Here is a 144,179-nt window from a genome sequence, read left to right as displayed (position 1 = left end):
CCTTTCTCAAGGGCTGACTGCACCACATATTAGCCTGAAGTCATGGCCATAACGCTGGGTTTGACACTGGCGGGCCTCCAGCACTTCTCCCTTATCAGATAATCAGGTTATGATCCGCTTGCCTGTCCAGACTATGATGTCATACCCACTAGACCTAAAGCAGGAAAAGGAAAGCAAACTCAATCTCTTCCTCATTATATTACAGATAAATGGCAGAACAACCAATGATAACACAGACTTTCTGTAAATCCAATCAAGCTCCTTCACCGAGTGAGGCTTCATGCACCCAAGAAGTGAACGTGTTTGCAGTCAAACCTGGCTCCATGTCCGTTCTCCTGAGCTATCTACCATCTGCTGCTCTTCTGGACGTTGGGAGGACCACATTTGTCTCACTGCATGCTTAGGCTTGTGCGTTACTAATTTGGAAGAAAAACACTAAAACACAGCAGAGAGTTATAGCAAAAAATGTTTGAAAGATTTACCATTTCATAGTATGTGATAATAAAACAAACCATTACAGATTTAAAGCATCAGAATAAGTACATATATCAAACTGCTATGTTGTCCTAATGATACTGCTTGATTTAAAAAAAATCAACAAGGGAAATTCCATATCTGAGTTTGCTCTGAGGCTTTCTAGTGTTTTGTAGATTGCACCACACTAAGCAGCAGCCTGTCACAGTAGATCCTGACATATTAGGATTGTTTTATTTCATTCATAACCCCTATGTTCTGTGTAATTATAATCTATTACTCTGTTAAATTAACAGTTATGTTTTTATTTATCCAGATTTGTAGATTATTTGGACATGTGTGTTATGTATAGGTTGTTTGCATATTAATACCCAGTTTTGGTGGGATGGCCAAGTTTTGATTATATCAGCTGAGTTACATATAAACAAAGCCAAAATACAAAGAAAATGATAAAAAACACAGATGATGTGTAGAGTTTGCTTTGCATGGAGATGTGGGCATAGCTTAGTTAAAAAAAAAGTAGTTCTCGTTGAAGATGAAAAGAACATTAATAATAGGGTTTGGGTTTCGACACTTCCTTATTTTTGTGACATTTTGAATAAGAGGGAAGTGGATTAAGAAGGGTTATTGAGTTATTATTTATTTTTTATGTATTTATATACAACCAGCAAATTAGTGGAATATAAATGTATTTTGTGAGTAATATGGTTGTTTTTTTAACGTTTAGCTAATATTGGGTAAACTTTCACTCTTGTATGTAAGCATATTCTCATCTTTTCTGTCAAAAAAGACATATGAATGTTCTCATTTTGTTAATTTTCTTTTACTTAAATGAAATCCACAGTTGTGTGTCTAAAAATTGTAGTGTCAATTATAAATTTCTATAGCAAAGTAGCTAGCTTTGAGACTACAGCTACGGTAATTGAATGTGATGGTTTAGGCTATGCTACAAACAAGAGCTAACATGTAAACACCTAGCATAGTCCTACAGTACACTACACTGTGAAATTGATATTGTTGGTTTTTTTTTATTTGTGGTTCCTCCACTGCTTTACTTGGGTGACAAGCTAACTGGTGACTTAATATTTGTTGTTGTGGTAATATTAAGACAAGTTGCTTTTTCCAAAATCAGCAAACAGCCTTACATGTACCTTTACCCACAGTTTCCCACACATTAATTCTCAGATGGTTTGGGGTAATTGATATCCATTCAGCACACTTCACTAGTTTACTGTATTTTGCATTAATGAAGAGTTTGCCATGTTTACTGATTTAGCAGCAGGACATGTAATAGATTAGATTCACAATGCAACAACCTGTTGTACTTCTACACTGAATTATCATGTGAATTATGAGATGAGGTTGAGAGCTGTGAAAAGCTAGTAAATGGACCTTTGATTGAGATTATTTTGTCTCACATATTGTGAATTTAAGTTCATATATATACATATATATACACACATATAGATATATAGATAAGATATTTCCCATGTTCAAATAGTAAAAGTTCAAAGTGACAGCCCAAATATTTTAGGCAAATTCAAGTGAAACAATACTAAAGAAAGAACATTAATAATAGGGTTTGGGTTTCGACACTTCCTTATTTTTGTGACATTTTGAATAAGAGGGAAGTGGATTAAGAAGGATAAAATGGATAATGCTTGCCAGAAAGTGATTGACTGATCCTACTTCTGTTTTGTACAATGTTTAATTTTAACTTCTCTTCTCATGTCACAGTTCACATCCACATCACCATCTATCCCATAATTCTTTGATCACATTAGTCCCTTCTCAGGGATTAATAAAACATTTATCTTTTAAGTTCATGTGCAGCACATCCTGGTCGGATATAAATGTCTTCAACAAAAGGTATGCAGAGAACCTCAACTGTGAGCAGATAAGCACCATAATCCAGCAGATAATGTTAGTGTAATAGCTACCTTTTACATGTCTGTGTGTGTGCAGTAGCACAGACATACTCTAGAGCTTTAAATATACCTTGAGCAGTTTGGTCATTCTTTCATGTCAAGTCAGGTCATGTTTTATTCACAGTATTCCACGACAAAAATGTCACTGTAAAGTGTGTTGAAAAGAAAAATACATGTCTATCAATGTCATGGCCATATAGCAAAAGAACATATACTGTAAAAAATGGAAAGGGCCATCCATCATAGTCATGACAGGACAGTAATAAGCACCTGAAGGTCTTTTACAACTACACTGTAGTACAGTACTACTCCATCAGTGTTTGGTTTTCAATTTCATGCTTGCAACACTTCAACAACTCTTCAGGCCCTACTTTCAAGGCAGTGCAGCGACAAGCGCAAACAGCGCTCTGACAGTTTGGTATTTTCCTGACTTTGTAAATGGCTTTACCCATTGGTGTAGTATTTTGGTGCCCAGCATGGTCCATGTGTGCAAGTGTCATTCAGATGAGGCAGCACAAAGCAAGATGTATTTTGGTGGAAAATGGATTTGGGCCATGTCTGTTTCTGGTGCAACATCACTCTGCTGACACTTTGTGATTTTATCAGCAAGAACAAACTAAATATATGCAGTAAATGTGCTGCAATAAATGAAGGATTAATGCTTAAAATGTAAATAAACTTTTTTTTTAATTAAACACTCTCCAACCAGAAACAACAATGATATGACTTTCTGAAGAAGCATATATAATGTTGTCATTCTTCACTGTGATTGGCTCTGCTGATTCAGAACTATGAGACAAGTGATGTGACTTTCTGCACTGCTGCACATATATGAACCAAAATAGAAGTCCATGCACCTAAGACCTATCACTTTGCATTTGTTGTTGCGCTAAAGTGATTTAAGTGATTTAAATAGGGCCTTTCAGCATGTCACAGTCATCTTCAGTGAATGGAGCTGGCATAGGTGTCAGCATGTGGCCTACAGTAAGTAGTCTAATATCTTTACCTCAAACCATTCAACACCTTACAGCTGCACCAATCAGTTTTCTAAATAACAATATATCAAGTGATGTGAATGTATATGTGTAATGTGAAAGGCATCCCTCATGGGTACAAACTGACGTAGAATTGTTATCAAATCTGCAGCTCCCCCTTTTTAGCCTCTTTTGGCTCACTGTTTTGGTTTTATGGCATGCAACTTAACAGTTGATTTAGTGTCATCACTGTCAACCTTGTTTCCAGTCACAGCAGGCAGCTGGTTCCTTCAAAAGAGCTCTGATAAATCTACTGTACACAATCTGTCCAGAACCAAATGGCAGACAAAGTTAGCTGGGGAATAAAGTAGAGCATTCCACAGTTTAAGCCAAATATTTTTCTCAAGGGCTAGTAGAGTCAAATACACAGCTAAACACAGCGTGAACCTACATTCCTTAGATGGCCAGAATGATGTTATGTATCTCCAGTAAGCAATTGTTTGTTAACATGACAGCCTTTATAAAGCAAGATGTCAATTTTGTGTTTAAAGCTTGTTGCACTGCCCCCAAGTTGCCAGGAAATATAAAGTAATACAGCTTTTAGATCTCTGATGGTACGCCCTGAAGACAGGACAGAGAGGAAGACTGGAGTAGTGTATGAGATGAAATATTTGAGGAAATGTTACATTGGAAGCAAGGACCCTGGTCAAAGTCTCAGCTAGGAATAGGCTGAATTAATCGACCAGGAGTCAGTGGATGGCTGGAGAAAGATCAAGGATGACATTGACACCTGACACTAAAGACCATCTTGGAACGCAAGACTTGGGTTGCAAGATGAAGAAGACCATAAGATGCAATTGAAGGTTCTGGACTCTTCAGCTTAGATTATTTGGACACACATACTAAAGATGACTTGTAAACTAGCACAGCTAAATGAGTTTCAGAGATCCAATTTTCAAAAGTCCACTCTCAGATCCTATTACATAACATTTCACAGGAAGACTTACATTGACAAAAGCAGGAGGATGACCTCATTCACACACTTACAAGGAAACACATGAGATGCTTTGAACAAATGGAAGACCAGAGGGAATGTTAAAGCATTATAGGTTTCCCATCATAGCCAGTGAGTAAGAAACAGAGAGAGAAAGAGAGGTCACCTGCTTACTAGAGGGCGAAATGAAGTAAAATATTCAGTGGTTTCTAAAAATAACCTTGATCCCAGAAGCTCTTTAAAATTACATTCTTATGTCTTGTATATTACGTGATAAATATTTCATCACCAGCTCTTGTGCAGTTGCTCTTTGCTGCTCTGCCGCTTTGAAGTTTCTTTTCATTTTACTTAGTGGGTTTCCATGACTTTCGGGTGCTCTTGCTGTGAGAGTGGTAGTGATGTTGTGTGTGGGGGTACATCAGGAGGTTTGAGAGTTAAAGGTTTGAGAAACACCAGTATTGCATGCAATTCTGCGCAGATTGCAAATGACCATCACTGCAGTTCAATCAATACATTCAAGCCCAAATTAAAAAATCTATGAAAGACCAATCAGCTCTGGGACCACTCAGTCTAAACTTCATCTGTGGTCTTCTCATTAGTGCAGGTTGTCTTGCTTTTAATTTGGCAAGTTTACATTATCAATTTCTAATTGACATTGTGGGTGTATGTGATGTGCTGTTGTGTGTAGCTTTGTATGTTGTATTTTGTATGGTGTGTTCTGTATTTTTTTGCTTTGTTATGTTTGTTGTTGTGCTATTGTATGTTTTGTTTGCGGGGGACAGCGGATGTAAATTAGCTTTGAGCTAACTCCAGTGCAGTGCATCTTTTATGTTAAAAACTGTACACTGTACCATTAAATAAATACAATCAAAAAAAAAAAAGGTTGTATCAAAGTTGTGATATGTGAATAGGGACAGAAGCGTCTATCCTGATGAAGTGTCCTTGAGCATGACCTCTGACATCCACATAGATAAGAAACTGAAAGGGAACATTTCTTCCCAGGTGATAAATGTTATGACGGTACATCTTGCAAAGTGCTCAAACAAATCATCTGTGATGTCACCTAGGGTAATAGGTTGTTTTGGATCTTTTGAACATTAGAAATCCTTGCCCCAGGTTTATCAGACCTCGACTTCTGTCTGAGAAGCAATCTGCTATGGGTCATTACATTTGATCCACAGCCATCACAGGTTGGCAGCCTGCAACCCCTGGTGTTTCTGTGGCTCTTCTCATTGCCTTAATGAATGCTATGGTCACTTTAGTGGGGTGGAGGTTCTTTGGGTGTTGACTCCACAGATGGTGTCAGTCACTGTCCTCAGAACCTGGTCATGGCGGCAGAGGTAACACCCCTGCTCTCCCAGGGCCTTGAGACAGCAGCTGAGGATGTGCTCTAGAGACCCTCTACTCATGGTTTGATCTTCCCTCAGCAGAAAAGATAAATAGTGATAATTGAATCAGATCCCATCTTGTTTGTAACCATAAACCTATAGTGTTGTTTTATTCAAGAGACTCCGTGTTACTGTGTTGATGACCACTGGCATTCTCATTTAAAGGAATTTCTTAAATGTTAATTTACAGTTAGGAAGTCTATTAATCAAGTGAGGAAGAAGCCATTCTTTAAGACTGTAATATGATCACTGTGAAAAATTAAAAGCATTCTGGGAGCAATTACAAGTTACTCCATGCTGATTCCATGACTGATTTCTCCCATCTCCCAGATTGAGTTAAAAAAACGAAAAGAGGCTTCAGCTTGTTGCTTTCAGCTATATGAGTTACAAATGCAGTAGAGGAATCAGAAGTGAAAGTGATGGTTATAGACTGCAAAATAATGAAACTGTGTCCCTCTGGCAGCCTTGTTGACCTGACATTTTCTGACTTGAAAGGTTTTGAAAGGGAAGAAATGGGAGTAGCAAAAAAAAGTGAGTTGTGCCCCCATTCTTACAACATAACTTGTCCTTCTGGTCTATTAAAGCTACTGTTGGCGCAGAAATTGGTATCTTGTCCTTTCCTATAATAGATTTCTCCCTGTATGATTGCTGAACCTTTATGTAAAATGAAATAAAATCCACCACCAAACAACAGTAGAGTTCCAGAAGTGGAAAGTTGATGCAGTGGAAGGTGTTTTGGATGAATTTTCCCATCAGTCATTTCAGTTATGGCAAGAACGCCATGGTTAGAAGAGACATTACACTCCTGTAACATTGTTGGTCTTAAGATCAACAGTTGGAAAAAAAGATAAAATTGATGCAGCAAAACCAGAGACATCGTCTTTTTTATTCCATTCTTACTCCTTGTCAAAACATGGCGCCTACATTACCCACAATGAACATTACCCACTTTAGTTCGAGATTTGGGTGTGTTATGCTAGTAGTGGCTAACGAAGCCTGGAGCTGTTAGCCTCCAGCAATGAGGAGCAGCTAACTCCACACCCCCAGATTTTTTTCATTCTCAACCTTGTAGTCCTCAGCCACAACTGAAAAGTGACATCACTTGAGGCAATTTAACCTCGAAAGGGTTTTTGCAACTTTTGTAAGTACTCCAATAGTACTCCCCAACACCTGGAAACAGACTTTCCCTGCAAGCTTAGCAGCTAAAACACTTGGGAAAGTGGACACCAACTCCAAACTCTGGTGTGACAGGTGGACAATACACCTGTCCATTGGCGTTTACAAAGGACATAAATTAACGTACTGCTGAATTGTAGTGTGATAATTACTCTGATTTGCCATTTCTTTTTCACATCATAATTCAGTTGGACACCATGTTCAAGTTAGCCAAGGGTTGTTTTGCCATAACCAATCAGTGTCCATCAATTTCAGTTGATACAGGAACTGCACTAGAGGTTGCTGTGAGAATTTGACTTGGCATCTGCAATGTTGATAAAAATATGTCTGTTTAAGAGCTGTTATTTCTGTAAGTTGACTTAAACAACTTTACAGCTGGGTCCGTCTCAAACACAATGTCAACATTTTTTGTTTAAAATGGATTCTGGCTCTGGAGCAGGAAATCACGTCCCCAATCTTAATCCTATCTACAAAACTCTGATTGGCTTGGTTTTTTCCCATCTACGGGGAAAAAGTCAGATATGTGAGTAGCAATTCAGACTACTGGAACCAAACAAGGAGAACTGTCCACTGTGAATATAATATGTAGAGATATGTTGCTGCCCCAGGACACAAGAACCCGTAACCTGGTAGCAATAGTGAGCAGTGCTGCAGTCATTTCCAAAGTGAATGTCTGTTTGACATTGAATATACTGTATGGCTAAACCATGGAAATGTGGCATACTTCCTCTTTTTCACTATTTCTGGTCAAAATTGAAATGGAAGGAAACACTTGGTGTGCTGTATCGGCTCATGAAATATTGATGGGGAAAAAAGAGGATGAAAAATGCATTCCGTATGCAACAACACCCTCTAGGTCTCTACAATCTTCCTGGGCATGAGCTTTGAAGCCTTGTGAGTTAGTGTTTGCTGCCAGCCATCTGTATAGGGAAAGAAGCAGGTTATATTTAGATCTGCCTTGCATTCATGTGTAGACACCCACTAGGGGAATCAGAGCTACTATCAATACTCTTCCTGTCTGTGTCATTCATAGGCTTAGTTACAGGCTCCTTCCACTGGGAGCCAATCATATGCGAACGAAAGTAGTTAACCTTCCAAAGATTTGTTGGGGAAATATATGCCAATTAATCTTGCTTTGTTTTTGCATTTTTCTACCAATGTGTGATTGTTAAAGGATCACAGTTCAAAATATTTCATGTATCATTGTTTGTCACTCTATCATGCAGTTTATGTAAAGGCATCTTTATACTGTATTTATTGTATTGTGGTGAAAGGATAGTCTTCTGAAATTAGTCCAAATCAGAGCCATTGAGCTGAACAGGCTGAAAGGTCTTGGAGTTAACATAAACCTCAGTGGTTCCAAGGGAAGCTAATTAAAATCCATCCCAATAACAGGCAAACAAAAGCATTTATGACTTGTTGTAGAGAATGTACAATGAAAGCGTGGGATGTAAGGTGCAAGCGTCGAAGGAGGGCTATTTAATGAGGCAGAGAGGGCAAGGGTCCAAGTTGAAACAGGACAAAGCTGTTTATTAAAAGTCACAAACAGCTAATTCTGTTTTCCATTACTTTTGTTTTTACTCTGTTCTGCATTTTATATGGGATTATTTCACAACACTAGTTTCCCTTCATAACTGCCACAGATTTCATCTGGGGTATGTGTTTGTTTTACTTTCAAGGAGGAGTAACAGGAGTCAATTCTTAGTTTGCTTTAGTGAAATGATGTCAAACATATCATTAAATATATGAATAAGAGCTTTTTTTAAGTCTTCTGTGGCAAGTCAAGTCTCTAGTCTGTCAGATTAAAGGCCTGGTCACTCCAGCATTTGAAGGAGCATAATTTTGAAACTATTTCTTTTAATTCAACCCACATGCATCTTTTGCATTGAGTTCTAGTTCGTAAACTTTAAAATGCAAATTTACATTGTTGTCCAATAGCAAACTGTCTTGACAGTGCAGACCTTTGAGGGAACGGACAGCGGGAGAGTCTTAAATAGAGGTAGCTTTCACATTAGCTTTGTTGCACCACACAATTTTGAGAGCCTGCTCTGCCGGAGTATATACTGCTCCAGCAGCAGATGAGGTACGGTCTACAATCAGTCCTGAGACATAAGTTTATGGTACAAAGTATGTCTCTTGTTGGAACCTTGGCAAATTTAAGTTAGCAATTTAGCTAACTAGCTTGCTAACTGGCAGGTAGTGAGCTTGGCTGGCAGGCCATTGTAGCTGGCTAGCGCTGGCATGTTATCTACTGAGCCACAATAGCTTGATAGCTAGCCCTGCAGTAGTCAGTAGCCCCCCTGTAGTCACTACAATGCCAAGCTTCCAGCACCACCTATTTCATTAGGACAACCAAATGAATCTCGCAGTGTTGCTTCTGGTGTGACCAGAACTTAAGCTGGATTTATATGTGACGCAAGGGGTTAACAGCACTCTGTAGATGACTAAGCCTTTTTTAAACATGCTTCATGTTATATTCACTCTGAGTAATCACTACCAGCATCAGAAACTTGTAGGAGAAAACACAAGCAACCCATACTGACCAATCACAGTTCTTGTGGTCTCCATGTGGTATCTCTATAGCCCGGATGTATAGTTACATTTTTGAGCATCAGCTACAGCATTGCTTATTGCATATGCATGTAACTACAGGCTAAGCCTATGCATGTAACTACAGAGTAACATCAATGTAGTTTTAAGTCGTCCATGATAACAAGTCGAAGTCAGGTGTTGAGCTTTTTTACATTAGATTTGAATGATTTTAGGAAGTCAAGTCTCACAACCCTCATTTTTATGACCTAAGTCTGACTCAAGTCCAAGTCTCAAGTCTACAGCTCTGATCTGAGACACTGTTCAGGTCATTGCTCCACCAAGTGTTTTTGTTTCAAATATCTCCTTTTATTAAATGGCAAACTCAGCCCTGACAGAGAAGCATGGTCAGATAAAAACTGTAAGTAATTCAGATCTTAAAGGTTATGAATGTCATAAAGATGGCCTTGTTAAGGTTAACTTCAGTAAATTACTGCCCTCAAATATCACTGTGGTCATACACTGTGCAGCTGGTGGTATTTGGTTTTATCACTTCCTCAAAATGCTCCAAGCAGACAAATCTTTAGTTCCACAGTCACCTCTGCACCAGTGGTTCTCTGGGTTTCATAGTTGGAGCCTTTTAGGGGTGCCTCATTCCTCAGTAATCCCCCCCAGCTCTGGTCTGAGCCATGACCCTCAGTGTCTTCCACTGCTATGTGATGATCGCTGCAAGGACTTCTGGTTGCAGCCGCTGTAAATCATCGATCCCAGCTGCACTGTTGGATCAACTGGAGGACAAGCAGACTTTTGTAAAGTGTCTCTAACTGATTCTCCAGGGTGCCAAACATACTGGTTAGCCTCTTTGGTGCATGCTCGAGCTGCATCGATTTTCCCCGACTTGTAACGAGTCAGACATACTGGAGATGCCAACACAGAGAGGTTGGGATTTTCTTGGACACCTGTTGTGATTCACTTTACAGACAAACGTTTCTTTCTTTTTCCTTTGTTTTGTTTTTAAGAACTTAATGTTTAAAATGTGAAGTGAGATGGTCATCAGCATTTCTTCAGTGGGGAAGTGTTAAAACTAAAGAAGTGAAACTTATGATGCTTCGAGGACAGCCACATGATAGTCCCGTCCTTAGACTTTTAAACAGCACACTGTACATTACTATTAATTCCTTACACACTGCAATGTAAATTGATTTCCATTTACATGAGAGGTTTGTAATCTTCAAGTAACCAGCCTCTTTTCCTACCTTCAAACCCCTACATGTACGCAAACCTGAAAATAATAATTAACCACAGATTAATGTTCATATAGTATTATATGTAAGTGTTTATTATATGGCTCAGTCAGGCAGAGTTTCACTCAGCCTTTGCAAATCTTCCAGTGTTTGTTTTGCAAAACCAAACCAGGAAACCACATGTCTAAAATCATGATCCTCTGCTGCAGCTCCTCTCATCCCAGATTTATTTGTATAATTGTTTAACTGGATAAATAGTTCTTCAGAGCCTCCTGATTTTGTTATGAATGATTGGATGTGTGCAAAACCTATTTGGCAGGATCTCAGAATGTGATTGTACACTCCCACTAAAGACAGGATATCCTGCATAAAGTAAAAGATGCTCCTAGAACTCGGTCACAGGGGTAAAAATCTTAGCTGCAGGAGGCTTTGAAGCTTTCAATTTGAGACACATGGTGGAGAATCAGAGGAATACCTCACTACTAACCAAAATAGTAGGTGAGGTGTGTACACTTCATTCAGAGGATGTTACCTATCAAAACCTGAAGGCAAATGCAAACTGTTCCTAAAGAATAGACTAGCTAGGTGTCTTTCAGCTTGTCTCTTTGTATCATAGGCTAAGCAAGTGTTGAACTGTGGCTATTCTGTATCCAGTTTATTGATGTAACACCCAGGGTTTGGATTAATGTTAGTGAATGTTAAATTTGCAGCCACTCTAGTAGTGGCGTGGCTCTATGTCGGTTGGTTGGTTGGTCCAGACTGAAATATCTCAACAGCTTTTAGATGGATTGCAATGACATTCTGTGCATTACATTCATAGTCCCCAGAGGATTACTCCTGCTGACCTTTCCTCTACCATTACACTAGCATTTTTGGGTTTTAGTGAAATACTATATCTCGACCACTGGATTGGTTGTGATGATATTTGGTACAGACGCTCCTATTCCCCACAGAAAGAATTGTTATAACTTTGCTGATCCCTGAATTCTTGTGTATTGTCATCACCACATCAATATTTTGGTTTGTCCAGCATTTAGATTTTTCATTAGTTACCTGCAAAACTAATGACACAATGACAGCCTCAACTGTATTTCTGTTTAGTGCTAATTAGCAAAACGCTAACACGCTAAACTTAACATGGTGAAGATGGTAAGCAAAATTACCTGTTGAAATTGCCATTAGCATGCTAAAATGAGCATTTAGCTAATTTAGCACCACTGTGCCGAGTGTGCAGTCGTATCACAGTCATGTTAAGTTACTGTTGATGAAAACACAACATTTCCTGCTTTACTTCATATTAAAAGCTTTTAAATAACTGAATAATGGAAGACTTTTATTGTGAAGAATTTACAGGAAATTAAATGTGTTCCTCACTGAATTAGCAGAGCTTCATTAGTGTCACGAAAAACTGGTCGAAACAACATATGGAGATATTTGAAGCTTTTCAGCTCAGCGGATCAGTTAGAAATAATGCAGGGAGGAATAATACAAGCAGAAACTGCCACAGTGATGATGATGTTTGATGAAGAGCTGCAGACAACCAGCACACCTCCAACAGGTAAACAACTTATTTTACTTTGCCCTGTTGTGTAGTGGAAAAACACTTACAGCATGCCACCTCAGCTCAAGTTATGGCTCGGTGTGACTATCCCCAAAACAATGGAAAAATGCCATAATGTTAGCAGTGCGGAGCAGTAAACTTGCACGCTGTGCATGGAGCAGATGACCATATAAAGAAATCTGTCACAAGCTGACGTCGGCTCGGGCTGAAAGTAGAAAAAAATCATTGGAAACTGAGCATTCAGAGCATGCTGAAGCCAGTGCTTTTTGCTCACAGGGATTATTTCTACATACATTTATCTCATTATTTGACACTTTGGGCACGTTTAATATGAACATCCAACATTGTAACATTATATATATGACTGAAAATAAGGAAAAGCATAATAGGTCCTCTTTAAATATTTGTGGATATAATACCAATACCTAAAGTCTGTTAGAAATTAAAAGCGTGATGTTTTAATGAAAGCTCCGATTAGCATCAACAGTGAAGAACCTTGCTTTACTTGTGGAAGAAAGAAGAAAACGGACAGAAAATAACCCACGCACGTGTTTTTCATGGAGTTCCCCTATTGATCTGAAAGCCTGAGGGTAATTCTTTGCCTGTTTAGTGGGAGTTGTGTTGGGAGTCGTTCCAAAACCAGAATAAATTAATCAGAACTTCCCTTTGCTGCCTGGCTCCCGAGGAGCGGCTGGTGCTATAATCAAAACAGGGCTCAGAGGGGTGCTGTGTGTTTCCACAGGATCATCAGGAAGAAATCAACTTCTCCACTTATCACACCAGTCACAGCAGAGAAAAAGCCAGCAAACTCCAGTAGACTTCCCTGATTGGGTGATGATGCAGGAGTTTTGCTAACACTTTGGAGTAGCTCCATTCCAGTGTATTAACCTGTGCATTACCAGCCCCTAAAAATAACATATACAGATAATATGCAGTAGCAAGTAAGTTGTGTTGTAAACGTAATGCTGCCTGCATTATTTTTAGCAGCATAACATTTATATTGAACTTTCCTGCAAACTGTTCACTGCCAATGCAAAATGATCAGACTTAGTGTATCACTCTCAACACATTTCATCCAGTTTCCTACAATATCCACTCCTGGCAATTAAACCATGATTAACAAGTATATGGTTAGGCAACAGTAACTCAAAGTACTTAGTTGAGGTCAGGGAAAGATTGTGGTCTTGGTTAAATATTGAATAATAAAAACTGACGTGAAGTACGAGACAGAATACTTTGTGTCATTATTTAACCAAACCCTGATATTTCCCAAATGTCAAAGGAACAGTTTAACATTTTGGACAATACACTTATGAGCTTTCTTTTCGAGAGTGATATTAGGAGATCAATGGCAATGTGTGTTAAGGAGAGTCAGGACGTGATTAGCCTAGCTTAGCAAAGGGGAAACTTGTCTAACATGAAAAATAGACCTACCAACACCTCTAAAATTCTCTAATTTAAACACTGTATCTCATTTGTTTAACTCCTGCACAAACAGAAATGTAAAAATGGCAATTTATGGTTTTAGTTTTTTCAGTTACATGCTGTATTTCTTGGCGGACAATAGCCGGGCACAGCAATTGTGATTGTGAAGACATTCCAAAGTCTTGTTGTCACAGAGAGAATGTGCCTGTACACAACAGTACCAAAACCAAATCTTGTGCTCATCAACAGTATCTGGTAACCTGCATTGTAGCAGGAGACACTGCACAGAATTTGATCGAAACTGATGTATGAATAAATGTTCCTCATCAAGAAATAGCCCCAATATGTAACTTCCTCTAAAATCATAATTTGTCATTTTTATATCTTAGTTAATGCATAGTTTTAGATTTGGATTTATTCTCTTATAAACAAGCCACCTATAACATTCTTGACTAAACAGTCACAAAACAAAAAAAGAAAGACTGTGTTTTTGTTTTTTTTGTAAACAAAATCCAAAATGAAAAGTAGTCAGCTTCAGATGTGTTGGAAGATGTATTTTTGAACTTTGAACAAAGCCAGGCTAGCTGTTTCCCCCACCTACAGCACTTTATGCTAAGCTAGGCTAACCACATCTTAACTCGTGTGTTGAGATGTACGCACATACACGAGAATGGTATCATCCCCCCAAAAGGTTGAAACATTTCTTTAATCAAGGGAAGTGATACAGCATATACACTCACCATTCACCCAGATCTCTTCTCTATAACTTCTGTGCAATATGAGGATGTCACACTTCCTGTTATTGGAAAAAATGGTGCTAGTGAGCATATTCTGGACAGCAATTACTTCTCCTCCCAAACACATTGAACAAAATAAATTAGTTTAAACTGAATTTATTTAGTAGGAGATAGGGTTAGTATTACACCGTGGACAAATGGTGGTAAATACAAAGTAGTTTATGAGTGCATAATTAAATGTTTCTGCAATGGTTGCATTAATATAAAGGTGTAAAAAAACAATTTTGAAGTGTGAAAACATAATGTACTCTCTATCTATCATATTGACAGGTTCACCACTGACCTTGGTCCGAGCCTGCTGTGATTAATATGATTTATGCCATTATTCCAGCATGTCCTCAGCTCTCCATCCCCCATTCGTAGGCACAGATAATCAAACAGGAATCACTTAGAGCCAAAGACTCTTTTCAGTCCAGGAACAAGAAAGCTATTTTATGGCACATACACACTGTAATGTCTGTAATGATGAAGAATGTCCCTGTAATCCTAGCTCTTAATGACACTGCAACATAAAGGAGACATATCGCTGTGTGTGAACAACAAGCAGAGCATTCTTAGCCACAGACCACAGTCCCACACACAGGAATATGTGTGGCACTGTTGATCACTGCCGTCCCAAGCAGAAATGGCTGCGCCCATATTGTGACATAGACCTACTGTAGAGCTGGTTCAGATACACAATGGCTGTCATCTTCTTTACCATCAAACAGTATCATAAAGCTGTTAGTGCGTCTGTCTCAGTCATAGGGCAAAAATGCACTTCAAAATGTAAAAAACATTACAAAAGAGTTGGGTGAAATGCCTTCAGTAATTAGGAGTTGCAAATGTATTCTCATTTCATCCTGTTCATTATTTACTGACTTGTCAAATACTGACACAGTTTTTATGGCGCGTGGCTGTAAATATATACAGAGCTGTGACATATCCACAATGTTTCATCATAGCAGTCGTTTTCACAGCAGACATTTTGACTTGTCATTGTAGGAACAGTGCAGGTGTTACTAATAACGTTAATGATGGTTCCTAAAGTAGCTAAGCGGAATTCATTAATTCAGTCTTACCTCATTAATTATTTACACCTGTGCGTTTCCTAATGTGACATGTCAAAATGTCCTCTGTGAAAAAGGCCTGCTAGACACACTACACTGCAGTGAACTGATGCCTCCTTTTTTAAATTTGTTTTTACTAAATCTAATCTTCAACTTCTGCTTGCTGAAGGTTAACCTCTATGAATGAATGTTTCTTACTGAAATGCTCTTTTGGTGTCATACTTGACTTTTCAGCAGGACATTATAGTTTTTAGCAAATGTTATTCAGACAGACGTTACAATGCATTTGTTGGTGACTATTTTCAGTTGTGGATTTGGTACAATATTTCTGGCAGCGGGATGGTGTGTGTGGGATTGAGTCAAAATAAACTACAGTGTGTGTGTTTATGGTAATGGAGGAACATGTCACTCAGTGCAACAGTGTGGCTCACTGATGTGTTTTTAATAGTTTTTGAACAATGGAGCTCTGTGGCACAGAGGAATAAGATATATCAGCCTTTGACACATGATGCTTGTTAGTAGATCAATTCGTTGTTAGTTGTGGTGTTTTCATGGGATTTGTTGATAAAAAAAAAAAAAATACAATATCATCAGACATATCCTTTAAAGTAATGTATTCACAGGCTACCTTTGACTTTTTGCTAAAGAACCAGATATTTTCTGACACAGTTGATCATCTTTTTTGCTGATGATTTGACTGTGAGAGTTTCATGCCCATTCAGGTCTTGAAATGGCTCCAGCCACTAGTCATAAATGTATTATTTATATTGATTATAATCAGATTAAGGGGATAAGTATTGTCATTCTAAAGTCTCTATCACTTCATTTGAAAATTTTTTCCTGTAACATTTGTAGAAATCATTATACTTCTGCAATGTTATACAGCAAAAAATGTGCATGTACAAGGATTGGAGGGTTAAGGATTGTTTTCATATAATTGTAGCTCCCTGTGGCACATAGCTGCATCCACTGTCCAGCCCTTAGGTCTCATTTGTCTGAGCAGAGCCATTAGCAGAGTCAGTGACACAAGACGGCAGTGAGTCTCCTGAGAACCACTCAGGACCATATGGCCAATGACATGGGGCCCGTGTCGTTTATCTGGACCTGTGCGGGAGTGTGGATTACGTCGGCCTTGTTGTTATCTGAAGCCTTGATAAGGACACTTTAATATCCTCCTCCCATAATGGAGATCACACACTGCCAAAGAAGAGAGAGAGAGCGGCTGGGGAATAGTGGTGGTGGGGAAATGGGATGGAGAGCGTTGCCAAGGCAACTGGTTACTCAGCGACAAGCGCACCATAGAAATACGCTCATGTTACATCAGTCTTATTACTCCATCGCTCCCCTCCCCCATCTTATCAGACAGAGAGCTGTATTAGTGAGCTGAAATTAAATGGGTCATTAAATAAATTCTTAAATAAATCTACTTTCTTTTAACCAACCTCATGTCTTCATACAGACCTCATACTCTCTCCACTTTAAATACATCATGACTCCGCCATTAAAAGCTTGTTTATCTTTATTTTTCCAGCTTCCAGTCGACAGAGAAATGTGGCATCTGGGGCTGACAAATTCTAAGCAGGCCTCACTCAACAGTTGTTTTGAAGGAGCTGCATTTGTGGCATTCTTTGCTTTAAAGAACAGCCACCTGCAAGGACTGCTTTGCTTGCAAGGGGCTGAATAGTATTTAGGTTACCATGGAAACTTCAGGAGCAAAACTGAAATAAAGGAGTGAGCGCTGCGGCCCTTTTCTGGGTGACAAGGGAGTGACTCTCTTTGTAGGGGAGAGGAGTGTGAAAGGCAGCCTCATCTGTATTCTGGCACATGAACAAACCCAAAGATATCCTATGCATAACTGCTGTTGCCCGAGGCTACTTTAGAGGTAGAGGGAATCTCTCCTTTCCCTCTGCTCCATTTAAAACTTCATCACTCCATCTCAAGTTATTCTCAAATAGACCACTTCCTGGACAATTAGCAGATAGAGTAACAGCCCTGCACATAAACCTGAAACTTGTCACGGAGTGAAAAACAGCTTCTCCAGACATCCGTGCTGGCTCACAGGATGCAAGCCATTGAGCGGAATAATGAAGTGTCTCAGTTTGTCCCCGGAGTCTCCTATTTAGCCAAAAAAATGTAGTTACAGCGATGAATTCTACTGAATGGTGGCTGTGCAGCTAATTGGAACATTCTCGTGAACTCAGACCAGTGCCATTGTCAGCTGAATTTGAGTCACCTTGGCCTGAGCCCTATAGAAAACCAGTGTCCTATAGGAGAGATCTGATTGGTGCATCACTTGGATTCCACTGTTGGCACACATGCAGAATGCTGAAGTGTCAAAACATCTTGCCATGCAAAGAAGCCCTGCTTGTTGATGCAATTAACATTACTGTGACAGTAACAAAACACTGTTGACTATGCAGATGGCAAATTGCTGACTTTGTTCTGAAGTTGTACTTCATCTCATTAGAATAAGAAAGCATATTTCAGATGGCTTTGCCAGCCAAAGGCCTCTAAATTATCATTTTATAAACCTCATTTCAGCATGTATATTTTAATATTGTTTTATTTCAATAAACTGTTATCTTAATGGTCAGTTTTCCCACTTACATTTATAATATATTGTCTTGCTGATCGTTTTGGTTTCATTCACCAAGTCTTTTTTCATATATATTTGAGATTTCTGCCTCCATGCCAATACAATGGAGGTTAATGGAATCTCATTTGTCCCAGTTAATCTTGGGACTCTCCATTGGTCCGATGGCCCATTGTTCTGAAACCCCAAAAGTCCGAAAAATTTCCCATCAGACTGAAGGCTCATAGTCTGACAGCCTGTTATCCCGAAAAACAAAAGCCCACTGCTACAAAGGCCCGTTTCTCCAAAAATACACACTCTGGAGTTGGAGTTCAATGACTGCCAGTCTAACTACTTTCCAGACTCTGTTAATATATTGCCCAATTTAACAGATCTGGTTTCCTCCTTACGCAGATGACACTCCAAAATTATAATGTAGGACTTTTGGCTGATATTTAATTTTAACTAAGTAATGTGTAACATTACTGTTTGACATTCTGAAACACCACCAGTCAGCATGTCCATGCAATTTTTATAACGTGATTTCATTAAAGGGAAACTTCAATATTTTTCAACCTGCTCCCTATTTTCCCATCTGTTTGTGTCTAAGTGACTAATGGGGACAGCACTTCAGCCAATAGCTGTGAAACAACGGGGCAATAGCGCCTCGTCAATGTATGTCCACTAAAAGTGCTTTTTTTTGCCACTGACAGGCTCAGATTGTTATTATAAGTGTCTGACAACATTATGGAAAGGACCATACAGAGATATAAAACGTATTTCCTTACCATTCGCTTGATCCGGTGCGTTTGTTATTGTGTCTAACCAAGTCTTGCTCAAAGAGAAGTCTCATTCTGAGATCTCATGAGAATTGAGTTGTTGTCGAAATCAGCTAAATATTCAGTCATGAGAGAGTTGGAGAGAGGAGTTCTGGGAAGAGTTTGTTGTGTTGGACTACAAAAAGCATGGCTTAGTGTTATCTGTAAGATTTTCAAAGTCATGGCTAAATCTTTAGCTGATTTCAAGCCTTGTACTTTACTTACTTTTTTGACTTACTTCTATATAACATATATGGAACGGCTTCTTTGAAAGTGAAACTAGATACAAACGGTTTATAGCTCCTTTTTAAATAGTTGAACTGACTGAATCTAAGTTGATGCTGGACTTTATTTCGATATTAGCCATTTTGTCTCAGAGGTGTTGACGCTTGTTTAGTTCTGTTTGTCAAGTGGGAGATATTGTAGCTGTCAAAAACTCCCAATATCTCATATACCAAGAATTGTAACTAGGAGGCTGACATGAACAGTTTTTACCACCAGGGTGCTAGCAATTATGGTTTAAACAATATAACATGAACCCAGCATTACTCTGGCGATAGAGCATGTGAGAACATATGTTTTTCCATATAATCTGGGTAAACCGACCCCAGTGTGAGGATTTTAAGCGTTTTAACATATCTGCTCTTAACACGAAGAGTCTGTGAGCTTTTTCTTTTCACAGCTACTCATGAGTAGAGAAAACACATTTGTTTTAATCCTGGACTGTGCATCAGTGGACCTTACACGAGAAGGGCAGCATAGTATTACCTCATCCCTAATTGCATTATTCAAATTACCCCTCCTTTCTCTAAACATCAAGCAGCACAGACCACAGTGGTCTCTTATTTACTGTAATTACCACCAAGCTTTACTGGTGCTACTGTAGAAAGAATATTCATATTCACTCCTGGAATCAGTTTGCTCCAGCAAAATAAAAGCAAAACTGGAGATCAAAGTTGTTCTGCAGTTTGGTAACATGTAATAAGCCAACATAAACAGGCTGGAATTGGAGCCACTTGAAGCCAGCAATTGTCCAGGTCTGTAGGGGTCATATGATCCTCGCTTGGCATCTTTGTTGAAAACTATTGTAAACTCACCAGTGCAGAAGGGTTTTAATTTATCTTGATTACTTTATTTCTTGGACGGCACATGAGAATCATGGTTGGGCAAAAAAAACAACTGCAGGCATTGAGCTGTGAAGAAAAAAGTCTACTTCCTTGGGTTGACTCCAGCCGTTGTAAACACAGCCTTGGGGAGGGAGCCAACTGCTGGGGCCTAACAGGAGTATCCATCCCGGTGATAACAGCAGACAAATGTCTCGGATTCCAAATATTTTCAGTGTGTCATAGTAAATGGCTCCATTGACGTCAGGGCCACACACTACTTATCTCCTCCTGTACGGACAACTGGAAGTGCTCTGTCCTGATATTGCACTTCAAGACCTCCTCCTCATCGCTCTCCTTCCTCTATTTCACATTCCCCTCTGTCAGAGCTTGTGGTTGACCCACAGGGGGTAAATGGGTGACCCCTCTACTTTCTCTGGACACAATAGCCTTTGATACCCAGTGGTGGGAAAGGGAGCAAAAGGGGGCTCGTTGCTCATTCAGCCACATTTGGGCAGCCGGGGCCGGTGCAGCAGCCCTTAAATGGATGCTGCCATTGATGGTTAAATCAATTCGGGATGGTGACAGCGTAGCAAGGCTCCAGACTGTAACAATTGCAGATTACAACAGTACTACGCCCCTCCCCCATCATACAGCCCCCCCACCCCACTCCTCCTCCGAACTCCCCCTCCTTGCACTGCCTTTTTAGATGAAGTGTGGGGACTTCAGAAGGGTTTAGATGGGTGGGGTTGGTGGGTGAAGGGGGACTTTAGATGTGCGGGGAGGGTTTAGAGTGACAAAAGAGAAAGCTCTCCGGTGAAAGAGAAGAGGGCGAGAAGAGAAAAGACACATTCGGCGCAGCTGAACGCACAATGCTGTTTCACTCTTTTCTGAAAAAAAAAAAAGAAAAAAAGCCGGCGCGAAACATTACTCAGTGATGAGAGAGAGCTACTCCACTCAGCTGCTCTCTGTCCTCCTCCTCCTCCTCCTTCACTTTCCTTCCCTTTCTTGCTGCTGTGCACATACATTCATGTATGCATACCAGCACACACACATACACACACACACACAGAATACATTTTTTGTGTGTTTCTGTAGGTGATTTGACGGGTGGGGGCGGGGGTCAGTAAGGTTTAAATCCCAGCCAGGAACTTTTAGTGCTGGATGGGTGGTCTTGCATTCATAGTGTGGGTTGTGACACAGCAGGTTTGCGTGGTTTTTTTTTTTTGTTGTTTTTTTTTGTGGTGAGGGAAGTGTCAACACGACTGCACAAGGAAAGGCTCAAGGCTGCCCTCTTCAGATAAAAACTGGTATAACAAATGGGAGTTCTGCACTGCCATCTCAGCGTTCTGCTCGTCTCTACTCTGCTGTATGAGGTGCCGCTGAGGAGATGAGATGGTGGAGTAAAGATCCACATGCATGAATTTTTCAAAACTACCAAAAATTTACCGCATTTTTAAAAAAACACATCAGGAAATGAGGTCCGTGAAACACACCATCATGGTACAAAGAAGCGAGTGCAGGCAGTGTGTTTGTGTGTGTGTAAAGGGTGGTGTGGAGGGGGGGTATTGGCTGACAGATGCACTAGAAGCCAGAGGTGGTCCATGGTTACCATGGCGACAGTGTGGGCTGAAGGAGCTGTGAGCATATTGAGTATGCAGAAAACGGGTCCCCTGAGATCTCTGAGTGGATTTAAGATGGCTGTCAGAGAGAGATCTGACTGGGCTTTCATTTGCTTTGATGACAGCATGAGGAGACATACTACAGACGCATTACAACTCCGTTTTATTTGGATTTTGGAGCACTCTACAGACAGTGGCAAGGGATGAAGCCCAGTTTCCTTTTTAGTAAAAGATCTGTTGATGAACCAAGTTTAGATGCGGCTTCCTTTCACCTACAGTCAGCTTTGATTTCACTCCCTCTCAGCAGAAATGTAGCTCAACTCCTCCTGTTGAACGCTGCCTTCGCTGCAAGACCCCTGTTGCCATGGTCACAGTAACTACGTGACAAAGCAAAGGAAGTGGATGATATCTTTTCCAGATGTTGTCTTTTTCCTAACAGACAGGAAATGAAAAGCAAATATTTCAAACTTGCTGATTTTCAAAATAATAATAAAAAGAAGTATGTTTACATACCAAGGAAAGGTCAGCAAGCTTTCATTTCATTCAGAACATGCAAAAAACAGCTTGCAATAAGAATTTTTTTGAGCATTCATAGTGATATGCTATGAATCTGTAATAGGTTAGGTTTGTTTCTCATATTGTTTTCCTTGTGTGACTTGTGTGCCTACATAATTTAGATTAAATTGATAGATTTACGCACTCAAAATTCAGACACTTAAATATAATGGCGAACAGCAACTATAGTGTGCTACATAGGCCGAATGGAAAACAGATTCAAGACACAAATGGACAACATTGACACACAACCATAAATCTGATGCAAATTTTGCGCAAAATTTGTCAAAAATCAATATGGCTGTCAAAAGTTGATTTCTGAAGTTAGTCTTTCCCTCTGTCGCTCTTGTTCATTTATGTGTGTGTCTTTCAGTCTGTGCAACCTGACCTTTTCCTGTTAATACTTGCTAGCAAGCTAGCTTCACTCCCCAATCTTATCTATTTCCAGAAAATCTATTTCCTGAAAAAATAATTCTACGCTGAATGAAATATCAGACTCTATCGTGTCCAAAACTGCTGGAAATTTTCATAGCTGGTGGCAACAATATGTTACTGATGACAGTAATAAGTAGTAAGCTAATGCTAGTTCAAAAGCACAATTTACAATAACAAGTGATAAATATCATATAAAATATCATATAATATTAAATGGTTGACACTTACCTGGCAATCAAGTTAAAAAATATGCAGTTGCTATAGTATTTCAGTCAAATATTCAACCACCTTAAGGACCTAGCTAAAAAGTTACCCAATGAATCACTGACCAGATTTACCATTGTTGAGTATTTGATACAGCACTTTAAATAAAAATTGAGTAGATGCAGTGAAAATACTATCTTATTGAATGAGTTGAAGGAATATGAAACTGTAGCTGAATTGTATCAAACTGGTTTTGAATCGCAGTGCATCATATTGTTACAAATTTTTCAGATCAGATAGTGGACTATGTATCTAGATATCTAAGTAGAGACAATATAACAATATATAGAGAGAGAATATATCAAGATCTTGTTAATTTAACAGCATGAGTGGCTGCTGACAAGAGCTCGCTGCCACGGAAACACATACAGCAGAGCAATAACATCTATGTTAGCAAAGGCTGCTTCTTACAGTCAGCTTCTTGGCAGCAGTCAGATCCAGAGCCACACATCAAACAGCCCAGCCTTCCATTCAGCCTGGTCCATACTGTTATATTTATGAATTCATTAAGCCACTTCTTGAACGTACCACCTCCACAGCACTTCACATGTTCGCCAGGACTCTTTCCACCAGATCAGAGGAGTGAATGAGTGTGTTTGTGCGTGTGTGTTCCCTCAGAGCAGGACTGTGAACAGATGTGGCTGAGATTGAAATTTGTGCCAAGTAATATACAGTAGTTGGAGCATTTAGGCTTTGCTGGAGTCTGAAAATGCAGGAAGAGTAATTTTTTGGGCCCTTTGAAAATCTGAATGGGGTGTTCTTTGGTTGAAATCAGGCCCCGCTAGGCTTTAGAATGTCATAAATGAGGTCCCTTGTGGCAAAAAGGAGATAAGTCTGGGAGCACTCCACTTTGAACTTGAGAGAGCTGGAGTCTAGCAGAGTTGCAGTGTGACAACAGAATGCCGACTTCTCTGGCATAGCTGCATCTTTTATTTTGCTTCAAACACTTGAAACCACATGTAAGAAAATAGTCTTCAGTGAGAAGTGCATTTGCAATGATGCAAGCATCCTCTGAGATTGTTTTTACTGAGGCCAAACCTCTCAGGCTTTTAAGTTATTGCAATTATGAATTTCTATTTTGGCATTTGAAAAGTAAGAAGTTTCCACACACAAGATGAACAGACCACCACAACAACTGGTTTTCCCCGACAGTGTGCCAACCAAGGCCACCTGGATTTACCTCCCCTGAGTTCCAGTCTGCTGCAAGTGGCCATTTTTATTGCACACAAGAATCATGAAAGGAGTCTTTCATCTGCGGGGCCTGTCTTAAACATATAAAAATTGCATTCGCACTTCTGTGCATTGCTAAAACAGCTGTTAAGTTACACTTTCGTGTGGTGCCTCTTTTTATCGTCTCAAAGCTCTTGGACCCAGAACCGCACTTCCCTTTAATAGAGGAATTGTGGTAGAAAGAAACTTATCGAGATGAGTTCCCCAAATCCTTTCCTTCTCTCTGTTTGTCCACGCTGCCTGCCTGTTAAGAAGAGCAGAGCTTTTAAAATGTAGATTAAAAGCTTTGTGCAAACTCTTGACTGAACATTATCACTCCAGTAGAATAAGGAAAGTGAATGAAAGGTAGAAACGTTTAGTTCTCACATTCATCACTTGTCAGTGTGTCTGTCTGGTGGGTTAGAGGAGAGATTACTCCCACTCTTGTGGTTTTCAAGCAGGATAAAGAACCCCCTACTGCCATACTGACTATATCTGTAGTTCCTCCCTGGATTCCATTCCACTTACCAAAGGTCTGACCTGCAGCTAACATCGCCTAAGCTCTTTGAGGTGTATACATTTACCCAAGCATTGTTCATGGATCATGTATCATGTTAAGTGCCATGGGCTACAGAAAGTTTGACTTCTCTGCTCAAGTGTTGTGTTACATACAACACCATCACAGCAATTTCTATCATTTTGACTGTTTTGAAAAGAGAACATTTGTAGCTTTTCATACTTCTTATCAAAACTGTGAGGCTTTTTAACTCTATTTGAACCCTGTTGCAAGACAAGAACATGATTGAGAGTGTTTGTTATTATATCAGAAAAAATATGCATTTTGGTATGGTTAAGGTTCGGCACCCTAAAGTTGTAATCCTTAAGATCAATGTCCTAGTTGATATGGAGACATATACCTATGGTTACTGGTGGTATCAGCAAGATTGGTTAAATACTACAGGAAACACTTGTTGACAGAAATTTGCGAGCACTGCTTACAAGCAGGTTGCAAATGGTGCCAGTGCCCTATTTCACAAATAAGTCACTTGCAAATTGCAGATACATTTGTGAGTCCTACAGTCCTCTTGCATGCTCATGCATGGGTCACAATTATAGTGTTTCTTATGGTGTTAACAAAATTAACACAAGTGGAAATTATCTCATGTTGCATGTCACAGCTTGCATGTTGCAAATTTGATGAAAGAGGCCCCAGATACCTTTTCAGAAATACAACAGAACAACTGGTGTATCTGTCTTTACAGTGCAGTCAGACAAACTAATCTTGTTTTAATAAATAAGTCAATCAATAATATTTGCAACCACAATCTGATTTCATGCTGCGCATGGTGCAAGCAGTTTTCCACAGAACAGCAGGACACAGTAAAAAGTTGGTTTCCTTGCTGAGGAGTTGGAGATTTGCAACCTGTCAACTGAAGCTCTTCATATAACAGCTTACCATGGCTGCTTCTCCTTGTTCAATTACTCCCTTAACTGATCCACTGATGAAAAATGCCATGTCTTGTTTTAACGTTTAACTTAATGTGAAGCAGCAGCAGTAGGAAATGTTTGGTAGCCTTGATAGCCTCGATATGGCTGGAGGAGAGTAGGGAGTGAGGAGGCAGATTGATATCAGTGAGTTAAAATTAAAAAGCATAATGCTTGATCACATAAATGTGTAGTTTTCAGTGAATTCCTTGTGCATGTGAGGACAATTTAAATCCAGCATGGGAATGGCGGACTCCACCTTTAACAGTGAAAACTAATGTAGAGAGAAGTAATTACAAATATATAGAATGGCAATTAATGAAAAACTGCAGGCTATAAATAGTAACAAACAGGGTTTGATTTCATGAAGTGTAAGGATTATAACTGTAAACATTTGCTTACCCATCCACCACCCCGACCTTCATATCCTCACTTTTGAACTTACAAGGCACGCTACTCTCTGCATTGGCACTGATCGTTTTCACTGTATGTAAATTGTGAGGTGCAGAATTGTCCAGTATGTACATACTTCCTAAACATACTGAGCTATAAATGGTTATGTGACAAAAGGTCTAGTCTAACTTTCAGTTCCAGAAGTGCAACAGACTTTTCCTCTTTGAGAGTTTTCATTGCTTGTGAGTGATGAAACAATATCTGCATGTCCAAGTGACGTGAAATACTGCTAATACTTCCACAACAAACCACCTAATTCTGTGTTCACCCTGACAAAGACCCATTTTATTGCCCCGTTTTGCACAAAAATAAGTGGATCTAGGTTCCCACTAGCAGTTACATCCTAAGTATTAAAGGCCCCAAAATTGTCCATGATTTAATTAACCAAAGGAACAAATCCCCTCTGCATTTGGCAACACTTGATAGCCCATGGATACAGCTCATTAGCAAAAGAAATCTCCATGACATTGGAGAAAAATGTGCTTTCATAGGCCCAAGGGCAATGTTCCCTCTGACTGCTCTCACACAGTCAGTTCCTCTGTCCACCCTTCAGTTCCTCTCTGGTCTCGTCTCAGCAGACAAGACTAAGTGGACATGATAAATATCACATCTGCATATCCTTGGTTGATGATTTTGCTTCTCACATTGTATGTACTAAAGTTGGGCGCTTGAGCGAAACATTTGAAGAATGCGCTTTTTCCGGTCATCTCACCTAAAGCCTGGTCCAAGTACAAGCTTGCAATCAGCTTTTGTTTATAAAAACTGTTACAGAGGTGGACCTAAAATGGCTCCTTGTGGAACACCTTTGTGGAAAGCAGGGAATCCAAATTATGTATGTTTTACAACTTATTGGTTAGTCACACACAGTTGTCAGACCATTTTAAGGTGTTTTCTATCAAGATGAAAAGAATCAAACGTGATAAAGAAATTAAAGATGATGATGATGTTTGACAGTGTCAGAAGTCTTTTCAACATGGGCACAAGTCATATTTTCTTTTAAAAAGAAGCTTCACAAATTATACTGTGTAGACATAAAGCCAAACTGATACATATTTTAGCTTGTACAGAGAAAGAACTTCTCAGATAGAAAGGAAATGAGTGTTTCCAAGGTGTTTCCAAGAACTTTTCCAAACATAGTAGAAAGTCAGAGATAGAGTCCACAGGTCATTCCCTTCCCCATCCCCCACAGCTGTGGTTGTGGCAGGCTACTCAGTCCAGGGGCCTCCCTGCTTCCTGACCCTGGAAGCCAGGGAACTCCAGGCTTCCTGGGCAGAAAAAAAGGACTCACCCACTGTGAAATATCTGCAAGGTATTAGTATTGCCAGGCCACAATGGCAGAGGCCCGCACACAATGCTGGGAAGTTCTGCACAGCAGCGTGAGATGACACATCCGGCGTGGTCAAAAGAACACATCATCCCATTGTACGCTATCATTGTGCGGCTGTGGGGGTGCTCTCAGGGGAAGAGAGGCAATGTGTCCCCTTTGTCTTTATCTCCAACTGTCTTAATCCTTGCTCTTTTCACAGGGAGGCTGTGGTCCAGCCTGGGCCTGTGGAGCAGTGACAAGAGCCCAACAGTTAGCAGGCAAGAAACTGGCTCCCAGACTCTAGTCAGCCCCTGTAGTGGCCTTTGCTTTCCCTTACTTGCTTTCTTTTGACTCTGAGCCAAGCTGAGCTACCATTTCATCTCAACCATCCCCTCCTCCTGAACTATATTGTACTGCAGACTCTTCCCATCTCCGGAGAGAGATTATATACTATAATAAAATAGCTGTTTTCCTGGCACTGTGACAGTTTGGCCTCAGGTCATGTGGAGATCCTGCTATAACAAGATCTGCCACTCAGAAAGGACACTGACTGAATTCACAATGCCACACTAACCACACTAACAGTAACCTTTAGTTATACTTATAAAATGTTACACAGTTACACTTATAAAATGTATTGATCTGCAAATCACAACCAAGAATATTTAATCACGTTTGTCAGCACAAGACAACACAAAGGATTAAGATTTATTGGAATTTTAGGATCCAGTTTTACAGGTACATCAATGTGTCAAACAGAAAACGTGGGAAAATTCAACTACAACTCCACATTGCATAGTTGCACATGCTATAGCTTGCATGTGCGGGCATGTGTGTGTGAAATGTGTTTTTTTAAGCTTGTTGAAATGTGTACATATGTTTAAGTTCTTAGTGCAACTGGAACATTAACAGGAAGTAAATTATAAACTTCTCTTCCCGACACACAGCACAAGTCGCCCTGCAAATATCCAACTTGACAAAGTTGAGCAAACAATTCAGATGTTAAACAAGTGCAGGCAGGGATGTGGTGTGCATTCGGTTCGTTGTAGGCAATATCTTGCTGAAGATACTAAGAAGCGAAAAATTGAAGATGCTGCCTAATTTGTTTTACAAGCAGTAAACTTTACTGCTGATATCATGCTATTACCATTTGACAATCACTCACTTTCACTGACAAAGATCAAGAACCATTGTTTTAGTTTGATCATGTTGTTGACTTTATCAAATTTGTTGGAGGAGTTAAGTTAAGCACAAGCATCTCAGAAATTATGCAATGTGCACAGTGTTAGTGTTATCCTTAACTGATGTGACATATAACATAAATTGAAGTAATCTGAGAACAATTTGGGAGAAACAAGAAGATTTTTCACATTGTGACAAATTAACTTTTCACCAGATGTTTCTGTTTGATATCTGCTAGCGTAGACAAAAATTCTAGTGGTGCCTAGAGAATGTAATATTGATTAATTCCACATTACAAAATTTTTAGATGAAATGAGCCACTAAGTGTTAAGACTTACCAGAAATCAGCTGGAAACAATGGAGGCAACCACTCTGTGTCTTAAAATGCCTGAAGAATCATCCATTGGGGATCATGACTGTATATAACAAACTTCATAGAAATATGTCTATTCAAGATAGTTAGTGGATGAAACTGAGAAATTTTGACCTGTCAGTGCCACTAGAGGAAAAGTCAAGGGTCAACATAGTTCATCCACTGCCAGTCACAGATATTCCTATCACATTTCATGGCAATCTGGCCATGAGTTGTCAACAAAACATGCACTGGATTAAAAGGCCAGACAGATCAGCCAACTGACTGCCAGTTTTAGGGTCATGTCACTAGCAGGAGAGAAATTTTACTATGTTGTTTATGTCAGTAACACGACTCTGTGAGATCTTTTACCAGTTTTACCAGTTTTTTTTTGAGTACCAGCTGGCCCCTGATAGAGGCTGACACACATAATTGATGGTTAAGGGCTGCTGCTGCAGTGGCCAGTGCAAGTGTTAAGCATTGACTTGCTAGTCTATCGGACACTGCTTGGCTTTGCACTCTGTCCTGGCTGGGAGCTGTGCGGTCACAGGGTCACAGCCCTGCGCTGCTCCAGTAGTCGGTCTGGCCAGCCTAAGCGGGAGCTGAGCCAGGGCAGCCCAGGCAGCCGGGACTCCAGCCAAACAATGCGGCCAGCTGGATGCAGCAGGAAGCTCGTTTCTCGCCTGTTTTGAATCAAACCCAAAATGGGCAAAGTTCTCCTGTTCTCTGACAAGTATTCAGTTCAAAGTCATTGTAGTGACACAGATGAATGGTGTTGTCGTTCGTGCACCTGTATAAGCAGTGACGCTGTAACCAGAAACTGGAAAGAGAGCTCTAGCAAAACAGAGAATGCACCCATCAGCACGTTCTCACAATGAGTAAGCTATCAGATGATCTGTCCCAGTTATTGCCTTCATTCATATCCTTATTTGACTTAAGTTCAGTCTCAGGGTGATTACTCTCTTCATTGCTCTAAAGATATAAATATAACTGCAGGACTGCTTTCAGAAGTGATTATGATTGAGGTGAAGGACAAATCTTTTTAAGCTAACATGGCAGTCTAGTTTAATTACTATATTTTATTCTAATTTGCATCTAAATTTTGTGTAATGTTGAGCATAAAGGTTCATTTTTGATCTTGAAACAGTGGTTTGCTGCACTTAACAGCTTTTTCCAGAGCGTTCAACCACAATTCAAGGTCTTCCTCAGTGGATCAAGTTTGCTCAGCTGTAATTTTCTCCGTTGTCTGTGTAATTTTGGCTTGTTGGCTTAAAGTTGAATATGAATATTCATTTTTGTCCTTCAAAACAGTAGTTTGACAAGGAATTTTAACTCAAGGTCAACTTTCTATTTTCTTCACAGAGCTTTCAACCATATCTCATGGTCTTCCTGATCAGATGGAGTTTGCCCAGTTCTAATCATTTCCATGTTTCTTTGTTGGCTTAAAGGCATGAGGGTTCATTCTTGACCAACATTTGCTTCTCTAAAATGACTAAAAATGTTACTTGTGTTAAAGTTATGATACCATACCAACACTTTTAACACTCCAGGAAATATCTTTTTATAACCTTAATTAGATTTTCCTGAGCAGTAGCATCTTTCTACAGCCACCACCCAACACTCTTAGTTACTCAGAAGCATGCTGCAAGCAAGTGGGGTTAGCTGCCTTGCTTAAGACATCTTACGTGAAGGAGCTGTCTGGTGGGAATACAGGCTGTAAAACAGAGACAGAGCGCAATTAAGTCCCGCCCACCCAAGAGGGGAAAACAATTCATTGCACTGCATTAACTTTGTATTGAGTGAAGGTGTCACTTCTGTCTGCTAGCAAACAACAGAAAAATGCCTAAAAGCTGCTGTGTGGTGGAATGCACTACCAAGTTTTTATAAGCTGCTGAACCGAAAAAATGAGCCTTTAAGAAGACAAAAGTGGATAATGTTACAGGGCTGTGTGCCATGTGGTGGAAGAGACAGACCCGACCTGAGCTGCACAGACAGCCTGCAGCTCAAAAACCTCTGTAAAAATGACACATATACCTGGACAGAGAACACACATGAAGTAAAAACAGAACAGCTGTTTAATTGAAAGGTATGCAGTGTTTCTAATAGATGTTTAAATGACAGAATAGCTAACCTGCATTCAGCTGAAATGCTAACTGTAAAAAGAGCTTGAATGGGAAATGATTGCATGTCTGTTCGTGTAATATCCCCACTTATGTTTACACACTGTACTCACTATATCAGCTGTGAAAAGTGTCATGCCAGCCTTCTATGTAGTGGAGTTTGCTATACATTTGTGCTATCTCTACAGTAGACGTGATGTCATCCCTTGCATTCATGTATTGCATCCTAACATATACAATGTAACGGCTTTCAGCTTGTGCAATAAACAACCTTTTCCTCTCTGGTAGACATAGGGTGCTGAAATAATCCTTTGATATGCTGAAATCTAATGTTGTTAGCTAGCGATAGACATTTTGTTGGCATTTCAGCCCTTGGTTGCATATTATTGCGCCGATTGTTGTCTACTCTGGTGGGTGTGGTTTTCAGAGTATGACATGTTGCCCATGTATCAGTATCCATGAAAACATTATGATCTCTGCCTATGTAATCATTGGTATTTATCTCAACAAGCCCCTGCGTCCACCCTCACCCTCCCACTCTCAGAGGCAGACCTCTCTTCAGGTGGTCTGTGACTGACAGCTACCTGCTGGTCCTGGCTAGACTCCACAGTCATCCAGGCCACACCAGCAATAATAACAGGAGGGATATTGATCCTCTCCCAGGCCATGTTTTCCTTCCACTGAAAGGATCTTCAAACTCGCAGACTTCACAGCTGTGACAACACACAGGATTCAGGAGAGGGTTCGGATTACATTAAATGGACAGTATGGGCTGATGTCAAGTCGCGTTTGAGCAGAAAAGTAGAGAAAAAAAGAGCATCGGACATTTGTTCAAATGCTTAAAATGACCTTAATATGTTCCTGTCAAGCAACCTCTTGTGGTCATGGGAATAATGGCTGTGCTCTCTCAGAAGCGAAGAGGGGAATAGTGTGATGTTATAGCACCACAAAACCTCTAATGCCAGGTTCAGAATACATGATATTTTTGCCTTTCATGATGGTTACCACGTCAGATTAGAGGATCATAGTCATAAATTCTTGCCGTGACTTTGCCAAGTGACATGGTAGACTACATTATGACCAATCATAGCTTGCCATCTTTCACAGTTTGGTGATCTTGAAGGAGGTGCCAAGGTCTGACTTTGCTGCTCCACCTGTGCCAACAATGTCATTCCTCTCTTTTTTGCCATTGTTTGCATTTCTGTGTGCTTTGCTCCTGAGAGTCAGAGCCACAGACCATGTTGTTGAAATTGTCAAACTAGTCAAGAGAAAGCAAAAAAACACTTTTTACCTTTTTGTCAGGGAAATGTCATATTGCAGATGCTCCTTTTCGTTCCTGAGGCCATTATCAGGTTAATAGTCTGATTTTGGCATGTGGGATTGGGTCAGGGTGGATTTGGGAGATATGCAATGTGTTTCACTTTTACAACAGAGACCCCACTTCGCACCACCCTATCTCCTACCAACAGTCAGATATGGTTTCTTTTAACCAAGACCACACTCTTTCCCAAACCTTGAAAAGGTAATTTTAGGTGCCTAAACTTAACCAGACCTTAATTGTAGAGGTTGAAGATGAGAAAACACCACATGGATCATTTTGGAAGGCATTGACAAATGATGCTGTCCCTCAGATAGGGAACATATCATTGCCTTACAAAACATATACTGTAGTGGAGTGATTCAGTGGCCATTGGGAGTAAACCTCAAAGGATAACTCACTGTATGTAAAGCACATTTTTGCTAAACAGAACACGTGTCCTCTGAAAACCTTTCAAGGATAACTAAAGGTTAAGAACAGGTCAAGCAATGAGGTGATACATATAATAGTTTTTAGAGAAGTTAATATATGACTCTGTTATTGGTGAAGCAGTGAACTGTCTGCCAATGAACTGTTTGTTGAACTGTTTGTGGGTTGGCGTTGGTGTGGAGGATTGCAGAGAAGTGATAAATTGTCAACTCAACATTCTAAGTTGTGTCCAAACAGCTCAGGACGGCCCAGGAAGGAGAGAGTAATTATTCTCTGGTGATTCTAGTTTCAGTGCTCAGACAGCCAGGAAGTCTCTCTCCTGGGAGGCAGCGGCTCATAAAGTCGACTCCAGCTGGAAGGCTCTGTGCTGTCAGTCGATAGAGACCACTTCTCACTTTCTAACATCTGACTTGGCCAGAAAAAGAGAGATGTGAAACTGCTCTGCTTCTTGTCAACACTTTGGCACAGTGCTACAATACAGTACAGACAGCTTTCTTTCTGTTGGTTTTTTATTTGTGGTTGTATTGTAAAAAAAGAATAAAAAACCTTGAAATTTCAAAGTAACCAGCTTCAATAACATTTTGAATTAGGTGATTTATTTTACTTTAAGTTTAAGCTTTGAGTTTATCCAATTTACTGCTCTCAGTTTACTCCAAGATAGACTAACATTATTTGTGCAGTAGGCAGAGAGTTCCATAGTGTGGGAGCTCTAATAGCAAATGCCTGATCACCCTTAGTCACCAACTGTGACCTGGGAGTAACCAGCAGGACTCCATCCATGGATCTTAATGGCTAAGACATACCAGGTCGATAAGTCAGTTAAAAAAAGTTAAAAGTGACCAATAAGATTTTAAAATCAACGTGAAATTTAAGAGGGAGGCAAGTGCATTGTTATAATCAAGCCCAGAGTAGATAAAGGCATATACAACTTTTTGTAAATCAGCAACTGATAAAAATGACCTCAGTCTCCTGAGCTGGAAGAAACAAAACCAAACAACATTTTTGACTTGATCATCAAAACAGAGGTTAGCATCAAATATTACCCCTAGATTCCTAGCAGCCTGCTTACTATTATTTGACAGATCACCAAGATAAGCATTAAAGAGCTGATGAAATTTAGGGGACTGAACAGAATGACCTCAGACTTATCATCCTTAAATTTAATGAAGTTTTGGGACATCCAGGATTTAATATCAGAGAGGCAAGTTCTAAGATTTGCTAGGCTGCTAGGATCTGTGGGTGTTAATGGCAGATATAAGTGAGTGTCATCAGCATAAAAGTGGTAAAGCACATCATGCCTCTGAATAACATGGCTGAGAGGCAGCGTGTATACAGAAAGGGCCCACAAACAGAACCTTGAGGGACATCACAACTCAACTGAGCCATTGAGGAAGTAGGGTTATCCAGAGCAATGGAAAAAGCAGTGGATCATTAGTAACCTTAACAAGAGCTGTCTTGGTTCTATGAAGTTCTCTAAAACCAGACTGGAAACAGTTAAAAACACGATTATTATTCATAAGAGATATCCGTTGGGATGAAACTAATTTCTCCAGAACCTTAGATAAAAAGATAATTTGGAGATTGGTCTGTAGTTACTTAAGGACAAGGGGTCCAAATTAGGTTTTTTTAGTAGTGGGTGAATAAAAGCATGCTTAAAACTGTTTGGAAAAGAACCAGAAAGCAGAGAATTGTTAGAAATTTACAAATTAACAGGGCCAACAGTGGAAAATACCCCCTTGAGCTGTACCCACTAGGAAAATGTCAGATACAAATAAGCTTGGTTTCTTTGATTTTTATTTATTTATTTTTTATCATGAATTCTAAGTGCCTTAAGAAATAAGGCAGAGAGTTCCATAGTGTGGGAGCTCTAATAGCAAATGCCTGATCACCCTTAGTCACCAACTGTGACCTGGGAGTAACCAGCAGGACTCCATCCATGGATCTTAATGGCTAAGACATACCAGGTCAATAAGTCAGAGATGTATGGAGGTGCAAGGCCGTTTAAGGCCTTAAAAGTGACCAATTAGATTTAAAAATCAACGTGAAATTTAACAGAAATAAGGGTGCAGGGAGTTTCTGAAGTGTAAACCGATCTTCATTACAGTAGCCTCCATCATGTAACTTTCTTCATATCAGAAAAACAACAGATTTCTGGAGAATTTTAACCTAATGCAATGCATGCTGGGAAGTATTTGCGAATGCGCTAACACTGTTTCTAAAAAAACTAAATTAGGCGCGCCATTTGTTTTATGATCCTTGCACATATTGATATAGCAAGGATATAATTGGACTTGTTGAGGAAAAATGTTTTTTAAATGAAAGTAAGGCTCGATAAAGAGATATTATGCTGCTCTATGCTAATTTTGCCTCTTCTGGGCTGTTCTGCTGGGAAATGCATGGCCACTATGGAGTCATGGGAGTGCCATAAAAAGAATAAATCTGTAAAAATGTTTACTTGACAGCTTCCCACCCTGACTGTGACATCAGAGGAAAATGGCCACCATGTGAATTGGGGAATAGGGTCTATTGACTACTCAGCCTGGGCAGGAAGCCCCACCCAAAGCCAGTTGATTGACAGCTTGGCCCTTCAAGGAGTAGCGAAAGCAATAGGCCCAACGTCTAATTGTTATTTATGTGTATCTGCCTCCTGCTAGCTTGCCTTTTTACTACAGTACTTAACTCAGCAATCATGCATAGTATCTCCAGAAAATGCACATTTCTCATTCCTATTGCTATTATCATCACCATCATCTTCATCACCCCACTTCACATCATAGTAGTGTGTTACTGATAGAGACCAGGTGCTGTTTTGTTACATGAATCATTAGACAGGGAGGCTAACATTCCTCTGAGAGTAAATGATTAATGGATACATTTCCTATCACCAACACAAGGACATGAACCCAGGGAGTTATGGGAAATTTTTAGGAGGAGATAGTAACCAAACATCCAATGGGATTTCCCAGGGCCAGCGTTGAGGATAGCACGTACACTCACGTTACTGTAAAATATCATGCATGTGGAGGGTTTTTTTCCCTCGGTTTTCGCCACCTCCAGTGTGATGTATCGTAAAACATATATTTTCCCTCCTTTCCCTCTCCAGCTGTGAAAATATTTTCTCTGTCAAACATCTGTTGGAGGAATGTGGGGACAGAGCGGGCCCGCTTCCTGTCAGTAAAGCTGCCGAGTGGTACCCCCCCCCCACCAGCCACACTCCCTGTTATTGGCCACATTGCTTCCCAGGGTTCACAACCCTGCCCCATACAACTCACCGCATCCTTATACTCACTCATACCCACATATAGTTTTATATGTAATGTACAGTAGTCCCAGTATAACTACTGTTTTCTCCACCATCAAAGGAAGCAGAAAACATGGTCACTAGGGACAACCAGTCAGCTACCATGTTGACTATGCTCCTTTACAAATAATGTTACAATCTCTTTAATTTTTACATGATAAATGTAGTATAATGTTAAAGCTGCACTATTAACAATATTTTTTATATCAACAATGGATTAAATGACTATGTGTAGCCTACTGTAAAAGTGGGAAATTTCTCTCGTGGTGATGAGCCCACAGAAAATGATCACCTGACTGCAGTTACCCTCAGCTCTATGGAGGTTTTTAGTCTTTTTAGTTTATTGTTTTGGTTTTCAGCCCACAAAGTCAGCTTTCAACAACCTTGTTTCCAGCTGTAACAGGCAACTTTTTTACAAAATAAAAACACCCTGATGAACCCACTGTACACTACCTTCCCAGCACCAAATGACAGACAAAGTTAGCGACTAGCTGGTGAACATAGTCGAGTATTTAGCAGCTCAAGAACCAGATAATTTTCTCAGGTGTTGGTGAAAACAAAAGCAAAGCTAAAAGGCGATGAAATATTGAACTCTGAGTTAGATAGACAGAAGAACAACTGAATGCTAATGTTACTCTGTGTCTGCTGGATGTGTATGTAGACAAGCTAACACATTAGCCATAGAAAATTCATGAATGATAATATTTCAAATGTTTTTTCAGCCTGTTCCGCTTGCCCCAAGTGGCCCGAAAAATTCAGTAATGCAGCTTTAAGGTTAATGGTTACATTTCTATAAAGCTTTGGTTAAGATTAACAATTAATTACCACTCCTGTACACTGACATATTTGTGGTTTAAATACAGGGACTCAAGAGTGCAAAAAATACCGTACATAACCTTGAGCTGTCATAAATTCATGTGAACCCCCATAAATGCACAGTTTTGTCATAATATTTTGATGGTTGGTTCAGCTCAATAGGGCTAGCGTAGGATAGGGGAAAAGTACATTAGTGGCAATTATTGTAAAATGGCTATGTGTTTTGATATGAATTAGCTTATACGTTGAAAAGGTAATTGCTCATGTCAGTGAGGCTTTGAAGTAAGGCAAACAAAACTATTTTGTGACAGTTAGGGTAATATTTTGATCACAGTTAAACAAGATCAGTGTTAACTGAAAATGAATCCTCTACTTGCAGGAGAAAATGGGCTGCCATGCCCACCCACAACCTGTCTAATGTTCTACAGTACAGGCTGCAAGTATTTTCTTAAGCTGTCTCCATAGGCACCGGCTGAAAAGTCAAGTAAATGTGTGTGTGTGTGTTACCATGTATTACTATTATACACATAACCGATGCATTCCCCAATCCACACTGTCACATATAAATATTCCTCACATTTTGCCGACATACGTATGTTCATGATGCTGCAGATTGCAATTTAAGGTACACGAACATTTTTTTTCTGTTATCTCATTACTTGAGTGAAACCTCAATTGACAGAACCATTGAACCACAGTATTTTGGAGCGCTAGGGAGTTTACTGCAAAAGCTAAATACCTAAAGCTAAATAACAAAAATTAAAAATCTACAAAGCCTCTGATGATTTTTCCAGTTTATTTAATAGTGTATGGCTCCACATTACCAACTACTATTACCTCCTATCTTTTTCATTGGGTTTCAGTTTAAATCCCCTATGTGTAGAAATTGCACATTTTGAACTTCGGCGATGTCTAGTGGTAATATCAACGTATAGACTGCACCACTTTCCATTGGGATTGTCTAATTTTTCTTTTTTTAAAAATTACACTGTTAGAATAATATGATATGATGATAAAAATTCTACATATAGGGTTTTTAACTAGGCCCTTAGCTTGCTAAGACAATGTGGGTGTGGCACTGCTCTGCATTTCATTGCATGGATCATTCAAACATCACATAAACAACCTCTGAGATAAAAACATAAACAGCCCTCCATCACGTTGCCTGGCCTGTAGCATGATGGACAATGTTTTGTCATTTTCTCTCACCATGAATTTGAATTGAATCTTGATTGCCTGTTGATGCGTCTTTACACACTGCTGTAATAACCCCAGTCATGAAGCGAAGACAGTTTCTGTCAGTCAGCGCTGTTCACACACTGACAGCTACACAGAGCAGCTCTTGGCATTTTTATCAGCAGGTCAATAGCTGTCATTTGACTGTCTACCCACATGATCAGTCTGCTCATTCAGTTTGTGGCTTTGCCTCTATGAATAGCACTAAAGGTATATATGGTGATATACAGTAAGTTATATCATGTACAATGTATTATTTGCATGCTTTCAGCATATGATTATTATTAATGATAAACAAGAGAAAGGAAGGAAGGTAACTGTAATACAAAATGAATGGAAACCAAGGGTTTGCAGAGCTACATACAATTACATTTGTAAAATTAATAATGAATAATTATGTAAACGTTATAATTGTGACTTTAAGTTATCATCAGACCAAAGTCTATCATATACATGTTACCGTTATTTCCTACTAGGAGGAACTGGAGTAGTTTACAGTAGTCTGAACAGTGTATTTTACTTTGAATGCTTATGTGAAAAGGTCAGTTTACAGCTAATATCGTTTTAGATATTTACATGAGGATTAACATTTTATTAAGGTAACTTACTGTTGCACTCATCAATATTTTACATTAAGAAAAGATCAAATGACTATGTTTAATATGATAGAGGGGGGACATGTAGTGCCAAAACCAACAAAGCATTAACACTCAACATTTCCCTTGAGATCTTGAACTTTTTTGTGTTTTTCATCTCATTGTTTTGATTTTAAGGCCTGCAGCTTTGTGATTTTGGTTCAGTCCCTGCTCTCATCAACCTCATTTCCAGAAGCAGCAGGCAGCTGTTTTCACAGGAAAAGCTTTAATAAATCCTCTGTACACTACCCAACAGCACCAAACAGCAGAGAAAGTTCACAACTAGCTGATGTCTCTTTACCTGCTGAATGCTGAGGAGCGTTCAGCAGGTAAAGAGACAAATATTTTCTTCAGTAGTTGGTGGAGGCCAACACAGAGCTAAAAGGAGAGTGAATATCAGACAGAAACATGACTTCAAGTGAATGTTAATGTTGCTTTATCTCTGTAACTGTTCACTAAATTCAACATAACAACTTTATACAGTGATAATATGTCAACAGTGTGTTTATACCTTGTTCTGCTGCTTCCAAGTGGCCAAAAAATAAGCGCATCTTTAAACTTTATTACAATTTGGATCTTACTTTTGTAGTTTTGGTCATCATTCAAACAGATAATAATAACACATGGCAGCGTTGTTAAAAAATAAGTCAGATAGCACATGATTATAAGCAGTCAAACTATCAGACAGGTTAAACAAAAAACCAACAGGTTAGCCAAACTTATTCAGAAATTAAACAAAGATGAATATTAAATTTATTTCCCAAACTGGCTGTTGTAAACACTCATCACGCTTTACACACCGATTTTCAGGTTGAACATTGATCTACTGTGTTATTGTAGCTAACCATGAATGCAGTTTTCGGGTTTCTTGCTCCTTCAGATCCCAGATCAAAGCAATTACTTTGCTGAGTACAATGTAATCATAACTGATAGAAGCTATACTCACAGCTATGACAGTAAGACCCATGTTGCATTAAACCGGAATTATTATTTAAGGTTGGGCAGCACACTTTAGAGTAAGATTCTGGTTGTGGTTGTGTCTACTATACATAATGTGTTTGATAGAAAAAAATATTGTTTTGTATATATTGAATTTATTGTGCATAAACTTTAGAATTGACCCCGGTTGTAAAAGAAAAGAGTTTACCTACAAAGTTCAAGGAGACTTTTGTATTTGTTCTATTCTTTTCTGACTGCAGGTCACATAGAGCTAAGCAGGGCTCTATCTTTCACTTAGAGGTCATCTACTCAAAGCAACTGGCCTCATCCTTGGCCTTACATCCGTTGTCTGAGTGACCTCCAAGGTCAAACAGGCCAGGAAGCAGATGGGCAGGGGTCTGAGATATCACCACACGCTGTGGTCAGTTATGATTGGCTGCGTTCCTGTGTGGCTGGATGATGACAGAGTGTGTTATCAGTGCAGAGTGTGAGGGGCCTGCTGTTTGGCTTTGGCTTCGCTGGGGCCCAACAGGAGCAGCTGGGCCACTGCACAGGGTTCCCATTATTCATGTGGGGTCCTGGCATTAGCACTCCGGCACACTGCAGTTGCTGCACCAACTGCCACTTACTGTACAATCAAGTCTGTGGAAGGACACAGCGAAGAAGAGAGCTGGGGGTGGTTGGGAGGATTTCCTGCCAAGAATCCTGAAAGACACCCGTGATACTGTACTGTGAAGAGTAATTATGTTGTATCACTGAATGCACTGAGGGTTGTACTCAGATCATACACAACAGATACTCTTCTTGCCATGTAATTTGTTTCAGAATGTATCTGCAAATGCCTTGCTTGCAGAATTCCTCTCTTCAAGCACCATTTTCATGTCAAAATATCATCTTGATTAATGTTTTGGTCCATGATAAGGTTTCCTAAAAAAAAACACTGGCCTCATTTCCATTAAATTTGCTGTGGACACTCATAATGCCCAGAATACATATACTAATGTTTTTGGTGACTGCTTGATCTTCTCTATAATACAACCATAAAGCAAAACAGATCCACTTGTATAAGCACCTGCTTTGCAGTCCACTTATGGGCTTTCCTCAACCCACATCTTCAGTACAGTCTTTAAGGCATCAGTATGCTAACAACAACACTTGCCAACAATTGTTTCTCAGATAATCTTAACAGCATCTGAAAATCCCTCCTCCCACACCATTCTGATGCCAGAATTGCAGAAACAACTTGAGTAGCTTAAATGTACACAAGTGTAACACCATCAACGCTTTTGAGGAGAGACTCTCTGCACAGTAAGTGTGCATCGTTATGATTATCACTTCTCTCCTCTCTTTATAACAGCAGACTTTTCACACAACCGTTGAGTGTGACAATGTGGAACAGCTGACACTTTTGCTTTTTTGAGGGGTGTTTGGACGATACTTCATACAAACTAATTTATCTCAGGCACACCACAGCATTTATCCCCGCTAAGGTTCTAAAAGTGTTCAGACTGAAAACAGCACATTTCAGATGTGGTGTGGTTACATACAAAGAAAAAGAAAAAGGGGGCTTTAAGTGTAACTTAACGCCCTCTTAAAATTCTCTGCTTTAATGATGTACAGTTGTACTGCTGGACCTCGTGACATCACTGTTAGGTGAGGATATACACCTATTCTGACCACACCCAAGTAGGTATTAGGTTACTCTATAAATAGATGTGAATTTGCTCTAGTGCTCATTGAGGCCATCCATGTGAGTTCAAAATGTTTCAACTTTAGCTGAAAAAGTTACATTTATCCTGAGGCTGTATGACTCCACTTCATAAACATGCAGAAACCAGAGGAAAAGAAAGGAAATGGAGGATCACAACAGTAAGAGTAGCTTTCTGGTCGGTTGTGAAATCAGTTAGAGTTGTCATATAAACACACTATCTATAGATAATGTCTTTGCACTCAGTACATGGGCTGTTTAGGAAAAGAAACTGCAAAAACACTGCAGTGGTTAAATTAGTGCTTTACATTTAGTCTGAACACATCAAAGGAGTATAACTTATGGGTATGCTTATTTAACAACCAGCAGACACGGAGTAACATACGCATTTGTTTAGTCAGTATCTATTTAGCTATGTTTTGGTTTCCAAAACTCCTGTCACTAACGGACAGACAAAGTTAGTTACTTTGACTGTCCAAAGAGAACTGCAGAGTTGGGAGATAAGTCTCTGTGGGTTCGTCGGCTCCTTTCACATTTGCGCCTTTGTTACTATAAAATATCACTGCATCTTTAACTATAACTAAGTCATCTCATATGTTGTCGGCCCTGTGTTGAAAACTTCTGTCTTTTCACTGTGTGTAATGAACATGGCCTCCTCTAGAAGCTACTAACAGGACTTCATACAGCCTTAAAGGAGCTCTGTTCCATTAAGAGTGAGGCTGGTGTGTGTCTTGAAAAAGACTGTAATGACTGTGATTCCAAGGATTTTCTAAATAGACCACATCTCTGTTGTCCCTGCTACACAACAGTGCAACTTACAAAGCCCGGGCCCAGCTGCACCATCATCTATTCCACAGGGGCCTTGACTGATTACAGTTGTTGCCTCCTACTCTTCCTGTCTGTGGAGCACTAGCATTCGTTGGGTTCATTTTGTTGAGCAGCTTGTCCTCCCTTCACCTTCCCCCTGGTGGGGCGATTAGCGTTCAGATGTGGACAGTAAGGATATGGCGTTAAATCTGGGCTAATCACCACTGTCCCTCTCTCGTGCTCTCTGCACCTCAGTTCAGGATAATAACTTCCTGCAAGGAGTCGTGCGAGGATCCAGTTTATCTGTGCACACGTTTAAAATAATCTTATTACAGGGCCTCTGAACATATGAACTGGTGAAGCAGGAGTCCTTCATACCATCTAATCTCAAGTGCTTCATGGTGGTGATGTCATTTGGCCATGGTATTATTTGATTAAGACGCTGTGCCACAGTGATTGTTGGTTATGAAAGCTGCAGTAGCATGTCCTTAGCATGAGATTTATATGTAAGTCAAAAAGAGGCAAATCAGTATGTTATGGTTAGAAAGGACGAGCAGTACAACTCTTAATGTAACAACATAGGTGACTTTTTCTTCTCTGTTACCGTACAAACCTCATACATGTGAACTGTCAGAAGGCACATTGTTATGGCTGACAACTATTAACATGTGTTTTAATAGTCACATTTCAACAATGCAATCTTACATCATGTGACTGTTCGAACCCCTGTCCATAGATATAACTCCCCACCAAAAAAACTCAAGTGTGATACACAAAATCATTCAAGTGTCTGGGCCTAGCTTGAGTATGCACTGGGCGGGGCTCCCGCTTAGGCGCCCGTGGCGGTTCCCTGTCTTCTACAGGTGGAGCCTGGGGGATTTGGGCTGCTGCAGTGTCCATCCATGCAGCAGGCAGAGCCTGAGGTCCTGAGCTATTGCCTGTGTGCTTGTGGGGCGATGTCACTCTACAGAGGCAGAGATGGCTGTCTGCAGTGGAGAATGAAGGAGTTGCACTAGCTCATGCTCTGTTCGATCACTGTCAAGAGTCGCTGCTGGACTGGGGATGGAGTGAGATAGCAGATCTCCCACAATGTTGTCTTGTCCAGGTGTAAGCTGGAGTTGGAAGTTGTTTGTATCTGTTTATACAGATACAAATGATACCTCTCACATCTCATATACACACTAAGGCCTCCCTCCCTCCCACTTAGTAGCATTGCTCTGTAGGACTAAGGGCCCTTGAGGCAAAAGCGATGGGACGTTCCACTCCATCCTGTATTTGGGAGAGGACAGCCCCCACGGCCACAGCAGAAGCATCACTTGTGACGATGGTGGCACTGGCCAGATTGAATTGGGCAAGGATAGGTGGAGAGGTGAACTGAGTCTTCAGGAGGCGCATGGCTACTGAGCACTCAATTATCTAAACCCAGGGTTCATCTTTCTTCAGAAGGTGACGCAAGGGTGCAGTGGTGGCTGAGTAATGTGGAGGGAAGTGGAGGTAGTATGCTGTCATGCTCAGGAAAGAGGCGACATTAGCAGCAGATGTGGGTTCTGGTAGTCTGTGGATTGCTCCTGTGTTGGAATGGAGTGGGGAGATGCACTCGGCCGGGAGATGGAAACCCACATACTCAATAGCAGGTGCTGCAAACACACATTTCTCACCGTAAGGTGGTGTTTGGCCACTGCCTCCATCACCCTGAGGAGTCATGTGTCATGGACCTCAAGGGTGGGGCCATGGACCACTATGTGATCCAGAAAAATGGTAAGCCCTAGGATCCCTGCGAGTATTTTCTGGGAAACAGCTGGGGGCAGAGCTCAACCCAGACGCCATGCACTTGTAGCGGAAAACCCCAGAATGAGTGATGAGGGCAAAGAGGTTGCAACGACTGCTGGGGTGTAGGTAAACTTGGAGGTAGCCCTGGCAAAGATCCAGCGGTTTCAGATGAGCAGCACAATCTGCAGCAGATTCAACTCGGAATGCCAACTGGAGAGCCCTTGAAAGTGTGAGATTATCTGGTTGGAGCAACAGCTTTTCTCTTACTTTTTTCATGTTCATGTGTTCTATGAGCTGATCCCTTATCATTTTCTCCTGGCGAGCCCTGAATTTGCATGATCTTATGAGCCAACATAGATTAGACATGTACTGGTGCCTTCTCACGGTAATCGGTGCCTTACTCAGTCTGAAACTCAGATTTGCCTACCAACACCTCTAAAGCTCTCTAGTCAACATGTTATATCTCATCTGTTTAATTTGTACAAACAGTCTACCACCATGCAAGCCATTTGAGGCTGTGCATTGAGCTAAATGCTTACATTAGCATGCTACGAAAGCTAATGTTTACCAGGGTAACCATCTTAGTTTCATGTGCTGGCATACTAACATTTGCTGCTATACAGCTAAGGCTGGTGGGAATTTCATTAGTTTTGCATAAATCAAAGAATTAGACAAATTTGGAATTGTGATGATGGCACTAAATGAAAAGTCAGGGGAACACCCAAATGATTACAATGTATCCTGAGGAGGGCAAATTACATGGCGGTCATTCCAGTAGTTCAGTATTTCAGTCTGGACCAAAGTGGTGAATCCACTGACCAACCAACCGACATTACTATCCCTAGAGCCATGCAGCTAACACGGCTAAAAATGATACTTAGGTCTATCTATCTACTCACAGTATCTACATGACATACCCACTTTACTACATGGGTGACTACTAGGGTTAGGGGTTGGGGGTGTAACATGCCATCAGGGTCACTGATTTGTTTGGTAGTTACTGTGTAACTGCAAGTGGTACTTTTTCAAATGAGAGATACCTTATTTTGGAATGAAGCTCAATTTCTTATTATGGTTCATATCATAAAACAGGGTTAATGTTTGTTCAGAGACTGAGGGCTTATAACAAGAAACAGCTGTGTATGTGTTGATCATGCCCCAGTGTATAGACTGCAAACTGCAAGGGCCTCTGGACAGTGCTACACATCAGCTGGTTGTACTGTACTGTGAATCAGTGTATTGACAAGAATGTTCAAGCGTATTTTGTAAAGACTGCATCAAGTAATGGCGAACTAGTCCATGTTATATGTATGGATGTCTTAAATCTCAGCTGTTCGAGTCTACGTGATCAAAGCTGGAGTTTGGCTCAGTATTGGACAGTTCTGTTATTAAGACCTTTTTCCAACTCCATCTTTGAAACTGAAAAACAAGCTTTGAGTGTGTGATGAGATTTAATCATTCAACTCAGACTGGAATTTATTACACATGACCTTGTCTGAAAAAGATATGTTTTTTTTATATTAATATGAGTTAAATGTGTATGGATTTTCCATTTGGACTGAGAGCGAATGGAAAAATGTGTCCCATCCCTGATGAATTATAGTTACGTATAATTTGTGCTGCTCGTGCACAAAACCAGTGTTGAATAAACGGGAGAGCTGAGAGGCAAGAGGCGGGCAGGCCCATCGCAGCAGGTTGATGGAAACTGGCCTTGTATCAAAACATAATTAATTGAATAATGGTTCCATAAATTGCACTTTTGTAGGCATTCTGTAATAATGTCAGCACTGGACTAACCATATTTTACAGCCTGTCACCTCTGGAGATCTGCACATGGGGGGCAAAACAAACTGCCTGGCTAGCACAGAGGTTCAAAGAGTATAAAAGTGACTGATAAATTAAAAATTAATGTTGACTTTTTGTTGCCTATAGGACCATAAATTGTGCATGTATTCCTTAAGTTATTAATTTCCACATTTGGAAAGAATTTGGATTTGGAAATTGCAAAGATACACTTTAGACCCAATTCTCAAGGTCCTGAAGTACTCTAAAACATGCATGGTACCAAATGTAGCATAATTTTTCCTAACAACTTAACAACCCCCAACTGAATGTGCAGCATTATCAGTGGTTCTGATTTTGTTTCCTCTGTACTCTTAACTGTACAATTTTTGACCCTGCAGGGAAGCCTTTCTGTCGCTTACAGGGTTCTTGGGGAGACTGTGCAAGAGAAAACTTAACATTAGTTCCTAACTATTCACAAGTTGTATAAGTTCTCCTTATCTGCTGTGATTACCCCACAATGTTACTTTTTCAAAGACCTATTAGGCTACAATATGAACATGTACAAATTCAAACTTTTGGCGTACTCCTGCTCTGCTCTGCACATTGCAAACATCGGCACAGGACTGTCGCAGCACATCACATACACAATAATACAGGAGGTGCACAACCTGTTTTTCAATAATGTGAATACAACATTACAGGTTCTTGAAAGGTCAGGTTATGGAAAGCTCATGTCATGGAAATAGGGTGTTTACATGGCAGACATGTTCACACATGCAGTCAGCATGTTTGTTCTTTGAGCTACACGTGAAAGGTCCAGGTGGACTTTGTGGACATTAAAAATAAAGTAAAATTCTTGACAAAAAGGTCTTTGATAAAATGTCATCTATCATCATCCTCTTGAGATCATGAAACCCAATAAGTTTCATGTCAGTCTGACCAGTAGTTGTTGGGACAAGTTTGTCCTTTGTCCCAAATTTTGTTGAACAAACAGATCAAGCAACAAATGACAATGTCATCCAGGCCTGTCTTTCACACCAAACACACAAGAACACATAGCTTTTGTGCAGTAGAATGCATGAAGAGCAATAACTGTCTTTCCTACAAAGCAGCTTACTAGGGTTGTTTCCCCATATTTTTTTGCCATACATGAGTTTTCTTACTGAAGTCCTGGTATGTTCTAAGAGTATAATTGTTAGTGTGAGAATTCAGAGAAGCACAAAATTAACTCTTATATTTTTCTCTACAGTAACATCGGCATGTTCAAAAATTCAGCCTCCTGTCAATGCCAGCATGTCTCTGGAAGCCGGTCAGTCAAACTTTGGCTGCAAACCCTGGCAAAAATTCAGGTAAGCATGCGCCACTAAGGTCCCCACAACAGCTCCCACAACAGCTCAGGCAGCCCAGTATCCCTACAAATTATGTCCATATTGGCCTGTTCCGCACCTCACTTTTTGCATACAATGTCAACATTCACTGCAAATGCAGGAAGTAGTATGTCCTTTATGTAGCAAAGCGGAATGTAAGGGTGTGGAGGTCTGAGTTGGATGGGCCTGTGGCACATCTGAATTTCATACTGGACTGGATTTAAATATTGATTTATTTATTTATTTTTGCTGAAAGTGAGAGATTTAAAAACGCTGGCATTGGATGTAAAATGTTTCTGAGTGTAATCCATGGTATTTACAGAATCTTCCAACATCAATGTTCTTGTCTGGTGATAGTGTTAGCTCAGGAGAGAGTAGCTGCACTTTCCATTGGAAATAATGACCTTGCTTTGCGCAAACGTCACTCTGCACGTTTGGTGTGAAAGTCTGGTGAAGCTCAACTTGACGCTTAAACATAACATCCCATCAAACAGAGCCTCAGCATTCTTCTGCAGAGTCACAACATAGTGAGTTGGGTATCATGGCTGTGCAGGAATTAAGCCATACATATTCTCACATTAACAAGAGCTGGCAGTTGTATAACACTGTAATGAATCCACCGTGGCAGAAGGTCATAACTCCCTAAGCAGAGGGAACGCCTCAGTCCCTTTGAGAAAACCGAATCATTTCTCACACTTTGAAAAATAAGCTTGGTAGATAGAATAACCTGGAAATGTTCCAGACGGAGAGCGAGGGTCAGTGCTCGGCAAACAGGGCTGTTTATTTGAGGACTTTTGATTGAGTGTTATTACTTCAACTTTTGAGGGTAACACAGAGCTACTTGGCCAATTATTATAGCAAATATTGTATTATGGTGCAGCTCCAAAGATGACTTCTGATCCCAACACTGTGCTGTTTGCATTTTTTGGATTTTCTTTCTCTCGAACTCTGTGAGGACAGCGGTTTGTATTTTTCTTTATAGGTCGATGGCAGTGGTTCTGTGCCTGATTTTGCACCCGTGACCTTAGCAGTCACAGGGGAGGGGTCGCTCCAGGGAGAAAGATTAAATCTCCTCTCACATGTCCGACGCAGGAAGCACACAGCAGTCAGTTTGTTATGGGCGGTGAGTGATTATACTTACCACGCTTCTTGCTGATGTTTGTTGTTTTGTGCACCCGCGGTCTTCAACACATCTGGCCCAACATGACTGATGCTTCAAATTAGAATATTTTATTATCACAGTCAATATTTCATAGTGCATGCTTTCAAGTCAACCTTGACCTCTTCCTATCCTTGTGAAGTATTAGAATACAGATTAGACAGGAGTGACACTGAGGGATGTATTTGTCATTACATGTCAGAGGGAGTTGATGCTGGAAAAAATGTCCACCTTCCGAAACTCTCTGAATGTTTTTCCAATAAATCAGAGTTTCAGACTCACCGTTCAGTAAAAATGACTTGCTCAGATGCAGGCATAGACATTTTTTTCAGTGTGGGATCTGTGACCTGGCAGAACTTGATTTACAACTCAGCGAATCTGGAGAGTGACAGGCCTGATAGGTCACGCACAAGATTGATTGTAAATTACAGATCCATCACATGAGAGTAGCCCAGCCCAGCCAAACCCTCTTACACCCCCAACATCATTCTGCATTCAGTGAAAAACCCATATATTCCTCAAGAATGCAGATATGCAGTATATGCACATGTGTCTGAGATCCACGATTGATGCATCTCAATACTAAAATATGCTTCTCTTGAACCTGAACCGTTACCTTCATTTAATGGACCCAGAATACAATTGTAGAAGGCTCCAAAGCCAATAAAGAATATTTCTATAGTCCCTGGGGTCATCGAATTTATCTCCCTACAGTATCCTGATAGCCATTCATGATCCAGAAATAACCTCTTTATTTTCCCAAAGAATATAAAATACACATTTATAGTTCTCATGGATCTAGAATACACATTTAGAGGGCTCCAAAATCTAGAATCCACCTCTACAGTGCTCCAGAATCCTCATTATTACATATAGACAGCACTTTAGGAAAGAAAACCATCACATTCCTCAAGAATTTAAGATGTTTTCACAGTTCTCATGGATCCAGAATGTACGGCTGATTTTGAGGGCTCTAAACTCCTCTGAAACCCTCCTCCAGGATCCTGATAATTCCACTTTGATAGCACACCAGGATCCATAGCTGACCTCTGTGGATCCTCAAAGCCCCCAAAATCTGGAATAGACACATCTGTTCAGTAATCAGGATCTCTACAGTCGTCATTGATCCAGAATGAACCTTTATAACCTTTCAAAATCTAAAATACACCATCATAGTCAGTATCCAAAATTAACCCCTGCTTTCCTCAAGAATTCAACATCTGCTTTAATCTTTTTAATGGATCTAGATTAAACATTTAGATGATTTCAAAATCTGCATTACACCTGTCCAGTTCTCCAGAATCCAATAATTACACCTCCTAGATATTATACAGTAAATACACCCCAGCTCTCGCAAATTCAATCCAAACGTACCAAACAATTCATCTCTTTATGACCCCAAAGTTCAGAATAGATCCTTTAACACAGTCCAACATCTTCATTGCTTTATTGTCTCACAAAATCTGGAATAAATGTTTATGAATTGTCAAGAATCCAGATAAACTCCAGAAGCAATACATCTTTACACCCTTCAGGATCCTTAAGTAATCTAGGAATCAAGATTGTTTTTAAATTTCATGGGATCCAGGTAAATGCACCTCAACCATAATCCAGGAAATGAAACAAACCTCTATATTCCTTCATGAATTCAAAATACACCTTCATTCCCTCATTCGCTCCTAAAATCAAGAATACACGTTTGTCAGGAGTTTAGATAAATGCAACCCAGTTTCCTTCCAGAATCCAAAATTCAACTTTATGATTCTTGTGGACTAATACACCTTTTTTAGGACCCCCAAATCTAGAAAAGACCTTTAAAAATTTTCTGCAGGAAACAAAATCCACATTCATTGCTTTGTGTCCAAAATCTAGAATGAATGTTTACAAATTGTCAAAAATCTGGATATATGTAACACACCTCTCCTGCAGGATCCAAGATACACCATTATGGTCCTTTTGAATAAACACTAAATCTTTTATAGGACTTTAAAATCCAGAGTAAATGTTTACATTAACCTTCACATGCAGGATCTTTATAGTCCTCATGAATCCAGAATACACACTTAAAGACCCTCAAAATCTAGATTATTCCCTTATGGCCCTCTTACTTCATAGTACTCAGAGATCCAGATTTTTTTCTCTCTTTCCCTTCAAAAATGCACCAGAGTAGACCTCAACAATCCATCCATCCATATGGAAGTGTGGTTGTATTTGGTGACCTTTTTGCAGTCTGCACAGGCATCACAGTCTGCTACAGATAAGGTTATCTATTCTGATGCCGTAACAAAAACAGGCACCTCAGGGAAAAAGGACATCTCAGAGAATACACCATACATAATTCATAGTTTGAATACACTCGGCTGGCTGGACATGTTTAAAGTTTGCCTCCCTGTGCCTGAACACAGCAGGATTTCTTCTTCATCTTTCATTTCTATGTAAAGCAGCAACATGACAGTGAGACCTAGCGTGCCTATGCCTTTACCCCATACGACACCCCGAGAGGAAATAAAATGCTCCTCCATTGACTGGCCCGGGCCGTAATTGCTGTATAGCTGTAGCCATAACACTCAGTAAGTGAACCATGCCAGATCTGCAGATTTGTGATCTGTCTGCTCTGCCACACAGTTTTTTCATTCAGTGTTTCAGAGGGAGGCTGGCGGGGGTCCCATCCTGCAGCAACTGGGAAACAAAAGAGGAAGAGAACCTCCTTCCTCTAACCAGGGAGGCCCTGGGAAGACACTGCAGCTGGTTCCTCTGCTTCAATCTGAGAGCAACACTGCCCTCTAGAGTGTCTGCTGCTGCAGCTGCAGGTTTAAAGAGGGGGTGGGGAGATGGCAGATAACTTCCCACTCTGTGCTGCCGTGGTGGGGCTGGTACTGGTGGTGGTGGTGGTGAGGAGGGGGGCACTGATGGAGGCTGTTAGTGATGACAAATCAGATTGTTTATCCCATTGGGTCTAATATAGTGCTTTGTTTACATGTGCAGATGTTGACTAAGCAGCAGCAGTCATGTCTTTGTGTCTGTGTGTTTGGTATGTGCTTGGTGTGTGTGTGTGTGTGTGTGTGTGTGTGTGTGTGTGTGTGTGTGTGTTGGAGATACCCCTTGTGATTGAGATTTAATGTGTGGCAGAAATGCTCATTAGCAGAGATGCGGGTTCTGAGGTGAAATGTTAATTAGGGATATGATGACACACCATGAAATAAATTTCAAACCATGTGAAGGGTTTCAATCTCAGCTTTCGAGCTGATTTTCTCTGATTGGGTGACAGCTGTCGACTCATTAAGCTGATTCAGCTCTCTTGTAAACAACTTCTACCTTTTTTCCTCACACATGACAGAAAGTCTTAACAAGACATTAGGTTGCAAATTCAGCCTTTGACAATTATTTTTCTTAAAACAGGAAAAAGTTCTGCCAGTATGGGTGAAATAATGCCGTTATTTGAAAGTGCAGGTTCAGGTTTGTGCAGGTTTTTGCTGATGTGTTTGTGAAGGAGCAATTGTAACCTCAAGAACCTCAGAGAATGGAGGGCATGGCTGATCACTGTATGCTAACAGCTAGCATTGATCCTCAACACAAGTTTTATTTAGTGCTGCTTATGTTTGCACTTTTTTTTGCACTTCAGTGGCACTTTCTTTAGTTGCAGAGAACTCCTCATTTCTCATTTCAGTGCTGCACCACTGTTTTTGGACTGTTCATTGGTCCAAAATGATTCCATTGATAAATACAGATTTTGTTAAAGGAGACATATCATGTACATTTACAGGTCTATATTTTTAATCTGGGGCTTTACTGGATTATGTATGATTTACAGTTCAAAAAACTCCCTATTTATCCAATATGGCTCTTTATGCAGCCCCTCACTTCAGCCTCTGTCTAAAACAGGCTGGTGTAGCTCCTGTCTCTTTAAGGCCCCCTCCTGATGAGCCCACTTTATTCTGATCAGCCAGCTCTCAGAAGCTGCCCCTCAAGACTTCCACGGGCTCTGGCGCCTACATCAACAAACCATGAAACAAACTATAGTAGCAGGATTTCACTAATGTTTCTCGTTCTTTACTCAAAGTTTCAACTTCTCAAATACATCCATACATGTTCGAGCCGAAATCCGATCTGAAATATGAGAGTGGACAATGTGAACAACATGAATAACACATGTTTAAAAAAGTTTCTGTAGCTGTAGAAATATTTTGTGTATGTGTAATTAAAATTTTTGCAGGAATATTTTCAGCAGTGAGGTTTCACAAAGTCTGAGAGACAGACACACAAATTTCCTAGCTGTGTATGCAACACTGAAGTTATAACTACAAGTTACAAGTACGAATTTTGACCCTGTTTTTACAACTAAATCCGACTGGTCAAACATAGAGTCAATCTGTCCAATCAGACGGCAGATGGTTCGATTGTGTTCTTCCCCCTACAGGTCTTGAAAGATGGACAATGGTGCGGGCTCTCCCCTGACCCGGCTGGGTTTAATTGTACTTGAGGATGCTGTAGATAAAAATGGTAAACATTTAATGTGTTGTGTATTTATCTTGCTGTTAGTTCGCTGTTCGCAACGCAGTTGTCCAAATGCATATTTCCAAGGTCAGGAAGGCTGCTTAATGTACCCAGAATAGAATAGTAATGTAGCAAACGGATGTTAGCAAACATCCAATAGCGTTACTAAAGTAGCAACATCAATGCTGGCATGGAACTTTTCAAGCTGTACTGTAACTACACATAGATAGACCTGAACGCTGGCCCTCTTCTTTGTATTTATAATTTTGTGGATTTAGGACAGTCTGTGGGATTACAGAAGCTTCATTGTAAATTTGAAGATAGTATCAGGTTCATATTGACTTGTTTACTAAGATAAAGTTAGTGTTAGCTTTTAGCTTAGGTAACATTGGTGTTAACAGTAAGCCAGTAAATTTGCAGGAAGTTGATTATATTTTCTGTACTGCGATTGCTTTGCATTTTAATCATATTCTGTTTCTTGCCACAGGTAGAGCTGATGGTGAATTCATCCCTGTGGGTGTTTCTACAATCTGACGGCCCGGTAGAAGTGTGGTAATAGCTGACTTGCCAGACATAGTATTTGTATGGCAGTGTTGAACTCTTGGTCCAGCTCATACACTTGTCATCCCAAATGGCTGTTGTGGAGAGTCTGATATCCAGTGTCACAGAAAGCACAGTTTCATCTGTATGAGGATGTAGCTTCCATTTCCATTACAGAAACTTTTTTAAACATGTGCAAATTATATGTGCACAAAACTTTTTCACACATGCACAAAATATTTCTACAGCTGCAAAACTTTATTACACATTCACAAACCATTTCACAAGCTCATGATGATTCCATAGCCGCAGCCACATCAGAGTCGTGTGAAGTTACCGCCAATGCAAACCCAATATTTCCTGCTTTACTGCTTTATATTAAAAGATTTTAAATGACTAAATAACAGGAGACTTTTATTGTGAAGAATTTACGGGAAATGAAACATGTTCCTCATCAAACTAGCTGAGCTTCGTTAGCGGCACTAAAAACCAGTCGACACAACAACATATGGAGATATTTGGAGTTCTTTTCTCAGCGGATCAGTTAAAAATAATGCAGGGACGAATAGTACAAGCAGAAACAGCCACAGTGATGATGATGTTTGATGAAGAGCTGCAGACAACCAGCACACCTCAGTCATGGCTCAATGTGACTACCCCCAAAACAATGGAAAAAACCCCATAATGTTAGTGGAGCGGAGCAGTGAACTCACCTGCTGTGTGTGGAGCAGATGACCGTATAAAAAAATCCGTCATGAGCTGACGTCGACTCAAGCTGAAAGTAGAAAAAACCTTTGGAAACCGAGCATTCAGAGCAGTCTGAAGCTGGTGCTTTTTGCTCATAAGGATTACTTCTACATACGTTTACCTTATTATTTGACACATTGGCCATGTTTAAATTGAACATTCGACATTGTAACATTATATATATGACTGAAAATAAGGAAAAGCATAATAGGTCCCCTTTAAGAAAAATATATTCATATATTTGAAAATGATCAAAGTATCAAATTGGCAAAGATTGCCATTGAAAATTATTCAAAAATGTATTATCGTAATGTTAACGCTGTATTCAAAAATATTGAACAAATTATAGTATAGAAAGCATTTAAGTGTTCATTTTTCTAGAACTGACAGTCAAACTATTGAGAAATAGTTCTGTTTTCTGTTTTTCCAATTTCATCTCAGCCTACATCAGCTGAAGCCTGTGTTGAATGCAGATGAATCAACATAATGAGTTTGTCTCATGCCTGGAAGAAACCACCTAATCCTCCAAACACTGTAACCATGCTAAGTAAAGTGTGATACACTCTAGCAAATATTTGGCCATTTTAATTGATGCCTGTCTTTGTTTTGAGCCACGTCTCATTTCCAGATCTTCTCTCACCTCCTTTTTTCCTTGCCTTTTTTCCCCTTTTGTCTCTTATCTCTCACGTTTGTATTTCTCTGTCTATGTCACTTTTCTCTATAGAATTGTCCTTCTCTTTTTGTGATATTAATATGAGTTCATGTATCATTTTCATGTCTGCATTCATTTTTCAGATCTCCTTTGTATTTGTGATACGTTCTCAAGAGAAATGACCAAGGGTTAAGTAAAATAGGACATGCTCCAGGCAGTAATCTCATAACAATCTCTGATCTTGACCTTCAATTCTGTCTACAGGGGATTAGACAAAATAACAGAATCAACTTATAGTACAGTAGCCACGCAGATATCTTCTCAGGATCGGTGGTGACTCAATATCAGTCACAACCACTGCAACATGATGCAAAGGGAGATCAAAATCATGCTGACATACTGTATTCCACAGGCAACAGTGACTGATTGATGTTCAATACAAACACTGCAACAACTCCTCTGAAGATTATCTTCACAAAAATGAACAGTAAGTCAGGCCAACAGTGGCCAACTATCATTTCACTTTATTACAAATGGGTCAAAACTTTTTGTCTGACATCAATAATTATATCAGTCATAGTTTATATATACATACACACACATACACGTTTGGACGCATTCTCTCATTCGAGAGAATGAGAGAATGTGACTGGCACTGTATAAGTGTTTTTAAATGATGCACAGGATATCTGCAGTATTTCCATTTGATTGAATGGTGCAGCCATAAAAGATGGTCATGGCTTTGAATATATGACTCAGTGTAAACATCACGTAGCCTCAATGAAGAGACAGAATTTAATGATTAAGTGGAACTAGTTGTAAATACAACAGTGACATATTATCATCTTGTTGTTGCAGCGAATGTGTTAGCAAACAGTTGTCTATGTACACATACAGCAGTCATGGAGCAACGTTAGCATTCATTAGGAGTTCTGTCTCTGGCCATCTGGTGAATGTAAGTCTGTCACATTCTGTAACAGGCTGCCATGACCAAAACCAAAGTGTTTCTTTGTAACAGGCTGTGACAGGCTGAACATTTCATCAATCACAAATAGGTTTATATGTGAGGGTGCGGCAGGGCTGCTGTCAGCGACCCAGCAGGCAAGGAGTTCAAATGAGCAGGCACAGCCTGGTCTGGCCCACCCCCAGTGCCGGCTCAGAGATTATCAATCCACCCAGTACTTCTGTGCAGTGTCTCCTGCTATAGAACTGGTTGCCAGATGCAGTCAGTGTCAGTATGCTTTGGTTTTGGTCATGGCAGCTTACATGGCAACCTCACTGTGACAAGAAGACTCTGAAAAGCTTCACATAATCACTCATCCCCGCTGTTTCTTTGCCAAGAAATTCTCGTTTACATTTCTGAATCTTTACAGATTGAACAAGATACAACATGCTAATTAGTGAGCTTTAGAAGTGTTGATGGAGGTTTTTACACTTTGGACAGACCCAGAGTATAGCGTTTCCTCTGGTTTCCAGTCTTTCTGCTAAAAAAGGCTAACGACATCTCCAATCCAACTCTGTACTTAATGTATAGATATAAGATTGACATCCATCTCCACATCTCGCTTATGGGTCACCAGAACATTACTTCATGCCATTAAAACATGGAGGGAGTTCAGAGTGTTGGCCCATTTGCCACCTGGACATCCAAAATTTGGAAAAGGGATGCCTGTGTATTTATGTTGCACTTCAGTTACTTTGTCCTTTCCTTGTCTATGTAATGTCTTCCTGTCTACATCTTCAGCTGGTGAATACCTTTGAAGTGTATAATAATGACATTCTTCTACACACCTCTGAGAGCTGAAAGCCTCTAAAATGCCCAGACTGTCTGAAACAGTAATGAAGATGTCAGAGGGACTCAGCTTTGACCACAGGTGTTTTCACTTGGCGGACTTTGTCCTTCCTGCCTCAGAGAAATGGAAAGCAATTTACTCCTTATAATCCGACAGCATCTGGACTGAGTGTGCACTCAATTAGAAAAGTGCATTTGTAGACTAAAATTCCTTCAGGCCAGTTGTATAACATAACAGCAGTTATGAATGAAGCTTCTGCTTGAGAAACAGAGCGTCACAAAGTGAATGAATGGACGGGGTGATGGATAGTTTAAGCTGTCTCACAGGGAGATTTGTCTGTCAGACAGGGTGTGATGCTGCCTGGGATTACTCAGAGATTGTCTTGTGTTCACAGCAGCAGAGCGAGAGGACAGCAGGTAGACGGCTTCATCTGGAGACTGCAGCTCTCTGATGTCTGAGGTGTTAGTGAGTCGGACTCTGCTGTGACCAAATCCTCTTGATTTTATGCCAAAGAGACACCAACTCTGCTGCTCTACTTCTCTCTCACTGTTTCTTTTATACTGGGAGTCTCTGTTTCTCTCAGTGTAGTTATACTCACTATATTTGAATAGACCATGAGCAATATTGGCAGAGCAAGTTAACTCTATTGCAGCTGTTGTTGATACATGAGCAGAAAATTACACACACATTGTATCTGTTTTAGGGATGTAACCAAATATGAATGATGAATGATTCGGATGTGAACGGATAATCAGTTCTAAACAGATACAAAAAGCATCCAATATTGAATATGTGATATATATTTGTTTATAGATTTTGTTCATAAGAAAGAAAGAAAGTCAATAGTTTAAAGATGTTTTAACTATAAGTACTTTCTTTGCCACATGGAGCATTAACAGCTTAACAGCTTTTATTTGGACTCAAATTAGATACATTAAATGTATCTAATTGTGTAATTAAATACAGTATGTAATTAAATACAGGTCATTGTTTTTCATTTGGTTAATTTAGGTATATGGTTCAAATATTGTTATTTAGTATATTTTGTGAGAAGCTGAAGTCATACATATGTGAAGAGTATAAATAGCAGTAGAAAACATTTTACACAGGAAATGAAGCAGTCTCAGCAGTTTCCAACAACATCCTGTGTAGGCTTTACCTGCTTTCAGAGTAAATCTGAATATTTTTGTGAAATACACAAATATATATTGTAGCTTTTCATGACACCCCTGATGTCTCTCGCAGCTCTATATGGCATGATCATTGTTACATTCCCAACACTTCTCAATCTTGGTTCAAAATTTAAAATAATTCAACAACAATTGTACAAACAGTAATGTTCATTTTGCAGGAAATAGTTATTTCAGCTCTATTTGCATGAATGGGTGGCAGTCATGTTTGCAGAACTAATTACATGAACATGTAATGTAATGTCAATTTAATAATGAAAGGTGAGAACATACACAATATTGGCCATAGATACATACAGTATGTGCAGACCCTTGTCTACATGCTTGTGTCTGTTTGCTGTGGCTGGTTTTTCATGGTTTGGACTAGACTCCTTAGTTCCAATTAAAGGGAATCTTAAAAGATTTGATTTGTATTCAAATTAAACCAATGAGCAGCTATAAAAAGAGTTGCCTTTCATTTTTTGACCAGTAGGGTGCACTCATATTTACAGTTTAATTGGATTATAACATTAGGCTGGACAGTGTCTTACTTCCAGATATAATTTAACAAGAAACTGTAATCACCCAAATGTAGTGTGTATTTGAGATTATGATCACGTATAGTCCAGTGTGTGTTTCCATCATTGTGTAACTTGTGTTGTACAGTGTGTCTGCATGTGTATGCAGGCTGTATGAGTGTGTCGCTGTCAGTTTGCATTGTATCTCTGATAACAGGATGCTGTAGTGTTCCCACAGTGTTGGGGGTGGGTAGAGGTGGGGGGGGGGGGGGGGGGGGGGGGGTTGTTCCTGTTCCTCCAAGCATTACACATCTCTGTTCTGTATCCACACCGCTGGCTGTCATGTAACTCTAGGCCTGATGGTGCACAGTATTTGAAATTTTGGTCGACCTTTTCTGAAAACTCAACAGTAGGTCAGTCTTTGAAACTCTCTGGCTCACAGGAAACAGTTTAACTGGTCTTTCCAGCAGCAGCTAGAGTAGTTTGTTTAAAAAAATAACAGTTGGCTAGAAAAGTTGCAAATACTTGTCAAAGAAACGCCACCTACATAAATTCTAACTTCCACAGGAAATCTGAGGAAAAGATGTAACAACACATACTAACCACAGTTTTATTGCCAAGTGAATTTTATTAGTGTTGAAGGATTTTCAAATCATCACCTCCTGGAATATTTATTTTTTTCCCAGAATTCTGAGGATTTCTTGCTATGAATGAAATGTGATTTTAAAAACAATGGAGAATTAATCATAAAATGGCACTTATTCTTTCATACTCAGTAGATTGAAATATGCAATATTTGAGGTGGAAAAATACAATGCCAACCATACTGCATATTCCCATTTAACATTTTAATGTAGTTTTAATACATCTGTGTCATTTTCAGAAAGTGTATGACCATCTTAGTGCTGAGGCAACAAAGGAAAATCCCTCACATGTCAGCCATTCTGGTATGTTGTTTCTGTGGCTGGAGAAACATGGTTGCTCTTGGATGGTTAGTAGTAATGTTCAGGCAATTAAGCAAGGAACCTCCATCCTGCACTTATTCTAAACAATATCTTGCCACACAGCTTGATTATAAGCTGCCATTTCAACATGAAATGTAATTGGAAGAAGCTTTTGCAGATGAAATGTTGATTCAGTCTTATCACCATGTTAACAGCATTTCAAGGATCTTCAGGATACAAGAACTCCCTGACATATTTCCAGGTTTACGCAAGTATATTTCTCTGGAAAAAGGAACAGTTTTTGGCAAGAATTCCTTGTAAATACCAGGATCTCAATGCCCAACATTCAACCCTTATCTTTATAATGTACAGAGAAAAACACAACAACAATGAACAATTAGCACACGCTTTCTCAATCCAAGGCTCTCAACTTTGGGTTTGGGACCCATGTGGGATCACTTATAGGGCTGCAGGATATTTGTACATAAGAATCATTAAAATTCTTCAGTGACAGTCTTTCAGAATTTGTGAAAATGTACAGTATGTCAAATATCATGTTTAGCTTTGTGTGATTGAGTGTACTTTATGTTAGGCAATGGAATAGACCCCTTTCACAGCAGACAGTTTTAGCTGTCATAGCAGGAAAATCACAGGTAATCAACAAAGTTAGCAATGACTGTTTCATTTGGATTTATCAGTTTCTGTTCCCTGCTGTTCCATGACTAATGTTAACTAATTGCACCCATGCTTTACTTGCTATGACCACTAAAAATACCTGCCATGAAAAAGATGTGTATATTTGAACTTAAATGTGGTAATTATCATCAACTCTGACACAGTTTACCTGTTCAATGAGAGATTGTTACTTAGAGTCACTCACTCATTTTCAGTATGACTTCCAAATAAAGCGCTTTAGATTGTGTCATGCTCCAATTGACTTCTTTTGATAGTGTTCAGGAGTGTAAATTAAGTAATCCTAAATAATAAAAAAGAGAAGAGCTGCTACAGTTTAGTTTTTAAATTGAAGAGAATGAAATGTACAGAATGTTGACCAGGAGTAAGCATGAGGTTTTTGGTCTTGACAGATTATTAATAATGCATTAAAGTTAAGCTATTCTTCTACAGTTTCATTTACACCTTGTCTTTTACTTCAGTATTTTTCTTGATTGATGTTTGCTGACTGGCTAGTACTTCATATCTGCATGCACTACTGTAGAGAGCAGTGCAATAAATATTGAAGGTTCTCAGGTTTTGGATATATGGTAAACTGAAAATAAATTGCTGTCTCATTTCATAATCAACTGAGCTTCAGTCCATTGGCCCTATTGTACTACACAGTACTGGAGAGCAGCACACTGTAACACTGAAAATGGATGCTCTCATATTGCAGTAAATAAGGCGGTAAGGTGGAAAATATTGGAGAAACTGGGTCCAAGTCCAAAACAGATGGAGCTATGCTTTAAGTGTGTTAAGTGTGACCTCACATAGCAGCTGTTCCCATAGCAGCTGGACACGGATGTCTGGCTGTAATGTATATCACAGCAACAGTACATCCTGTAGAGACACACAGCAGCTGTACTAGGTGCGGTCTGCGCTGCTGTAACCCAGCTTGTGTGGGTAGATAATGCTGCGTGAATGTGAGCATTCATCACTGCATCAACAGCTGTGCCATGAAATACTATCACAGCAAGGTGTGCATGACTTACTTCAAGGGTTGCTTCTATTCAATTATGACAAAACCTGATCTTGATCCTGCTCAACAGACTCATCTCAAATTCGTCTCTCATTTCTAAGATTTTAGAGTCACTGTGTGCGAGCAACTTTTGGAATTTGCGGAGGAACAACAACTTAATTACAAAATCCCAGCCTGGTTTTTATTAGTGGCACAGTACAGAGAGGGCTCTCCTTCAAATGATTTTTTGTTGCAGTGTGATCATGGCAAAAGTTGCATTTTTGGTTCAACTAGATTTAAACGCCACTTTGATTATATAGACCATATTACTTTTTTGATTCGTCTGAGGAAGTGGTTTGGTGTAGCACTTGAATGGTTTCCCTCACATTTATCTTATTAAAGGTTCTTTGTCTCTGTTGCTGAAAAAGTATTTGATTGTCCTCCTGATCTGTGGAGTTCCTCAAGGATCAATCCTTGGACCCGTCTGAAGGATTTAGGATTGAAGGAACATCCGGAATTGGGAGGGAGGTTGTGTCTTACAATTTTTGTAACTTTCTGAAACTGTCTTTCCACAATAGACTTTATGCAACGAATGGTTAGTGACTACTCCATCCCCTACTCCCTTTTTTTGTGTACAAATGAGTGCAACACAATGAGTTCCTCACGGAAAGATCATAAAAAAAGATTGCTATTCAAACAATAAACATGTCTCGCTTTGCCATCTTTGAGTGTGGCCATTCAGTACAGCTGTAAACACTTTTGCTGTCAGACATGTTCAGAGGACATATCATTACAAACTAGTTCATTTCAAGCATACCCCGGACTTTACTCTCCCTTCACGTGCTCCCTTTAGGGTATATTATCTGACAGTTAGGCTTTGTCTCTTATAATTGCTATTCTGGCAATATTCAGTTTTATGTACTTGTGAAATCCATGGTTCCCTGTTATGTAGCCACTCTACATAATAGGGAATTTTCTAGCTGGGATTCCTATTTCTGAAATCATGTGTTATAACAATATTTGGCTGCACAGCATTAGTCTTGAAGGTCAACCAAGAAGATTATTTTGTGGTTGCACTACATTGATACTCTAGATGGGAAAACTATTCCTAAATTCAGTCCGACATATTTGCTATCTTTGTAAATCCTCGGGATGATGACTAAACTTTAAAAATAAACTTCTGTTTGAATAACATTTGCCAGTAGGCCAGCCCTTAAATTAAAAATCAATTTAAATGTTAGACTTTAATTTCCTTTTAATTCAACTGATCTGCTGCCTTGATAGGTGAGGAATCCAGGCAGCTGAGGTTCACCCATTTAATATCCAGAAATCAGTTCCCCATTTTTCCCATCAGTTGTCTTGGGAAGAGCCTGGACTCAGCAGAGCAGATTGGGGAAACGCACAGCAAATCACATAAACGCTGCCAGCATTTACACATGTAATTTGTAGTACACAGTCTGTCTGGTAGTTTCAGTTTTCGGTGAGTACAGCTTACGTGAGTGGAGATTGGATCATTCCTTTTCCCACTAAGTCAGACCTCTGTTCTACATTTTTGAAATCGCTCTTTCACACACCCCCTCCTCCTTACATCTGTTTCTCATCAACACTCACTGCCAAGACTGAGATATTCTTCCCCCTGAAGAGTCAACTCACAAGCTGAGAGACATTACAAAGCGGTCTGTAAACTGGACAGTAAGAACAGGATCCCACAGGAATGCTGCACTTAAAAAACATACTCATGGTAGTTGAATCATTTTTTAAGATGATACTGAGGAAATCACTCTTCTACACAAGATATTTATCTAATGTTACTTCTTTGTATGCGCACAGATATATTTATATTAGCTCCACAGGAAGAGGGTACTTATATGTCTAAACAGTCTAATGATTAGAGATTCTTTAACACTGATATTAACACAGCCAGGTCCTTAAGGCTTATGTTTATAGCATTCTCACAATGTAAATTTTTACTTGTCAAAGACAGAAAAGCACAGGTGGAACTAATAACATTAACAATTGTTCCATCCCATTTTGGTGTTCAAAGTCACGTCATTCCACTAAATTGGCAAACCTAACTGGAATGCAGTTTATTAAGCACCAGAGCCTATAAGTCTTGATATGTCCCAAGTGAAGTGCTTGACAGACTGTCCAACAGCATCTGGAAACCACTTTCCAACTGCAGAATGGAGGAAGCTACATCAGACAGTTCTGTAAGTTTCCAACATAGACATGACATGATCTAACAATCATGCTCTCTTTACAAAGTGATTAGCCAGGTGTGCAGAGGTGTGAAAGTAAACAGGTTTTGAACTCAAGCTCCCGTTTTTCATTCTTTACTCAACCACCTCTGTAATTTTTCAGACTGTCTAAAAGTGGGCACCGTTATCCCCGATGCGTATGATTCATTGTGTTGAGATTACAAAGGTAAGGAAAAGACATTGAATTCTTGCAGAGAGATCAGTGATGCAGTGAGATGTAGTGTGAAGGAGGCCATGATGGCAGGCTTTTAACCTCACCTTTGAATGTGGACATTACGAACAGGTATAAACACATTTACCCTTAAATGTGGTTGGACAACAACTTGTACAGTCTAGTTGGTTTGAAGCATACTGAGGCCTTAACAGGAGCACTGTAGGTCAGTCCATATTGTGTATTGTCCATTTGTCCAACAGATATCTGAACAACTACTGACCAGATTGCTGTGAAATTTTGTATAGATTTATATGGTTCTCAAAGGGATGATTCCTAACGATACTGGTGACCTCATAGCTTTTCCTGTAGTGCCAACATCATTATAATCTAACTGCACATTCTTGTTCCACACAGGATAAGTTTGAATATTTGACATTTGGGTACCACTCTCAGCACAAAGCTTCAACTTTGCATACAAAATACGGTAACTAATATGTGCTATGCCATTAAAGGATAATTCTGTTTTATACAACTTAGATCTGGAAATGCTGTTACATTGCCAAAAAAAGTCAGACAGGGCAAGAAACATGAGCAGTCAGACAGATCATATACAACCCCTCAGCTTAGTCAAACTCAGGGGAAGAGCAAAATGATTCCCCAGACATGTCTGTTGCAAACATCCATCGCAGTTTACAGACTAACTTAGTTGTTCAACTTTGGCCTACTGTACTTACTGAGGTCGTGGGGGTATACAGTTTTTCTGTGCAATGACGGATTATTAGCGACAGGTTTAGGTTTAACCTCCAAATAAAGTGGTTCAGATGATCTGTCTAACTGTTGGCTTGTTTACAACATGTCTGATCGTCTGACAGCTTCTTGTCTTGTTTGGCATTGTTAAGCAGTGTTGCTGTGTTCCCTGATCTCAGCTATTATTTTGTGACTTTCAACTCTACTGTTGCACTCACTCAAGTTAATCCTAAGCATGTCGGCTAAATTTGCAAAACATGACTTGATGCAAATTAGGCCATTTCTCGACATAAAAAATCTATCTTATGTCTAAGGTGAACATTTTTTTTATCTCTAGTGTGCTTGTGTTCTGCCCAGGGAGCTTTTAGCGCTACCAGTGAGTGTGTAGCATTAAAGGGAAGAGGTGTTTGTTGTGATAGAGGTTATAGTTTTCTCTGGTATGTGTGGAGAGTGTAAGGAGACACCGCAGGCTGAGGGGAGAGGGTTGACCTGTTGGACTCTCTGACCTCCCAGCCCTCTCAGGGGAGGCTGCCATGCATCTCTTCTTCTTCCCCAATCTGGAAATGAACCTAAGCCACAGCATGCATGAGTCAGGAGCAATCTCCTTTCAAAGTGAGTTTGAACATATATGGACAGAAGTAACTCAAGGGTAACCTCCCAGGAATAATTTTGCCTTTCAGCTTTGTTTTCTCTTCAACACAAGTTTGGCTAACCTTGGAGTTTGTTTGTTCTGACTATTTTTTACGATTTTGAAACATTCCCACATACAACATTCAGCAATATTTGATAAATGCAATGTTATTATTTCTGACAGTAATGGTCAAAACTTTGAAAATAAGACTTGTTAATAGACCTAAAATTATCCTTTATAAGACCCTATGGCCTTTTAAAGAACTAAAGTAAAACACCCTGGGGTTGTGGCAAAGCCATAGAAACTGTATTAAGTAGGATCTTGTGATACTCACACTGTAGCACTGCGGATAGATTTCTTGCTGTTGTTTTTGGCTCAGAGGGCAGTGATGCACTGTGCCATGCCTGCTGTATCATTCATCTGCCAGACCCAGCAGTGGCCTTTGATCACATGAATGGCCCAAGCTGAATAGGTTGGCAAAGAAGACCCCCCGGGACAAACTCATCCCTTTGTGGAGAAGTTAAGAATACAGTGCTGCTGCTGTGAAAACCTCAACGATCACTGAATACGACCCTGGCCCGTGAGTGATCTGCGGTGTTTATACTGTCCCCGTGCTGAGAATACCAATGCACAGAGGGCCAAACAAGGAGAAGGAAAAGTCTTCTCAGTCTCAGGGAGCTGGTGAAATAAACAGATTGCGGTTCAGCAAAGCCTAACATCAGCTCTCTGGTGGTTAGTGCCGCCCCTGTGCCATTTACTTTGCATGAAAGTGTTATAAAGGCTGAAATTGGACTCAAACGTGCATAAGGAGTCTACAGTTGCTCCCAAGACAGCAGTTAACTCTTATTGTGGTACAGTACCACAGCCTTTTCATAAAGGCATATAAGAAAAATAAAAAAGTGCTTTATTAATCTGGTAGCTTTCAACAATCATTTTTGGGGTGTAAAATATATATATATATATATATATATATTGAATTTAGTGCTCTATCAGAGCTATTTTTATTATATTTTGCTATTAGTAGTGAAACTAAAAGTACAGTAACGTTCATTTTTATATACACTATATATCCTTGTTTCCTCAAATTTGTCATTACCAATAAGAAGAAATGTAGTTTTCTGCAGTAAAGCTTCCTACATTAGTGTTGACCAGGTGTGAATGTGTGGTACCGACCGATTCTGTCGATACTGATAATTTGACCCATAATATCTGTGTGGCTGTTCACTAAGAATAGTTTGGAATATCACTTTAAGTTCTAACATCAGTTAACAGTTAACTAGCTGGGGACTTTAGTTGTTAACCGTTGCTTTGTAGCATCTGTGATTAGAGCACTGCTGTGACTGTATGAAAAACTCTTTTTCGAGTTTCAGTTCACAGGTTTCACAACATTCACAGCACGCAGAGTGCTAAGGTTACAAGACTACAAAACAACTACCCGTTGCTGTGAGTTTTGACAGTCTGGTTATTTCCTATCACCACAAATGGACCCACGAAAGAGAGAGACCTAATGCTAGCTAGACCACCTCCTTTCCTCCTTCCTATAGTGCTAGAAGAGCAAAACACTGAGTGTGCAGGTGCTTCACGATTCAGCAGTTGTTGAAAGAGCTTGCATGAAAAGTAACATCTAGTGAGAATCAGTGCTAACTTTAGCAAGCTAATAGTTTTCACCCAGAAGTGGAAGTGGAAGCTAGTTAGCGTAGCTTCCTAGCAAGTGGAATACAACCTTATCAGCATGATGGGTCCTTTAAAATGTTACATGTTATAAAGGAACAGACAGCTTAACTTACAGTTGCTAGCTATGTGGAAAGAGGGGAAACAACATGACCCTGTTTCCACAGATATACAGTACCAGTCAAATGTTTGGACACACTTTCTCATTCAAGTGAAGTTGTGTCCAAACTTTTGACTGGTACTGTATGTCCAAAAACAGTTGGAAAATGGGGGAAAATTGCACAATAGCCACAGTATCATCATATTTTAAAAGATATGTCCTCTCACAAAAAGTGAAGAGAATTCAAATTTAATTTCAACTTCAACCCCGGTTCTGTTTACAGTAGTAAATATAGAGCTGCCTCAGGCCTTGTTTTGCTCTTCTTGTGCAAAGTTAAAATGACATCTCTGCCATACATAACTGGAATGTGACAACCTGTTTATTAGTCACTTGAGACATATAACTTCCACATGGTCCAATGGGCCAGCACGACATAGCTTGGACGTATTTGGAACTGCTTACATCATGGTCTTTGTGGGATGAAAAAAAGTCACAACTGTCTTTGGACCTGTGTGACGTACTGCTAAGAGTCATGAGTTTCAGCACGTGCAAAAACACGCATCATCAGGTTTAAATGGCCTTTACAGTATCCAGCAATTCAGATCGCAAAGGAACTACTCTTTTTAGACTCTGACAATACGTCCTTTGTGCTAGAAGTGTCACACTCAGGCTCTTCCTGTTAGGAGCCTTGCACAATATCCATAAATTTAGCAGCGTTTGATGGTGTGACCTTGGAAAACAAACAGAAAGCTCAGTCTGGGGTTGCGAGGTGGAGCTGGACTGGGATATCAGAGCAGCTGTTTCTTTTCTGCCTGTAGAGTGTAGAGTGAGTGTTGAAGCTTTAGACCCTCTGCCCACCCTGGCCGAACAGAGGGGAAGGGGAAGGGGAGGGGGAGAGCAGAGGGAGGGGTGCTGCCTGTTGAGCCCAAGGTGAAAGGGTGCCACGGACCTGCAAATGGAGACGAGGAGCTAACACTCAATCTTACTCTACCGGTGGTGGGGGGGGTGTGTGCAAGCTTGGATGGGTGCACTGTCTGCCTCAAGCCTGCCTCCTGCTCAAGAGACAGAAGCCCTCTGTTGCTCATTTGCCTCTCTGTCTGTAGTTCTGTCTCTCTTTCTCTCTCCCCCTCTCACTCTTTCTCTCAGTTTCCAGCCTTCCCATCTGTATGTGATTTAGACACAGGCTCAGGGGAGAGGCAAGTCCGCTAGGGGAGAGGAATCAGGGCAGGGAGGGAGGGAGAGAAAGGGAGGAAGTCCACACAAGTTTGTTTTACAGGACTCAGCCCGGGCCGGGACTAGGCGCAGTGCCGCATCTGGAGGTCGGAGCGGTGGAAAAGTGAAGCCAACGGGTGCAGCGGAGCAAGGGGAGCTGCCCAGAGACCTTTCCTACAGCCAGGAGACACTGACAGAGACAGACACAGAAAGGGGGGATCAGTGCTCCAATAGGCAAACACAAATATGGCTGCTAAATCTCTGCCCTGCCTCTGCCTTCTCGGCATCCTCTCAGGGATTGCCTATCCAGCTTCTGCCGCCAGGCTCGGGGAACAGCAACAGTTGGTCAAAGTAAGACAGATTTGGTTTTATCTCATTTTTGGCTGATACACTGTGCATGCTAGCACTGTTATGTTTAGTTTTCTGAATTCTACCACCTACAGTATACTGTATGTACAGTATGTAATGAGGCTGATGATCATGTGCACAAATGTTGTGATCATGTGCACAAATGTTGATGTGAAAACTGAGGATGACCTGGGTTTGTGAGTGTATTAATAGTTCTGGCTGTCTGAAGAGCTCTCTGTGGACTTATATATGTTTATGTCTGGACTTTGAAACTTCACAATGGTCCTGCTTTGTGTTCATGTATGTGTGTGTTTGTGTCATTAGAGGTACCTCAAGGCTTTGAGTTACTGTCTCCACCACTGTCATGCCCCTTCTGCCCCTCCCTGACAGTTCACTAATGGAAAGCAGCTGCCAAATGTTGAGCAACACCCCAGAGAGAAACAGAGGGGAGAAAGAGCATAATAGACATTAAGGGCATGAGAAGCCTTAGACAACTACTGGCACACAGGCCAGTGTTCCCTTGGCTTAGTATAATCAAAAGGATATAAGCTCAGAAGTCAAACTTTCAACTAAGCAGACAATTCTTTGTAAACATTGAAATCTGTTGTCATGCTGAGTTTCTCTGTTTTGCTTTAAAATTATTATCCATAAAATGTTTTTTTATCATTTCATAAATAAGTCCATATTTCACACTATTTATGGCTAGAAATTTTTCAGCAATAGCCATGCACTCACTGTGCTCAAGTTCTGTAATTGACTCTTTATATAGTCACTTTCATTATTGCTGGTGGAGTCCGCCTTTCCCTTGTAGTATCCAAATCGCATATCCATGCACAGGGGATTCACAGAAACAGTGCAAACGTGCGTTGGATGTACTTGTACATTTGTGAGGACAAACATTTGATTATGAGTTCGGTATCACAGTGTTGGATGACAAAATACTGAACTGTCTTCTTAGTCTTCTAAGGATTAAAGAATGTGATGCAATGAATCTTCTCAGTCCACAGATTGTTTGGCTGCGCTGTAAACAGATACACCAGTTGCTCATCTTCTGTTGGATTTCTGGTAGAAAGCCACTCAAGATGTGTCTGTTTCCTCCAGTTGCTGATACAAGTGTCATTTCAAGTGGAACTATGGAAGCTGTGTTATTAAAATGCACTTGTTTCCACCTCCAATAATCCCAGGTGTTGCCAAATTCAACCAAAACTGAAATCTTAAAGATTATAACTTTTTATTACTTTCAATAAAGTTATTAAGAGCCCATTTTTTCAGTCATTTATCATGCATTCCTAAAATTTACATCCGTATTGAGCGATTCTGCTCCTCACGATTTACTTCTAATGCCAATGTTCTGTGCTAATGAAGTACATAGTGTAGCTTTTATGAAGCAAGGTAGAAAGTAAGGGTGTGGAGGTCTGGGGTTGGGGTGGTGGATGGGCGTGTAGCACGTCAGTCTGTCATTCAGAAGACCAGAGTTTGCGTCCAGTCCCAAGCCAGCAATTGATGTTTTTATGGGTTTTTATTAACCAAACCTGCGATCTATCCCTAACCTTAACAGAGTGTTTTGGTTGCCTAACCCTTCCATTATCATATTTTGTTATATGTTTTGCCATAACCACAATATTTCACTAAGAAAATGAGAATTTTGAAAATGCTGGCATTGGACAAAAAACGTCATTGACGTAGGGTTTTGTAGAATCCTCCAATGTTGACGTACTTGTCTGGTGATAGGGTTGTTAAAATCATAGCAACTCATTCTGAGCAAAACTATATCAAATGCTTCACTACATCTTGCTACTCACAATGCATGGCTGTATAACTTTGCCAATGCATGTTCGCAGAAAATCTAAACTATGTCTTGATACCTCGATCGCTTATATCTTATCTCTATAATGACATTCACTGGTTAAAAGCCTGTCTTGTGCCATTCTGATGCTATTGTGGTCATCACTACACCACAACCTTACTGTACAAAGGCAAGCTGACTGGAGCTATGGTTAAATAGAACAAGACAGGCCATATATGAACTAACTCCAACTTGATCCCTTCACAGAAATGTTCTGCTGCTCTGTGAGTGTCAGTATGTTGTTGTTTTGGATGCTTTAGAGGTTGATTTGTCCCCATGGGCCTCATAGAACTGAACTGGACAGCCATGATTCTTGGCAACCAAGATTTAAGTGGCTATATAGTGAGTTTGCTTAGAACTGATCATATGCAGAAACATCCTGGGAAAATGGGGTTTAGGTCAAATATGTCAAGGTGGTTGTGGAGGTATTCAGTTTCCAAACTTGGCGATGCAAAACCAGAGCAATTTCAACATTTCCTCTCCATTTATTTTGTGTGGTACATGTTTATTTCTTCATCTCTAGAATTGTCTGAGTTGAAGATCCCCTGAGAGGAGGCCTCACCCCTGCAGACAGATTGTCCGTGTTAGGATGAGATTCTCATGACCCTGGATCTGTCCCATACTGAGGATGTTCAGAGGAGTTAGCATGACTAAATCCAGTGTCTGAACCCCTCTCGCTACGTCAATATAAATACAGCAGCCAGCTCCAGTTGGGAGGCAAAGCGGAAATGATATTCAACCTTCAAGCTTTAACATTTAATCCACTTAATTCTCCCACTCTGGGAAAACTCAGTCGACAGGCAGATGTACGTAACAACACACTGAACACATCACATTTAAGCATTATCTTTATAAAACAGCATTCTAGAGATTTGTCTGTCGTAGAGGCTTCCCACCCCCACATACGCTACACAGAGGGGACATGGCCACAGAGTTTTGGAACTACATGACCAGAGGGGGTGTTGACTTTGGATAACACTCATCTGTGGAGCCAACTCCTGTTTTTATGCTTGATACCAGCTACATTTGTTCAGCTCTGTATCGCAGAGATAGAGTTGAATGATGATAGAGCCTCATGGTCTGGCTCATAAGTACTCGATCAACACACAGGAAATACACTGATAAATAATAAGCCAGAGCAAAATGTGACAGAGTCATTGGAAAAAGCAGCTTCACATGAAAACAGAGAGAGGCTATATAACATGTTGAATGTCATCTTTGTTCTCCACTGTAGTGGGCACAGTGGGAGGGCCACAGAAATAGTTCACATTACTGAGTGTGCTCATAGTTGGCGGAACGCTTCTGATGTCAATTATTTTCATTTGCACGATAGTCAAGAGGGATTAACTACAGTCACCATGGTGTTGGGAAATCTAATTCAAATTTTCAGTTTCAGTATTACCCCAACAGAAATATGTTAAAGGAATAGTTGGGAAACAGGCTTATTCACTTCCTTTTCCAAGATTGAGATGAGAAAATCAATACAAACCTCATGTTTATGTTTCAGTACTGAGCTGGAGTCAGGATTTGTTTAGACTAGCTTTGAATAAATACTGAAAGCAGGGTGGAAACTGTTAGCCTAGCTCTGTCAGAAGTTTTAAATAAATACACCTACCAACTATTCTCAAGCTGACTAATGAATATATTGTATCTTGTTTGTTGCACCCAGTGGTTCTCAATCTAGGGACCATGACTGGGAGGGACAGGGTGGAGCAGAAGAATGTAAAATAATCGATGTTTAATGGTGGAACAACAAGTTCAGTAAAAGTACTTTCACACTAGCAAACCTAGCAAGAGTTAAAAGTTATTAATGTCAAGTTATACAGAAAAATTAACTGTAAAGTATATTTCAGACAGGGAGTCAACAACAGGTATTTCTAATCTAGCAAACACATCAGTAAAAATCTAAATATGACATTTTGTGTCTTTTTGGTCAAAAACCTCAGTCAGCAAGTTGCATTTTCACCATGCTAATGCTAATGTGTAGGTGCAAAGAAACATGCATGTTATGTTCTTCAGTATATTATTTCAATAATATACATTATACTTAACTCATTTGTTAATAATTTCATACATATTGTTAATGGTTAATAAAAGTAGAAAAGTTGGTTTACAGGAAATTGACATTTTTGTGATTCCGATATCTGTATGGCTGAAAAACTTTGAGAACCACTGGTTTGACCCGACAATAAACACCAATGTAAAAATGTAAATTTGTGGTTTTAGGAGTTATTTCTTTGCAAGTGACATGCGACATCCTAAAGTCTTATCCTCATAGTCAGATTGCCAAGTTTGGAACCATCGTGTGAATCAACATCAAACCCTGGGTGAAATCTTTTTCTTCTTCGTTGCAATTTGTATTTCTCTAAATAGTTCTTTTTGCAGTACAAAAGGCTCCCAACAGACATGTTGAGAGTACATAGTCAGTTGTTCAAGTTCGTTTGTTGATGCTAGGCTCCCTCGTTTATTTGTTATGACACTTTATTATAGCCAGGCTAGCTGTTTCCTCCTGCTTCCAGTCTTTATGCTAAGCTAGGCTAAACACTACCCAACTCCATCTCTATAAAGGCATAAGAATAATACCAATCTTTTCATCTCACTATAGAAAAAAGCAAATAAGTTTATTTCCCAAAATGTTTAACTATTCCTTCCAAGTCTTGTGCTTGATTTACAATTGAAAATTTCAACACCAAATTATCCAAATGTGCAGAAAAATGTTTTTCCACAAATACTGGGTTGGTATACTTGAGATGCATTTGTCTAATTTTAGAGGAGCCTAAAGAGATCTATGTCCTACCTCCAGACCATCTGCTGCATCTCCCTCCAACCCCCTGTCCTGTGCTCTCCTGTGTATACACACTGCAGCTGTTTGACCCATCACAGATTGCCACACAGCTAATAGGTCTAAACCAATTCAAAACTCTTTTAAGTGGCTCTACAAATGGTAAATAGCACAGGATCTCAGTGGTTTTCTCATAAACTTGTTGTTTATTACTCTTAATGGCTTGGGCTACCATTTGGGGTCAAAACTTTGCATCGTTAGTTGCATGTTTAGGATGTGTTTACCTAGAAGGTTAACACATTGAGTGTTGATATGGTAATGACCAATGGTCTGGTATCAGTGTATGTGCACTGTCGGTCAGGGAAAACCACAGGAAATGGGTCTGCAGGAGGAATCTGTGCTGCTGTTCACAGGATGTTTCATTTTATCTGGCTACAAGGCATGTCTTTGTCTCACAGCCCATCTGTGAATAAATCAGGGGAAAATATGAATCACAAGTAGGCATACAGTACTGTATGTCTGAGGAATGTTCCATCTGCTGGCTGTTCTGGATTCATAGCATCAATGTCCCTTTGACTGGGTGGGACAAGGGGGTCAGGCTATGGACTTCTTATATTGCTGCAAACAAAGTGCAGTTGTATGCCTCATTGAATTGTGTTGCTTCAAACGTGCAGACATGTTCAAAGGGATGTGTGTGTGTGTGGGGTGGGGGTGGTGGTGGGCATGGCCCTGAACTCTGACATCACACCATCCTGAGAAACCCTGGTGAACAAACATCAGACAGGATGCAGATGTTAAAATGACATTCTGCAAATGGGAGGGGACTACTACAGTTCAGTGGGGTTCCCTGAAAACTCACTTTGTTTTAAGAAATTAATTTTCTTCTTAAATCTAAAATAATTGTGTAAATGTAATGTCAACGCTAAATTGCAAAAATATTGAACCAGTCATCAGTATCTTGAATTCTTACAGGTACACCCAGCTTGATTTGCTTGATTCATGCATGAAAATGTTTGATGCCAGAGGGGTTGGTAATGAATGGCTATTTGTAAGACTAGTGGAACTACTTTAGATAAACAGTGATGGTAGCTGGACACCTAGTACCTTATCAGAACATGCTTCCTAACAAGGCTTCACTGACTGCTGCCCACTCTACCAACTACTACAGCTAGCAAAGCAACCTCTCTTTGATTCACTTGACTAGCAATAGTACACCACATTCAAACTGGAAGTGCAGTAATGAATAGTTTCTGTGTGAATATTCACTTTGATCATGAATATGCTTGGTTTGACTGTATCCAAATCTGCCTGAAGAAAAAGGATCTATGTTTCAATTGCCTCTCAAATGAGATTTTTTTTTTCCATTTTTTCGTCATGCTAGCAGCATGACAAGGTTGGTCTGTCTGTCAGTCAGTCTGTCAGTCTACCACTTTAATCCAGACTGAAATATTTCAGCAATTATTGGATTGATTGCTATGAAATTTTGTACATCATTCCTGGTGCCCAGAAGATGAATCCTATTGACATTGGTGATCCCCTGACTTTTCCTCTTTGACATTTTTGGCTTTTCATTACAAATCTTGACAGCTATTGGATGGATTGCCATGCTCAGCTCTACTATGTGTTTAGTGCAAATGTTAGCATGCCAACACGCTTTCCTGAGATTTAAATAAGAGTATAATTTACACCCCCATGATCAAACTGATTTGATGAACAAAATATTAATCGTACATTTTAAATTTTATTTTAGTTGATTTCAGTAACATATTTAACTCCACATTCATTCTGGTTAAGGCATTATAATTCTCAAGTCAAACAAGTATTTTCCCCCTATGGAGAAAGGCCGACTATCTGTATATTGCTCATATGACATTGCTGGTGGACCAGTCGTGACTTCTGTTCAGGTCAAAATGTATACTTGTGTACTAAGAATAGAAAAATCTAATAGGCAAATCAACATCAAATTTACTGAACACATTCAGGCTCCCCAGAGGATGAAGCATTTCCGGTTTTGACTCTTCACAAGTTTTCTTCTTGTTCAAACCTCAGGGCAAAATTTAAACTTTGTACAGAGCAGATTGCTGGAGCATGGGCAGTCTATAATACTTAGGTAATAGGGGATAGAAAAACCAAGAAATGCAAAGGCTCCAGCGGGATGCCAGTCTTGACTTTTATGCATAAGTAATAATATACATTTCTGTTCCCTGCAGGTGTGTCCAAAGGGACTTTTCCTCAGTGCCCAAAACATATGCTTACCATGTAACTGCAAAGGCCACGCAGACTACTGTCAAGACATCACTGGTATTTGTATAGTAAGTTTCCTGTACTGATTATCTATCACTCATTAAGGAATTCAAATTACCAAATCAATTTTATTAATTTCCATGAGCACAGGCAGTGAATTTTTTTAATATTGTGAGAGGAAGAGTGCAATCAGGTGCAATATTTTCCCTTTCAGAAATGCAAGGACCACAGTACAGGTGATTTCTGTGAAATGTGTAAAGATGGCTACATGCTAGCTCCTAGGCTAGATGGACGCCACATCTGCCGACCCTGCGCCTGCCCCCTCTCGATCTCCTCCAATAAGTAAGCCAGTATATTCTTGTGTCTCCAGCCAGAAGGTTTCGTGTGGGCAAGCAGTGTGTAATCTCTGAAATACTTTCCCCTGTGTGTCTGGCCAGCTTTGCAGTGCGCTGTGACAGAGGAAGTGCCACTCTGCGCTGCAAGTGCCAAGAGGGCTACGCTGGACATATCTGTGAGAGGTCAGTGATGAGATGGCTTTCAACAACCAATCAGTGGGCTTATATTATATATTTTCAAAATATCTTACAGCAGGTTTTAGTAGTAGTTTTAGCAACAAGTATCTATGCAGCATCTATTGTGTCTTCCATCACTGCATAAATTACACACACAACTGTTTCCACTAACACACACAGATTTTTTAGTCTTCACAGTCAGAAAGGAGCACATACCGAGTGACAGAGTAAATAAAGAGTCAACACACAGGACAATAGGTAGGCTATGATTACAGTTGTAATGGTAGGCAACAACCAAAATCCTATAAGATTGTACTTAGTGTTGACATCATGTGTGCAATCAGGAGAAAAAAATAATAAAAACTAAACTGGCTGAAAACAGCAAGCAAATGAGAAACTAGCTAATGAAGTTCCTCTGGCTCTCTCCGTAGAGTTAACAGTCTGTGTTGTCCTCATCCTTCAATCTGCCATGTCATCACAATGTAGTGGTCTTCCTCCATTTCTTATCCTTTTTCTGCACAAATTGCAGTAAAAATTATCAAAAGCAAACTCCAGCTTAAGACAACACATACAGATGGACAAAACACAAGTAAATGAACCATATGAAAAAAGAAATTCACCACTTTAACAACAGATATGTACCATTTATAAAAACACTGCAAATGAATAAAACACAAGCTAACTAAGAAACACATTCACCAGCTTGCTAACACATTCAGAAACATGCTGCAAATACTATAACTGCAATTTGTACACAACTCAAAAAGATAATTTCTCTATTTGATTGTGGTTTTCATAAGTTGCAGTAAGTTGAGCTCTCTGAGCCACCGTCATTTCCACATGTATTTCAGCTACGACAGAATTTGATAGCAAATGCCACCACTAAACTTTAGGTGATGTTCATCAATAATAGACATCAGAAGCCATTACTGAATGCAAAGATGGGGATTGGTCCTCCACTGGAACCCTCAGTTTACCAGAATCCATCACTGCCACTCAACAGTCACTTATGCGTGTGGCCGAATGAAAAATCTGTCACTCTATTGCAATGTATCGCAAAAGCCATGCATCACAAATCAAAGAGGCTATCCAAAAGTGGATTTTTCCTTTAGTTGTTCATAACAGGCAGGGACATTGTCAGTCATCTGCAGTTTTTCCCATCCAGGTGTGCTCCGGGTTATTATGGCAACCCGATGGCGATTGGTAACTCCTGTAAGAGATGCGACTGTAATGGCAACTCTGACCCCAACCTGATCTTCAACGAGTGCCACAACGTGACGGGCCACTGCCAGCACTGCTGGGGAAACACTGCCGGAGCCAACTGTGAGAGGTGTGCCCCAGGTTTCTACGGCGACGCCATCAGTGCCAAGAATTGCAGAGGTGGGGGCCACAAGTTAATATTTGATACTGAGGGATGAGAAAGAAATTATCCATACTCCATGATTTAAAGAAGAGCTACTATGTTCCAAGATTATGCTCGAGTGAAGGTATTGTTGTTGCTTAATTCTCTGTGAAACATTGATTCCACTTGTGCATCTTAAGCCACACACAAAGCCTGGTATATGATGAAGGCAGGAAAGTTAATTTAGTTTGTTGACACAGTTGCTCTTGTTGACTGCTGAACATTCTTGCCAGATTCATGCCAAATTCTTCCAGGTTAGTGTAGTTCACCACAAGATTACCTGAGTTATTGTGTCACATTGTGTTAAGAGTCAGCATATGAATAGTTTAGAGGAATGTTTTTTTTTACTATTGTAACTATTATACTAGCTTGTATTTTATCTGCTGTGTATTCCTGAAGCCGTACAGTGAAAAAACAGGACAAGGTCACAATTGAGGTTTGAGGATTACCATATGCCTTTTGAGTCCCTGCAAGTCCAGAAATAACCCTTACCACCGTGTGCATGACATCATCTGACCTCTATCGTTCTCATCGCATGTGCATGTGTCTTCTGTCTGTCTCAGTGTGCGAGTGCAATGAATGTGGCACCTCCTCATGCGACGACAGGACTGGAGTGTGTCACTGCAAGCCAGGAGTCACTGGACGACTCTGTGACCAGTGCGAGGTTAGCAAAACCATGTGACTCTACTCAGTGCAAGTGATATTTCTTCCGGGAGACTCAGGGATTCCATGTGAGGCAGGGTTAAAGGATCATTCTGGTTTATTACAACCTGGGTCTTATTTTCGTGGCCTTGGTAAAAACATTGTACTCACCAAGTTAATTGATAAGATCTGGGAATGTGGCAACACCACCAAAAATAAGTCAGACAGCAAGAAACACAAGCACTCAAGTGCACAGTAAAACTAGAAAAAGCTAAATATCTTGAGGAAAATCAAAATGTGCTTGCTGCTTTTAAATTGTTTCAATGTATTAACATGTTAAATTTTAAGCTTAAACAAGTTGAAATGTTTTAAAATTTTACTTCTTTGCTTGTGAGATACTGTATGAGAGTTTCAGTTAAAGATGAAGCACTTAAGGAGTTGAAGTGTCAGTTTAAGCACTGAAAGGGTTTGAACTACCACTTGAAGTGCATGCACTCAAAGCATTTGAAGTTTCAGATAAAGAGTACAAGATTATGTAGTTTAACTTTCAATTGAAAAGTGAGAGAGTTGAAATCTCAGTTGACATACAACAGGCGAAAGCAGTTGAGGTGTCATTTGAAGTGGGAGTGCTGGAGATAATTGTAGTGTGAGCACTAAAACTGTAAGAGTTGATACGTAAGCATTGACAGCAGCTGATATTTCATGTGAGGTGTAAGACCTGGAATTAGTTCAATTGAATAGAGTAAAAGAGTAAAAGATGAAAGCAGTTGAAATGTAACCTGAAGTGTAATATTTTTTGAAGTAGAAAACAAAGGTGAGCAGTAAATTTACTACCCACACTGTCCATACTAAACTGTAAACATCCAACAAACAGACTGACTTACTAGTTGAAATTTGACCTACCCTCCTTACCATGTGCACACATGATTTTCCTGTGCTATGAGAGAGAAGTACAAACATTTTTGGTGCTTTCACTTTACGTTTGATTTCCAAATGAAGAGGTCTGGGGTATGAATAATCTGGCTTAATCGTTGGCTTGCTTACAAACTCGTCTTTCTTGCGCTTTGTTGTAGAATGTTTCTTGATCTAAGCAATAATTTTGTTGAGTACAATATTGTAACTGATAGAAATATTGGTAAAAAATTAAACTTGAATAAACTGGAATTATTCTTTAAATGATGCACAACAGTATGTTTCAAAATGAAACTACAACAGCCAGCTCCTGGAACCTAACAGTGTTTTTTATTCATGTAATCTAGGAGGGTTACTCTGGTTTCTCCAGCTGTCAGGGCTGTCGGAGGTGTGAATGCGGGCCAGCTTCTATTCGTTCCACCTGCCATCCTCTTACCCACAGCTGCCCATGCCGCCCAGGGGCCGGAGGTCGTTACTGCGAGCGCTGCCTCCCAGGCTACTGGGACTACAGCCCTTCCGGCTGCCAGAGTAAGTCATCTGTCCATCATACCACATGTCAAATGTTCTCTTGCTCTCTTGAAAAAATGTCCCCAGACCATTTGTTGTCAATGCAGATAAAACTTTCCCAGAAGAAAAGGATACACTCAGTATTACATTCCCACGCCCACTACCACAGTAGTGCGCATGATGTCAGAGAAGCATCTGCTGAGAGCTGTGACCCTGTGGCCAGAGACGCTCCACGGAGAACTGAATGACATCACCATCCAGTCCAAAACTATATACACACACAGCTGCTAAAACCATCAGTCCCACACAATAGAGACCACGAGACAGATGTGCAGGCCTTAAGCCAAGATACCATCTGTGGGTCTTGAAACTTCACTGAGCTGTTTCCAGCTGATCAAGAATTTAAGCTGATGTGTTAAGCTGTCTGTCTTGCACTGTATGATGAAGTGTATCTGCATCTGTTTTTTACAGAGTGTGACTGTGAGAGCGGCCACTGTGACATGCATACAGGAGAGTGTCGGTCAGAGGCTGCAACATTCAACCTGTGCAACAGTGAGTGGCGATAACAACTATAGCAAAAACTCTCTAGTAACATAGACTTTCAAAAGAACAGAAGACAAATTGCTGTCTCATCTGTAATCCACTTATCTACCTTGGTTTTAGGTTGTGATGAATGCACTTGGCATCTAATTGGAGACCTGCGGCTGTCCAATAAGACACTGGACCAGCTGAGAGTTGGAGTGTTGAACATTTCAACCGGGGCTGCTGCTAATGACAGGCTCAAATACTACAATTACACTGCTCATCGCCTGCAGGTACATACACACATAAAAGGATAACTCCAGTGTAAATGGAAGAATAAATCATGCAGTATGTGTAGAAAGAAAACTTAAAGCCGCACTAATCAATATTTTTATATGAACATTGGGTCAAATGACTGTAATTTGTAATGTGAAAGGAGTCGACCCACAGAGAATAAATGCTAACTCTGCAGTTCCCTTCAGCTCTATGGAGCGTTTTATCATAATTCAGCTTATAATTTTGGTTTTAGGGCTAGCAATTTTACTCTTTTGGTTCAGTCACACCACTCTCATCAACCTAGTTTCTAAGAGCAGGCAGTTGTTTTCAGTGAAAAAGCTCTGATAAACCAACTGTATACTACCTGCCCAGAACCAAACAGCACACAAACAAAGTTAGCAGCTAGCCAAACAGCTAGCACCTACAGAGTCAGATATTTTTCTCTGGAGCTGGTGAGGAAACATGATGCAATTTCTCATCCATTACATTGTAGACTGTTAACTGAAATGAATTGCTTTGTTCCCAGATTCAGTTTCAAGGCTGGAGAAACAAGTCATCTGTGATGAAGGCCCAGGCTGGGGAGCTGGAGGACAACATAGAAGATGTGGTGCTAGACATCAAACATCTGGGAGAATTGGTCAGCATAGTCATCATCTTTTATTTACTGCACAGTAAACATTTCTAATTGCTTTAGAGGTTTAAGCCAATGTTTTTCTCTAGAAATACATTATGCATTATCCATCCTTACCATGTGCATCCAAGTAACAATCAGATTAAAACTACTATACTCAAAACTGCACTTAAGTTGTTTAAAACTGCTTTACAGCATATGCTTCAATACAGTATATTGATCAAACTCTACAGATGCTTTACACTGCAGGGATTTAACAACATAATACAACCCATAGATCTGAAGCTGAGTTGCTCAAGCTGTTTAGATCTTCCTACAAGTCACCTGGGAGTTGCAACTCAGTGTTTAGAAGCTACATTAACCACTGATTGATGTGTCATTGATGAGTTTGTGTAACATTTGCCAGGAAAATGTGGTAAAGACTCAGGGGAACAGGCTGGATGAGGACACACTGCAGACTGTCACCCTAGCTGAGCAGCTCAACACAAACCTCACTGATCTCAACATGCGGATTGAAGGTACCAGACAGCTCTGCTCAAGTGCAACTGACTCTTTTGTCCAATCAGTGTCATGAAGTTATCTTACTAGAGAGAATTAATCCAGGTACAGTATGTGAGCCAAAAAGAGAGTAGGACTCCCAGACATGAGGTGTGTTTCTTATGTTAGTGGTCTTTTTAAAAAATGACTTTATATTACCAGATTTGAAAATGCTCACGTTTCAAGACTCTAATTGGCATTAAAATAATGTTTTTTTGTCAGGTAAAAAACTAAATATTTATTCTTGTAGTATGTTAGGTGTGAAAGGAATACTATGCTAAATGACTTTTTAAAAAAATACAACCTGGTTGACAGCACATAAAGTGATGTTAGCCTGTTGGACAAGCTAACATTTATGTTAGCTCTATAAAACCATGTGAAACATATATCCTCTTAAAACTTAAAACATAAACCTCTCTTGTGTTGTCAGTCCCAATCAAAAGTGTTTAATTTTAGTGAATTATGTTTTATATGAATTATCTCTAATTAATGCTATGTCTAAACTGAAAACTTCTACATAGAATATAGAAATGAAAAAAACGTCTTCTTTTAGTATTTTTTAATTCCTCCCTGCTCAGGATAAAAAGGGAATGGTACCATTATTTCACTGACAAACGCAAAATCACCATGTACAACAAGCTAATCTTTAACAGCACTTTAGCTGATGCTTTTAGCTGATGTCTTCCTGCTTTGCCAATGTAAAAATGCTAATATTAGTTAGCGTCTTCATAAAAGACTGAAATGTTCAAGTATTACTGGGTAAATATAATTTTATCTTCACTCTTTGTGTGGCTTTCTTGGATTTTTATTTCACTTTAAGCGTGGTTTTTACACAGAAGCAATGCTCTCATTTTGACTGAAAGGAAATTAACCGTAAAAGTAAGCCTATTCCTTTTTATACCTTTGTAGCAGAAAATCTCTAATTTTACTGACTAGCTTTCAGGAGTTGATTTTGCAGGCAGCAGTAAGAGTAATTTTAAAGCACAGCCTGAGTACAAATATATTTTAGGAGTGCTGAACTTTATGAGACCATTTAACTGCTACATCTACACTTGTAATCTTGGTCCTTTATGCATTTGGGTTCTTAACACATCTATGTGTGTTTGTGTGCAGAGATGATCCATGACTGGGAGCTGTACAGTGTTCACCAGGATGTGGATCCAGAGGTGGCCAGACAGAACACTGAGATGGCCCAGGGAATGGTGACCTGGATGAGGAAACTGGACCTGTCCCCACGAGAGCCCATTGCTACTGACGAGTCGACTGAAGCCCATGACTGTGAGGAGTAGTATAGTATAGTTCACAAACGAATCCCGATTTATTCTCATATTTACCACCTTGATGAAGAGCCAAGATTAAGCAACATAGCATTAACTTTATGCTCTGCTTTCCCTCGCAACTTTAAGTCATATAAACATATCGTAAAGTTGTAGTGGTAAATTATATTAGTGTTAAGGAGTTGATGGTTAAACGGATTTACCTAAATACCTAAATAAACAGATAACATCTTACAAGCTCAGGTCTTTGCTCTGAGATTTCAAGTCTGAAAATAGCCTGTGAGAACTGAACTGAGTAAGCCCTGTTCAATCTGCAAACTATTAATGTTGAGTTTCAAGCTTCAAAAGCTATAAAAAGTAGATAGTAATATTCTGCCACAGCATGGCCTATTTTGTGCCTCAAATTTAGTTGGAAACTGATTTTGATGGATAGTGTAGAGGAAATTTTTCAAAATTTCCAGAACAGCTGCCATATTTTTTTTTTCAAGTGCAGAAACCAGAAACAAAGTCCAATACCAGCCAAACCCAGCTGTGATCTCTGTGCTGAGCAAAGCAAACTGAACACACAATGAACAAACCAAAATCTTTACTTTTGGATAAGCAGTGATATAAATCTTGTTAGTTAAGAGCTTACACTCTCAACTATCTTTCAGTTGGAGACATGTTCAGGAGTTGACTATTTATAGTAAATGGTTATACAGTTCAATATAAATCTTGTTAGTTAAGAGCTGATACTCTCAACTATCTTTCAGTTGGAGACATGTTAAGGAGTTGACTATTTATAGTAAATGGTTATACAGTTCAATTAAGGCTCTGTTCTTTGAGAGACCTCTTGAGTATTCTGAGTAGCAACAATGATTCTGTTGAGAGAACAATACCAAAACTTTAGCACATATAGAGGATGTTGGGGTGACGGATGGAGCTCCGGCAGAAAACAGCATCAGCACAGTAATAGTGGGAAATGTTTACTTATAATGTACACCTGTATAAATGTGATTCAATGATACTAGTCAGCTGGTGGCTGATCAGTCGATGAATGAGCCATTGATCTTGAAGCATGAATGAAGTGGCTGATGCCAGTCAGCTGATGAAAGTTCCATGCATTTTCCTATCTTCAAACATAGCAAAAGAAAAAGAAATGCAAAGACTTGTCATTACTGTGGTAAACCTAGTTTGGATTGACAAGCATGTATATAGATACACACACAAGACATCTTAAGATACAGCATCTGTTGAGAACCAATAACCAACCCATATTCAGTTTTGCTAAGCAACAGTTTAACAGCAATGGGCAATCCTGAGTCACTCAAATGTGACACTAATGATGATAAAGTAACAACTTGTGTTCCTGATTGTGTTTCCAGTGCTGAGGCGCATCCGTCAGTTGGAGAAGAAGTTGATGATCACAGATGGCCGTCTACCGCCTATCAAGGAGGTCATGTCCCGCTTCACCACCAAGCTGGCGGACGCTCAGGGCTTCCTCCAGAAAGCAGCCAGGACCGTCCAGGAGACGGAGGACAGGAACCAAGCCAGTGTCCTCAAATTCCAGAGGAATGAGGTGATTTCCCATGACCCCCTGGGCTCCCACTGACTGCCACTCCCCTCGCTTGTGGAATCATTAGTATTCGGTGCTGTTAAAGAGTGAACAGTCCTTCCTCCCTGCTGTGAGGGAGTGTGCTGGCATGGAGTTGTTTCTCTAAGTGCTGTCTGCTTTATTTCCACTCACAATGTTTCAAACAATGTTGAGTTATGTTCGATCACACAGAGGCACCAAGCCATCAAAGACAGAAGAAGAGTCTATCCTTAGCCTGCATTGCACAGTTGCTGATTCCTTAAAGGCTGTGTGAGAGAGATCTGGTTGTTGTTTTCTTGGCATGTCAGAGAAGTCTATTACTCTTGGTATTTAAGTGCCGAGAACAGAAACACAAAACCATCTGTGGGAGCTTGGGACTGTTACATTAGGAGGAGGCCTGTACAGGGGTAGAAGCAATGCTGCATGCTAAATATTTTTCCCACGCTAATATCCATAACCTGCACACAGAAACATGACTTTATTTTCCCATGCTACCCACTGCCAATTCACAGAATCTTTACTGTACAGAGGAGATTCATCTTATCCCAAAACTTGGAGAGAAAACCGCAACACTGAACCAAACATTATTCAGTCAATACGACAGATAGACAGGAGAGGTGTAGTAGTGCATATACTCAGATATTGTAAACAGTAGGAGGATTTATGGTATGAGATGGGGCGCCATGGTGGCAAAGGCCTTGTTTTAATCCCTACCTGGGACCTTTTTTTCATATCATACACCCCTCTCACTCCCCAGGTTTTCTGTCCATCTCTACACTGTCAACTATCAAATAATGGCAAAGATGCCCAAAACAATCTTTGTAGATTGGGAGAAGCACAATCTTAAAGATGCACTAATCTCAATATTTTTTATACTTACAATGGGACAGATGTCTGTGTTTAAAGTGAAAGGTATCATTTGAAGTGACAAACCAGGCAAGAATGATCACAGACTGCAGTTCCCCTTAGATCTACAGAATGCATATTTCAGCAACTTTATTGCTTTGGTTTACTCTCACCAACCTTGTTTCCAGCAGCAGCGGGGAGCTCTTTTTAGTGAAAAACCTCTGTTAAACCCAGTGTTGGCTACCAGATGAGCACCGAACAGCAGGCAGAGAAGGTTTGCGACTAGCTGGTGAACATAGTGGAGCAGCTAAAGAGCCAGATAGTTTTCCCCAGGAGACTGTAGAGATCAAAAAAGAGCTAAAATAGCTGAAGTATGCCTCCAAATAAATGCTTATGCTGTTCTGCATCTGCTGGATGTGTAAATCTTGTACCACACACACACACATACATTTTATCTGCTTTATGCTACTGCAGACCATTTTCCAAGCATGCATGTGTTTTCCGACCTTTTTAATTTACATATGGTATAAAAATAAACATGCATAGACTTTAATATGGGTAATTCATCAAGGTGAATCGTGTCTGCTTTTATGTCATGGTAATATGGATCGATTCAAATCTTATTTGGTGTTTTACCTCTCTCTGACAACAATACAATCAGACATAATGTTCACTCTGATGGATTACCTGCAGTAGCAGGTTTCAACCTTGTGTAACTTCATGTTCATACTGTAGTGAAATGAGAGAAAACCAGTTACTACCTGCTAGGTAGGGAAAAACATTTAACATTTAAACATCCAAACAGCTGCCTTGAAAAACGGTTGCTAAAAATACGAATATAACACTGGTATGATCCTTCCAGTCCCTGAGTGTATATGATATTTTAATATCATGTCCCTGGATTTGTTGATTTACAACTGTGTAAAATCATGTGTGGTTGGAATTTGGATCCAGGAAGTTGTAATCTAGCCTTTATCGTCATGCCCGAGTTGACATTATGGGTCTGCTGTCCAGCAGAACAGCTGCTGCTCAATTCTGTGTTGGTCTATGTGCCTGTATGTGTGTGTGTGTATTTGTGTGCACGTGTGTTATCAGGAGTGGAGATCTCCATGATCAGGCCCTCTGCTGTAAATCAATGCCATGAATGGTGCACTAACCAAACACGGTGCCTCTCCTAATCTGGGGCTCTTCCTAGCCTCAGCACAGACCGGCCGACACCAGCTGCAGCCATAGTGTGCACACTGCTGGGTTACCACAGCCAATCAAATGATCTCATCATTGTGCCAAACTCAGTCATGCAGTGGTTAAACTGGAGGTATGGTGTTGGTACTGTAAACATTCATCTCCAACATCCATGTACTATCTAGTTGACCCTGCTCACTAATCACTGATAACGCTTTTCTGTGAAATATCCTATAAAATAATTTACACAATCACAAAACTTCCTGAAACTTGCTTTACATTCTTCTTGTCCTACTGTACCAGTGCTCACTACTATTAGTTTTCTATGGATTAGGGGCTGTCCTGAAATTATTTAAAAGTGACTGAACATATGGCTAGGCAGTACCTCAATATCATGGTAAGTCACTAGGACGCCCCAATGTCATGGCATGTAATCTGTTAATTCAAACATAGTGTGAAGAACATACATATAAAGTCATTTTATCACATAATTTGTTAATTTTGGAGTAAAATACAAGCTAAATTTGTGTCAAACAATTCAATAATAAAAAAGTATGATACAAACTAAAGCTTGATAACTAAATCTCAGACTAAAAGAGCTATTTGAAGAAAACTTGAGTGTACTCACTTTACTGTAACGCAATAGTTTGACATTTTGGGAAATATGCTTATTTTCTTTGTTAGGGTTAAGGTTACAGGGCTGGAAGGTGATTAGGTTAGCTTAACATAAAAACTGAAAGCAGGGAGGCATGACAATTTGTGGCTTTTTTGGGGGAGTTACATGCTGTGACTATTTCTTGGTTAACAACAGCCAGTAGAGGTGACTTTCTGGAGTCTGGTAACCAGCAGAGATGCTGCACAGGAGTGCTGAGATGGATCACCAAGAAATGGTTCCAGCACATAGATCCCAAAAGTTTGTGTATGAATTACAAATTATTACAAATTTTTAACAAACACAATAGAACGTGTTAATTAGTGAGCTTTAGAGCTTTTGGTTGGTGACCCCCTTTTTGGTTCTGGCTGCATACTTGTCATATCAAATTTTATACATGACTCACAACTTTCCTCCAGTACACCATGTTTTATTCACCAAACGTTTTTGGCTATCTTGCTTTCATCAGGTGATTTGTTTCAAACAGCCTCAGACACTACGCTGCTGAGGGGAAGATAGCTGAAAACGTTTGGTGAATAAATCATTGGGATGTTAGAGGAGAGCTGTGCGATGTATTTTAATTTTGATGGATTCGGATTAAAGCTCCCTTTGGTCTGCATGTCACTGTGTGTGCACTCTAAAAGTAGGATATCCATACTTAACACAGACATTAGAGTAGTATCAATCTTCCCATCCAACTCTTGGCAAGAAAGCGAAAAGCCTGCCTTCCAAAATGAAGATAGTGTTTCAGGGTGTCCTGGTGGCCTAGGGGTTTAATCGCAATGTCCCTGGTTTGAGTACGGCTGTGGATCTTTGTTGTGACCTCCTCATTCTTATCTGATTCTACTGTATCCAATCTAATAAAGGAAAATAAATGCCCTACCCAAACAAAATAATAGTGTTGGACTTTAAGTTCTGAAGCTTGAATTATGGCTAAATTTTACTGTGTTTATTTCCATGTCTCCCAGGCAAAGCAGCAGAGGCTGACGGAAGACTACGCTGCTGTCAACGATACTCTGGAAATAGCCAGTGAATTAAACTCTGAAACAGAGAGGACCGTGGCTGAGGTGGATGCTATGGTGCAGGTGAGGCATGACTGTGAGGAACCATGATTGTCAGAACTCCTGATATTTCTGAAGCAAGGATCAAGGGTGAGACTGGAAAATCTATGGAGCCCCGCTGTCTAATGATGCTCAGGCTTTCTCACAGAATGAGGGAGTATGTATCATAATCTAATAGACTGTGATATGGGTTGCAATATCTAAGGGCATGCATTGAATTTATTCATGAAATGGATTCCCAAGACCTAGCCTGTGTCAAACTCTAAAGCTGGCCAATTTGATTTGGAAGCAATTTGTGGATTGCTGGAGACTGAATAAGCGGTGTTCTCAAACAGCTCTCCCTTTTTAGTCAAGTAGCTCTCTATTGAATTACTCTGTGGGGAATTACAATCATCCCAAGGTAATAACATTAGCTTGGACGTGTACTTGTGTGTGTGTGTGTGTTCTCATACTTAAAATTTTGAGTAATCACAAGGGGAAATGCAGTTCTGAGGATGTTACTAGAAATAGCAGAGATTGTTAAGGATATGACATAAATGCAAGTCAGTTGAATGTCTTTGCAAATAGTAAATCATGTGTATATATGTGTGTGTGTTTGCGTGCGTGTGTGTCTGCATGTGTGCATCTGTGTGCACAGAATGTGACTGAGTACCACGCAGCGATCGATGGCGCCAGCCAAAAGCTGACGGAGAAGACGGAGCGTCTCTCATTGGCTGACACAGACCTGATTAACAGGGCTGACGAGCATGCTCGGGAGCTGGAGAGACAGGCCAACGAACTGGAGGAGTGAGACACCTTTCTATATAACTTTTTAGTCATAATTCATCAAACCCATGAAAAGAGAAAAAACAATAGTGCATCAGTGCGTCTCACACTACTTTTTGATTTCCCTAACTTGCCTGTGGCACCCACCTCCAAGCTCATTGGTTCCTACTGGAGACATAAATCTTTAAAAACAGCTGTACATAAATTAACTTTAGTAGACATTTAATATTTGCAGCAGCAGGACGATGTATGTGGGATAGGCTAAAAATAAACAGTGTGTCCATGGCAATCAAGGAACATGTCACCCAGTGCAACAGTGTGGCTTATTGATTTGTTTTCAATAGCTGACATATAAAAAGTGCAACAGCAGAAGCAATATTTTTATATGCTCTTTAACAGTATATGTCATGATGTATATGATGAGGAAATAACTCCACTTTAAATTTTGAAAACTCATTGGTGAATTTGAAGAATAGAGGTCAATTTAAATTTAAAGCTGCATTTACTTTTTTGGCCACTTGGAGGCAGTAAAACAAGCTGTAAACACAACATTGACATATTATTACTCTGTTAAGTTTTTATGGCATACGGGTTAGTAAACAATTGCCTAATGAAGACACAGAACAACATTAGAACCATGTCCAAACCAAACAATAAAGGTGCGGGCTATAAAAAACAAAACAATGAGGGTTTTTCATTGTGAGTGACCACTTTCACAGTACACATGATCAATTGTTGATTAAAAGAATACTGAATATAGCAGCTTTAAGTCTTCCATTGAGACTTAATTTTCACCATATTATGAGCATTATAAAAACACCTTACTTACGCTGTAACTTCTATCATCCTGTCTCCTCCAGGGATCTGAAAGAGAGCGATGCCAATGGCTTTGTGCAGAAGGCCATAAGTGCCGCCAATGTGTACAACAACATAGTGAAGTACATCGACGATGCCAATATCACCTCACTCACCACCCTGAACTTATCCCAAAGAGCTGAAGATGTATGTTGGCTCACAGGAATATACAGCATACACCCACTGTAATTCCTGTCAACATTCTGTAGCTTTATCCCTATGTGTTCTCTGTTTTAGGCCATTACTGGGATCAAGTCGGAGCTTGATCACCTGGTAAATCAGAGCAGCAGTGTTTTCAAGGAGTCTGTTTCACTGCATTCAGAACAAATTGGTAGAGTACTTTCATAGAATGAGATTTCTTTTAAAGGGTCATCATTAATGTGTCTGATCTCTGATGACCATCTCACATTTACCGTATCTCTCTGTTACAGAGGTAGAAGCTGAGGTTATTGACAAGGTGAAATACATTGAGGAGACCAAGGAGACAATGGATAAAAACACCAAAAAACTTGCAGAAATATCAGAGGATATCAGTGGAATTCAAACAGGTAAGAAGATACTGTACTTAAAGGCACAAATTTCATATCAGTGTGTCCAGTACAGGGGGAGGTCAACGGTGTGTTTGACCTAGCATAACACAGAGACTAGAAGCAGGCAGATACTGCTAGCTAGATGGAACTTGCTAGTATTTCCCCTTTCAACAAGCGTAGCTCTAGAGGTTTTAGACTGTTTCTTTGATGTGTATATCAAAGGGTTGCTTCTTCCAAATGACAAAAAACATATTTTTTTTATTTACCTCCAATGGTAGCGAGTAATGTAGATTGTTTTGTTTGCCCAGGTGTTGGGATATTTGTCTGAGATATCTGCCTTCACCCCAGTACAATGTCCTCACCAACAATGTTACCTCAATTTCTGTTTAGTGCGCCTTGCAGAGTTTATAGTTTTCTTCCCAGCTATTTTAATAGCCGCAGGGCTTGTATGCCAACGATTCTACACACTCACAGTTGTCGACTATTCTTTTCCCATGAAGTCCAGCTGTTGCCAACACTTTTCTTGTGATTGTTCTCTTTGGCTGAGCTTTTTATAGCCACTTGGTGCATGGCTATCTCCAGGCTCTAGCACTGTTAGTATTGCACAGCAGGTGTGCTAACATGACCAGGAAGTAAAGGAAAGGAGGAGGTCAGGAAGTCTTTTCATCAACAGTAAAATAGAAAGATTTAGTTGAAGTTTTTATGTTCTCCCATCCCATTGTAGTCTCCTCTTTTTTTTTATTAACAATATTATATGAAGATTTAGTCAGTTGTTGTTGTCAAAATCTTGTCTTCATCATGGAAAAAAAAGGTTTTTTTGAATATTAAGACTACTGCAAACTGTTTTTCTGGAATTTTCTGGAAAACAGTTCCAGTAATTGTTCTACTTAATAGTAATGCGCTTTACATTGGTATTAGCCAGGCCTCCCTCTCACACTTGCAATTGGTCCAGAATGTTGCAGCTTGTCTTTTAACAGGAACACGCAAGCGAGAGCACATTGGCCCCATACTAGCCTCCCTCCACTGGCTCCCTGTACGTTCTAGGATCGATTTTAAGATTTTATTGTTTGCCTATAAATCATTAAATGGGCTAGCTCCAACCTATCCCTCTGACCAGTTGCTTGTGGTTGTCCCTGGATCAAGGTTGACGCACAAGGGAGATCATGCCTTTGTAGTTGTAGCCTACAAACTCTGGAATAAGTTGCCTCTGCATATTAGGCTGGCCCCTACACTGCCTGTTTTTAAATCCCATCTTAAAACACATTTTTATTCCTTGGCCTTAAATTGGTCTTTGTGTTTTTATTGTATTATTTATGGCCTTTGTTATTTTTATTGTACAGCACGTCAACTGTTGTTTTTAAAAGTATTTTATAAATAAATTTGAGTTTGAGAATTTGAATATTTATATATACAGTATACTCTCTATACAGCTGCTGATTATCCAGATTAAAAATGACAGTTTCTAGTAAGAAATCTTTCAGTTGTTAATCACACAGTTGTAATTTTTCAATTTTCAAAGCTCTGAGTGCCACAAAGAAATTCTGTTCATCTCCATTGTATCTCAAAACTTAGACAAATAGATCCAAAACTATTTGCATGGATACCGTTAGAGGAGGGTGATATAGCATGTTTTTTTGTCATTTGGCTGAACTAAACCTTTAAGCGTTGGGTTTTAGTGATGATAGGCCAAATATCTCTGTCCCCTGCTCTTCAGGAGGTTAATGCTCTAAATCTGGCTTACCAGAATTTTCTCTTTTCTTACCCTCTGCAACCATTTACAGACAGAACACCACAGCGATTGGAGTTTACCCTGCAGGTAGCTGAGGGGACTCTTAACCGCTCAGCAGAAGTGCTTCAGACTATCACCCCCATCAGCAACAAGGTGGAGGAGTGGGCCAAGAATATGAGAAACAACGAATACTCCACAGATGCCTATGAACAGGCCATAGTAACTGCCGGCGAAGCAGGTAGCATACCTGCTGCAATAAACACGACAATATCATACATATCTTGGATATTTTAACGATCCTGAGTAGGAAATCAAAGTAAATTTTTGAATACCATATTACAGTAACTCTTTTCCTCTTGACCCATGTGATTTGCAGTGGACAACCTAAATGTACTCGTTCCTGAGCTGCTGGGCAAGTTGAAGGTGGTTGAAGAGAAGAAGCCTGTCAACAACGTTACCACCAACATCATGAGGATCAGAGAGCTCATAGCCCAGGCCAGGAGTGTGGCCAAGAAAGTTAGTTCATTACTTCTAACGTGGTAACAGTACAGTAGATTTTTGAGAGACAATCAAATGCAGCTTCCTTTTAGACCTGTTTCCCATTTACAAACCGTCAAGGATGTACTCAGACCACATTGCCATAATGTCATGATACCTTATATATGGACATTTTCAGTATTTATAAATGAAGGAAACCAGTAAAATTACTTTTTAGAGATGAATTTGTATGTGACGCTTGTCCTTGCATATCCAAATCTTTTTACTGCACTCACTTTGATAGACATTTGTCAGCTATAGCTAGCTAATATTACACATGGAATTCCAGTAGGAAATGGCTACCACTAACAGTAAGCTAGCTAACGAAGAACTATACACAGTTAGCAGTGAGAAATGAACTGCGAGTGGGTCCCATCAACAGGCAGCATGGGTTAAGAGCAGAAGAACCAAGTAATGCTAGCATTTTCTTTTTAAAAGTAACTCTAGCATGTATGAAGTTTCTGCTATTTGTCTGCACAAGTGAAGAGCACAAAAGCATGTATGTGAGCATTTATGAACTTCCCGCTGTTTACCGTCAAATACCAGACACCAGATATATTCCAGATGTGTTACTTTTGGGAAAAAACTCAGATGCCAGCAGTGTAAATAGCTTCACTCATAACAAACTGTGCCTATGCAGGGTTTAAACAGCCATACCAACACACTGTGTGAGCTGTCTTCAGTTTGACCTGACAAGGACGTTGTCCTTTGGGGAAAACTGTTGTCTCTCCAGAAGCTCACAGTCATTCTGGTTTGTTTTCTACCCCAGGTCCAAGTGTCCATGAAGTTCAACGGTCAGTCCTCAGTGGAGGTTCATCCTCACACCAACCTGGAAGAACTGAAGACAATGACATCCATCAGCTTGTTTATGAGAGTGGACCCTGACACGGATCCCATCGAGGACCGCTTAATCTTATACCTGGGAGACAGAAATGTGAGGAATCCAGGGAAAACAGGATTGGTTGCTGGGTTATTTATTAGAAATCAGATCAAGCAAATCTGGGCACTTGGGGTCAACACAAGACAAGTACAATTAGCTCACAAATCTAAAATAATGTGTACAACTTGACCCTTCCTCCCTCATTCTTATACATACAAGAGAGTTGGGGGCTTTAGGGTGGGCATGAGGCCCAGAACTGCTGCTGAAACTTCACAAACTAGCACCCAGAGGATGAGGGCAAAGATAAAAGGCAGAGAGCAGCTTGTGGACATGAATAGTTTGTTGTAATCACGGGAGAAGGAATGACAGCCTTTGAGGCGCACAGTTGCCCCTTTCAAAAGGTCTCCAAGAGACGCCAATGACAACAGTGCATGTGTATGCCTTCAAATTGAAGTTCATTTACATAAATACCGTTAGCCCCCACCCATCAGAGAACAGAAACAGTGTGCCTACCCGATGTGAGGCCTCTCTGTTCTCTCTAACGGCACTTCACCTTGGTGATTTCACTTCCACTGTAATCTATGCATTGATGTTTGTCTACAGCTTTTCAGAGTAGAATAATAGCCTTGGCATGAGCACCATTTGTAGTCACAAATGAAAGATGTTTATTCGTTTGCAACCACTATATTTCAAGGTGAAATTACATAAAATATTATCATTTCCCTGTAGGAAACTAATACCTCTGTGGTGAACTATTGTAAAATGACAACAACAAAAAAGTCCACTATAGAGAAATGAACAGTTTCATCAGTGTTATTGGCAGTATTAACTCACCATGATGCACCATTCTATGGTGTTTTCTGCTGTTTTTGCCCCCAGGGTAGGAAAGACTACATGGGACTGGCCATCAAGAATGACAACCTGGTATACGTATACAACCTCGGGGGCGAAGATGTTGAGATCCCACTGGGTTCAAAGCCTGTCAGCCAATGGCCTGCAGTCTTCAACTACATCAAAGTAGAGAGGTACTGTCCATTCATGAGCTTCAGGTGTTAACATTGTCTTACATATGTCTCTCAAAGCCAGATGGTGGTAAGATAACTTTGGTTGCTCATGCTTCTTTGTGTTCCCTGCTATCAGGCTTGGCAGACATGGAAAAGTCTTCCTGACCATCCCCAGCCAGAGCTCCACAGACGAGCAGAAGTTCATCCAGAAAGGAGAGGCTCCGGGCACTGACTCACTATTTGACATCGACCCTAAGGATATAGTCTTCTTTGTCGGTGGTGTCCCACCAGATGTCAAAGTAATGTATTTTATAAATAATCCTTAATAATACAAATGAATCCTTCTTCAGTCATCTGTTTTTTGCTGCCAAATGTTGACATGTAACAATTTGTTTTCAACCTAGCTCCCACCTCCTCTGAGTCTTGCTCCTTTTGTGGGCTGCATTGAGTTGGCCTCGCTGAACAACGATGTGATCAGTCTATACAATTTCAAAGAGACTCACAAAATGGATGTCGTTGCATCAGTGCCATGCCCCAGGTACCCTATTTGTCTTTTTCAAATATTTGTAGTTTATATTTGCCTAGTTGACAGTGTGATAGTATAGAAAGCCAGGAAACACAGGGGGTCCAAGGGTAAAAATTTGCTGTTGGCCCCCATTGACCCCCCTGACCCTAGCTTGTGGTGATATGATTAAACACATCTTTATTGAGAAATATGCATATGTGGGGACAATATAAACAAAAACAAAGCTCTTTACACAGGTCCATTCAACAACACAGTGTATAAAAAAGTTAGCTAATAAGGCTGTACTCAGCTTAGTTGATATGTACCTTAGTAGCACAAATTGACTAACAAATTTGACGTTAACTGCATTACCACCACCAACTGACATGCAGTAAACCTAGGGCTCTGGAGGTCCCTGGTAATCCAGCCTTGCCCATTTGCTACTCTTTCTTGTGTTGAAGTATGATCCCAGACGTGTCTGAACTGATATGATGACACTGCATGCACTCTGAATTTATCACAAACTGCTGTTTCACTATCCAATTACATTCCTCATTCTGCTCTCAGGTACAAGTTGGCGTTCTCCCAGAGTCGTATTGCCAGCTACCTGTTTGATGGAACAGGCTATGCAGTCATCAATAATATTGAGCGGAGGGGGAAATTTGGTGTTGTTACAAGATTTGATATTTCAGTGCGAACAGTCGCAAACAATGGTGTTCTTTTCCTCATGGTCAGTGGGGTAAGTCTAAAGGCACTTTAAAAGTGCTTTTCCCAGGCTATCTTGAAATATTTATTTATCTTGTAATATTTAGCAAAAGTCTAGTTCAAAATGTATGTTTTACCACTGAGCTTACCACTCCCAGTAATCTATTTTAATCTCTTCTTTTCAGGATAAATTCTTCCTTTTAGAATTAAAGAATGGTTTCCTGCGCCTAATGTATGACTTTGGCTTCAATAATGGACCAAATCTTTTGGAGAATAACTCACCAAAGCTGCAAATAAATGATGCAAAATATCATGAGGTAGGTTTCTCTCTTCTCATTTAGTTGGTTGAACATGAACCTGAACTTTTTGTTATGTTGCTGTAACGGTTGGTGCTGGGCCATTTGCACAGGTGTCAGTGATTTACCATCAGTCAAAGAAGGTTATCCTACTGGTGGACAAGAGCCATGTTAAATCTATGGAGAATCAGAAAACCACACTGCCCTTCTCAGATATCTACATAGGTGGGGCTCCATCGCACATTCTCAAATCCAGGTAAAGTAAATATTGCTGTAGCCAAACACAGCACACTCAGTGCAACAGCTACAGTCTGTTTTCCAAGAACTGCATTTCTGCGAAAACACTCAAAGTTTAAGTGGGAAACTTTGAAGACCAGAGTGTCAGAAAAGTTAAACTGATGTTTTTGAAGGTTTAAAGGTTGTTGTACAGAGAAATCATGTAACCTTATGGCAACAAACATCTCTTTCTTTCAATGGCAAGTGGAGTGTAGGATGAACTAATAGCAGCTAAAGAGCCACATATTTTCTCAAGAGTTGCAGGGGACCAAAACAGAGCTAAAAGGGGAGTGAATACTGGAGTTACATTCATCAGATAGCCGTAAAAACACAAATGAATGCTAATGTTGCTAGCTGTGTCTGCTGATATGTAAATAGACAACTGTTTGCAAAGGCGCAGAGGTGTTTGTTTTTGAGCTTGCTGTGCAGTTCCCCTGCCAGCTAGCCCAAAAAAAAGTAAAAAAAATATGATGTTAGGTTTTAAGAAATAGTTCAATCTTGGGTAATTTGCTTATGCACTTTCCAGGAGTTAGGAGAGAAGATCAATACCAGTTTCATGTATGTGTGTAACTATGGTGCTACAGTCTGCTAACCTAGCTTAGCATAAAAAGCAGGAGAAACTAGCAAGGCTCTCTTCAACATTAGAAAATATTCCTACCAGCACCTCTACAGATTTTTATTTCAACTGAGTACTTCAAGTGTCTCATGATGGGCAAGGCAGCTTTGCAGTTTGGGTGTATAAAAAGAGTACATTTTTACAGAGGAATCTTGCTTAGAGTAGCTTTAAAATTTCACTATAACACAGTGACAGCATGCATATCACCACAGGCCTGAGCTGTCTGCTGTGGTCGGCCTGAAAGGCTGTGTGAAAGGTTTCCAGTTCCAGAAAAAAGACTTCAACCTCCTGGAGGAGCCTGGCACCATTGGCATCAGCAGTGGCTGCCCTGAGGAGTCTTTCGTAAGTATTCCCTGCACCACTTCACACACTGCCAGTGAAAATGCATTGCGTATGTCTTTGTGGAATCAATACCAAATATGGGTGAAGAGTAGACAGCACACAAAATCTCACACACATCTGCACACACACACAAACTTTCACTCTCAAGCACAAGAAAATAATTGGCTGTTATAGCTGAACAGCCCTCACAGTCAATACTCCCATCAGAGGATCACTTAACTGTAAGCCAAAAGGAGAGTGAAAGGTAATCAGTAATGAAAGTGAGATGTGTTTTTATTGTGACAGATGTCCCGTAAAGCTTACTTCACTGGAGAGAGCTACCTGGGATCCACAGCAAAGATTTCATTCTTCGACAACTTTGAAGGAGGCCTCAACTTTAGAACTCTGCAGCCCAGTGGACTCCTGCTCTACCACAGTGAAGGGGTATACGCAAATCTTTACACTCTGGAAAAAGTCAATTTTTAGATAGTTGTGTTTGCAAATTTTCGAATGCAAGTTATTAAAATCTATCAGTGGGATAGGAGAATTTGTTTTTAGTGCAGTTTCTATTGTTCTTTTTTTTATTAAAACAAGGGACAAAACAAGGACAATCGCAAGTATCTTTTGATCTTAAATCAGGAAAAATTAAGAATTAACTTTACTATTATAACCTTGTTCATTTTTATATTATGTTCATTGATAATTTGTTAAAATTGGTATTTTTGTAATCTGTAAGTAAAGTCCTCTCTTTATTTTCTCCCACTTCAGTCTGATGAGTTAAGCATTTCCCTGGAGAACGGAGCAGTGGTGCTAAACACCAGAGGAACAAGAGTCAAATCACACAAGAAACAATACAATGATGGAAGGACACACTTCTTAGTGGCCTCAGTTAACAATCTGAAGTAAGCATTTAACTGTATACATATATACTAGTAACACAACCGTGCTGGTAGTCCTGGAAGCATCTGGATTTGGTACATATCTGTGATTTTTCTTCTCAATTGTAAACACTACAATAAAGCAAAACCTCCATAAAAGACTTAAATTAGACACAAACTCCTATTAGTGGATCAATTGTCCAACTTGGTGGTGTACTCAGACGTGACTTTTGGATGAATTAAAGCAAGACGATGTACATTTTCTTGACCAGCAGCTACTGTGCCACAAGCAATAATTATGGGACAATTGTAAATGCTAATACATAGTGTAACAGCTGCAGAAGTTGAAAAGAATCATAAAGTGAACAAACTGACTCAGTAATGTCAACTACACAACAATGTTGTACCAGACCAAGTAAGTGTACTAGATTGAGGTTTAAGGTTGTGTTTTTTTTGCTTATTAATCCAAATTTTCATTTTTAAAAGGAAGTGTGTTACTTCTTCTTCGACATAGTCATAGTCTTGATTTACATTTCAAGTTAATTTGGTTGCTTGACATTATACACATACTCTTAAATCCCCAATGTGACTACAGCAGCCGTCAAATTATTCTATTATTTGTAAAAAAAAAAAAAAAGTATAGTGTTAAGATAATGTATACAGGCTATGTGTTACTACCAGCCCATTTGGATGTACTTGAGAGGGTGATGTGCCCTGCTGTCTGGATGTTGTGAGACAGTAGCTTTCTTGATGCTACCACAAGGTGTCACTAAAGTCAGATGTTTTATCATCCCACACATAGGGCCTTTAAATTTGTAATCTAGACTATATGTTCAAAAGCCCAGATCCATATAAGTGCCATTACATAATGAAATGTCCATGATCAGTCATTTCATTGAAAACTATGAGCAACTTTTTGATATATGCTGACAGACATTATATATGAAATATGTCAACCACCTCTAATTATGCAATGACGTTTATGGTGAGGTATCTATCCCTTTAATATCTCTAGTTAGGGATTTACAGGATTTTGCATTAGTGTAATTTTACAGGTATTTCCTTTACTGGATTAATCAAAAACAGACTAAACGTGATTAGATATATCCAAAATTACATCATCATCATGATTGAAGATTTTATTTGTATCACAGACATGTAGTAGGTATACATGCTCAAAGCTTATAAGTGTCAAAAATGAGTGACTAACTGTTTTAATTGTTCACCTGAGGTATTCACTGTTGGTGGATGACAAAGACAAGCAGGAGAAGAAACGTCCATCATCAGCCTCACAGTCCTCTCCAGTTTCTGTAAAGAGCTTCTACTATGGAGGTTCTCCGAGCAGCAGCTTCAAGAATTTCACAGGCTGCATCAGCTACGCCTATATCAACAGGTAAATTACCACTGAACGATCACTGCAGCTCAGGGTAAGAGGAAATGCAACTGGTTTATCACACAGACTGTATGAGGCCAAACTGTCTCTTTAGTATCTCTCCAGACTGCAGCTGTCAGAGCTTGCTAATTAAAGATTTGGCTTCACTCTTCCTCTATGTGGGGGAAGAGACCAAATAAAGCTGTGAGCTGAGTGGTTGACGATGTAGAGTTTGTTGCCATGGAGACTCACTAATATGTTGAGAGCATTTCTGCAGCTTTTAAATGTTTGGCACTTTTGCACTCTCTCACTTTCTATCTCTGTTTCTGTAGACAAGACAGGGACATTGAGCCCGAGGACTTTCAGCGCTACCCAGAGAAGGTCCAGACCTCCCTGCAGGACTGTCCAGTCCAGCGACCCCCTGCTGCTCTGCTGTCAAGGCACAGGGATAACGCTTCTAGAGCCAAACAGAGCCAATCACAGAAGGTAAAAAAAGGGGCTTTACATTAAGTAAGGAAGACGAATATATTCTCTAGATAGCCTTCAATAGACTCCAATGGACACTGGCTTTTAGGGGATCTATACTTTTTTGTTTGGTTGCAAATTTGGCCATCCTGACCTTGAATATATGCTCTCATAGGTTAGCAGGGATAAGTCCAGCCTCCCTCTAGGCCTGATGGAGCTTAAAAGTGATGACCAGGAGCCATCAGAGCTGAACATCGCGCCCTGCTACCTCTCCTTACGTCCCCGAGCAACCCGCCAAGCCTACCACTACGGCGGCATCGCCAACAGCAGGCAGCACTACGCAGCCCTCCCAGAGTCACTTTCTGAGAGGTATGTCAAGGTCAAGTCTGTTCAAGAGCCCATTCTGCATATGTACTTCTCTGTCAAGGATTTCTTTGTGAGTGCACGCATGACTAAATGCAGCCTCCACCTCCCAGGTCCCACTTCTCCCTGTCCCTGAAGACCCAGTCATCCTTCGGCCTCATCTTTTATGTATCTGATGTCCAAGAGGACAATTTCATGGCTCTCTTCCTGGCTCATGGGAAGCTTGTATACACCTTCAACGTTGCAGATCAAAGAGTCAAAATTAAGAGTGAGGAGAAATACAATGATGGTGCATGGCATAACGTAAGTTCATGATCTGTAAGTACTGCATGTATGCATGGGTGGATGCATGTTTAGTTATGTACCAACAATTTGTACAATGACAGCCTCCTCTCTTCTCTTAGGTTATTTTTATCCGTGATGGGAACATGGGGCGATTAATAATTGATGGGCTCACAGTGCTGGAAGACAGAGCTCAAGGGAGCAATGTCTCCTGGCATGTCAGCAGTCCCCTCTATGTCGGAGGAGTTCCTCCAGGGAGAGCCCAAAAGAATATTCAGGTATGGGGTACAGTGTATATGTGGAAGACATTTGACATTAAAAACATGCACGGCAGGGATCATTTGTAACATATGAATATTCTATCATGGACTGTAACTCTGAATAAAACAATAACCTCTTACAAAGAGAGAGCAAACCCTCTACTCTATGTCCTTTATAACCCTTTGGTGTTTCCCGGAACATATATAGCCACACCAGCAGATTTCCAGCTTGGCTTAGCTCAGACTGCTTCCCACAGATAACAGGAAACCACCATTGTGACCCTTTCCCCTTAGAATTCAACAGGAAGGCATTTGATTTTTTTAAAGCTGGATTTATTTATTCATTTGGCCACTTGCCTATTTGCACTCTCAGCAAACAAACAGCAACATTAGCATTTGGAGTAATGTTTCTTGCCACCTGATGAATGTAAGTCCAATATTCACTCTCCTTTAAATTCTGTTTTGACCTCCGCTACACCAACTCCTGAGGGAAACATGTAGCTCTTTAGCTGCTAAATGCTCCACTACATTCACAAGCTAGTTGCTAGCTTTGTCCATCTGTTGTTTGATGCTGGGAAGGTAGTGTACAGTGGCTTTATCAAAACTTCCTCACTGAAAACAGCCCTTCTTGCACATCTCTTCAGAGAAACTCTGCATACAGCTTTACCGGCTGTGTGAAGAACCTCCAGCTTGATGGACAGTGGTTGTCCTCTGTGTCAGAGACGTTTGGGGTCACTCCATGCTTTGAGGGACACTCTGAGGCGGGAACATACTTCTCAGAGGACGGAGGATACGTCGTGTTGGGTATGTTTCTAGTAGTTTGTTGATGGAAAACAAAAAGCACAGACATGTTTTTCCTGCAGCTTAAAACTAAAACAAAGGAATTCCACATTTGATATGAATCCAAAGTTTGCCAAGTGTTGATTTTGTACAGTTACAAGCATCTGCAACTGTTTGCAAACTGAGCATCTGATATATTTCATGGCTCATTAGATTTACTTTTGGAAAATGCACAATCCCCCCTCATGGTCTTTCATAATTTTATGTGCGTGGAGAGACTTTGGTTAGGCCAGGGAACATGATACCCTCAGTGCAGCTGTGGTGAGACTGTGTCTGTGGTGGTGGGGAAAGTGTAGGGGAAGATGGTGAGGGCCCCAAGGCCTTGGGAACTGAGCTGCAGCTGTTGAACAAGTCAAGTAATTTCAAATGTGTTCGCACCACAGAGAAAAGGTGAGGTCCAGAATGGATGAAGTACTCAGAACTCACTCCATCTTGCTCTCTCTGCTTCCCTTCCTCAGATGATACATTTAGCTTGGGGCTCAGGTTTGAGCTGGTGATGGAGGTGCGCCCCCGTGTGGCATCTGGGGTGCTACTGCATGTGCGCACAGCAGAGAGCTATTTCACCATGTACATTCATCAAGGGGCAGTAAGTCAATGGCACAGTTATTTGCAGATTGTACACATCTAAGTCAGTTTATGTTGAACAAACTAAAATGTTTCTTCTGTTCAAAAGATGGGATATATTCTAGAGGATAACATATTGCTGTGTTTTTTCAGGTGGTGGTTATTGTGAACGATGGGACACATGAGTTCTTCACAAAGGTGTCTCCGAGACAGGGTCTGTGTGCTGGCAACTGGCACAGAATCACAGGTGAGGATCCCATAAATAACATTAAAAATGTACTGAAGGAATGATGAGAGACAATAATTACCAATAGCAACAACATGGCAAGTCTTACACTACAGTACATGATTCGATTTGTTGCTCAGATCTAATGATGTTGTTATTGACTGATGTTGTCGATCTAATGATGCACAACAGCAATTCCAGAGATGCTACACTTAACACAATACAATAACATATCACTGAGAAAATATACGATTGTTTTATTAGAATGAACAATATTGTAGATGTTGATCCTTGCACATCCTTTTATCGCGTGAATAATCAAGTGATCACTGGAGAGCTGCTCTTAAATATTAAACCTTCACTTCCCCATAAGAGTATGTCTCTAGATAAAAGTGTCTTAATCTTCACTCTTAGTGTAACTGTTATACCTGCTTGTATTGAATAAAATATGGTTTACTTCACTGTAAAATGGACACATTATCTGATTTCTTTCTTTCTCTACTCAAGTCTTTAGTGTTTTATTTCACACAGCAGTGATTTCACTTCATGTTTTGCTGCTTTAAGCAAAGATTCAAACAATTATATGGTGTAACTCCTCCATCGCAGCTGTCCTCTTTCTTTCCTAAAGTGGAAATGTGGAGTTATCATAAATATTGCGCTGTAAACCACACCATATTTAGTACAGATTTAATTAGTAGAGTAGTAAAGTATCTGAGAATTTGCATGAATTCTGACTGATGACTGTTCAGACTGAGGTTGAATTGCCTGAAATCTGATTTATAATCTGGATATAAAACAAAATTGGCCCAAATAAAAATTAAAATGTAAGATTCAGTGTGATTTTCTTTGTTCACACAGTCATTAAAAACAGATATAAGTCACATATGTGGTTACAAATCAGGCTTTGGCCACTTTAACTTTAAGTAGAGAAAAAGGAAATAAACACAAAAGCTATTGTTTACTGAATTATTAGGGACCAAATTAATGCATTATGTCTTGCTTGATTACAGTGATCCGAGATGCCAACGTTGTCCAGCTGGATGTGGACTCTGAGGTCAACCATGTGGTGGGACCTCTGAATCCCAGCTCCACAGATACCAAAGAGCCAGTGTTCATCGGTGGAGCTCCAGGTTAGCCAGCAACACAAATCCTCTAGATATACTCCTGTTATACCAACACCACATCTTTCTCACCATGTCATGCAATCCTCCTCCTCTCAGATCATTTCCTCCCAGAGAGCATCGCCACCAGGAAGGCCTATGTGGGCTGTATGAGGAACCTGACAATCAATAACAGCCGAGTGAGCTTCAGCAAAGCTGCTCTGGTCAGTGGAGCGGTCAGTGTCGGAACCTGTCCAGCTGCATAACACTTCTGTCAACACCACCACTATCCCCAATACAGCACTGACCAAACACATTAAAAAACTCTCTTTCAGTTAAACATAACCATTAAGAGAAGTATTGTCATTGTTTTCACTCTTTGGCAGGTGTTTGTTCTTGTTTTTGTCTTTAATTTGTTGGCTGTTGTGTATTGTTTTACATGAAAATGTCCCCTGCCAAGAATACGACCAAAATATCTAAATTTAAAAATGGAAAATATAGCCTGAAAAGAAAATCTTACATCTATCATTTATAAGAGAATGAGAGCAGATATGAGGTCCAGAAGCATCATGAATCATGAATACATTTAGGCTTCGTTTATTTTTACAGACACATTTGGTGTTAATAAATTCTATGTTCCACCTCCTCTCTTTATAATCTCAATGGCACATTTTTTTTGTACATTTGTACATTTATACACAAATACATTTGTATTTCATGTTCTTCCTTTTGTACTTTTATTTCTGAATAAATATTTCACATCCATGTTATCTTGGCTTTTTCTTCTTTTCATCTACTAGAAGTCTGGGCCTTGACCCTGCAGTATTTTAGTGAATGACAAAGGACGTTTGTCTTGAATTACATGTAACTAATACTGAATTTTAATGTGTTAGTTGTGATGACAGAGAGTTATCTGTGGTTGTATTGTTTATTTGCAAGGTTGGATATATATTTTTTTTTTTAAATTAAAAATACAAAATACAGTGCTAAATAGATGATTGGCTATGAGACAGCTGTTTTTATTTAAAAGGTTGGTGTAGCTATAAAAGAGGAATGGGGGACCAGTTGGAAACTACTTATTGAAGTTGTTCATTATACTGTTGTAAAATGTATTTTGTTTCTTGTTCTTATATATAAAGTACATTGGGCAACACTGCCCTCTACTGCATGTTGAATTGACTTTTCCAACCAAATAGTGGAGGATGCAAGAAAATAACTTTCCTCTGATGTGAATCGCCGAAGTAATGACTTTTTCCATCTTTGTCACTACAGTGCATGTCTCTTCCATGGTTTCTTCAGTCAGGTTTGCTTTTTGTGGCTGATCAGTTTAAGTCATTGGCCCAAGTTTAACATTGACCTTAGATAATAATACATGGACGGTGCAATATTAATGCAGTGTGTTTTATGACCTGAAATATCATAGACATATCTTAATAAATCCATGGAAATATTCCGCATAACAATCGTTTAATAGCTGTTATTCTCATGCCATTGCCTAAGTTAAAATAACGTCATCTTTATTTATGTTGAGCAGCAGTTCATTTAAAAATAATAACAGCCAAAAGTGAGAATCGACATGTCTCATTACATGACCGCCTTTACAAACATCTATTTCGGAAAACGTCACGCTGTTTTAAGTCAGGACCAGTAACCAGCTTTGTATTTATTTGGATAGATAAAGAGATAACTAACGCTGAGTATAAAGGTGACAAACGCAAGCTGTCGGTGATTTCTGTTGCCGCAGTTTACGTCTTAACCCACCCGCATTCTGTGAAGACCCGCCCCTACTCTGCCTAAATCTAACCAATCCAACCAACGGAAGCAACGAGTATTATCCAATCAGAGGCAGAGTAGGGCGGGTCTTCGCGGAATTCGGGTGGGAAAAAATCTACATCCTTGCGTTTCCATGGCATTACGTCACCAGCACGCGACCAAACAGTACAGAGGCGCGAAGCGTTAAAAGGTGTTGTTGGAAAAGTTGTTTTAATTAACAAGTTTAGCTAAATGTTAACATAAACTATGACTTAGGTCGATACTACAAAGGGCTCTCTGTGTTGCTGCTGCCATGACACAGTCGGTTGTTGTCCAGGGTAAGTAAACACTGAACTGACGTTAGCATTTAGGCAGATAGATAGCTCTCAGGCGCTGTTTTGTGATGGGTAACAGTTAACGTTAGATAATAAACTTTAAAGTCGTGTTTTTCAGTTGGACAGTGTGGTAACCAGGTCGGCTGCAGGTTTTGGGATCTTGCCTTGCGAGAACATGCCCATGTCAATAAAGTAAGTGCAAATACACACACCCAGTAACGTAGACTACAGCAAAGACACTTTGTTTAATATTATCTTAACACGGATTCATTTTTAAACGCAAATAATTTCGGACACTGTATATAATATGTAAGAATAGTAAAGTAAGTCTAAATTTTTGCAAGGACACTTACAATATATATTTGAATATGTCAAACCAGGAAAAGCATAGTTGTAAGTGGGTATTAACATTAATTTATAATGGCTGCAGGTGTTCCAGTTCCAGGACCCTGCTATCATACATTTGTATGCTTCAGTGAAATGCAATCATTACGGTTGTTGCTTACACCTGTGGCAAGTCAGTATGTCTGCCATGCAAAAGACCTAAACACCAGTATTAGGAGACAGTATATAAAGGGTTCGTTAGCTAGTTAGTTAGATTGTTTGTTTGTTTGGACTTACAAGACACCAGAATACAGTTGCACTGGTGAAACAGTTGTAAAACATAGACAAGAACAAAACTTATTACATTGCATTGCAAACAAAGAACTTTGTGTTCTGTACCAAACTCTTCAAATAATGTCAGCCACACAAGGGTATAGTTATGTACCTCAGCTGTCCTCACTCATACAGTGCCTACTCCCATATTCCTTTCCTAGCCAGAATGAAAAAGTTCAAATGGATACTGTCACTGCAACTACAAAAATCCTTCCAAGTTACATACTTTCAGTAATTTCATATTCAATATAAAAGATATTCAGTATTAATTAATTGATTTGGAACAACAGAAAATATGAGGATTTTTTTTATTATTTTAAAAGAAGTCTCAAGGTTTTGAGTATCACACTTATATATTTTTCCTATTTTTATTCAGGTCCATGTTATTGAGGTTATACAAGACATCGGCCAATGAGAACCCCTGCTAGGCCAAAAAATCTTTTTTTTTTTAATGCCAGAAATAACTCCAAATATTCATTCATTCATTGGGAAATAAATAGCGTTTGGGAGCCTCTGTGGGGCGCTGTCCCAAAACGTGAGTTAACTTCCGTGTTGTTGCCAGGGAAACTCTTGGTATGCCACATTAAATGGGCATATTTTGGTTTAAGGCCTCTTCTGTACAAGTACCACCTTAGTTGCACTTCTTCAGTTTATTTGTGACCAAATATGGTTTCACTCATGTCGCTTATTGGACACTCCCCTTGGTCTGGGACAATGATTGGTCTGAAGCCACATGGCCATATACCCAACCCATCTTTGTAGGTACCCCACTGTGTGTGTGTGTGTGTGTGTGTGTGTGTGTGTGTGTGTGTGTGTGTGTGTGTGTGTGTGTGTGTGTGTATTTTCTGTATTTTTGCTTCATACATACTTTATTTAAATGTTGTTTATAATGTGTTTCATGATGACCCTGGTGAAGGCCACAAGCCAAAACATGTTGGTCTAATAATAAAGTTGTTCTGTGTATTACAAGTGTTAGTGGAGTTTTGGCCTCTTTAAACATTTTTGTTTTTTAAAGCAAATGTTTCTCATTGCACAGAAAAACAGTTTAAAATCAGTCTGATTATCTGACTGCTCACGTTTCAGACTTTTTAGAAATGCAGTATGTTACCTCATTCCCAGATCTCATCAGTTAACTTAGTAAGCATACTGTTAATATTACAGATAGTAATGATGGCCCAAAAAATAAGAAAGTAAACCCTTTATTGTAATCATTTGGAATGATCCCTCTAGGGAAGCCTATTCTTTTTGTGCCTTATCTCATCTTTTAAAAACAGACATGTTTATCACCTATCATGCCTTCTAAGAACATCATTAATGTCTTGTTTTTTTCTTTTTTTCAGAAAGGATTGTACGATGAGGCCCTCAGTAGCTTTTTCCGGAATGTGGACTCAAGGTAGTCACACCTGCTTTCATTCAGTAACTGAAACATTTGCCTTCTATACAGTGGTTCAAATGCAGTCCTTTCACGTTTTTTTTCCAGGAAAAGTGATGGGAGAGCTTGTGGTGTTGGTGGGAGAATCCAACATCTGAAGGCCAGGGTAAGTTCAGCCAATTACTAGAAAACAGCTTGAGAGGCCTTTTTTTTGTGTGTCCTGGTCTTCACAGGGGTAACAGCTTATTTTAGAGTAGGGGTCAAGGTCAGGGTTGGATTCTCTGAAATGAAAGGTTTGGCATCCATTGGTTAGGGTTACAAAGAAGAGTTATGGAATGATGGCAGGGGGGTGACAGACATGTGCTCAGCGTATAGTAGCACTGAAATACATATGCCGGCCTCATACTGACATATCTGGATCCACAGGCGGTGCTGGTGGACATGGAGGAGGGAGTGGTCAACGAGATCCTGCAGGGTCCTTTGAGAGAGGTGTTCGACAGCACTCAGCTCCTCACAGACGTGTCCGGTTCAGGCAACAACTGGTGAGAGACACGCTAGCCACAGGACGTCTGCTCACACGCACACATGGCCAGAAACAACTGCTGCAAATCATCATTTTTTAGTGTTCCTGTTGCACAATCCTTCACACGTGCCGTTACGTTACACAGAGTTCTAATAATAGTGTGGTGTTCAGGAGTTAAATCAAAGAAACTGAATTGCCAAAAGAATGTATAGAAAGTGCTAATTATTTGTGTGTGGCTGAAAGAATATAAACACATTTCACATTCCCAAGAATATAACATAGCAAAGACACAAAGGAGCACTAGTGGCTTAGTAGCTTTTACAATTGGGTGGTTTTTTTTTTTCCAATTTGCCCTTTCTCAAGCAGACATAGTATCATTTGGGGGAAAGGTCAGTGGTGTTTTTTGACAGGACTGGTGTAAATATTCCCTCTGAGTTTCCCTTAGCTTGACAGCCATTGTAAAAAGAAAGCAGTGCCCCTTTGCAGTGACATGCTTGTCTAGCAGAATTGTTGTTGAGGCACTGGGAGCGGAATATTCAGCATATTAAAGGGCAGTTCACATGAGACAGAGAGACGTGCTGCGGCTGAGAGATGCTGCAGTCGACCTCATCACAGCATAGAGATCTCCCCTTCAACAATGGCTTCGTTCAGCCTTTTATTCTGAAGCTTATAAAATGTTGAGGGGAAAGTGAGTTTTAGATTCTTATATCTTTTTGTCTGTGTCTCCTGTCACATGCAGACATATTTTTTTTTTTTCGCTGCTGCCACCTGCATAATTTGTGTGAGCCCAAACAAACTAATGTTAGGTTAATAAGTCCATTTCACAGTGTTTTGTTTATGTTGTTGTTATTATTAAGCACTCACTGCACTGTGGAGCATCTTTCAATTATTTTTGTATCCGTGGGCAAACCAATGCCTGTGGTAAATCCTGCACATACCACACCAACCCAAGGAGTGTGAAAGCTCTGGTTTTCTCTGTCAAATACATTCCTTCACACAGCTTGTCACTTAAAGTCTTGCAACCCTACACTGCACAGCAGCATTTAAATATCTCCTCCAGACATATTTTAAGGCATAAAATACTCTGCTTTGAATAATAATTTATGCCTGATATGTTTTTTTTCCACAAAAAGGTTAAATTACCTTGTTAGAAATTCTTAAAATAACATCTACCCTTCTGCCATCTCCCTTATTGAAAAATCCAGAATCTATTAATATGAATATGGAAATTTGTTTTCATTCCTAAAGTTTGACTGCTGGACACAAGATGTCTCCTACTTCACTGGAAATTTCCTTCTCAGTGTACAGTATGTGCACCGGAGGCTTCAAGTTTCCAAATCATGCTCATAAAAGTACACGTGTCAAATCTGAGATTTCAGGTGAGCGCAGAGAAACTTTCGTCTTTCAGCAGATGAATGTGAAAACAAACTCCGCACACACAGAGAAGCTCAAACATGAGTCAAGTAATAACAAGCAAAACACGCTTCTGAGTGGAAGGGAACTTGAATATTTAAATTCAGCTCTGTTCATTCTTCATGTTGAAACCTTCACCGAACTAATGTGGCATCAGTTCATCCTTCACCGTTCAATAACGTACTTCTTCCTCCGTAGGGCGGTTGGACATATGACGTACGGCTCAGCCTACAGGGAGCAGATAGTGGATAAACTGAGGAAGGCAGCAGAACACTGTGACTGTCTGCAGTGCTTTTTTCTTATCCACTCAATGGGAGGAGGTAAGGCACAATAACCATCCATGCATGGAGGCATGATGAAGAAGGTACCTTAAATAAATGACTATTGCACAGACTCATATGTTAAATCTCAGCTCCAACAAGCCTATATTTGGTAATCAGTGATCTTTAGACATTGGTGTTAAGTGTATTAGTGATAAATGACACTACTTCCTGGACTGAAAGCACATATTTCTCAATTCTGCAATTATCCAGTTATGTGTATACATGCAAGAAATGTGGTTTCTTTAGAGGATATGGAACTGGGAAAATCAGGTTCTCCAGTCTTAAACAGGGATTTTACATGACGTTAAAGAAATCAGGTTACTGCAGAAAGTAAATGCATTAATTGTGGATTTGAGGTACGGGCTCTGGCCTGGGGACTAGAGTGCTGAGTCTGCTGGAGGAAGAGTTCCCTGAGGTGTGTCGAATCGTCACCTCCATCTATCCGTCCGCGGAGGATGATGTCATCACGTCTCCCTACAACAGTGTCTTGGCCATGCGAGAGCTCACAGAGCATGCCGACTGTGTCCTGCCTGTAGAAAATCAGGTTCGTTCACCCTGAAACACGTTATTTTTCCCTTTCTACGTCTTGCCGTACGTACAGTACATCTTAATCATCAGTTATAACAATTTTTGTTCATCCTCACTTCTCCTCTCGCAGTCATTGGTCGAGATTGTAAACAAGATCAAACATATGTCTCATGGTGGAAAGCCAGGGACGGTGATCAAGAGAGACAGCACCGTCATCTCTGGGCAGGGCGGGCTCAGTGGATCAGAGAAGCCATTTGATGCCATGAATAACATTGTGGCCAACCTGTTGCTCAATATTACCAGGTATAGTATTACTGTCTGCACAAATACAGTACACCCCTGTCTGCTGAGGGAAGGGGCCTGTCTCACAGTGTTTATTTTACTACTGGACACGCTCACATGGTTTTGGCGCTGTTGTCTTTTTATTTGTAAGCTTGAGTCGTAGACAGAATAAAACGGGTGACAAAAAAAACAACAAAGTGTCTTAGTAAGTTATAGAACAGGCTCCTTGGCATAAATTCACTAAGTCTTAAACTCTACTGGAGGGATGGTCACCAGACTTCCAAAAGATTTGGTGCCATTTGGTGTTTTGATGATGTGGTTGGAGAGCACTGTTTAGCACGTAGTTCCAAAATCTGCCATAGGTGTTCAGGTAGGTTGAGATGTGATGAGTGTGAAGGCCATGCCAACTTGTGACTTGTATTGGAAGCATTTGTTATGCATTAGTTATGTTTCTCCCCTCATTTATTTAGGTCCTTCCTTCATTTGTCAGTCGTCTGTAGTTTCCAGTCTAACATGAGGGAATTTTGTGACTTGCAGTAAAGGTACCCTGTGGAGTTTTTCTCCACTAGCAGTGCTATGGAACAATGTTTTTACGTAGGGGTCCCTATTTTCTTTGTTCGCACATGCACCTTTTAAATTGAAACATATTAGAGAGAGAATGTAGATGTGTATCACTGATTCATTTGTCATTAGATAGTTTTATGTAATTTCCATTGTTGTATATCTCCTAGAACATTATATATAGGCTATTCATATTGATATATGGTCAACATATTGCTTTGTTAAGATGCTGGTGGGTATATTTTTGGTATTTTTATTTGATGCGTTTGAATAATTCTAGGAGAGATAGGTCATGTAAATACCCAGACATGTAAATAAAATAATTCATTCATTACACAATGGGGGTGTCTCATAATGAAAATGCATTTTTTTTTAAATTTGCTAAAGTAGTATAAATGAGATTTTCTGTGCATATTGAAGTTGCTCATGTGTAACCGCAAGTTTCCCGTGTTAATATTGTGTTGCAGCTCAGCACGTTTTGAGGGTTCCCTCAACATGGATCTGAATGAGATCGCCATGAACCTTGTCCCCTTCCCTCGTTTACACTACCTGGTGCCCAGCCTCACCCCTCTCTACACACTGGCTGATGTCAACGTCCCCACCAGAAGGTTTACTATCTGGCTGTCACTGCAGCTATTTTTATCTTACAGTTGCTTCGACTCCCGCGGAGCTCCGAGTATTGAGCTCACATGAACTCCATCATCCCCTCCACACGTGGGGTCTGTTGACAGTGACGAGTAGCGATGAATGATGAGGGAAACCCTTTCAGTGATGAGCTCACTGATCCGAAGTGTGTAGAATTTATTTACACTGTTACTTAAACTGTCCTTTGAAACACGATGATGAAATAACACTATTCATGTGGGACAAGGACTAAACATATAGAGAGTGTTTGGACATATGGTTAAAACTAGTGTCACGATATAAAGTACAAGTCAATGTTTGGACACAGTTTACCGTTAAACTTTTAACTGGTACTGTAAATATGTTTTTTTTTCAAAATCAATACATATTACGATATGGCAAATGTATTAAATTACATGTATTTTATTTAATGTTTATTTGTATATGGACAACTACATAGTGTTGAAGAAAATCACTCAAGTCCTTGTTCAAAGTTTGCTGTGGTGGAAGTGATTTAATAGCATTCCGGAAATGCTGTGAGCTTACTGACACAGAGCTGATGTGATACAGTAGACCGACCCAGAGCAGAAGGGATGGAAACACTATACCATAAGATCAAACAATTGGTAACCAAAAGGTAGGGAGGAAGGGCATTTGCATACAAGGCAGCAGAGGAAGAGGGGGGGCAAAAACAGGAGGGGTGCTGCATTCATACAGGCATTCAAAATCAGCAGGGGTCAAAGGCAGGAAAGACACACAGTTGGCATCTTGTTGGTCTTCAATAGCATGAACTAATGCCACATGTAACACAGTAAAACTGATGCTCAATGCAATGAACAGTGTTTCACTGTTCTGCACTACATCACACAAACCTCTTCATACTTTGTTTATAATCATTTAGACAACTGAATTTTGCAGAAATAAAACATAAGATCATATCATGATATCATTCCACTGAAAGTCAATTATGAATTATTGCTAATTATAGACATGAGTCCAGTCCTTTCATAGAATCACAAAGAATCCACTTAAAATAGTGTTTCAAATATTTTTGAAAAATACATTTACATGAACATGACTGATGAAGAGTTAAATGATTTTGTTTTGTTATTTTAAAACTTATTATTTTTGGGTCTTATCAGTATCATCAATTAAACAAGAGGCTTAATATTTTCACCATAAAGCCAGCTTTCATTTTATTAATTGAGACGGTGGCAACTTCAAGTTTAGTGCTGCATGCTTGTGACAGGAAAAACACCATTTGACCCACCACCCTACCACCCAGCCACCTCCTCCCCAACAACAACTGCCATGAAAGTGGCCTTGTGTGAGCCTTATGCTGTAGGCCTCATCTACTAGAGTGGAGCGGCTCATTGGTCAACAGGACTGGCGGTTGTACTCCCATGTGATATGAATGTATGTGACTGTGTGAATGTAGAGCAGGGTGTTGCTTAAAAATATCTTGCCTGCTCAGCAGAACCTCCCTGGATAAATAAAGGTTGAAAAATTCTTCTTTCTCAAATGTTAGCCCCCATGCACCCCAATCTCTGCCAGACCATTGCAGTAACTATAGTCAGTAAAGAAAGACAATGTGTTTATTCATCAGGATGCAAAAAAATGTGTTATCTAGAAAGAAGTTTTGTGAAGTGCTTGTCAGTTAACGCGATGTGAAATGTACCAAGCTGTCTTCTCTCACTGTGCCCCCCCCCAGACTGGATCAGATGTTCAGCGACGCCTTCAGTAAAGAGCACCAGCTCATCCGAGCCGACCCCAAGCACAGCCTCTACCTGGCCTGCGCCCTCATGGTCAGGGGCAACGTTCAGGTGTCCGACCTCCGCAGGAACATCGAGAGGTCAGAGCAGAGCAGTCCTCCTCACTCAGTCTCCATCCGCACCAAAACAGCACCCACCCCGATAGGCCCAAAGATGACCTTCACAGTCAGACTCTCCAAATAGTAGCCCGATTCAGCACCGACAGCAATGATTCATGACTGGTCCATTCAGCTCCCACTCCCCCACCCCCCTTACCGCTCTCCCTGCAGACCTTGTTTTCATGTGGCACATTGTTAAGAGAAGCTGGTGTGAGAGCTCATAGTAGTGCGTGACCGTGGTGTAAACAGAGGAGGAGGGGAAGCTCAGAAATATCACCCACCACATTTAATCACAGCCCATAACATCAATCTCTTGATTTCCTTCACTGGGTCATTACCATTTCTGTACTGGTACCAATATTTTACAAAATATTTCTTATACTCACAAGATAGCTCTGATCCTCTTTAGGAAGAAATAAAAACAGTGTTTTCATACACTTTTAAAAGTTTTAGTTGCTGATACCCGTAGGTGCCATGTAAATGATGTAACCCTTCACATTTTTAGCCCAATTTTCTTGCATTGAATGTATGAAAAGAGTACAAATCTTTTTTCTTTTTTTTTTTCCCCTCTCCCTCCTGTAGGCTGAGGCCTTCGCTGCCCTTTGTCTCATGGAATCAGGAGGGCTGGAAGACGGGTCTGTGTTCAGTGCCTCCTGTGGGACACTCTCACTCCCTGTTAGCTCTGGCCAACAACACCTGTGTGAAGCCCACATTTATGGAGCTGAGAGAACGCTTCACCAAGCTCTACAGGAAGAAGGTGCATTTATCAAATATAAACACCAAATATTTTCTGGTTGCACTTTGTTAAATGTGGATTTACAGGTTTTTGTACATACTGTTTGGCCTCTTTGTTTTTGACATTTAATAGACTTAACAAAAAATAATAATTTCACTGATTGCTGATTATTTTTATGTTGATGAATTAATCATTTCAGTCCTAATATGTATGATATTGAATACATGGCGGGGATTGAAATTCCAGCATTCCCCAGGAATTCTTGCCAAAATCTGCTCCTATACCCCTCAGAGAAAATACCTGCTGGAACCTTGATCTTTAGACAATGTACTGAAAAGACGCCTTCTCCACACCTCATCAATACTGCCGCAACTATATTTCAGCCTGGAGATGTCATGATTATGGTGCTACAGTCGGATCAACCTCTCAGCTGGTAGCTTATAGACCAGTTTTGTAGTTAATTTGATGAAAAATATAGCTATAGAAGTTACATAAGCTTTAGCAACAACATCAGTCCAAAAATCACCAAAGCTTTAAAGTGTATTTCCTCTTTCACTTTGTGCCACAATTTCTCTTCCACTACAGATTGAAATGTTCATTAAAATGCAACTTTTAATGTGATTAAGACAGTCTCTATGAGTGAATCTTACTAATAGTGTACTTCATGCAGAGACATCACTCCTCATGTTGTGTTTGTATGTGTGATTCTTTTATTTGAGTTTATGAAAAACCTGAAGCCATCAAGTTGTCATTAGTTGTGATCCTAGTGTGAGCATGATACTCTGTTCAATGGTTCCTCTGTCTGTCTTTCTGCGGTATATATATTTTCCAGTTAAATCTTTTTTCATCCTTCAACACTTAAACTTTAAAATGGGGTAAAGGTTATACAGCAATAACCACACGTTTTCAGTGTCAACACCACAAATAAAGACACTACCCTCTGTGTGCCCCTGAGTCTCTAGACTCTCAGAGTTTTTATAGTGTTGGTGTTGGGTCATATTGTTGGTATTTGTTCTGCCACTTGTCCAGAACAGACCACATCCCAAAAGTATTATTGCTTGGCGATGAAAACACAGATTTATACTTTTTGTTTGTATCCCAACCGAGTAACTTCATGCTTTCCTTTTCTCTAGGCTCATTTACATCACTACCTGAATGTAGAGGGGATGGAGCAGAGCTTCTTCTCAGAGGCCATCGCCTCTCTCAGCTCACTGATTGAAGAGTATCATCACCTGGATGCCACCAAGTTGAAACTGATGCCCGACGCACCCAGACTCAGCATCGCCAGATGAAGGTCCGCTGTGACAATCTGTCTGTAAATCTGTCCGTGAGCTTGTATAGCAATAATTGTTTTTCAAAAATGACTTCAGACAACCAAATATTTTGTATATATTTTTATAAGTTATATATCAATATTGTCTAATTTATGACCTGATTGGATGGTTTTTTTTCCTGTCTGAAAAAATAAACAGGAACCACATGCAAAAAAAAGAGAAACAGTTCAACTCAGTCTGTAGAATGACCTGATTCGCCGTTTCTTGGCTCCCTGACATACATAGTATTATGAGGTACTGTTAATGAGTCAACATTTGCTGTTATAGCTGCTCCACTGACCATTATCCATGTTGTTATTGCACATACATATCTTGAAGATGAGGTTAATTCCTAACTAACAACATTTCTTCATTTATTTAATGATCCCAGCCATTTTACCTCACAGAGGGAGGTTTCGTAGTTTCAGTTTCAGTTGTAAAGCTCTTTTTGAGTTTTCTTGAGGCACGTCACTGCTGCGGAGGAGAACCTAACAACCAAAGTATATGTATGTTTCAGTCCTTAGTCCACCACAGCAGGGCTTGTGCCCTGTGTCTGTGTCTCTGGGCTTCTCAGGTGGATCAGTTAGAGTAACCGCAGGTCAGAAAACATGTCACCCGGATCGTTACACTTCCTCTGGCACACGCAGGATGTTATCCACTGCATCTTCCACTGTGTGTTGCTGCCTCCTTTGCAGCTGAAGTTGACCTTGATCATGCGTGACTTGTTGGGGACACAGCAACGCTTGTCTGTACAGACTCCGCAGTACGTGGGCTTAAACTTCTTGGTGCTGGTGCAGCCTGAGAGTGCCAGCTTCTCCGCTTTCTTCGCCTGGAATTTAGGCCGACATGTTTTTCCCTTCGGCACCTAGAGGAGAAAACAGTCATTTTATTTGTTTCTTTTTTTTATGATGTCAGTATCTTAATAGAATTTGCTTAGCTTGTCACCTTGAGGCTCCTAAGTACACTCTTCTCACACGGCCGCAGCAGACACAGGCGCCGGTCCTTCCTCATCTCACATTTGCTGTTGTCGTTGTTGACACGCACAGAGATGCCCAGGCCACAGGTTTTGGAGCAGGGGCTCCATGGGGTGGTCTGGATCAGACAGTTCTTCTTCCAGGCTAAAGGAGGATCCCTGTAAGCTTTCAGTATTACAGTTAAAGGGCACTGTGTCAACAACACCCTACATAAAGAACCTACCTGTGTGCTGCCAAGCAGAGCACAGATCCTGCTCAGAATCAACCGAAAAGACCCCAAATACCTGGTCAAAGCCACCATGAGGGAGTTAATCTTCTGCTACCAGTTGTATAAACTGCTAAATCCCTAAACGTGTCATTTGATCTGCACTTTCACAAGTCAGTAGATGTACCAGGAGCGTTTCCTTCTCAGTGAAAGCACACTGACTTGGTTCATTTGAACAAAGCCACTCTGCAAAAAGTGAAATGATCATTTAGACATCCAAAATGTTTTCATTTACTGTGTGCATAGGTCAGTTCTTGACTTTTAAATCAAAACGATGTGCTGTTTTTCCTACTGTGACAAATTAAATCAGCGTTTCCCAAGATCATACAGATCAAGATATATATTGTTTCTTCAGAGTTGCATTCCAAGCTAAGAGAACTCAAAATACATCAAAGTTTGGTGTTTTTAATAGAAACTGTCCCTCCTTGTTCCTCCTCGAGTTTATAACTGGAACCATCAATCTTTCTGTTTTCCTCTATGAAGTAGTGTAACCACAGTCAGCCACACCTCACACTGCCAGAGTAATGAAATGCCCTCCCCTCCTCCCATCCAGCTAACTTGGACAGCAATTAGCATTCCAGGGGCCCGGCCCTTCTCCATAGGTTTACTCTCTAAACACACACCTGACATGTAGGTCGTATCTTGCTGGTGCTTCTTTGGGCTCTGGCTGCTGCGGAGGCCGGCTGGCATGCTGCCCATCAGCGGCGCGGGGCCCAGGAGACCAGCAGGCTTCTGGATGAAAGCTGGGGTGCAGCCGATGGCTCCGGCAATGCATGTACACTTGTAGAGGGGGCTGGGCTGGAAGGCTTCTCCATTCTCATAGTGGGCCCCATTCAGGTCACAGCCTACTGCCATCAAGTCTGAGAGAATGATGGAAACATCTCAGGGGGCTGGTACTGACTGATGCACTGAATAAATCTCCTTCAGTTTCAATTATCTTTAGTATTTTAATATGAATCTCAAAAGCAGTTCAGGGTTTTTACATAAATTATTAAAGCATGTCGATGCAAATTAGAACTTGACAGTCTGGTCAAAATATTATGTTACAACACATCAGTATAACTAGTTACTATAATGTTCTTATTTTTCACAGTATAACTGTGTTCACAATTGAAACTCTGCAAGCTAAAGATAATGAGTTGACAAAAGTATTTTCTAGCAAGCCCTTATCTCATGGTCTTCATCAGCAGATGGAGTTTTTTCATCCTTATATATGACAACTGAGCAAACTCCATCTGCTGATGAAGACCATGTTATGCGTTTGAAAGCTCCTGAAAAAGCAAGTGGATTTTTGTGAAGTCTCTTTTTTTTGTTGAGTTTTTGTATGTATGCATGTTTTGTTAAGTTTTTTTGGTCAACCTACTATTTCCAAGGTCAAGAATGAAAATGTAATAATCTCTATGGAATATTCTTTTTAGTCAGTTAACTGTTAAATTGATATAAAATAGCAGTATTATATTTCAGTCATTCAGTATGACTGACTCAAACAACAAATCAAATTCATACCATTCTGGAAATTTATAAATTAAATTTTTTTTAAGTTTGGAAATGAACAGAAGTTAATATTACATATGAAAGACAGAGTGATTGACCTGCACACTGCTTTATCACCAACATGATGCATGTCCTCAACAAGCACTAAAGAAGTTGAAAAGTACCTCTCAGTCAGTTTGACCTGGCCTACCCTGACTAATTCCAGAAAAGATGAGAGCCACTCACAGGCACATACTCCGACCTCGTATTTTGGCTTGTCAGCGGAGAAGTCACAGTACATGCCCTTGTGCGGGTCACAGACGTCCCTCTCGTTGCATGAGTCTCCGATCTGCCGGGCGCAGCTCTTGCAGCAGCCGCACCCGTCCAGGACGGAGCTCACCCCCGGCGCACACTGAGGTCTTTCCCGACACTTGCAGGGCCACTGGCAGAACTGCCGCCTCTCAGCCGCAGCCCTCCCATCTCGACGTGCCAGCAGCTGCCCATTGTTCTGAGCCCTGCTGAAGCACTGGGTGAGAACAAGGACAGATATGCCTTTTGAGTGCCCTTTTTCAGTAATTCTTTTTTTACTCCTGCTGTATTCAGACAGTCATATTCAGTTCAATAATTAGCAAACACCACTTTCCTGTTGGATTGGACTGGCAGGTGAGGCTTCCTGCCTTTTTCAAATGAGTGATATTTTAGAAATCTATAAAATATGCCAAAAGTGACATTCTGATCTCCATTTCACTTGTTACCACCTGTAGTTGTCACACTTATGTGTGCTTAGATGTCAGAATGGGGTTTCAAGTGTTTATTCTAGAGAAAGCTACTGCTGCTACTGTGTTGACTTCTATGCTGCTTTTTATCCAGCGAATAACTTCCCTCGTCACTTCTCTACAATTTGACAGGAACAAGTTTTTATTCTGCACCTCAACCCCACCTTTTTGAATTAAGACCTGCGGAGCTGGTGCTAAGTACATAACATAAAATGTTGAATGGACAACTCCGATGGACAGCTTCTTGTTCCACCGCCAAGTTTAGCTGCTTTGGAAAATGTGTGACTTGGCTGGTCAGAGCATGCCACGTATGAGGTAGTTTGTTGGTGTGTGCATGACAGAATAAAATGTCCTCTCATTCAAGAAGTGAGAGAGCAAAAGTACCCTCATATCTTGATCTTAATCTTAACTGTTGCCAGAAGGCAAAATAAGATTGTAAGTTGTCTGAATTTTATATAATCCCTCATAATTCAATTTAAGCATATTAGTTGTATAAAAGAGATTTGTACAGAAGACAGTTGCCAAAACTGTTAAAACTGAAAAGAGGAAACGTGGATGGCTATATGTTGAAGCAACACATTCTAGCACTTAATATATACAAAATCCCTCCTTCCTCCTGTAACCCTTTACTCTCATGTTCATTTGATAAACAAACACTACTTGTTCAGTCTAATTGTAACACTAGTAAAAAATAGTTTGTGTAAGAATAGATTCTTCATTGAGGCAGCAAACCAACATTGTGACTGTGTTAATAGAGTACTTGTGTTAGCGCTGGGCTCACTTAACAAATTCTAAAAACCACAGATCTATAATTTCTGTCAGCACAGAAAAGCCTTCTGTCAACAAACACTCACTGTAATATTGGATTCATCTGAGCTATTAGGCACTGTCAAACTTTCCAGACAAGTCACAATTCTGCCACCTTTGCTAAACGTATGTTTTTGTTTACATCAATTAGCCCCCAAAGTAGCAAATCTTCAAGGATAAGGCTGGTGATATTCCTCCGTGCCACTCAGCCACTGTAGTTTATTTCACACATAACACTGTCCTGCTAATACTTACTTGCATATCAAATGTGTATTAATCCTCAGCTGAAAATAGTCCCAACAAAAGCACTCTTTACTCCTGTTTGAGTAACTTTTGTGAGAAGGCACTACTTTAAAAAATAAAATAAGAGAGTGCGCTGAGTAGAGTGTAGATCTCCACCAGGTGTGTACAGACAAGATGGCAGCAAAGATAACTAAAATAGGGATTTATTCATCTGGTATGGTGCCTTTAACTTTAGTGGATCATAACATATCAGGTATGGAATTAATCTGCAGGTGCTCCAGTTCAAGATGAGACAAATCTTTTCTGTGGATGTCAGTTTTTGAGCCATGACAAAGGCCGAAATGTGGCCTGCAACAGACTAGGTATGCCTTGTTCTTAGAATAGCTGATTACTGGAAATGCCTTTTGCTGTGTTGTAATTCATATTGTAAAATTGTGAGGACTGCTGACAAGATGAAAGTCTCAGCTTTACAATAGAATCATAAGGAGTCTTATCAATATTTACTTGAATTCACAACACAGCCTGCTCTTAAGGTACCAAACTTTGGCAACGATTGACCTAACATGTCAACAAGGCATGATTGGTTGTCCCCACCGGAAACAAGATTCCAAACTGAAGCAGTTTTGGATCACTTGTGGCTCCTACCGGCTGGTTAGGAGTGAGGAGTCAGCAGTCAATGGCTGTATAAAATAGGTTTTTCAAAAATTGTGAATCACCATAACCACGAGAGGTCCTTGAACATACAGTCATAAAAATATGTGCACAAAAATATTAGACTGATGGGTCCAGTAGTATGCAAGATTAGCTGCAGACACACACGCGACCAGCTGTATGATCCCCTCCAGGTTTATGCCTAGCAGAGATTTTAAAAAAATATATATTTGTGACCCATTTTTGAAGATTTACATCTTCTGCAGGACCCAGTGTGCTGAGGGTCAGAGACAGAGTAGGGAAGTCACAAAATAGTGAGAGACGGACAGACACATGTTTGGTTTTGATCTTGATGATGAGAGAGACAGAATAAACCTTTAAGATACAAATCACTTGTTTACCCACAGTTGTGAATTCAGTCCCTTGTATCTTATTTACATGTTTATTTCAGTCCTAGAATTGAGAATGTTTTGTGTCAGATGTGGACATGTGTGTTTTTTCACTGCAGTATTCAGACTGGGTTGTGCTGATGTAATTTACATGCAGTAGGCACAATTTATCCCACACAGCTGTCTTGATTGGTTATTATGATATAGTCATGATGAAATATTGGAGTAACTATTCACGGAGCATAAGACAATCACAGAGACTTGCTTTCTTCCAGGAGTATTTGAGTTATTGATGATTGACTTCATTTAGGAAAATTTTACATATGTGATGCTGCTGTTTTAAATCTGGCTGGGGACATTTATCACATCTTCCACTCTTTCTCACCTCGTATCACTTCTTTCTCTACAGTAAAAATTATAGAGCAAGAAATGCCATAAACATACCCTGAATGAATGAACACAATCTGCTAAAATCTCAACTTCTTTCTTTTCACAACTACCACAAATATAATGTTGTTTTGTTTAATAATTGTTTAATCATTGTTAATAATTGTAGTTGTAATAATTAATACATTTAATGTTGTTGTTGTTAGATAGCCATGGCTAAATAAAGTCTTCTATTTTGAGGTGAAAACCGCCCATACTGTAACTCAGAGTGGTGGCGTCCCAACAGTTCATTAATATTCCGATGTTCAACCCTTTAAACCTCAAATTCTCATTTTGCTTTTTTTCTTGGTATTTGCTATGATGCAATATATGCATGGTGCCACTTGTGCTCCAATTCCCCAGACTACTCAGTGCTTCCAAGGGTCACCGAGGGTTATGCCAAAAATCTGAAGCCTGTCTGCCAGGTTTACTGAATGAGCTCATTTCATGGTGTGAAAACGGGTCCACAGAAGCTTTAAATACAAAGAGCTAAAACTTTGCTCCTCTTTTGCCAGGACATACTCCTGAAATCAGGAGTAATCTTGAGCCTAATAAAAAAATAACACTTCTTTAAATCACTCAGTATACAAATAAGAATATTTTGTTATAATAGTCTGTTAATGAAAAGACAAATTCCACAAAAACAATGCTAAACTTAGAGTACTGTAATTTTAAAGTGCATTTTAAATAACTGTTGCTCTGCTACTGATAACATCACGTCTGTTGTGTCCGAATAGAAAAAGATAAGCTCTTCTTACCTGTTGAGCAAGGATGAGCAGGAGGGAACGGCAGAGAAGCGATAGCATCTCTTAAGTAAGTTGGTTTGTGTGAGCTCCAGGAGAGCGCAGGGGGACGAGGGAGCAGGAAGGTGGAATTGAGGGTGGGGGACTAGGAGAGAGGAATGGGGGGGGGGAGAGATTGGGAGAGCTGACCTGTCGGAGAAGGGGACAAAGCGCCCCTCTGTCTCCTCTCCAAACACACCTTTCCCCGCCTTGCTGATCCAGAGGGGAAATATTTGTCTTCATAACTACTGGGCTGCTCCAAGGCCTTCAAATCCTGCCCACTTGTTTATTCTTAGTCTGCAGACCTCACTCGAATTTATCTGGGTGCTACTAACAGTTAAATCTGTAAACCATGTGTGACAAGCTGTTACACGGCGCTCTGTAAAGTACATTTCTAGAAATAATGTCCATTTTATTCTTAACTGGTTGGACAAAAACTGGATTCATGAGCAGAATTCTAGTCAGTAAATGCCTTCACTATATGCTGTTTGTTTCATGTGGTGTGGTAGCTGTAAGGTCCCACTTAATGTGGACTGGCATGCATTTGAGTTCACATTCCATTATTATTTACACTGAGTAAAGAGGTCCCTCTCAGAGCAAGCCCTCCACCTCTACCCACGAAAAGCCAACGCCCCTTTGAGAATTCACACGGAAAAAAACAAGAAAAAATGCTTATATGTAATGTTTTGAACACTGGCTACTACCTACTATTACTATTGCTACTACTGTTAACATTGAGTTTCTGAACATTACTGGGTTTTTGAGGCTAATGCTGATATTTTAGAGTTCATAAATCCATGACCAAATATGATAGTGTTCGCCAGTGTTCATTAACATTTCATAATGATCCCGTAAATTTGCTTATTAGAGAACTGTGACCTAGTTATGTACCGAGCTGGACATTTTACAAGACTGTCCTCCCTGAGAAAAACGGCAGGATCAATCGTCTACGCAAGTTCTCCAAAACGACAGATGTTTATGTTAGAGTGACAGCTAGTACTTATGATGGGAGTGAAGGAGGACATCAACTGACATTATTATAGTAACAGAGTCAACATAGGAAGGAGGTTGAACTGGATGCAGGGTCAACAAAACATTGCTTTTAACAACTACTTCTGTCTATATGGTGCATCCGATGTTTGCTAAAGGCGTCTTCAAACAACGCAGCAATATGAAATGAGGTCAGTGGAGTTTCACTGTCAGCCATCTGGTAGCACAGGGGAGATGAGAAGTGCTACATAGCTAATCAGACATAGTGAACACTTGATATCTTGGTACAGGCTGAAACAGAGGCTGACAGGAAATTATTTGGGCTGCAAATATTATAAATTGAGCAACACAAAACTAAAACTATTACAATCTATGATGACCAATACAGTGACTGACTATTTTCTAAGTAGGACCTTATAAAGTACCAGAGTCCATTGAGTCCATTATCCAAATCTTAGAGGACAGATACAGCCCAAGAATTCCTTCAACAAGTTCTCAATGGTAAAGTAATTCAGTTCACATTGTGTCCAGTTATCAGTATTATCTGCTTGACTGACAGTAAAGCCAGTATGATAATCTAGTGTAAGATTTTAGAATCTGTAGTGAACATTTCTGAGCCAAGAGATCAAACAATTGAACATTGATTGATATTCATATTAACACATGAGAGGTTTTCAAATACATCAGCCCAAAATGGACACACTGAGCCACAACAGGTACATCAGTGTACCCTCCACATCACAACCATACCAGCATATGTTTGATATTGTACAGTCAATTTTCTTCAGTCTACACTGTGTGATGTAAGCTGTGTATTACTTTAATTAGTAAAACTTTTCATTTGTCATTTGAGTTCCATTGTGTTGAGGAGATGGTACACATGTAACGTTCACACTGTATTTTTGTTTTCGAGTGGCACTGCTGGGACTGAACCTCAGCTGACAGCAGCTTGCCTCAGTTTTACCTCAAGGTTGTCATTGTTTGCTATATCTAGGCCCTTAGAAATTAAACATTTCATATTTTATATTATTTTAAATCTGATCTTAAAAATTCTCAATCTTTCAGGCTGTACTGTACCTCTTTATCTGATGAAAGGGGACCATGTTCTCATTCTTTACCACCTGCCCCACTTGTTTATACCACAATGCTGCTATTTGTCTTTTGAAAGTTTTTTGCCGCTGCAATAAACAAAAACACTTCCCAGAACGAGCATGATGGTGAAGATAATCTGCTGAAGCTCAAACATTTCTGAACATATTTTACTGTGTCACATGGGAAGTGAATCAAAGGATTATCTATTTTTGGAATGACTTTAAGGTTACACAATAATAGTAGTACTTTCCCCCTCAAGCCATTTCCAACTTCCAGTCACTGCCCCATCTCTGTGAGCCCATAACAGAAGATATCTTGCATTGTGAGATAAGTAATGTTGGAAAGGTGGATTAGGAAAAATGACTTTAATCCAGGTGCTTAATTGCATGTAAATGCAATGATTGGTGATCTCAGATCTCCCTTGATGCTTCTCTTCCCTTAATACCCCTCTTCAAAAGACAAATTCTAATCTCTCCGGGTCTTTAAGGTTAAATATAAATCCACATGTAATAATATTTTTACTGATTAGAAAAGTCATATTCTTGGGCAAAGATGAACTCTAGCCATTTTTCATCAGATGCCCTCTCGATCTTCACGAAGAAGGTGAAATTCCAGAGAAGCAGTGTTGCGAACCAGAGATAGGAAGTGAAGATATCCGCAGTTGTAAAGGTGACAAGGGAGGATTTACAAACCGTCCCCCCCCCCCAAAAAAAAAACCAAACACACACTCACATTCAGTACCATAAAGGACCATAGCATCAATCTTCATGTTGTGACGTTCTTGTCTAGTTTTCTTTATTTATTTCTAGTGTGTGTGTGTGTGTGTGTGTATATATATATATATATATATATATATATATATATATATATATATATATATGTTATATACAGTATATAAACAGATACACACATGTATATAAAACAACTCTCTCATCATCTTGCTATGAACAAAGTGGTGGACACAAATTATTACAGGTGGTCTGGATTGAGAACATAATCCAAACTAGCTCCTCATCAATAATACAGTGTGCTATTGATGAGAAATTAGCCAGCAATTCCTCGTCCCGGGAAAATTTAGCACTGCAGACTTTCAGGTGCGTGAACTACTCACCAGACAGTCGGCAACATGACCTCCCTCAGGGAATTTGAAGAATGCCCTCTGGTATATCTTACATGTAACAATGCCAATACACATCTGGAGTTTGTTGCTAGTCTTTGTGATCAGTTTCATTGATTTGCAGATAGCACGTCTGCAGCCGTCATCAACTAATCTAAGAGTGTAGTGGATTAAAATACTTCCAGTAAAGAAAGCATTATTTCCCTAACCTGTCTGGTGGGTGAGATTATGAGTGTCTCCTCTTGCAGTGATGGCTTTGTGTGTGAAGTTGGAGCCAGTAGGCAGAGGACTAATTGTCTCCTCTTGTGCTTGAGGGCAGGCGTCCCAACTCCTTATCTCACTTTTAAAGACCATGATTATGCTCTTTCATTTGATCTTACGGGCTGTGTCCTTCTTGGTGTATTATGGTGCTCCTTAAGTGCCCCAGCATTCCAGCTTCGTCTTCCTATTTCCTCTACCAGGATATGGAGCCTATCACTCTGGCAATAAAGTTGTAAAAGTCAGTTTTAAGAAGTTGCAGGATAGTGCTGAATACAAAATTATTATCATTATTTGAACTTCCACATACTTTTATTGTGATAAAATTCCCATGAATATTGCATTTGACAGTTCTTACAGCTATATTAGTAACCAAAATATGTCACAGTGTGAGATATGATATACTCTCCTCTGAAATGTTTCTCAGAAATTTTGTTTTACTAACTTTGAAGCAGTAAAAACACATTGCGGGTATTACGGCTGTCACTTTTTCAAAAGATAAAATTTGCGCAAATTGGGGCTAAATCCAAAATCCAGAACCCATGTAACCTAAATCCTAAACCACATTGTATAATTCACATTGTTCCTGTCATTTGTGGTGCTTCTGCTGCCTCATGGAGCGGAAAGCTAACGTTACTGTAAGGCAGGAACATACGACAAAGTCAACAAACAGCCTCACCTTCATCCACAAGTTTTACGTTGCCGGTGTCAAATTCAAAATGCATCCACATATTACTTCTCAGATGGTTTGGTGTTATGATTATCAGTTCAGCACTGCTTGGGCTGCCAGTACATTTTAGGAGCAACTGCCACTAAAGTACAAAACATGGCCTGTTGCACTTATATACTGAGGATTTTGAATTTAAAGAGATCATTACAGATCAAATATAATTTTTTTGTCGCATGTTCAAATTTTGATTAAAATGCTGCCACTTAAGCAGGTATTTTATACTGATTACACTGTTTTTAGACTCAGTTATATTTAAATTTGACTTCTTTGATCTGGGCAGACACTGTACAGATTAAGCCTGGTTTTAACCCTGAGTTGATTGCCCCAGACTAATTAGTTTGACAATCAGTCTGAGGGGAGTCGGGACACCTAGTTAATTGCCATATCAATCAAAGATCTGACTCACGGACAATCAGTTGAATTTCTGGCATGTCAGAAATTTAAGTCAGCTGTCTTTAGTTTCAGTAGTTAATATCATTGGAGCCGTGTTTGACATGTAGCTGAAACTGTCTTGAACGAAACTGCTGTGATATAAGATTCAGAAGGCTGATTAAAACGTACACTGAGGCCTGTGAAATAGCATTTAGACCTTCATGTGTGGAAATAACTTTTACATAAACTTAACAGTTAAGTGAATAAATTAAATATGAAATGAAAAATCCATATTATTCCAACAACTTCAATTTTCTTCATGTGTGGGGGTGGAGGATCTTGGACTCATGACCTCAGTATTTCTAAAACCCTGACTACAGCCCTGATGACGTTTTTAACTTTAAGATTGATCATGGTGTTACAGTTTCCTCAGACTGCTGGACTCACCTCAGAGGCGAATCACTGCTGATAAGCTTTTACATTAATCTGGATTAATCTTTTACCCCTTGTTTTAAGACATCTGTTTCTTTCTTTTCTTCCGCTGCCCAGTGCATATGAACCCTAGAAGGGTGCTCCTTCTTCTGTGATGTGCCTCAACCATGTAAATTTGTACCATATGTAACGTGTCCAAAAATAACACGTGCCTCAATATGAATTTGTAACTTGTGAAAAGCTGTTTCACATTATTTCTTAGCTGACATCAGGCCCATACAGTAAGGGCCTGACTGGACTGAATTCCCTCAGTGTTTTTCCTCTAACACACCTTGAAAATACAGTTTAATAGACAAGACTAAACTATGCATTAACATTATAAAGAAATGCTAGCAATTTGCCTCTTAATTTATCTCATATACCACCAACAGGATTCAGACAGGGTTAATGTGTAGGATCTATGTATTTCTGATCAATAATTAGAGGTGTCTAAAGATACGGTCATGTTACGTTTCTGTTCACCAAAATGTATCTTGCACTTGGCCCGAAAAAGGATGTGATTGTTACATTTGTGAGGGAGATAATACATAAATATTGATCTGAGTGTTGACAAACTGTAAACAGTGTATTAGAGCAACGCTACAGTTTGTAGTCTGATAATGTGATAATGTACTAAAATAATAATGAAACACTAGTATAACTTGAAGGTTGAACAAAGGTTGATTCTGACCTGCAAATCTACCGAAGTCAGTAGTGAATGAAAACCTGAGCAAATATTTGTAAGAAGGAAATGTAATGTGACCATGCCTTTAAATAGAAACGGTTACTTGTCTATTGTTGATTTATAAGCTGCAAAACAAGTCCTGCAGCAGGATTGCACCATCACTAGCACTAATTCCAGGTTGAGAACCCGTAAATCCTTAAAAATGTAAATGTATAGTTTAATTTTTTAAAAAGGTTCAATACATCCCACAGCTTGGGACTGTAGTTTTGTTGTTTTGGTTTTTTAAAGATGTTTTTTTATTTGGCCTTTTGCCTTTATTTGACTGTCACCAGTGTCGAGAGACAGGAAATGGGGAGAGAGAAATGGGGTATGACATGCAACAGAGGTTCATGGCTGCAGTTTAACTGAGGGTGTTGATTGTAATGTGGTTTGCACCTTAATCATCAGGCTACTGGGATGCTGGGCGCTGTAGTTTTTAGCAAATGTTACTCATGCCGGAGGAAATAGTGTATTTTATTGGGAATGTTTGTAGGTGCGGAATTGGTGTGCTTGCAAGTATTTCTGGCAGCTGGCACATACACCATGTATCTGGGATTGAGTCAAAACAAGACTAATATATGGCCGGACCGTGTATGGTCAATGTGGAAACTGTGGCCAGTTTGTTACAGGAATAGTCAGTGTTAGTGTCTATAATGTGAATTCCTGGATATTAACTGTTCTTTCTGTAGTGGTTCCAGTAATATATGCTGATAAAGTGTACTGAAGTAGCATCACATGACATGGTTAGGCTATACTTGGTTCAAAAAAGTTTATAAATGCAGTTGCAAGGACAATACTTTCCACTCATTTCTTGGGATGTTTGATTTGAAAGAGAACTTATTTTAATGCTGATTATAGGCTAAATATCGTAATTATCTGTTAACTCCCCCCGCTCTTTCATCTGTTTCACTCTGTGGACGTCTCTCATGTTTCACTCTGTATTGAGTGTTTTGTCAGAGTGATGGTTATTTGTGGTGCTTTAACTGTGTGCTCTCCTTCATGTCTCTATTTGCCTTTTTTCTGCCTCCTTCCCGGTTAATGATCATGGACACTGTGGTGAATATTGTAAATGAAAGGTTTGATGACATTTTGGGTGCAAATTCGCAAGGTTTATCTCCACCCAGTTACCACAGTTACAGTCAAATCAAGCGCACCTGCAGAGCAGTCGCCACACTAAACTGATATAACAGCTACATGAGTTGCATGTTTTACCTGCAAGACTCGTTTTTTAATGCTCATCATTTGTGATGTGAAAACAGAGAAATAAAAACCTTGCGTCCTGGTATTAGTTCAAACACATAGTTCCGCACGCACCACAGAACATCTCTCCTGCTGACAGTGATCACACTGGACAGTAGAAGAGGCGCTGGTATTAGTCTGTTTAAACAGGAGTTTAGCCGACATCTCTGCATTAAACATCGCTGAGAACGTCAGAGCTCAGAGCAGTAAACACAGTCACGCTGCATTGCACTGGTGTCCTCCACTTTTTTTTCTCACGCTGATTCATTTTGAAAGAGCAACGGTCAATGGTGAAACTCCAACACATGCCGGCCGACCAATGGCGTAACTTCATCACTCACTCACAGACAACTGCAGTTATAGGGCTGGTCCATGGCCAGTCAAGCCAATAAAACTACAGTGTGTGTGTTCATGGTAATGAAGGAACATGTCACCCAGTGCAACAGTGTGACTCATTGATGTGTTTTTTAATAGTTTTTGGACAACAATTGAGCTCTGTGGCACCGAGTAATAAGATATATCAGGCTTTGATACACAGACAATACTTCTTCCTATTATTCATCATTTTATTGTTGGTTTTGGTCTTTTGGGATTTGTTGATAATAAGGAAAATATCACCAGACTTATCCTTTAAGCATTGTTATATATTTCAATTAGGATCTATGTTGTAATATATTCTACTTTTTGTCCCTCTGCAACTTATTCATGAGCAACATAGTTCTTTCCTGTTGTGTTGTTGTGTTAGCAATATACATTAAGCCCTTGAATAGGACCTGTTGTTTTGACCCTTCACAGTATGAGACTTGAACAAAACTGGAACCCCACACCTCATAAAAGAATGCCAAACGCCAGTCCTCTCAGATTACCCCCAGGAGCCCTGTTCCTGTTTTGTGAATGGTTTTAATAGTGATGTCTGACGTAGTAGTGCGATTCTCACCTGGAGAAAGAATCACTCTCATGCTCAAAGTATGTATGTAACAGCAGCACAAGCCAAGAGATGACTTGATAAGGCAGAGGTATGGGAGCTAGTGATGATGGGAGTAAGTATGGGGTGCCCAGGGCAGCCTTAATCCCTCCATGCTGCCTCTTTTGTGTTATAAGCTTAGACGCTCCCGCCTCCACATTGCATCCCATGGTAGATGAATTAGTTAATACCAGTTGGAATGTGCATTTCTTTTAGGCAGTATTAATGTCCCACTGAGAACAATTGAACAAGTCTGACAACTGAAATACAAGGAAAAATACAAAGGCCATATGATACCTTTTGCATTTCCTCAAAAGCTTTGTAAACATGAGAAGTTTCTCACTGTGAGGGGATTTTGGCACGCCCTTTTTACTGCAGTCCGTTAAATTTCATTGACTGACGCCTGTTTGTCTCAAGTGAGATATAGCCACAAACTCTTGGTAAAATGTCAAAATAGGTTACTTAAGATAAATGCTTGTTATGAAACTTTGGAAGGAGAGGAGGAGGGGAAAGAGACAAAAGCAGCGGCTCAGACATCATCAAACATCAGCTCCTCCCACCGAGAGCAAACACCTCCCTCCCTGCTTTAGTTCACTCCCATCACAGCGAGGTTAAATCACCCTCACACAGCTCCACGGTTCACTACAGATACACAGGTTGCTCTCAGACCGGAGCACAAGACAGGTGTGACTCCATCTGAATGAGGACGCTTTCTCTACCTGTTAATCATCAGCCTGGCACAGACACTCATTTCAGTCTTTTATCTGAAGACATTTACTTTTATCAGTTTGTGCATCTTTGGCAACACTGTTGGACCCTCTGAATCAGACCTTATACATTACAGAGCAGCACATTTTTAGGGAGCCTCCTTAAAGACCCAGAGAAATGAATTTTGATGAAATTCTCTGTCTTATTGGAGGGTTTGGGAAGTTCCAGAAGGTCTTGTATGTATGGATCTGTCTACCCCAGATCTTTCTGGCATTCCACATGCTGATCTCTGTCTTCACTGGGGCTGTTCCTCCTCATGTACGCTGCTCCACAAGGCCCTCAACGGGCGCTTCAGCCTCCTCAAACTTCAACTTCAGCCTTGTGTCTGCCCCCGGCGGGTGGCCTGAGCTGTCCTGCACAGCCTCCTTGAACCACAGCGATGCTGTAGCCCTTGGCGATGGACACCCCTCTGGGAGCTGCCAGGGGGGCTGGGTGTACAGCACAGAGACCTTCCAAAGCACCATAGTAACTGAGGTAAGTGAACTAACAGGCTCGCTGACAGACCCCCAGTTCACATTTTGAATGCAGTGAATATCTACATTTTCACCTGATGTGTTTAACATGAGGACTCCATGCAGCTAAGGAATGTGGAGGGGCTTTGCAGTTATATTACGCTGGCATCCGGTGATATCTGAGACAGGGTTACACAGGATTAGTGTTGAGAGATGGACTCCTGGGGTGTAGGCATCCTCTAGGCCTTCCCACACACCCTGCCACCCTGCCAGGTTTAGTAACACATGAACTAAGGGCAGCAAGGGCAGTTACATGACTGAGATGATGTAATTAGATGAAGCAATGTCACATGTGACACGTGATGGGTCAGCAGCAGTCACCGCAGAAACCAGCAGGCAGGAGATCTGCAGTTGATTTAGAGAAGTCTTAAAGTTGGCCAGTTTCTCTACTGTGGAACTTAATGGGAAGATGCCTGGGGCTCTGTAACGTTCCAGCAGTGGAGAATATGAAAGGCCCATAGTTGTACTGTAGATGGATCTCCAACACAAGAAAACATCAAGGACAAAGGCTGGAGCCGTGACATGTGCTTTTTATAAAAAACCATACTAAAATTCCAAAGGCCTAGGAGAAGTAAAGGCTGTGATGTTCCTTACACCACACAACATGACAGAACAAAATGATGATTTTTTTTATTCCTAGAGCCTTACCAATACTGGAGCTTAAAGGAAAATTCAGGTTTATGTGAACCTGATGTATTTTCCATAAATGGAGCAGTTGTGGCTTTATGTGTCAGGGTAAATTTGCTCTCTCCAGCTCTGTTATTGAGATCTGGAGATTCAGATTGAGATTCAGGCAAACAAGGCCTTGTGGTTATATTATAATGATAGTTATTTGGGTGAACTTCCATCAGCCTCCTACTGCTTTGGAAATAAACATGATTTTTACATGAATCGCTTCAAAAGTTTGTAAATCCATGTATAGTAGTTACACAGAAGGATTACCCTCATCTGTGGACAGTGGACACTTCTAGATGTTCCTAGTCTGGCAGCAATAGATCCAACTGCAGAAAAAGTTTCCTCTTCACTCTTCAGGAGAGCAGCGACTACAGGAACACCAGCAGTTTCTCTAAGGTAACCGTTATTGTCCATCGACTTTGCTGACGGTCCTGTTGCCCTTCTGCCTCCATTCATCATTTTTCTTCTTTCAGTTGTTTTATCTCCTCTCTGTGTACGCTGGCTCAAATAAATATGGTCAGCCACTCGAAGTGAAATCACTCATGATTGTCCTCATAAAAGTCCATGGGATAATCTGTCATTGCACTTTTTTTTTAGTTTTTTTAGTTTCCTTACAGTTTAACTGCTGTGAAAGTCAGCCTCATACATTTAAACAAACCGGCGTGCGCAGATGAATATGCCCTGGATATAGTTCTATATGCAGTTAGCCATAATGCTGCTAAAGGCGGCTAGTTCCTGTGTTTACTTTCACTCAGACTGACAAACCAACTTTTGAAGTAATTCATGTAAAAATCATGTTTATTTCTAAAGCACTAGGAGGCTGATGGAGATTGCCCTGATAACGTCTTCAATATGCAAGGCGTCGTTCACTCAAATCTCAATCTGAATCTTCGGGATCTCAATAATGGAGCTGGAGAGAGGAATGTTACCCTGACACATAGAACCATAACCACCACATTTATGGGAAATACATCAGGTTCAAATAAACTGGAACTTTCATTAAAATCAAAAGGGTTAATCTCCTTTTATGCAAGAATGTGCTCATCAAATTTCATGTCAACCTGCACATTATCTTATGATTTATCTTATGTGAAGGTGGTGTTCAAGGACTGTGGAAATGGTACATCCACTGGGGAGCATGAATGTGGTCTGTAATCAGTCCGCTACATTTTGATACCTCTAATGTGAAAATGGAAATGATGGCCTGTTGATGGTGTGACAGAAATGTCCACAGAAAAGTTCATGAAGATCCAGAAAAGTGTTTTTGAGATATCTTGTCCTGGGCCAAAGGTATCTCAAGGTGGAAATTGGGCCTGACCTGGCACTAAAGAAAATTTCAGATGGGGTCACAAAAATCATTAGCAGTCATCCTCTGGGGACTATAAATATACATGCCAAAATTAGCAATCTAGCCAGTAGTTGTGAAGTTATCTCACTCGGACAGACATCCTTGGGTCTTGCAACTTTTGCCCAACTATTTTTAGGCAGATAGCAGATGCTGAACTAACTAGAATTCTCACAGTCAGAGAGCAGGTTGACTTCCCAAAGTAGAAATGTTTTCTCCTAAAGTTCCTATTTCTATTGCTTTCAGTGGGACCTGGTTTGTGACAATGCCGGCCTGAACAACTTGGGCTCCTCCATCTACATGTTTGGCCTCCTTGTTGGGGCTGTTGTATTTGGGAGCTTAGCTGATAAGTAAGTGTGATAAGATCAATCCATCTTCACAGCACTGTTGAAAGGAGGACATAACCCCTTGCACTTTAGGTCTGTCCTCTTTAGATATGCTCTAACTGTTTGATGTGTCATATATCAGTGTAAATAAAGGTTATCTTTACAGTTTTAATTAGCTCTTTGTGAATGTTTTATATCTCAGTCTTGGGTCAATGAGATTGCTTTTTCCCAATTAGCAATAGAAATGGAAGTGTTTTAACTAATGTAATTTTGTAAGTGTGAGCCTCATTGGTTCACATTTTGTTTCAGCTCATATCTTCACAACACAAATCAGTTCTCTGTAGTAATTGCATAAGCAGTAAATGGATTGTTGTCGTTCCAGGTACGGCCGCAGGATCATCATTCTTGTTAGCTTGGCTATCCAGGTGGTCTTTGGGGTTGGTGCTGCTTTTGCCCCAAATTTTTACATCTACACGGCTCTTCGCTTTATGGTTGGAACATCCATCTCTGGTGTCATCATGAATGCCTTTGTTCTAGGTCAGTGCTTTATCAAAAAAGTTAACACCATCTTTAATCAGGGTGATATTTGTTTCCATATCTTCAGTTGGCATTAGTTATCAAAAGGTTCATTTCAGTTCAATGGTAAAACATAGAATTGGAAACAATATACATTTGTGCAGGTGACTGTGAAACAATAAGATTCCATCTGAAAACACAAATAAATAAACATTTATTTTATTACAGATCCTAAATGACATTGTAGGATTTCACAATAATATTCTCCTACAATAATCATGATAACAACTTTTAATATCAAAAGTCATTTAACTTTGGATCAGTGCACTATTGCTGTTGTGCATTAAGAGAACCAGCCTAATGTTACTTTTAATTTAAAGGGTCCATTCACCCAAATAAAGAAAAAATATAGTTTCAGTTTTATGTGACAAGATTTGAGATATCCACCTATCACATATTTACTTCCACCACAGTCCAAGTAGTAGTTAGAAAAACTCAGTACATACATATATGTAAACAGATACTCAGGATAATCAAATACAGTTTACATTAAGAAGAAAACTCTATCCACCTCCATTGTATTGGAGTGTAAGGAGAAGTCTAGCAGCAAATATCTCAAAACTGAAGCAAAATAAACTGGCATCTGCATGGCTAGATGCCTGGAGGGAGGAGTGGGCAATTTTATCTAAACTAGTTTAACTGATCCTTTAAAAATGTCTACATACTATTATTAAGAAAATATGAATGTTAGGAGTCCTCTTTATGTGCTGTAACACTAATTTGTTCCAAAAGATCCTAATCATGATTTTAATATTGAGCAAAATAATCAATTTTACCACTTTTACAACACTGTAAAATGTTTTAATGTCTAAAAGTGTATATTAGTTGTTTATCTAATACTCTACATTATACATCTAGTTTCTAACATAGTAATTGTTTGTACATTATGCTGTGTAATTTGTGTGCCTCATTCAGGCACAGAGTGGACAGGATCTAAGCAGCGGATGCTGGCTGGTATCATTACTGACTACTTCTTTGGCTTTGGCTACATTATGCTGGCTGGAGTGGCTTACCTCATAAGAGACTGGCGTAAACTACAGCTGGCTATCTCAGTCCCTGGTTTCCTCTTCATCTTCTACATCTGGTGAGTGGGCAGCAGAGTGACCCAGATCTGATGGAGTGTGTACCGAGAGTTTCTAAAATTACTTTACCAGTATCATAAAAATTCAAAAACAGACTGTGTGAGTTTTTGATAAAGGAGATCCATTTACACTCCCAGTGATTGAAAACAAATCTGTAGCAGATGATCAGTTTCATGCATAGTTGGTGCTAAATTCCTTTCATACTTTTAATGCAGCAGTACAGAACTATACACTGACCTACTTTTGGCCACTTCGAGGAATATATCCGTTTGTCTTTCGCTATATATCATCTTTACCTGTCAGACATAACTGATAGCTTGCATAACGGCTATGTTCCATGAATGTTCCACTGTTCTCAAATGCCATTTGTTACACCTGTCCTATGACAGTTTCTCCCTGCAGCACAGGAGTCACGTACAGATGTTAGTATGTAGGTCACCTGAGCAATTTGTCTGCACATGTTCAGGGTGTTGCCAAAGTCAGCCCGCTGGTTGATGGCCAGTGACAGGAAGGAGGAAGCGTGGGAACTGATCCAGAAAGCAGCACAGATGAATGGGAAGCCCCTCACCAAAGATCTGGAGATGTGTCAGGTACAGCTGCAAAAAAATGTTCATCATTGATAAGTCTATATTTTGAATGTAGGATTTGTGAAGATATAACCGGAACATATTTAGCATTTTTATTTGATAAATGACTCAATTTTTTAATCAGGTATCAAAATTATGATTTGCAGATGACAACATTGTTTATCATTGCTCAATACTGAATAGTTCCTGCTGTTGTAGAGTAGCTGCAGTGAGTGTGACAGATACTCCACCGCCATTGCTCTGCAGAAGCAACCTTTATTACTTTGCATAAATGTTTTGATCACTCACTATCATTTAAACATGCAAACTACTTAAACAGTACTATGTTTTGTTCTCTTTATAGCCCTAACTCCTTACTCACTGTCTCACTCACTGTTTCACTAGGTCTATAAAATTGAAGAGAAAGTGAAGGAAAAACACTCATGCATAGACCTCATTCGAACCCCAAACATGAGGAGGCAGTCTTTGATTGTTTTTTATCTCTGGTGAGTATTAGCAGAACATTCTCTCTCTCTTTATATCAGTTTAAGATTTCCTGAAGAGTACATGCACACTAAGCTGGCCACAGTTTTGTCACACAGTTGTTTTTTGGCCTTTCATCCATGCTAAACCAGCATTTTAACATACCAAAAATATAGCATTTCAAAAATGTTCTTCACAGCAAATAAATGGAAAAAACAGCCTTGTGGTTTCGTGTAGATAATGAAAACTGAGCTTTTGAAAAATGAAGACTTAAATTTGTGCGGACACAGTTGGGCAGTTATGTTAGGATGAAAAATTTCCACAGAACACCCCACAGTGCAAGTGCCATCATTATGTTTGTTTTGTCACATAACTTCAGAATCTTTAAACAATAATTTGACTGATTCAGTTCATTGTCTCAGTGCAGGAGGTTCTATTTTGTTCTTGTTCAGTTGTCTGACCACAAACAGAAAAATATGTTGATAAGAACATCTCACTTGTAAGTTTGTCTGTTTTAAAACACACACTCTGCAAAGAAACCAAACTGTGGTGGTTTGCTGACCAAGGCAGTGCAAAGTTTTGTCAGTTACAATTCAAAGCAAAGGAATAAGACTTTGTAATGCAAATTCTGATCTGGACCAAAGTGTTTGTTTAAAAAGAGCCATTGCAGTAGCACAGCAGCTGCTATCATTAAAGGCGCACTTATAAGCTGTCATCATTTTGTACAATGAGATTGTACATTTTAAACGTATCGTAATAACAGGAGTGTAGGAATGTAGCAAAACTGGTTTTCCTGGCACACAGAAACCACTGAAAAATCTGGGTTTCAGGTCTTTAAACGGTTACTTCCCTCTTCTTGTGACATGCATCACCGCACCCCAAGCCCTAGTTATACTGTGTGACTACAAAAATAGAATTTCAAACGACTAAACGACCTATAATTAATGCACACAACATAGGTTTGAGGAAGTCAATATAAGATGCCACCCATTTAAGTGTAACATAATGCACGAGGTTACTACTACTGTAATCTGATCACTGATCTTAATGCTTTGCAGAGAAATGTGATTTAGACTTGAGTGTGGTTTGGTTTTGCAGGGAGTAAGGCTGCATTCAGACTGCAGGTAAAAGAGATTTGGGTCCTGTTTTATGTGCTCATACACTTGATATACAGTATTTTTCACTTAATTTGTGGCAATGCAGCCTCAACTGGAACACTCGTATCAAATTTAATGGACAAACCAGGAGCTGATTTGGGTTATTGGCCACACTGAAAAGATATGTGAACAGCCTGTCCAAAGAAAACAATGGATTCTGGCAATAGGTTAAAATTAAGTTCAGTCCAAACATCTCTTTTTTACATTTTGTTTAGCCTGTCATAACTTTTGTCATCTGTTCAGTGCAATAAGCGTTTTTCCGCTGGTGCTGGTTAATGAAATACATGTATGGTAGATACGCTGACAAGATTTATGCTGCTTCTGCGAGACAGATATCATGTAAAGCTATGATTTGGGAATGAGAGTAGAAGTATTGTGAGGGGTTTTGTGTCTCAGATGCAGGTAGTGATGATGATGATGATAAGATTTCAGAGATTCATCGCCCATGAAATGTCAACCCAACAACTTGACTTTTAAAGACACAGTACAGTATCTACTGAAAGTGTGTCAGTGAAACAGCTATGCTGTAATGTTCATTATTAAGAAAACCAAACTGTAAGATGGATCAACTTTTAGGTCCAAGGCTTTTTTTTTAATCCTTAGCAGCCAAAGTGCAATACATGTAAACATGGTAGCATGCTAACAATTAGCAGGTTTAGCAGGTAATCATTCCCACATTCGCCATCTTATTTTAATGCGGCTATATATCCATATTTTTTATAATAATGTATTAAATGACAGCATGTAATGTGGAGTGATGAATCTACAGAGACTTGCCAGTGACTCTGCAGCTCCTCTCGGTTTTACGGAGCTTTATAGCAAGTTTCAGCTCATTGTTTATCTGTCCGGATATAACTAAACTGTTTTGGTTCACTCTCAGGCCTCTCACAGCGTTGTTTTTGGCCGCAGCAGGCAGCTGTTTTCAGCTGTACACTGTACACTACCTGCTCAGCAACAAACTGTAGACTAGCTGGTGAACATAGTGGAGTTTTTAGCAGCTAAAGAGCAGATATTTCCCTCAGGAGTTGGTAGAGAGCAAAAACAGCTAAAAGAGAGTGAATATTAGAAACACGACTCCAAATGAATGATAATGTTGCTTGTAACTCTGTAATGTTGGTGAAATAAGCAACTCTCTGCTTACAAGTTCAACTTAAAAGGTGTCAATTTTGTGTTCACAAGTTGTTGTTTTTGTTTGGCAAGTGACCAAACAATCAGTTATTGCAGGTTGAAGTATGCTACCATTAGCATGCTATCATTTGCTAGCGTGCAAATTATCACTATATGCAAAATACTGCAAAGCGAAGTATTAGACAAACTGAAATTCTGACCTGATTTTTGAACTAGGTAAGGCATTTCAGTTGGAAAACCTTGCCGGATGATTTAAGCTCTAATTAATATTGAGACAGATATTTAAACATATTTTTAATTCCTAAATGTGTCTTTCTATATGTACAAGCTTCCCTGCAAACCACAAATTTAAGTGATTCTTGATTTATTCTTCAAGCTCTAGTCTACAGAAAAACTAATTTTCCTGCCATGGCATCTGTAAAAGTTGAATCACTGCTGCATTGCACCAGTGTAGTCATAAAAATTCAGTCTGAGGTTATGGAAACATTAACAACACAAAATAGTTTTCCTTGAAGAAAAAGTATTTACACTAAAGTTTACACAACCAGAGGAAAACAGAACAGCAAACTACCGACCAGAGCAGATATTGAATTATCTAATAAATAAATAAAAATAAATATTATATATTAAATTATACAGGTCAGTGGAATTGTTGAATTTTTGAATTTAGTTTCATTTTCAACTGGGAATTTTTTATTTCTAAACCAAACCTATGCCATCAGAATCATTTGTGCGATGCTATAATCACATAGGCCTATAAATTCTACAAATTGTCAACACAGGAACAGTATGATGGTTATATAGTACAAGTAACTATGGTCTCGTAACCAGATAAAATGACAATAGGACATTTGACTTTTCTACTGAATTGATTTTATCTTCCTTCTTTTCCCATCTGTCTCAGGTTCGTCAACGTGCTCGTGTACTACGGCCTGTCGCTCAACATTTCTGACTTTGGCATGAACATCTATCTGACGCAGATGATCTTTGGCCTGGTAGAGATGCCTGCACGCACCATTACCCTGTTCACCCTCAACCGCTCCCGCAAAATCTCCCAGCTAGCTTTCCTGGCAGTGGGCGGCTCAGCCTGCCTGCTGACCATCTTCATCCCTCAAGGTGTGAACATATGTGTACCACTGCTGCATGCCATAGACTGTTAAAATAAACCAAACAGGGAAACTAACATCAGACTGCAGCTTCCTTGTTGTCCCAGTGTTTTCAATCTGTGTTGGAAGCAGTGCACTGACCCTCTTTGACCTCTCCTCTAGAGCTGTCCATCATCAAAACAGTCCTGGCCATGATTGGGAAGTTTGGCATCACAGCTTCTCTATCTATTATTTATGTCTACTCAGCTGAGGTGTTCCCCACTGTTATCAGGTGAGTTCCAACAAAGTCTCTGAGCCAGATTTGATGGAGCTTTTACTAAAACATGACTTATTCTGGCTGGTGATGTCCTTGAATAACCTGTGGACCAGTTGTACGGCTTTTAGTGTTTTATGATCCTGGGTGGTGGTCATTTTGATATAAAGCCAGCTATGATTATGTCGTAATTGAGTTGGCCAAAAAAGCCACTTGATTCACAACAAGCAGCAGTCTATTACTTATTATCTAGTGTACAAATGGACTTTGTGGAACATATAACTATTGGCAATTTGTTACAATTATTATTTTCAAAGCCCTCTATATATCATGGAGTGTTTGTCATTGAAACTCACATCTGTCTTCTTAATAAACTCAGACAAAAGGTGACAGCTGCTGTTAAACGTGCAGTTTGAGGCGGTTGGAACTTTAGTAGAAGTGAGGGAAAAAGTTCTGAATTGTGTCCCTTTTAACTGATATATTACATATGTCGTTTGCCAGAGCAAAGGATACAAACCAGATGTTGGCACATCAGAGCAGCAGTGTTAATGTTATTGTTCTCAGAATGAAATATACACACACATTTCTAGAAGACAACTGTATTAATGTGCATGTTAATACAAATAACGGCATTCCTTATTTTTAAAGCTGCTATAATCAATATTTTTATATTAATAATAGATCAAATGAATTATCATCCAACTCCACAGTTCCTCTCAACTCTACAAAGCTTTTTAGTGTCTTTCAGCTTTAGTTTTGGTTTATTCTCACTGCTCTCATCTACCTGATTTCCAGCAGCTGTTTTCAGTAAAAAAAAGCTTTGATAAACCTGCTCACACTCCCGGCTCTGCACCAATCAGCAGACACAGTTAGAGACTAGCTGGTGAAGATAGTGGAGCATTTAGCAGCTAAAGAACCAGATATTTTTTCTCAGGAATTGGTGGAGACCAAAACATAGCTAAAAGAGAGTGAATATTGCACTTACACTCACCAGGTGGGCACGAACATGACTAAAAATAAACGACAATGTGCTAGGTGAGTGAATATTGGACTTTCAATTAACAACTCCAAATGAATGTACTTGTTTGCCATAACAATAGAACAAGCTGGTGATATATCTATATAGTGTTTACAGTTTGTCGCATTGCCCCACACATTGCCCCATACATTGTTATCATAATTTTGGGGGGATTTGGGGGTTAAGTCTGAGCCATCAATATCTGTATCGGCTGATGTTTTGATGTACTGATCATCAATCCCCAACCCTTCCCTCTCCCAAGCTAGTTGTATTCTCCTCTGCTAACCCCCCTCCCCCCAAGCCCCACTCAGCAGAATCTGTGATGGTCATGTCTCTTTGTCCTCTCACTCCTCTACTTCGCAGACAAAATGGAATCGGTATAGGATCCATGTTTGCTCGGACTGGGGGTGTCCTGGCTCCCATGATGTACCTGTTGAGGGGCATCAGTCCGCATGCTCCCATGGTTCTATGCGGTCTTTGCCCCCTGCTGGGCTCTGCCCTGACCCTGCTGCTGCCTGAAACGGCCAATAAGCCTCTGCCTGACACCATCGAAGACGTGGAGGGATCCCCCCTCAGGTTTGACTCTTGTTTCTGGACCACTGTTTTTACAGTTCCGTAGCATGTTGGATTTCAGACTGTGTCATCCCACCAAAATCTACATCTGCTGATTGAGTACATATTGAACCAGTAACATTTCTGTAGAGTCTGGTCAGTAGCAACAATATACTTTAAACATGTTGATTTTTGTCATAGCCGGGTGGAATCTTCTGCACCATCTAAAAAAAGTTGAACGTTAAGTTTGAGTACTAAACGGTATTGGTCTTCATCCAAACTTGTCAGTTGTACAGCTAGCTGTATTAAAGTGATTTGGAGTAAAATGCTTCCCTCTGTCTTTTGTCAGTGAGGAGGAGGACGGCGTGAAGACAGTTATCTTTGATGCTTCTCTGCGGAACACAGACGTGGTCCGCTGCACCAGGATGGACTGATGAACAACAGCAGCACCAGTGTAAGCCGCCACATGTCAGGATGTGGTCTCCAGTGTTTTTAGGACTATTCCAAAGGCAAAAGTCTTTGCTTCCAGTGGAAGTCAAGATTAGACTTTTTTCTGGATCTTTGCAAGATACCCAGATACCCAACATTTATACAGCAGTGTAAGTATTTTTTTTTAATTATTTTTTTTTTTACAATTTTTTGTACAAGTTTGTTTTTATATGGCATCTCATTGTTGTTCCAGTGAGATGAACATCAGCCTCAGCTTATGTTCTCTGAGCGTGGAATAAAATGACTCATTTTTAATGTTATGATGTTAAATGAAGCATACTCCTAGTTTGTACATTCATGCAAATGACAAGGCCCAGCTAAAGTATTGCTAACACTTGTGGAGGTAAAACACATGAGTCCTCAAGGGGCAAATACAAACACTAGGCTGCCATGACAGATGTGTAAGACCTAATGGAAGTAACAAATTAAAGGAGACAGTTTCATCCTGTTTTAACAGTTGAAGCACCTATTTGCTGCAACAGTAGAAACAGTAACTCGTACTTCTGCACATATCAAAAGAATTTCAGGTAACATTCTTTCCTACACAACACTTGAAATTACAAAATTTTGCAAATTTTAAACCGCCGTGATGGATACTCCTGTCCGCAAACTTCTGTGTACTTTTGTTCTGGTGCTGTTTTTTATAGTTTGGGTTCCTTAGTTCAAATTTAAATGCTACAATGAAGTATTTTAGACAGTGTGTTTCCAACTTTGTGTCAACAGTTTGTAGAAAGCCATTTCCTGTTTCAACATCACAATGTCTTCAGTGTCCATAAAAATGGACATTTTTATGGAAATTGCAGTTGAATGGACATTTTTATGGACACTGTTCCCTAGCCTTCCCACCCTCATCACCCAACATCAGTATTGAACTACACACCTGCTCTTGTAGCTGGGAGCAAATCCCTGCAGCAAGGATCTGGTGGAAAGCCTGAAGAGTGGAGGCTGTCACAGCTGCAGATGAATGAACATGGTTTAGGAATGACATGCTGAACTGTCATGTGTCCACATACCTTTGGTCATGTGATATACTCAGACTGGTCATGTAAAGATGGACACATACCAGAACCATTTGTAAAGCTGCCTTTTGGTAAAATCATGCGAATATCCAACAACACTGGTTCATACTATGAAGCATGACTTACAAATGTATTGTTTTCCACCTTTGTAAGCTGAGAAGTTTCTTTTCTAAACTTAAGCTTGTTTGTGATTTGAAAGTTGTAACTGTATCAGTGTGCTGCATGTACAGTACATCCACACTGGGCAGCTCTCTAATGCAAACATGCTCCTCCTCAACCTGTCTTAGGCGTACTGTGAGATGATACACTCCCAAAGAAAACACTGTTCTATTGGGATGTTTGTCTTGTTAATCTTTGCTAAAGCACAGACCACACAGTCTGGCCAGCTGGGGCAAACTATTACAATTTGTGTATATTTTTGTATTTTTTTTTACTTGTATATTTCTTTCATGTAACATTTATAAACATAATTTCTTACAAAACTGTGCTGCACAGCAGATGAAAATCGCTGATTCCAACACCTCCCAATTTGCTGAGGTGATGTCTACTGTCAGCTCAGTTCAGCCAGTGAAAACTGATTCAATTAAACGTCCCATTACCAGTGTTATCACAACCAGAATGATATGCAAGCCCAGTACTGTATGTTTTGCCTACCGTAGGACACTTAGAGAGAACATTTTGTGTCAGAGAGTTCAGACACTAAACACAAAAGTATTTGAAAGTCAGTAGGTGATACTGATGCAGTGATTCTCTCCTATCTATGGTCCACATCTTCCCAGAATGTGAGTTGAAAAGTGTGCAAGGTGAACAGTATATATGACTGGAATTGCACTCAGGAACATCATTCAGTTAAAGCAGCATGTTTACAGTACCAACAGCAGAAACTGTCTTAAAGGAAACGCTGACACCTGCTGGTGTACAGTGGTATCGCATCTTTTCTGACAGTTCATCAATAAATGCTTGAAATATTTTATGCAAAAAAACAATGAAATGTTATGGTTCCTACGTTTTGTCTTTTTGATGTTATATGAAGTTACAGTGTTCTATACTATTCTACATGTATATACTGATTTTGCAGAATTGAAGTTTGTGACTCAAGTGAAAAATGTTTTTATTGACTTCATTTATACATTAAAATTTTGTTAGCAGAATCTGCATGAAGTTCTTCCATCAGGTTACACAAGCACTGGGTTGCAGGGAAGTGGCCCAAGTCACTGGCACTATGAGATACTGACAACAGAAATTTACGTTGCAGTGTGGGACTTTTGTCTCCCCCTTCTGGCAGTGAGAGTAAATACAAAAACACTGTCAACACATGCCTACATCAGGCTCCACCTTAGCCTACTCCATTGCTACTGTTGCAGCTGTAAAACAGTGGATAAAA

General features: G+C 39.9%; 4 protein-coding genes across 4 annotated transcripts; 3 read left to right on the top strand and 1 right to left on the bottom strand.

The window, feature by feature from the left end:
- Positions 1–67,327: 67,327 nt before the first annotated feature.
- On the top strand, positions 67,328–103,478 carry lama4 (laminin, alpha 4). The gene is made up of 40 exons (XM_067573181.1): positions 67,328–67,938; positions 74,774–74,875; positions 75,022–75,149; positions 75,245–75,325; positions 76,485–76,699; positions 77,285–77,385; positions 78,623–78,803; positions 79,254–79,334; positions 79,446–79,597; positions 80,107–80,217; positions 80,618–80,729; positions 81,862–82,026; positions 83,390–83,583; positions 87,247–87,363; positions 87,977–88,125; positions 88,965–89,106; positions 89,197–89,290; positions 89,391–89,507; positions 91,271–91,456; positions 91,595–91,734; positions 92,525–92,689; positions 93,515–93,660; positions 93,776–93,938; positions 94,044–94,177; positions 94,712–94,883; positions 95,035–95,166; positions 95,259–95,401; positions 96,250–96,379; positions 96,665–96,802; positions 97,127–97,260; positions 98,468–98,629; positions 98,941–99,094; positions 99,249–99,442; positions 99,550–99,739; positions 99,841–99,996; positions 100,623–100,782; positions 101,277–101,404; positions 101,536–101,629; positions 102,619–102,738; positions 102,829–103,478. The coding sequence occupies exons 1-40, from the start codon at positions 67,834–67,836 to the stop codon at positions 102,972–102,974; spliced, it is 5,634 nt and encodes a 1,877-aa protein (XP_067429282.1). The 5' UTR covers positions 67,328–67,833; the 3' UTR covers positions 102,975–103,478.
- A 1,131-nt stretch (positions 103,479–104,609) lies between these two features.
- Positions 104,610–115,031, top strand: tube1 (tubulin, epsilon 1). Its single transcript, XM_067572475.1, has 12 exons — positions 104,610–104,798; positions 104,914–104,987; positions 106,793–106,845; positions 106,933–106,990; positions 107,251–107,366; positions 108,959–109,080; positions 109,440–109,627; positions 109,742–109,914; positions 110,922–111,062; positions 112,790–112,930; positions 113,531–113,705; positions 114,818–115,031. The coding sequence occupies exons 1-12, from the start codon at positions 104,774–104,776 to the stop codon at positions 114,974–114,976; spliced, it is 1,425 nt and encodes a 474-aa protein (XP_067428576.1). The 5' UTR covers positions 104,610–104,773; the 3' UTR covers positions 114,977–115,031.
- A 234-nt stretch (positions 115,032–115,265) lies between these two features.
- Positions 115,266–123,416, bottom strand: ccn6 (cellular communication network factor 6). Its single transcript, XM_067572476.1, has 5 exons — positions 121,760–123,416; positions 117,956–118,235; positions 116,860–117,096; positions 115,943–116,136; positions 115,266–115,862 (listed from the first exon to the last, which is right to left on the bottom strand). The coding sequence occupies exons 1-5, from the start codon at positions 121,805–121,807 to the stop codon at positions 115,581–115,583; spliced, it is 1,041 nt and encodes a 346-aa protein (XP_067428577.1). The 5' UTR covers positions 121,808–123,416; the 3' UTR covers positions 115,266–115,580.
- Positions 123,417–124,826: 1,410 nt separating this feature from the next.
- On the top strand, positions 124,827–143,946 carry si:dkey-119m7.4 (uncharacterized protein LOC560629 homolog). Its single transcript, XM_067572780.1, has 10 exons — positions 124,827–130,982; positions 133,287–133,390; positions 133,749–133,903; positions 134,858–135,026; positions 135,491–135,614; positions 135,996–136,096; positions 139,263–139,474; positions 139,627–139,735; positions 141,099–141,311; positions 141,637–143,946. The coding sequence occupies exons 1-10, from the start codon at positions 130,626–130,628 to the stop codon at positions 141,719–141,721; spliced, it is 1,629 nt and encodes a 542-aa protein (XP_067428881.1). The 5' UTR covers positions 124,827–130,625; the 3' UTR covers positions 141,722–143,946.
- Positions 143,947–144,179: the final 233 nt, after the last annotated feature.

Source organism: Thunnus thynnus, chromosome 18 (genome assembly GCF_963924715.1).
Source record: "Thunnus thynnus chromosome 18, fThuThy2.1, whole genome shotgun sequence".
Classification (NCBI taxonomy): Eukaryota; Metazoa; Chordata; class Actinopteri; order Scombriformes; family Scombridae; genus Thunnus; species Thunnus thynnus.
This window is presented reverse-complemented; position numbering and strand designations above follow the sequence as displayed.

What these genes read in the sequence shown, in the direction of transcription:
- lama4 (XM_067573181.1), top strand. Translation starts at nt 67,834, where the DNA reads ATGGCTGCTAAATCTCTGCCCTGCCTCTGCCTTCTCGGCATCCTCTCA. An exon ending in ACATCACTGGTATTTGTATA is followed by an intron (nt 74,876 to 75,021) that starts GTAAGTTTCCTG and finishes TTTCCCTTTCAG; the next exon opens with AAATGCAAGGACCACAGTAC. An exon ending in GTTCATCGGTGGAGCTCCAG is followed by an intron (nt 102,739 to 102,828) that starts GTTAGCCAGCAA and finishes TCCTCCTCTCAG; the next exon opens with ATCATTTCCTCCCAGAGAGC.
- tube1 (XM_067572475.1), top strand. Translation starts at nt 104,774, where the DNA reads ATGACACAGTCGGTTGTTGTCCAGG. An exon ending in AACATGCCCATGTCAATAAA is followed by an intron (nt 104,988 to 106,792) that starts GTAAGTGCAAAT and finishes TCTTTTTTTCAG; the next exon opens with AAAGGATTGTACGATGAGGC. An exon ending in TATCCACTCAATGGGAGGAG is followed by an intron (nt 109,081 to 109,439) that starts GTAAGGCACAAT and finishes TGTGGATTTGAG; the next exon opens with GTACGGGCTCTGGCCTGGGG.
- ccn6 (XM_067572476.1), bottom strand. Translation starts at nt 121,807, where the DNA reads ATGCTATCGCTTCTCTGCCGTTCCCTCCTGCTCATCCTTGCTCAACAG. An exon ending in CGAGGTCGGAGTATGTGCCT is followed by an intron (nt 117,097 to 117,955) that starts GTGAGTGGCTCT and finishes TCATTCTCTCAG; the next exon opens with ACTTGATGGCAGTAGGCTGT. An exon ending in AGATACGACCTACATGTCAG is followed by an intron (nt 116,137 to 116,859) that starts GTGTGTGTTTAG and finishes TAATACTGAAAG; the next exon opens with CTTACAGGGATCCTCCTTTA.
- si:dkey-119m7.4 (XM_067572780.1), top strand. Translation starts at nt 130,626, where the DNA reads ATGAATTTTGATGAAATTCTCTGTCTTATTGGAGGGTTTGGGAAGTTC. An exon ending in CTCTTCATCTTCTACATCTG is followed by an intron (nt 135,027 to 135,490) that starts GTGAGTGGGCAG and finishes GCACATGTTCAG; the next exon opens with GGTGTTGCCAAAGTCAGCCC. An exon ending in GTGGAGGGATCCCCCCTCAG is followed by an intron (nt 141,312 to 141,636) that starts GTTTGACTCTTG and finishes GTCTTTTGTCAG; the next exon opens with TGAGGAGGAGGACGGCGTGA.